Source organism: Uranotaenia lowii, chromosome 3 (assembly GCF_029784155.1).
Source record: "Uranotaenia lowii strain MFRU-FL chromosome 3, ASM2978415v1, whole genome shotgun sequence".
Taxonomy (NCBI): Eukaryota; Metazoa; Arthropoda; class Insecta; order Diptera; family Culicidae; genus Uranotaenia; species Uranotaenia lowii.
The window spans coordinates 246492444-246620172 of record NC_073693.1 but is presented as its reverse complement, the minus strand read 5'-3'; the positions used below and the strand labels follow the sequence as shown (position 1 = coordinate 246620172).

Below are 127729 nucleotides of genomic sequence, written 5' to 3'. Positions count from 1 at the left end.
TTAATTTTGAGTTAAAATAAAAGAGCGTGCGGGATAAGATTTTTCCGCGGTCCTTAACCCTAACCCGCTCTTGAGTTTCAATATTTATGACACTATTGGAAGTCTTGTATCTTTTTTTTTCAAGCGCATCAAAACTAAACAATTTCTTCGGGGGCCCCTAATGAATCAATGAAATCTATTATTTTGCATCATTAGTTTTTTTATGGACGCTCCTTGAAAGCCCAGAAAAAAATCTTCCTAATCAGACCTTGATTGTCAATTTGATACTCCTGGAATAAAGTAGTTCTAAATCGTTTCCACTGCTATCATTTTTTTTTTCAAAAAATACATCAATAGAAACATTTAAATAACAGTAAAAATGTTCTGAACATTTTATACAGTTATATTTACTTGCTTGCTCGCAATTCAGCTTCTAAAATAAAAAAAATCTGAAAAAAACATCCCTTACTAAAACTACCGTAAGTCACATATGGTTTACTCCAAAAAATATTGCTTTAGAGTTCATGAAAGCTAGAGTCAAAAGCTATATGATGGAATATTGAAAACAATTTTAAATATTTTTGCAAGTTTTTGACGAACAAAAATTAAAAAAGTAAAAAAACGTGGTTTATCTTCCATCTCTTGTAAAAACTGTTTTAAAGATGGAATAATGGTTTTAAAAATACGGCTACAAAATTCATATTATTACCAACATTTTGCAATCATTAGATTTCGAACACGTAGAGAATTGAATCTACTATAATTTTTTAAAATTGGCTATTTCGCGGAAGTTTTTTGAAATTTGAAATTTTAACCCTTTTTTTGTAATCTTCCCAGAGTTTACACTCAGTTTCAGTGAATTTTCAGTGTTTAGACCAATTAAAAGTAGCCAACAAATGGATAGGGGTATATCAAAAGATATGCATACATCAATCTCGGTAAAAATCATCGTATTTAATCTAAGAAAAAAAAACATATACCTACCAAAAGTGGAGGCGATATACCTACATGTTTTGATGATTTTCTGGTTTACGACTTCGATAATATAATATCCGATGTTATTACGATGATTGATTTACTTTGGTACTTTATGTTGCTTTGGTGGTATGTTGTACGTTACATTATACCATTCGATTCATACAAATTTATGATGATGGGATGATTGACAGTTCCAACCACACTTTATACGATGTCTGTTTTACCCTTTTACGACTTGACGCGATCAGATGATAAATTGGCGATTTAAGTCATCCTTTATGCGAGGTGTGTTACGGTTTTATACGATGTTCAGAGATTTGGGCATAGATTGACAACTTAAGTCACATTCTATAGGAGGTGTGCTGTAGTCTTGTACGATGTGAAGTAATTTGATATTCGAATGATTGTTTAAGCGACACTTTATACGAGGTGTTATGTAGTCTACGAAACTGAGCGTAAAACGATTTTGCGAACCTCTGTATGTAGCATGTTATGTGTAGTATTGTGATTCAAATACGATTCTGGAATAATGATACGCATGCAAATAAAATACTATTGAATTTCATTATTATAAACGTGTTTATTATTGAATTCAGCTCACTGAACATATGAACACATGAAAATTATAAGAAAATCAGTTTCTGACAAAGCACTTTTCCAGTAAAATTCTCGCTCATCCGGGCTTGATAATAAATATAATGACCTTCTGGTGCTTCGGATGAATTTAAGGTACTTGTTCTGTTCTTTGTAGCAACATATTGAAGTAGAACCCCAGAAAAACTCTTGAAGATTGAGCTTTTTTTGCTTTGGGTGTTCTTCATCGTCATCAAAGAAACTGTGGAGATTCTAGAAGTATGACTAGAGTCTAGTACACGTTACTTTTCCCTAAAACGAAACAAATAGATATAATTTAAAAACTTAACAATTTTACATTTTAGATCAGGAGCGAGCAACGCGCGGCCCGCGGGCCGCATGCGGCCCTTGAGCCGTGTTTGTGCAGCCCGTGAAGCTTATCTCAAATTAAATTTATTTACGATTTTTTTTCTACGATAGTTTGTAATTATCATAGAATAGCATTCTCTACTAAACCAAAAAATGATATATCAAAAATTTCACTTTTTTGCAGCTGCATTTGTCACATAATCATAATTTTATTTTTACTTTTTTGTCAGTTTTATGCTATTAATTGAGTTCTTTTAAATGCATGGATGCAATATTATTTATTGGAACATTGTAACAAAGGAATAAGTTGATTCATTTTTTTTTGTTGTTGTTTCAAGCAAAGTAAAAATTGTATGATGAAGTGAAATATTTTTGCTCTTAATTTAATAAGGGAAATAAGGAATGTTTTTTTTAATAAACACTGAGTGAACGATGATAGATTTCTTGTCGACATGATTCAGCAAAATTCTGATTTCTCGACAAAAACATTATCTGTAGTTCTGAATTTGTAATGATTATTCAGGGGAACAGCATTTTTGGTGCCTACGTTTCAATAACTCATTTTGAAAGATTTCTGCGTCCTGAATTCAAAAAATTTCACAGATTTTATCTATCACTTCTAGTTTCGGTGATATGGAGTGTTGAAATTTTTAAGTTGATCAATTTTTGGTAAAATCGATCTTTCATAACTGATGAACCAATAAACCTGCATAAAGACAAAAAAAATGTTTTCAAATTAATTTTTTACCCTTCATTCAATCAAGGACTAAGATGTGGCCAAGATATTCTTGTATCAGAGATACAACGCTTTCAAAAAATTCAATTCTTCAATTTATAGAAATTACAAAAAAAAATAAGATTAAAACTGGCATCATTAAAGAAAGTATTGAATATTGTATATTAACGATTTTAATTCATTCATCAGCTCTGTTCAAGACTGCGAAATGAGTTGACTTACAGTCTTAAAAATATCAAAGATTCAATTTAGTTCAACTTTTCTTTGAAATTTTGTCAAGACTTTCGTTTTTGCAGGTTTGGAAAAAAATAACAGAAAGGAAATTTCCATAACTTTTTTCAAAAAAAAAAAAAAAAAAAAAAAAAATATATATATATATATATATATATATATATATATATATATATATATATATATATATATATATATATATATATATATATATATATATATATATATATATATATATATATATATATATATATATATATATATATATATATAAGTTATCGACAGGTTGACGGAAGCGCAACACAAATTAGCAGAAACACTGGCTTCCCTAGAAACAGCGACAACATCATCAGCACCATCTTAGCTGATTCGACAATTAATCGTTCCCAGGACTACGTGACCGGACGGTGGGGCATCGGATTGCAGAACCAACGTGTGAACGGGAGTTGTGCAGTGAAAGATAATGTTGAATAAAGTCAGTCGTTAATAGTCAGTCGTGAAGTGTAGTTTAGTTTTAGTTTTTAAAAACCCGAAACTCGGCCATCAAAATATAACTGGCGCAGTCGCGGTAGGATAGTGCGTGTGTGAGTTAAATACTTAGTTTTGTGATCGGCAGCGGCCATTCGCGGAGGATTACCGTGAATTTGCATCGGAACAAGATAATTAACTCCCCGCACAAGGACCACCAATCAGATGTACCGGGTAAGTCATTTTAATTACTATTAGGCTAGAGTTCAAGTGAAAAACGGTGGTTTACCGTTTAGTGATTATTCAACCTTAATAAGGAAAATTTAAAAAGCAAAAAGCACACTTTTCACAAGAAACAAAGTTGGAGTATCAAAAATTTCCAGTGATCATAATTAAAAAAAAAAATGGCTCCAACGACTAGATCGGATGAATTACAACAGAGAATCGAAGAGTTGGCTGCATTGATTGAAAACCAGCGCGCGCAGCTGGAAAGACTCTCAATTAACTCAACAAGTGTTGCGACAAATTCAAACGAACAATTTCAGGCACACTCTAATTTAACTAAAATACCCGATCCGCTCAAATTAATTCCGACCTATGACGGGGACGCAAAATACCTCCCCGCCTGGCTGAATTCGGTAGAGATAAAATTAAGTCTCTGTCTAAGGGACGTAAGGGCTAGTGATGTTTCAATAGTGATGCCACTGTGGGAGAACATAATAAGGGACAAAATAATTGGTAGGGCAAGTGAAGCCTTGCTCGCACACCATTGTGGTTCAACTTGGGAGAATATGAAAGCACTACTGAAAGAAATATTCGGGGATAAGCGTGATTTGCACACACTAGGGGCAAAAATACCGTCTCTTCGACAGGGTAACAGAGACGTTACATTATTTTACCAAGAGTGTAAAACACTCTTAGCCGATATACAGGCGAAAATAAATCTAAACGAAGAGATGCGCCCCTGTGCCAGAATCATTTCTGCTAATTATGAAGAAATGATCAAACAAGCTTTCATTGATGGATTACAGGGAGAAATCTCTAATCTAACCCGGATCTACCGACCGGAAAATTTAAAATCGGCGTACGAATGCGCCTTAGAACAAACCAATGCTGCTATCAGAAAAGCAGACAGAAACAAGAACCCACAGACTCAATTACATTCTAATCAACAAAATCATAATCAATCAAACTATTATCGACCAAATTATAACCGGCCGGCTTATAACCGACCAAATTATAATAGAAATAATAATTCTCAACAAAATAATAATTATCAACAAAATAATAATTATCAACAAAATAATAACAATCCTAATAAATTTCAATCACAAACACGGGGTTCGGGGATCGTTAAAAGAGAAAAACACCTAAATAATCACGAAGGCTTAAATTTTCATCATTCTTTCGGCCCACAACAGCCAGAATGACACAAAACAATTTCCTTCCGTATCTTAAAGTCTGCACAAAATATGGCGTGTTAAGATTGTTAATAGATACCGGAGCCAATAAAAATTATTTATCTCCAGATGTTGTACCTACTGAAATTATGCAAAATGGACCCGCTTCAAAAGTGAAAAACATTTACGGAACTTTCAATATAAACAAACATGTGTTCATAAATATGTTTCCGGAAATTTTAAAAAAACCCCAGAAATTTAAAATTTTTAAATTCCACGAATATTTCCATGGCCTCATCGGTTATGAAACCATGGTAGACCTTGGTGTCGTTATTGATACGGCGGCCAATAATATCATCGTGAATGGATATTCGTTTTCTTTACATAAAAAATATCCAGACGCGATTATTGTAAATTTCCATGAACACCAGTCAGCAGTTCATAAAATAACCGTACCCGTGTGCCAGGGGGACTTTGTTTTGAATAACGATGTAGAAGTAGCCGAGGATGTCTTTATTCCGTCTGGTTTATACTACGCGTCCAATTTCAAAACGTGTGTTCCACTGATTAACATTAAACGGGACACCAAACAGTGTAGATTATTTGCCAACTATGTTGATGCTATCTCCATGCATATGGAAATAGACAATTTTGAACTTATAAAACAAAGGAAAGAGTTTAGGGGTTCTCATAAAATTGAGTCAAATTTAAGACTCGAACACCTCAATTATGAGGAGAAATCCAAATTATTAAAAGTTCTATCGAAATACGATGTCTTTTACGAAGAAGGCACCGATTTGACTTTTACGAACGTAGTCAAACATCGGATCAGAACTACAGATGACATTCCAGTATATACGAAAAGCTATAGATACCCTTTCATACACAGAGAAGAGGTCCAAAAACAAATTAATGAAATGCTTGAACAAGGTATTATTCGTCCTAGTTCATCTCCGTGGTGTTCACCGATTTGGATAGTTCCAAAAAAGGTGGATGCTTCAGGAAAGCAAAAGTGGCGCCTGGTAGTAGACTACCGTAAACTCAATGAGAAAACGGTTGACGACAGGTACCCTTTGCCTAACATTACTGACATCCTAGATAAACTTGGAAGATGCCAGTACTTCACTACATTAGATTTAAAATCTGGGTTCCACCAAGTGGAGGTTCACCCGGATGATATTCCGAAAACTGCATTTTCGGTTGAGCACGGTTTATACGAATATCTACGTATGCCATTTGGGCTACGTAACGCACCTCGTACCTTGATGAGGTTGCTTGATCATGTTCTCCGTGATCTTGTAGGAAATTGTTGCTTAGTTTATATGGATGATATAATCATCTATTCAACATCTCTACAAGAACATTTAGAGAGCATCGAAAAAGTTTTTAAGGCATTGCAAAATGTCAATTTGAAAATTCAACTCGATAAGAGTGAATTTTTAAAGAAAGAAGTTGGATTTTTAGGCCACATAGTGACTGAAAACGGCGTCAAACCCAATCCGGATAAAATTAAAGCTATTCAGAATTGGCCGGTTCCTAGGAATCAAAAAGAACTAAAAGGATTTTTAGGTATTCTTGGTTACTACAGAAAGTTTGTAAAAGATTTTGCCAAAATTACGAAACCCTTAACTGGTCAACTGAGAAAAGGACAGGAAATCGATCACAATGAAAAGTTTATCAAAACTTTTGAATTTTGTAAACAACTATTGACCCAAAGCGATATCTTGGCTTATCCCGACTTTAACCAACCTTTCATTTTAACAACCGATGCTAGTAATTTTGCCTTAGGAGCAGTGCTTTCGCAAGGTGTGATTGGAAAGGATCGACCGATAGCATACGCTTCTCGTACTCTTACAAAAACAGAGGAAAATTACTCGGCAATTGAAAAAGAACTTCTTGCCATTGTCTGGGCAACAAGATACTTTCGTCCTTATTTATTTGGAAGAAAGTTTACTCTTTTTACGGATCATCAACCATTGACATATGCGTTGAGTCTGAAAAATCCAAATTCAAAAATTATTCGTTGGACTCTTCAATTAAAAGAATACCAATATGAGATAAAGTATCGTCCTGGCAAACAAAATGTGGTTGCAGACGCTTTATCCAGAATTCCACCCGATATTAATGCAAATGAAGAAATTTCTGATGAATCTGATTCCGCTCATTCTGCAGATTCCGATATAACTGATTTAGTACCATTTACAGAAAAACCCTTGAACTATTTTCATAACCAAATAGTTTTGAAAATTGGAAATGAAGAATCTGAAACTTATGAAGAAGTTTTTCCAAAGGTTCATAGAGAACAACCCTAAACAGCCTTTGGAAATAATACACATTGACCAAACCCAACATATATCGATGACAAAAGAAGAAAGCTTCACAAAATGAAGTTAAAACGTATAAGAAAATAACCATACTAATACTTTTTTATTTTTCAGACGGAAATACCGCTCATCACTCTAAGCCTTTTTATTTCTATTTTATTTAGACTAATCGTTTCTCAGCCCATACACATTTCCAGCCTAGAGAACAACCCTGAACAGCTTGTCCTGGAAGATGACTACTATTTCGTAAAAACGGGTCAACACAGACTTTTCATATAAAAAAAAAGGAATTATACGAACCCATTTTTACGAAACTCCAATAGAAACTGAATGGAATCGAATATCTTGGAAATTACTCAAATATAATCGAACTTTTGTCAACCAAGTTTAACATAGCCAAAAAAAAAAAAAATTTGGAAAGAATTAAAACCAAAATTTAAATCTAATAGAGACTTTTTAAATTTGGTCAGAACAGGAATTACTGGAAACCTTGACAATAATGATCTAACTCAGATATCACAAAAAAATCCTTAATCTTCAGATTGATAACAAAATTTTCATAACAGAAAATAACGAGCAAGTAAAAATTAATTGCCAATTTCAAAATAAAAGAGTACAAAGAGTTATTAATGATCTAACAACACAACAAAATCCTGCAATTTTACTTTTTGGAATAAAAATTCAGTCAAAACAAAAATTCCAAATTGCAAGATTTTTTTTCGAAGGGCGGAGAGGATGCATACTGAATTGAAAAAAAAAACACCTCTATCAAGATTCGTTTGAACAGAAATAAAGTTCTACTACAATTGTTACAATAAAAAGCAGAGTCATAAACCCGAGGAGGAAAACAGAAAAAAATAAAATGAAATGTCATTATAGTACTAATCCATTACTAATACTTATTTTTCTTTATTTTTAGAATAACAGAGTAGCACTACTCATGATAGCATTATGCTTCTGTCAAGCACAAAAATTATCTATCAAACATTTTGGAAACGACCCAATCTTACTAGTAAAGGAAAGAGAATGTAAAATCCAAATTGGAACAATAAAAATAGTACATCCAATAAATTTATCATCAATAGAAGAAGCGACAGAAACACTTATAAGTTTTTCCTATAGAAATAACGTTGAAACTAACAACCCACTAAAAAACATCCTTAAATATAAGGCAAAACAATTGTACAACAATCTATATCAATTGAAACCACGTACACATCACCGCTCGAAAAGATGGGACACTATTGGAACGATCTGGAAATGGATTGCTGGGACTCCGGACGCCGCAGACCTTCAAGTCATCAACAGTACCATGAACGATCTCATTGATCAAAACAATCAACAATTTAAAGTTAACGAGAACATCGACAAGCGTATTCAGCACCTGACTAACGCCATCAAGGAAGTTATGTTACCAGCGAATATCAACAAAATTATGATGAACGACATTGAAATCATCACCGCAATTATGAACATAGACATTCTGAACAAAATGCTCGAAGACATCCAAGATGCCATCATGTTATCGAAATTATCGATAACACATAACAGAATATTGTCGATTCGAGAAATTTTGGCGATCAGAGAGTTAATCCAGGATCAAGGAGTAAACTTAAATCTGCCCGATGAAGCTTTACAGTTTGTCACACCAAAGTTTGTAACCAGCTCTAAAATGCTTCTGTACCTTATGCACGTTCCGTTACTGGAAAACTCGACAACATCGGATATTATGCGAATTTTTCCACTCGTAACAAATAACCGCATTTTGTACCAATACCCAACGCACATCTTGAAAACCGCCAGTAAATTGTACATTACTGAAAAACCAGACAATTTTGTTCAGAAAGCAGCCTATCTAAAAGAACTTAATGATGAATGCTTAGCATCCCTCATTGATGGAAAACAAACCACTTGCCGTTATGTGGTACAGAATGAGACATCCAAGGAACTTATTAATGATAATACGATATTGATCAGAAATGCAAAAGATCAGACGCTAGAATCAACTTGTGGTCCAGATAACAGAACCATAAATGGAAATGTTCTCATTTCATTCACCAATTGTACCGTTATATTCGACAGAGAAAACTTTACGAACAACGAACTTGAAAATCCAATCGATATCATCGAAAGAGCTTTCCACAATTTAAAAATCAATTGGAAACAACACAAATTATATGAATTGGAGAAAATTAATGCTGAAACTATTTCTAACCGGAAAAGGCTTGATCACGTTTATCTGCAACAATACCACCTGGATTTGAAATTTTGGAAATTGATCGGAAGCTTCTCGTTCATTGGCACTGCAACGGTAATCATCATCGTGTTGCTGATTCTTAGAACATACGGAACGGGACGTTCCTTTCGTAGGGAGGGGGTAGTTATCGACAGGTTGACGGAAGCGCAACACAAATTAGCAGAAACACTGGCTTCCCTAGAAACAGCGACAACATCATCAGCACCATCTTAGCTGATTCGACAATTAATCGTTCCCAGGACTACGTGACCGGACGGTGGGGCATCGGATTGCAGAACCAACGTGTGAACGGGAGTTGTGCAGTGAAAGATAATGTTGAATAAAGTCAGTCGTTAATAGTCAGTCGTGAAGTGTAGTTTAGTTTTAGTTTTTAAAAACCCGAAACTCGGCCATCAAAATATAACTTATATATATATATATATATATATATATATATATATATATATATATATATATATATATATATATATATATATATATATATATATATATATATATATATATATATATATATATATATATATATATATATATATATATATATATATATATATATATATATATATATATATATATATATATATATATATATATATATATATATATATATATATATATATATATATATATATATATATATATAATAAGGCCGGAACAAATTTCAAATCCTTCTTTTGTCACTCGGAGTTGGGACATCGCGAGGGGGGGGGGGGACAATAAAAAATAATGCGAAAAACAAATAAATTGGAATAAATTGCACGGAAGCTTGTATGCAACAAAATTTCATATTATATTGTTGCACAAAACCTATAAATCAAGTAATTTTTTATCGAATAATTCAATGAAATCAAGAAAACAAAAGGTGAAATAACTCCCTTCTTCTTAAATTTAATTTTTAGTCTTGTGAACTTTCAGATATTGGAATTTTTTAAATTACTTCAAACTTTATTTATTTCCCCCTTCGGGTTTTTGGTAATTTCGAAGGAGGGGGGGGGGGGGGCTGACAAAAGAAGAAATTGATATTTGTTCCAGCCTAATTAAATAAATAAAAATTACTCGCGATCTTTGGGAAAGTTGATCATTGAGTCAACCAGTTTATTTTTCACAGTTTTGTCAAAAAAAGTACACAAATTGAATTATTATTTTCTTACCTTTTTTTTAAAGTTATCTCGGAAACTAGAGCTGACAAAAAAAAATTGAATATTTAGATTCAGCGCTCCCGAATAATTCAAAATCAGTTCTGAGATTCCTTGCACCTCAGAAAAATGTAAATTTTGTTTTTTTTTTATGTTATGTGTGATGCTGTTTTCGGACATTTCATAGGCAAATTATCCCAAACATTGATTAAATTGAGTCATTTCAATTCAAAACAAGCAAACCACATTACCAAAGCCATGAGATTTTCATAATTCAGGCTTAGGACGCCTATCCCAGAGGTATCTAAATTAAATGAGAAAATGTATGAAATCTGTAAAAAATTATGATTCAAAAATGTAAACTGTATCACTAATAAATCTGGTTAAAAAATCTGTAAAATATTGAATTTATCATGATTTTGAAACATTGTTTAACAGCTCAATGCAATGATTTCATTCGGAACTTCAAAAAAAAAAAAAAATCACTGTTTAAAGAAAAATGGAAGCTTCACGATAAAATTTAAATAAATTGTGAAAAAAATGGTGAAAATGGGCACAGCAAAAAAATGGCTGTGGTTAATCTCGATGAAAATTTTGAATGGAAGTAATGACGAAAAATACCATCTCGTCGGTTCGAACGAAAAAGGATTTTTCTCAAAAAAAAAGTTCAAATCTTTTTACAAACCATAGAAAGACTTTCAAAAATTTTCATTTTTAACTAATAGAAATAAAGCAAATAATAATTCGTTCTATTTATCCTTTTTTGTTTTGTTTTTGTCGAAAATTTGTTGTTATAAAAAAATGATGTAACTTAAAAAGGTTGCTCACCCCTGACTTAGGGGAAATAAGGGCATAATGGCCAAGGAGGATGTTACCATAGAAAATAGCTCTTATGCGTGAGTAACATCATTGTTTCGTGTTCAGATATTAAGAAAGTCTATTTCCTAACTGGCTGAAACATCAAAATGCAGTTAAAACGTTTAAAACTGCATTTTAAAAGTTTTTGCCGGAAGCTGAAAATCAGTCACTGTTCGGGCATGACCCCCTCTGGAGCAGTATAAGCACCATTAATCGGGGCACGATGAGCGTTATTTGCGGTAGAATCTAGCAGCGAATTCAACTCGATGAAGTCTACCGAATTATAGAGCTACAGCTTGACTTGTTTAATCTGACGGTTTGGCCTATTGGTAAGGTGTCGGGGAGAATCCTCTCGATCAGGACTCGTACTCGAGACTTCTGATTACCTCTCTGATACCTTACTCCTAGGCTGAATCGTCAAGCTGTAGCTTTATAATTCAGTTGACTTCATCGAGTTGAATTAACTGTTCTATGGCAGAAAAAGCTCATCGTGACCCGATCAATGGTGCTCTGTTCGCCCCGAGTCAACAAGTTAAAATTAAAACAATGAAGAACAATGTGTACATCATGTTGTATTAAAGATCAAGTTGATTTGATCATAAGTGCTCATTTTCCAAAATTAATACTCTACACACAAAATTTCTGAGGCCGGAATTTAGAAAATTTTTGCTCAAATTTGACCAGCTAGAAATTTAGCAATCAATTCAGCAATATTTTTCGACTAAAATTTTAGGAAACAACAGAAAAAGTTAGCCGCCGAAATTTTCACTCAAATTTCTAGCAAAATCCGAAGGAAAAGACTGTCTAGAATTTTTAATTACAAAATTAATAATTTTTCCTTTCGAAACGCAGGGAGGATATCAGATTTCAAATGAAAAAAAAGCACTGATTCTTTCACTTTAATTTATTTTCTGAAACTTTTTCTGGATTTCCACTATATTTCACAACACTTTTTCGAACTTTGCCAATAACTACTTTCTTCCGGCGCCTGGACCGTGATAATCCGTATGTGGGTAGGTTTACCGCTGGTTTCCGGATGTTTTCATCGTCGACCATCATGAATCAGGTTCTTTTTTCGGAGACTTGGCTCCCCTCAGATGAATCCCCGGCGTTGGCGTTGTTTTCGCTGGGAGCGCCAACCTGGTAAAAAAAGAAAATTTCGCATGAAAACTCGAAAAGTTTGTTTGCGCCTAGTCTTTACCTGTTTGATTCCAGTACAAATTCGCTTGGTCGTCGTCCGTTTGGTCACCAAAATCATCACTGGCACCGAATTTCCGTAACCGGACTTATTGTTTTCTTTTTGGCGGTAAAAGCGGCTGTTATTCAAAAGTAAAGCGGCCAACAAAATTTGTTTTTACTTAGATCAAGCAAATTTAGCTTTTTGCTAACTCAAAAGTAAAAAAATAGTTTTGCTAACGAAAAGTAACAGCGAATTTCGCTAAGTGGAGCTCCGAAAATTTTGTGTGTAGGAAGTATGAAACTGTTCCTCATGAAAATTTATTTATGAAAATACGTTATTCTATAGAAAAGAGTGGTGCTTACTATGCCCGGGTGCTCGTAATACCCTTATCTCCCCTATCGTCTTTTTCCGTTTCCCAGCATACTTTAGGGAAGCTTTTATTTTTTTTTAAATTATTTTATTGCATACATCGCTTTAATAATAACCATTTTTAACAAAAGCATGTTTGGTTTTTTTGTCATATCCATCCTTCTCAGTTTCATTAGATTAAAAATGGAAAAGGGAAGCTGAATTTGAAGTTAGTGAATTTGCTCATCGCAAAGAGTTACTGTTAACTTTTCAGTTATTTTAAATTGTGCTGAACCGAAGATCGAATTTGAACATATAAATCTGGAATTTGTTTTATTTCGAATAAGTCTTCAAATTATGTATCCTCGTTTTTAATTTAACGTTTCAACACCCCACGTTTAATATTAGTAAATTACTCACTATACACAAATTCGATGAATGTTCAACTCGGGGAAAGTTTATTTTTATTGGAGACAAACAGAAGGGAAAATTCGATAAACCACATCGACAGACATCGATATGTTCTTGATATTGTTCAGTTTTGAACTTTCCCAAAATTGATATGTCATTCAAATAGGAAAAAAAAACGATTAGGTTTATGGATTAATCCTGATCCCACCATCAAAAGTTGACTTTTTGCGCCTTGCTCAAACGTGTTGTCAAACTTTGTAATTTCGAGTGTTTTGTTTGTTCGTCCGAATTCGAGAGGAACCTCATTTTTCCCGTCTTCTACTCTGGTATCAAAACGGGAACGCCGTAAGCGCACGAAAGAGCCGGAAAACGTCGTAGATACATATAACCACATCAGGCAGGCACCAGGTCAGAATTTGGTGCAAACAAACATCAAACGACAACGACAAGAAGTTGTAAAAAAAAATATGCGGACCAAAAAACCGACTGAATGTTCCTGGTTTGGTTTGGTCTCTGAGGAAACAGGCATTCATATTGGTGCGGATAATTTGTTGTTTGTTCTCTTACGAGTAGTGTTTAAGCGCGCGTGGTTTTTCGACGACAACGTTTGCGTATGGCTGGCGCGCAACGCTGGAGCGTCGATTTTCACCGGTACGCTTCTACATCGTCGTAGCGCACTGTGCAGTGCAAACAGAAAATGTTCGCTCGCTATTTCCTTCGCCATAGCACTGTACGTTGAATGGTTCTTATTTTTTTCTCTTGTTGTAAAAATATTGTAGGATGTTGATTGTTGGTCGGCAAAAGTTGCCACAACCCAGTCTGTTTCGGCGGTTTAGCAGAAGTTCCTGGGCTTGCACTGGATGTGACCGGGTCCGGGCTCAGATTGACGCGAGTTGCTCTCGAGTGAACATAGGGTGGGGGGTTTTCGATTCAGGAACGATTTCGGGGAATTCGCCTGGGCCTGGGATATGATTGTGATACAGCTGAACGACAAACAGAAGCTCACCAGACTTACCTCGAACGGAGGGATCCTTTCGAAATCGTCTTGGCGGGAACCTTGGTGTGCCCCCGCGAGCTAGGCCTGTATGAGTGATACTAAGTGTGTGGTGTTTTTTTTTTTGATTATGTGTTACCTGCCATGAAAGATGATGGGTGGTTTCAGTTGTAAAGACCAAAAGATAAGATAAGCAGAAATGGTATTCACACTCTGAATGGGTTGATTTCCCCGGGTGTTTGATGGGCTCGGAAATATGTATTCTCTTTCCTATAATTTTTCCCCATCAATTCCGTTCAATATGGGCTGTATTGGTGAGGATCGGTAGCCAGCCGCGAATGGCTCCCTTAGTCGCAGTGAGATGTTCCTCGTGATTCGGTCAACGTGCTGCCGTACTTTGTGTCCATCGAGAAACCATTCACGCCGGTAGAATCTGTGCGCGGATCACAGAAGTTAGTTCCATAGTGCTGTGCCATATAGGCTTACCTCGACCGTGTGAAACGTTCAGTGAATCCATCTCCAGAAAAAAAACCAACCAGCTTCTGGTTCCGAAGAAAATGAAAATGCCTGTAAGTGCCATAACAACAGCAGCAGTTAGTGCTCCTTCCGATACCAATAACAACCGGATTCCTTCCTCGGTTTGCTGTTCACCGAATACAAGCAGCAGTGCCAATTCGTCTAGTTCCGCCAGTAATCCAGGAATTGTTCACCCAACAACAACAACAACCGTCGGAGGAAGTTTGGGAAAGGTAATAATCTGACGAAACCGAGCCTCCGAATCCCAGGCACCAGCTTGCTAGCTAGCTGATAACTCTCTAGGACACTCTGGCAGTTTTTGTACTTATAAGGAATCGTCATGCTGCAATCTTTACCTACCGTAGATAATAGTCTACCTACAACTCACTACGATATGATAGCGATACTTGTCTAACCACAGGCCGGAGATAAACTTTTATCGGCCAATGGTGCCCCATTGTAGATTACCAAACTTTTGATAAATCTTCGGAACTGATACTGCCCGAACCCGGGGGTATGGTATTTATTTGTTTACGAAGTGTTTTTGTTATTGTTTGAGGAAGCCATCCCAGGGGAAGAATTGTGATGCTGGAGGTTGCCTCACAAAAAATATTCGTAAACTGGACCCTACGGTACAACTAAACTGTTTAAAAGTTTTTAAACTTCTCGAAACTGGCGCTCGATGAAAAATATTCCCGAACCATAGTCACAATAATAATGGCACATTTGAAAGAAACATGTTTAAAACGTGACATTGTGAAGAACTAACGAAAACGAGGTGAAACCCACATCAATATGTGATCGTTATTCCTTTTCATGAGAATTTATAATTTTTTTCTACACCTGTAGGATGAGGCAAAGTGTTTGTTTTGCAAGTGAACATTTTTAGTTTTTTTGTTGCAAATAACTTGTACACATTGTTAAACATATTTGAGTACGACTACTTTTACAATCATATTAAAAATTGTGTTACTATTGATGAGATTTAACTCTTCGGAAGGCTTTCTTACTATGATTGGACAAACTTCCGCCGGCCGTGGCCTAGCGAGAAGCATCTTTGCCTTCTTATTCTAGGGTTATAAGATCGAATCTCTGTCATAGCAAACGTGGTACTAGGTACTTATTACGCACTAGTGAAATATGAGCAGTCAGCTTGCTAGTGTACCTACTTATGATTTCAAAAAAGTCGATAAATTCCTTTGGATTCAGCTACAAGCTACTGAATTCGAAGAATTCATCGACTATTTTTGAAGTCATAGTTTCATTCAGCCAAGAGGTTCTTCAAACCATTTTTTTATTATTAGTAGAGATGTACCGAAAATCAGGCGCCGAATACCGCCCCAAAACCGTTCGGCCGAATATTCGGCTCACCGAATATTTGAGCGAAGTATTCGGCCGAATAGGCCGAATACCGTCAAACGGGTCATCATGTAACAGCGGGATTAGATGCAAAATTTGTATACCAAAGCACTGATATAATTTTTAATTTTATATAACTTAATCGAGTTATCTTTTAATGAATACAAAATGATGATGACATAACTTTTAACATCTTAAGCTAGTATTCTTAAGTTCTTTTTGGAGTTGGCCATGAGTAAAACTAGTAGTTGGTCGTGCTTTTGACAGCTCCGCGAAAATTGCTTCGAAGGTTTTTGTTAAGCATCGAAAAACAGAGAACCGAATCATAGGATCAATCCGGATATGGAGATTTTCAAACATTCTCAAGAAGTTTACTTAATTCAATTCGCGTGGATACCAGGACACTCAGGAATATTTGGGAATGATAAAGCAGACTTCCATGCAAATGAGGCTCGTAAAATTCCTACTCAAAATATCCCAATACCATCTCAGGATGCAGTCTTCGAAATAAGACGACAAATTTGGAATAAATGGACAACAACCTGGTGGCAATCGAGATGTTCTCTACGCATCAACAAACCTTATTCAACCAAATATGTTGATCGTTAATGCGCTCTGAACAACGTGTTTTAACCCGGTTGCGCATTGGACACACTAGATTCACACATTCATATTTATTCGAACGCAACAGCCCGCCAACATGTTCTTTTTGCGGCGTCATAAGAACAGTTGAACACATCCTCATCGACTGTGAAGGCTACGAAGAACCCCGAAAAAAGTACAACATAACAGGGACGATTTATGAAGTTTTGGTGAATGATCCAGACAAGGAAAAAAATCTCTTAAAATTTCTGAAACAGGGTAAATTATTCGAACTTATTTAAAAAGGTTAAAATTAATTTTCATTAGCGGTAGTTTAGTAGTTATATTTTTTAGTATTATAATATTAATGTAATTTTATTTTTATTTTTAAAGACACGAATACCCCAGGAGTGGTAAAATGTCTTAAATAAATCATAATAATAATAATAATTATTTGGACCTCGGCACTGCGACATTTTATGCAACTAGCTCTCGGCACACGAAGCGTCTTCTAATCGACCACCAAAAAAGCATCAAGAAATGGACTAGATAGGCCCACATAGCCGACAATTGATCTGGTTATCTCGGTTTGGTGAGCTCGTTCCATTCTTTCTGATGAAATATTTGCGTTCTTCAAACATTATTTCAAATGGTCATTAAACTCAACTTTGAATTTTAAGCAGAGCCAAATTACTCCACTTTTATGGATTTTGTTCTCAGAAATGCAGTTTTGTTTAATTTGAATTTTAATTAAAGAAAAATTCTAATTTATGGTTTGATAGCATAAAAATTGTGAAAATATTTAAAAATGCAATTTCGATAGAGAAAGTGATTAAATCATAAACGTCAACTAGACATTATACTTGACGTGATCTGCAAAATTCGAGAACACATTTGAATTTCTAAGCAGCCCAAGCAACCAAAAGTCACATAATTACTTGAATGAAGGCATTGAAAGTTACATATTGGCTGACAAAGAGAATCTACTGCCCAATTCCCTTTAGTGAACTTTATGTACTCATTAATGAACTTGAAAGTTGCAAAGTGATTAATATGTACGTTGTATGTGACTTGTTTTGCCCAATTCCCATAAGTGAACTATATGTACTCATTAACGAACTTGAAAGCTGCAAAAGTGATCTATACGTACGTTATACGGGACTTAAGTCACATAAAGGGCACAAAAGTGCTCAATACGGGATTTGGTAAGTCACATAAAGGGCACAAAAGTGCTCAAACGGGATTTGATAAGTCACAAAAAGTGCATTGATGTGCTTTCAAAATCAAATCACCTCTTTGAGTTTTAGTTTCAGTTAGAACAACATCTAGGCGTAGTCTCGTGGTAGCGGGTTCGATTCTCACCACGAAGGTCGGGGTTCGATCCCCAAGCCGGGCAAGTTTTTTTTCAATAAGTAATTTTGTACTTGAGTGACCATTCCGATGCGATATATGTGGGAAATGTAGGAAAGAAGCAATTGAGCAATTTGTCGAGTTTGAAATTCGGCGCGTGGCACCATAGCGGCACCGGTACAGAACACAGTAAATAATCAAGAGAAAGTGATATGAACCGGAGCCAACGGTTCAGTTGAGATAGAGAGAGATTTTTTTGCTCATTTTGCGATTTTTTCGGAAGCTGAATTAAGAGGCCGCTGGAAGCTGAATAGAAGATCATTAAGACTTGTTCTGAAACTTGAAATTATCAATAAGAACTTACATTTTAAGCTGCATAGAACGTACTTCATATCAATGATGGGGCTGAGTAAGCGTGTTTGTACCTGTTTTATGGGACTTTTGGTTGCTTGGGAGGCCAGGATCTAAGAAAAAGGTTTGAGGGAGCTTTGCTGTTCGTCTTTTTTCATTTTTCAACCAGTTTGTATATTGAAAATCTGTATCATATAAAAATCCATAACAATACCACATAAAACAAACTTCTATAATATTCTGAGCTCGGAATCCGGTGTTGAACATGTGAACATGTTAAATTTGTTCCAAATATTTTTAGATATTCTTTCATAAGAGCATTATTGGATTTGGGAGGACCAGAAATTTCAAGATATTGGAACCAGAATAACGATTCAAGAGCGGAGTGTCATTGCTGTGTAACAATAAAAAACTGGTGAGCTGTTTCCTTTTCTATTTATCCGATTATATGTGTTCACTTTAATATGTTTTACCAATCAATCGTATCTGCCAAGTAGGATTGCCTATAAACGCAAATAACCCTCCCTCTACCTATCTGACACAGCATCATTGTATGTGAGTTGCATGAGTTCTCTTGCACCTGAAAAGTTTATTTCGCTTTTCAGATTATCCCTATTATTTTTTTATTAGTAGCTAACCCAGGTGGTAAATCCATATTACGGATTGCATTCCAAGGCGCGGCGAGCAACCGCGTCTCCCCAGTTTGCTACTCTGGGTCCATGGGTGCAATTGGACCACTCATGATACAATGCTAAGGAACACTGTACCCCCTACGCCATAAAGGCCACCTGGGGCCACTAACCTTTGTTCCCATCTCGAACTGTTTGACACACTTTGCTTCAAAAGTGGGAGGTCAATTCGCGCTAGTGCGCTCCAAGGTTATACTCGTTTCCGAATCCTCTTTCAGCAAATACCTCATTCTAACACAACTCGATGCGCAACCCCTCCTCTGACGAGCTGGGATCCGACATCTCATCGTGTGAAAGTGGTCCCTATGTAGCGCAACTACTAACTTTGTGGATCTAGTCCAGGAAGTCCAGAAACACAAAGCGAATTTTCGACGACACTTTCTCTGATCGAACACGCGGGTCAGGGGGGTAAGCCTCCCAAGCCACGTGTAGGACTCAGACACCTCCGAACTCACAAGTAGTGTTGACTTAAGTCACCACTCAGCGCAACTACTCAAGCTTCAAGTCGGGCGCTTGACTCACCCGAAGCGCAGATCGAGCTGTTGACTGCCCTCATCAGGTCGCACTCGCGGTTCGGGCGCATCAATTTCCGAAACGCGTGTCGAACCCTGACACCTCCGGCTTAAACTGTGCCTCTCTGACACTGACGTGTAAAACACGTCCCTAAGTGATCGGCCCACCATTGGCCACCACTTTGCGCATCTACTCGTTTTGCGAGTCGGGTCTATACCCACCGAAGCGCAAAACGAGTTGGTCACGTCCGCATTTCAAGGCCATGACCCCCCGAACGCGTGTTGGACCCTTACCCTCACACCCGAGTACTGATACCTAAGTACCCGGGTGCACCACTTCTTCCGCGCGGGTTTGGCAGACCCGTCGACGGTTTAGTGATAGTTCTCTTGGCCGTACATCTGCAATACGCTGGACTTGCAGACACGTTTCCGCCCTGGACCACGAGGGAGTGGAACTACCAGCCCAGAACAACCCTTTATTTCGAAGATATCAAATTTGACCTTTCTAATTTGCTTGGCAGCAGTTTATACATGTTTTATCCAAGATTTCACAGAAACCAAATTTCTTTGGTGATAAACGCCCTGGAAGCGACAAGTCATCTGATGTCCTCTCAGTTTTTTATTGGTGACATTTTGAAAATCAGAAAGATCCCTACTGGAAAAATACATCGTAATACATCATCTAGTAATATCGTTTGGTTGAAAATCATCGACTCAAAAACATGAGGGGCGTTAGATGGAATAATTAGCAGAAAATTGCAGACTCCAGCATCTCCATCGGTCCACTGCTGGATCATCTATCGATAGACTCAATATCTGTATGTATATCTCAAGTGTGTTCTTTGCCAAGTAAGGGCGATTCACAGTGGTTAAAATTCCCAAAAGCTGGAAAAAGTTCATTTTCAAGTCAGCGAGAAACAATTTTTTTTATGTAGGATTCGAATCTCCAATATTCAAGGAACGTTTTGATGTAATTAGATATTTTCTAGGACTTTTTATACGACTTCCATGGAAGAAACAAGAACGCCAACTAAAACACGAAAATTAAAAAAAAGGATTTTTCATTCTTAATTCCAAACAATTAAAAAAAGGCATCTATATCTTTAAAAACTCAAAAATATCTATACTGAAAAGATCTATTATAATCTATTTTATAGGTTTGAGATGAAAAACATCCTCAATATCATGAGTCATGAACTAATGAACTTTTACTTAGCTGAGAACCCAAAATTTAATGATAAAAAAAAAGTTCGATTTACTCTGTTTACTTTCGGAAGCAAAAATATTACTTGCGCTGCCGATCGCCGTGGTAAATTATATACCGTTGGACAGGTGAAAGCCTAAAAACCATATCTTAAAATCACCTGCTTTTGCTATATTTTGAATACGATAGCTTTGAGTGGAACGGATCAAGTGTATGGATCAAAAATGAAAATGATGAAGCATTTATACAGAGAAATTCTAGCAATGTTTGATTCCATACAAATGCAAATTCACCATAAAATATCAATTTTAATATTCATTCAACTAACCTAGGGGAATTTCGGAGCCGATACTAAATTTGAATGAAAATATTCATATATAATTGCAAAATATTCAAATTCACAGTACAAAGCTCAAAAACCGTTTTTGCAATTGTAGAAAAAGTAGCAAATTTTGAAAAAAAAATCAATTTTTATTTTTTTTGCAACTTTTTGCATACAATTTTTATCAAAAAGGGATTTTACTACTTTTCTCCTATTTTTTTATTTTGAGCCACTGTATCCCAGTATACGATTTCTTGTGTGTTAAACAGAGAAAGAAATAGCCTTCACTCCAAATTTAGCTGTCATTCTTATGTAAATCTGTGTAAGAGTAAAGAGCAAGCTTTATTCTTTTTAGCAATCCCAAGCCCAATTGATCTCTCTGTCGTTTCTCCATCTCCACCAGTATGGAAATCCTCAAAATCGGTATAAAAATCGGTATAAAAATCGGTATTCTGATGTGTTTATAAAAACAAGCGTACACTGTAATATACCACATTTATTTAAGATAAATGATTGCAATTAAATCAATGTTGATTTTTCATGGAATAACAGGCGTATTCTGACAAAACATTAATGCATTTTTTCTCAGTTACGTGTTTCTAGGTAACCCTATTTTACATAAAATGATGGTTTTTAGAAACTAAATTCATTAAAAAAAAATTGAAAATATCTATTTTTGATGACGTAGAGCAAAAATTACAATTCTAAGCTCAGCAAAAAACTAGGAATCTTCCTTCTAAGCTCACAGTGGAATGGAAGTTGAGTTTGTATGGCAACTATTATCATAGATAAATTTTGGAGAAGATTGAGAATCAGTTCTTCCACGATGTACAATTATGATCAACACAAGGAAAACAGAGATTGAAAACGGACCATAAACATATACGAGATATGCAGCGTTGAGTACCATATCTTCACTTACTTGATTGGATTGAATTGTTGGCTCTCTCGTTGAAAATTTCAAAAACCGGTAAGAAATCGGTATGGTTTACTAAAAATCTGTAATCGGTATATACAGATTTCCCCAAAAATCGGTATAAATACCGAATACTCGATATGTGTGACATCGCTGATCACCACCCATCGACTCAGGATTTTAGCCGAGCACGCACATTGCTTCGGGTTTACCGCTACCTACGGTCATATGAAGAAGCAATCAGTGCTGATTGAGCTTCCGTGGTGAAATTCAATGTTTTTTTTTTCAGCTAACAAGTTGTTCAAACCTAATTTTTGAATATAAGTTCTTTATGAAAATTTCGCCTCATAGTATAAAAAAATTTGGCCCGCGGACCACAAAGTTTTTGTTTCTTAACGACCTCCGGAAATATATAAATATTTTTTTCTTTCAAGGTACCCAAACAGCTCACGGCGGATCCATGAAACGAAACTTTTGCGAAGAATTACATTTCATGCTGTCCACATATTCAACTTTGAGCTAATTGTTCGAAAAGTTTGCAGGTTCTCCGTGAAAATAAATTTGGGAAATGAAAGACGGCAATTCATAAACATAACGAACAGCATAGGCCAAAAAATGCTTCCTTGAGAAACTCCTGAAGTGTTGTCAAGTTTGTGTGATGAACTCTGTACAAATATTCACTTTTCTGCTTATTGATAAACACTTCTCGAATAATTTTATTGAAAAAAAAAAAAAACATAAACTGGGTTTTGGTCACCGTTCCTTTTATCTTCTCGATTTTTGGTTGATTTTTCTAGATGATGTAGTAATATCTTTTATTTATTTATTTTACGTTTCGGTTTACTTTATTAAACATTTTTTTCAACTATCTTCAAAAATATTATACCTACGCTTGCTGGGGCAATCAAATTTTAATTTTCGCAGTCACTGTTGTTGTTGCTGCTGCCGTCGCTTACTGTAGACGGTACTGAAAATGTCGAATAAAGTAAACCGAAACGTAAACCTTATAAATAAAAGTTATTATTACATCACCGAGAAAAATCAACCAAAAATTTAGAACGTAAAAAAAACGTATTTGATCAATACGATTTTCTTGGCCTCTTCATTAGACGTTTTCTGAAGTCGAACCCATTCATCGAACTCAACAGCGCACACAGGGGTAAATGAACCTAATAAGCGATCAAAATTATTTGCGGACAAACGGTAAACGATAGACATTTGATGTCTTCGCCACATTTTTATATTTTTTGATGATCTATCAAACTCTTGAAAGGAAAAAGTGATTTTTTCATCTGGAAGGGAGATAAAAAAATTATTTCATGAAATAATTAGTTTAGTGTCTTGATGTCTTCACAAAAGTAGATCTTATTATTTTAAGCAACTTTGTTGAAGACATCATAAAGATCGCATGAAATTCAAAAAAGTTACGAGCATTCAAAAAATAACGAGAATTTTAACAAGTAATTTTGAGTTTTTATTTAATTTTTTTTAAGTACACGATTTACAAACTTGTTAAAACACACAATTTTGTAGAACATTTCAAATACATATTTCAACTAAGAAAGGCGATATACTCCAAAATATCCAAAATAATGCATAACCTTAAGAGTTCGGACGAGTTTGGATAATTTTTTAAGTGGGTTTTGTTGGTCAAGTTATTGGCTTTCCATTGATATATAAATTAAACATAAGTTTTGAATAGATTTTGTTCAAACAAGCAATCAAAAATGAGCTTTTTCCTCTAAAAACAGGAAAAATTGAGATTTTTTTTCTTCGAATTTTAAGTGTTTCTAAAGGAAAAAGCTCATTATTGATTGCTAGTTTGCAGAAAATCTATTCAAAACTAATGTTTAATTTATATATCAATGGAAAGCCAATAACTTGACCAACAAAATCCACTCAAAAAATTATCCGAACTCGTCCGAACTCTTAAGGTTATAACTTACTGAAAAAAGGCATTATTTTGGATATTTTGCAGTATATCTCCTTTCTTAGTTGAAATATGTACTTAAAATGTTCTACAAAATTGTGTGTTTTAACAATTTGAACAACTTTCTCAAATATACCAAGTGTGTAAATTGTATACTTAAAAAAAATTAAATAAAAACTCAAAATTACTTGTTAAAATTCTCGTTATTTTTTAAATGCTCGTAACTTTTTTGAATTTCATGCGATCTTTATGATGTCTTCAACAAAGTTGCTTAAAATAATAAGATCTACAACTTTTGTGAAGACATCAAGACGCTAAACTAATTATTTCAAGAAATAATTCTTTTATCTCCCTTCCAGGTGAAAAAATCACTTTTTCCTTTCAAGAATTTGATAGATCATCAAAAAATATAAAAATGTTGCGAAGACATCAAATGTCTATCGTTTACCGTTTGTTCGCAAATAATTTTGATCGCTTATTAGGTTCATTTACCCCTGTGTGCAGCGTTCGATTAACGAGCGAGTGCTGTACTTGTTTAGATTTAATGAAAATCACACATACACAGATATTTAAAAGCCAGAAAATTAAATATTTGAGAACAAAATAAGCCAAAATTTCAAACAAACTCGGGTGTTGGTAGGTAGCTTCCTTTACATGACCAAATGAACTAAAATTTATATTGAATCTGTGATGCCCCATGTGTATATTTAACCTTTCTTTTAGGTGTAGGTTTCTTTTGAAATTGGTTCTGACGTCTCGAATAGACTTGCACCATGAAAATACAATACCCACAGACCATAAAATGTATGGTTGGCCCAATGATTAGAATCGCCTCCGATACCGTGAATTAAAGTTGAAATTTATCGTCAAATAACCATGAAAATAGGGCATTAGATTTCACATACATTGGGAAGCTCATAAATATAAAGTTAAGGGTTGCTAACCTTCCAGTTTTATTTTAAATGAAACCACCAAAACCTCTTTTTTTCATTGGTTTAACGAAGATGGAAATCAGGGTTTATCGACGATTTATACATTTTTATTTATCTTGATATTTAATAGTTTTTTTTAAGTAAGATTCATTTGTGTCGTTTTCAAGTAGTTTTTCCACTAGAAAAACTTGCTTCTATCATTTTCGGAAACTATGAAATATTTTGAATCAACGATATACTTCACGATGGCTTTAAAATTATGTTGGTTCCAAAATTAAAAGCGGTTGAATAATATTGAATCCTTCATTTCATGATTTTTTATTTTTCCTTAAAAATCATTTTTTACAGTTGGAAATGATTAGTAGGGGAGATGGGGGCATAATGGCCACCTTAAGGAAAACGGTTATTTAAACATAGAAAATAGCTATAATATGGAGGTTACATTATTGTTTCGTGTTCAGACACTTGAAAAGCCTATTCCCTAACGGGCTGAAACGTGAAAAACGAGATGAAAACGTTAAAAAATGCATTTTAAAAAAATTTGCCAAAAGCTGAAAACCAGCCACTGTAGAGGCATAATGAGAACCCCCCCTGAGGCAGTATGAGCACCATTAATCAGGGCAAGATGTGCGTTTTCTGCCGGGGAATCAAGCAGCGAATTCAATTCGACGAAGTCAAGTGAGTCGTAGATTCAACAAACAAAGCAATAACATAATAATCTAGGTCTGTTTGTAGAATACAAACAATTCACGCACGCTCATACATTAAGTGCTTTGTTCGGAGGATGATGCAACTAGCCGTATAATGTAACAATAAAAAATTGGTCATGAAATGTGAATGGAAAAAAATCACCTCGAACAGAAATCTAACTCTAGTCTTTTGATTACCTCTCCGACACCTTACCAATAGGCTAAATTGTCGGATGAAAACTAGTCAAGGTGTGGCGCTATAAATCAATTTTAATTCGCTGCTAGATTCTACGGCAGAAAATGCTCATTATGCCTCGATAATATGGTGCTCTATATGCCCCTAGTCAACAAATTTAAGTAAAAACGTGTTTAAAAATTGATAAAAGTGAAAAATCAAAAATTTTATGATGGTAAAAATTGAGAAACAATGTGTACATCATGTTGCAGTGCGTACATTATAGATCAAGGTTATTTTAAGATCATAAGAGCTTATTTCGTGGTGCTCAAAAATTATAATATTTTCGTAACTTGAGAACCAAGCAAGTTTTTTTTAAATATCTCTGTTAAGATGATAAGGAGATTCCTTTTTTTTGTGAAAAATTAATACTATAGGAAGTACGAAACAAATCCTCATGAAAATTTATTTGAGAAAATACGCACTTTCGTAGAAAAGCGTAGTTCTCATTATGCCTCGGGTGCTCGTTATGCTCTCATCTCCCCTACATCAAGAAAAAAAATTAAAATAAAATACGATTTTTTACATTTTCCATGCATTAATTGTTGCAAACTTGTTACTTTATGAAACGAAGGGTTAAATACTACGAAGAAATTTGATGTTAAATTGAAAAACATTGCTCGGTGATTTTAATACCATGGTTTTTGCTATTCGGGGTCCTCTAAGTCCATCGGTCAAATTGCTTGGTAGGGTAAGTGTTCCTAATTTGGCATGTGTCCCTAATGTTAACATACCGTTCGATTTTGACTGTTTTTGACGATATTTTTCACTTATTTTAATTGTAAAAAAAATTATAATGTAAAGAATCATGTGAACTTTCATTTTACAAATAAAATAGTTTTCTAACTCACAGGATTTTTCGTAAAATTCGGAATGTTTCAAAGTATGTTCAAATTGAATGGAGTTGTTAGCAAATTTCTTAAAAAACACCTATTCAGAAATGGAAGATAAAAGCTGATTTTGTCAACCGATTGTTTTGGAAATTTTTGTCGGATTGTTTTTTATCATGATTTTAGTAATAAGTATGTTAGAACCATGATTTTTTCGTGTAAAAACTAAAAAAAGCATATGTCCACAATTAGGAACACTATTTTCAATGTGTTCCTAATTATGGAGTTTTACAAACTATATTAAAGTCATTGAATGTATTTGAAATAAATTTGATTGATTGAATTGTGTTTTAACTTAATTTTCAACGATCTGTTAAAATAAACTGTTTTGAGTTAATAAAACATGATATTTTTTACTTCAGTGTATCTCAAAGCTAAAAATGTTGAAAAAATATTTTCGTCAGGCTGTAAACAACGCACCCTACGCGACAGAAAAGGAAACTATCAAGTTACAGAGAGTTTCTCAACAAGAATAGAATCGAAAGGAAAAAACAAATTAAATAAAATACGTTGAATACCGTCACATGGGGCATCATGCAACACTTTTCAACTTCAATGACTTCTTGAAACCTAATGTCCACAGTTAATAATCATACCGCTTATACATCAAAAGTTTTAAGGTTCAAGGGACATCTAATTAACGTAGTCAGAAAAATAATTGGTTTCCCCAATAATTTTTAAATGTACAAAACATACGATTTTCACCCTACTAAGAAAAAGTGGTAAGTTGCAAAAACCTTTGTTTTAAATGAAAAATCAAATGAAAAAGTGTGAAAAGTTATAGTTTTTGATTTATTTGTGATTTCTTCATGCATAAAGCACGATCTGCAGTTATTTTTGATTTTGTTCGAACTAAATTTGATACTTATTTTTTCGGTCAAAGATTTTTCAAAAAAGAAAGCATAAGGGTGCTGTACACATTAAGAGATAAAAACTACTACAAAAAAATTTAAAACCATATTCCAGCATATGGAAACAAGATTTAAACTTTGAATCATTGATTTGACTGGTAACTGAATTTTGAAAATATTTATTTTAAAAAATTAAATGATTGTCCGAAAAATATTTATACACCAACAGTGTTGATATAGGATAATAAAATCAATATAAAGTTTGTAGGTGATATCATTAAGCCAATCCGTCAAAGTATTTTACGGCATCAAAAAATGTAAAAATTTCGATTTTTCAAATTCAAAAAACTATCACACGATGTGATCATCGTTTTGTTATCATAAAATGTTAATTTTATTCTACTAAAATAAAAGTTAAATAAGTGTTGTGGAATACAAATGTTGCATCTAACCATGCTGTTGCATGATGTTCTGTTTGACTGTATCTTATTTGTATCCAATACAATGAATTTTCTACTTTTTGAAATATAATAAATGTATCCATTGGAAAAGGTAAAGTTTGAATTTTAATAAGCTCAACATCTACTACTTTCTTCAAAACTAGCGTGAAGGAATATTGTGTAGGGTTTAAATAGTTCTTATTTATCTATTCATATTCCAAAAACGTTGTAAAATTTATAAAAAGGTGAGTTTTGAGATTTTTCTCATTAAAGTATTTAAAAAACAGACCCATATGCAAAATCAGGAACAAATAGTGTAATATTGGGTACGCGGATACATTTTTCCTCATATGTTAACATTAGGAACACCCATATGTTAACATTAGGAACAATTAGTGCCACATTAGGAACATCGACACACTTTATAAAACATGATATTTTTCGTAAATTAAGGCTTGAAATGATTATTTCAAACCATAACAAAGTTCAGAAAAAAATTTGGAATTTAGTTACGAAAAAATTGTAAACCTAAGAATTAAAGATTCGGCCTACTAATATCAAAGCTAAAAACCTCTGACATAATATAGCGAAATTAGGCGCATTTACCCTATCGTATTCCAACAGCAACATTGTCCACTGCAACGCTTCGTAAAACGTAATGCTCCTCTCGCCGAGATATGAAGTGCAAAGATACCGCTGCTTCTGGGAGATAACCTATCGTGATTATGACATCAGGAACACGTTAAACACAAACATTAGAATCGGTTTCTTTCACATTTGATCTGATGATAAGTATGTATCTTATCCGTCCACGACCTATGCCTTCTTCCATCGCCATCATCAGTTCCATCGTCATCACTCGAAAGATAACAAATTGCCAATCAATATGGGAAGGTAGAACTTATTCTAGATCCTCTGAATGGCAACGCCCTGAAGAAAAACTCCATTCCCGCCATCGTTGCCATGTTTTTTGTAACGTGAGTAAAGGTTGTTGAGGTTGAGACAAAAACAAAAAAACAAAAGAAACCTAAAGATCATAAAGTTCCAGGTCAGCTGGATAACATCTGTTGGCCCCATCAAATCGGGGGCGGGAGTGCAGCCTAACTGCGGTGTAAATCTAACGCTAAAAGGCTATCCAATTACCGCTCGACTAATTTGGCGCGCATTTCTTAGGACTGTCTTGCCCCTCGCTCTCCTGGCTCCTTCTCTTCGGTTCTTACGGGTCAACCTTATGGGTTTGTTTCCATTTTTTGCTACCGTTGCTCGGTTGACAGTCTGCCGCGCTGCTAATGAGCGACCTGAACACCTCGCCCCTCAACAGAGCCAAGGGGTTCAGACCACTTTGAATTGCCGCGCATTTCTACCCTGTATGTATAAGAATAAGACTTTTTCCATATAGTTTGCTGCGGATCGAATTCGAATGGGTGGGTTCTTGGGCTTTGACCATAAATGTCAGTAGCATACCATAAAATGCGTCTTATCTGCGTTGTGCAATAAAAAGGAAAATAAAGGCACTGATAAAGGCATGGAGAGCACACCATCATCGCATCGGGCGCTTGGCCCGGCAAAGGTGCCTAGTAGAATATGCACACATCGGACCGCCCCGAGCGAGTGAACCAAACCAACAAACGAATTGGATTCTGAGTTGTAATTAAACTGAGTTGTGTTTCTTGAGCCGTAGTCTTTTTTCCACCAAGTTTTTTTTGTTGCTGTTGTAATCCGTCCAGTTGTCGCCAGTCGAAGGATTTATGAACAAAACTAATCAAGACGTAAGGTGACACAAATCAAAATTGAAAAAAAAAATCGAAGCGCACCGGATTAACATTTCCGTCTCGGTTGAGAAATTACGCTTGACTAATGGTTACAACTTTTGACGCATTTGTACTTCTGATTTTTTTTTTCAGAATATAACATACATTTAAATAACAATTAGGAATATAAAAAAAATTAGAGACAATATTCAAATTTTTTGTTTCATTCCATGCTTAATGCATTCAAAGCAATTGTCTTGACTTTTCTAATTGCTTTTCTTTGCCTTAATTCAAACAATTGCAAGTTCCATAGAAAAATTCTTAAAATTATAAGGGAGAATGGGAATACTTGAACTGTTTTTCTTATTTCCATCATTTTTTTTTGAAAAAAATGACAGATCGTCGTCTTTAGCATTTTCTGACAGCGTTTTAGTTCAAGTTTATATACTGCAAAAGTTAAATCGTTACATGAACCCGTAAGGCTATGATCATTTAGAATCCGGGAAGTTACAAACGTGTGTATTTTCAAAACTATTCATTTGACCGAAAACTTTCTATGGAGGAAATGAGGGTGTTAATATGACATTTAATGTAAAAATATAAAAAAAAATTATCAATGATTTCAAGAAATACTCCATCTTTTTCATAAAATCTCTTTTTTTATCTTTGCACACTTTTTTCAGTCATGTATTGATTTATTTTTTTACCACAGAAGCAAAACCTTTACAAAATCATGATAATTTACACAAACTCACCTGGAAAGAGCAATTGGAATCTGGTTGGAACCTTTTCATGAGTAGGCATCTAGAAGAATTTGATCTCTGAAACCGGTTTTAACATAATTTTTGCTGTCCATCAGAACACATCTGTCATATTGCGTAAAAATCGGATGCACAGATTGCGATCTTTGGAACTGATCACTATTAATTATTTACTTGGTGTCTACTAGTCTGGCAACACTCTTTGCCTGCCGGAATGGATATTTTGCATTATTTAAGGAGTCTGCATTCAGTTATCCCCAATAACCATAGACTTTTTACCATATTTAAGATCAAGGGTTGCACTCCGATAGTTGGTTTGAACTTCGTGTGGATCCTAGAGTGGCTCCTTATGCTTCTTAACCATTTGGTCCGAAAAAAAATCAGAAAAAATCAACAGTTCATGAGCTTTCAAATCAACAATGAAGAATTTCCGAGACGCAAAATGCGTAAAAGGAGCTAATTTGTGCGAAATTATTTTTACCATGCCTTTTTGCATCGTAAATATCTCAAACACACGTTAACTTAAAAATCTATCAAAAATAGCCAAGATAGTTCTTTTCATAACCAACACAACGCTACTAAAGTTTTGCATATCCGAGCTCTATTAACGTAGCTTTCACCGAAATATAGTGCCCGGATACTAAATGATCATAGCCTTAGATGAATTAGAAGCTTTTTCGTTGGCCTGTTAAAATTGTGATCAACTGAAATCACTAAAGGATGTATAAGCTTGAAAGAAACTTTCTATGAAATTTTAGATGTTTGGACTTGATAAAGTTTAGAAAGATATTTAGGGGAAGATGAGAATGCTTGATCCCTGGGAATACTGGATTCCTTCACTATATCTCGAATCAGAAATATCTAACAAATTTCAAATGTTCTAGAAAAATGAGCCAAATAAAACAAAACAACAATGCTGTTATTTCAACAAATTTTAAAAAATATATATTTTTTAGCTCTTGAACTTTGTTTAAAAAATTCAACAAAATGTGATTTGAAGATCTATTTTTATTACTTTAAAATGTTTCTCACATGAACAAATTGTAATAAAAATATTTATAGGGGAGTGTTGGGTAACGTGGGCCACGGGGAAACGTGGGCCACTCCAAATATCTCAGGTGTGTCAATTAAAAATCTCAATCAAACTGTCATCGTCGTCACTTTGTGTAAGCATGTTTTTCTAACCTCATGTAGTACCAAAGAGGGCTATCGTTACTCAATAAAATTACAATTACAATATGCTGTTTACTTATGTACGCATCACATTCTTCTTTAATTTAACTACCTATAAAGATGTACTTACATAAATAAACAAGCACCCACAAATTGCATCCGAGGGAGACCTAAAGTACATAACAAAGATATGCTCATACGCTTATATTTGTCTTAGTTTTGTCATTTTCTTTCACGTGGAAAAGGAATTTTTGAAGAAACATAAATAATTCACATAAAACGACCACACACATATAAGATCTCAGTGAAACTTCATGTTTCTTTGAAGAGATCTAATTTAAACTTATCACTAAGGCGTACAGCTTTCAAGGACATGATGGCTAGTATCTTCCAAATGCTAAAACCATCAGCCCACAGAAAGAGCACTATGTATGCCGTGAGCGAGATTCGATCTCATGACCTCTGACTTTGAAGACTTGAATGCTATCCTCTACGCCACGGTCGGCGGCTAAAAACGCAACCAATTTGCAAATCATAGCTTGTGGGGAATCGAGGCAACATTTTGTGGGGTAAATACAGGAAGTGAATGGGGAAAATCTTATAAACTGGCAACCATGAAGACTCAACAAAATGGGTACGATACAAAGAGTAACTCATCGACGATTGTGACGTTCGATTCATTCCCTAAATTTTTTCAATTATTTCAGAACAAAAGCTTGTTCCGACTTGATAATTTTGAACAAAAAGGGACTTATCTTATGTAACTTTTCCAAAGAATTAAATGGAGGCTGTTTGAGCCTACGCTCGCTTCGAGAAATGGAGTTATGGCTGTTTTTACCCTCAATTCCCCTACATTTTTCAATTATTTAAGAAAAATGCATGCCCTGACTTGAAAATTTTGGATCAAATTGGACGTATCTTATAAGGTTTTAATTGAGGTATCCAATGAAGGCTGTTTGAGCCACTGCACGCTTCGGAAAATTAAGTTATGGCTGTTTTTACCCTTAATTCCCCTACATTTATCAATGATTTCAGAAAAAAAGCATATTCGGACTTGAAAATTTAGAACAAAATGGGACGAATCTTATGTGATTTTTTTCTGAGGAACCCAACGAAGCCTATTTGAGCCACCGCATGGATTGGAAACTGGAATTATGAGGGTTACCACTTTCAAATGAGTACAATATAAGCTGCACACTGCTCCTCCTCCCCACTTCAATTTCATTGAACAAAATGTTTTTCGAAAAATATGAAATAAGAGAAGAATAATGAAATCTTTTAACAAACTTTTTGAATATTTATAGGACAACCAGCAAATCTATAATATTCATTGCACAAAAATGTAAATAAAAAGAAAATTGTCATAATTTGTATATCTGATAGTTTGAAATTGTCACTTTCAAAGATCTTTAAAGAATTTCTTGTTATAAATATCATTTTGCAAATGAAAATTATACACACGTTGTTGAGCTTCTAAATATTAGTGCTAAGCCAAACAAAAAGTATAGTTTTGGGATAAGTTTTAGTTGATTATTGCTATGAATTTCAAACTGATTAACGGTGATTAAATTTTTCATTGGAGTAGTTGACTGAATAGTGATATGGAAATTTCGTAATATAAATTTTAATTTGGAAACACATCATCGTTCAAAATTCTGATTTGATTTTTCAAATTCTCAAAATAAAAAATCAAAATTTTAAATACAAATTTAATTGAAAATAAGATTATCAGAACCAGACACTGAAGTATAAAGCTTCTGAAACATAATTTGAATTGATTTGCCCTTGAATTTCAGGTTATAATACAAAATTTTCAATTTTAATTGAACTGAAACAAATGAAATGTCAACAAATAAATTATAAAGAAAGTGAAAAATCGTATTTTTTTCTTCATTAAGGAACTTATTCATAATTCCATACTCTTGAAATGATATTGATTTATAATAAAAACACCTGAAATGAAGCCATGAAGGGTTAATTTAGTGAAGAGTATTTATCAATTGCAATTGAAATAGCCAAACTTTCAGTTGTAGAGTATCAAACTTTGAACGGGATTTTAAATTAAAATTTTAAAATTATTAAGTGAATGAGCAGTTTCAGCGTTATTATTGGTGTGGATCTTGAAATCCTGCAGTATAATTAAAAAGTCACAAAAAGCTCTTTCGAATGTTTGCTTGATGGATTGCCTTGTTGCCGGAAAAATAATCGACTGATAACGGGAAAGTTTTAATCCACAAGGGAAAAAATAAAACATAGACAAACTGATTTTGGAAAATTTTTGCGTCCTAAACTCGATTTATTGTCAGATTTTTTGTCAGAAAACTCATTAGTTTAGAGTTCAATCAATCGATTAATGACAACTGATGAAGCAACTGACCTACATGAACGACAAATAATTATTTTGAATCTGTAAATTATCTTTTATTCACTCATCGATGCAGATTTTAGAGAAGAATGCCACTAAGTAGCAAATTCCCGAAAAAACGATACAGATTTGTCCCTAAAATACAACGATTTGAAAAAAATATTTAACATTTTTTTTAAATTCTACAATTTTGTCATGCAGAAGTAACGGTAAATTACTCACAGTCTTCAGAAAAATTGATCATGAAGTTAGAACTTTTTTTTTCTAAATCTTTTTGATACTGTACACTTTTGCTAAAAAGGGCACACATTTATTCAATGAATTTTAACCTTGTATTTTCAAAAGATATACCGAAAAACAGAGCAGATAGAAAAAATACAAATTTGTATTCAGTACCCCTAAATAAGTAAAAGTCAGTTTTCAAATTCTTTGCTCCTTGGAAAATGTGAATTTTATTTCCTTGTGTTATAGGTAATTGTGAATGCAGATTTTTAATTTTTAAGATGAATTTAAATCTCTTTCTCTAAACAGCAATTCCTTCATATTGAAACAGCATTTATAAATATTTTTCATTCCTTTTTGGCTCTAAAAACTCATAGGGAACGCAAAAATTACAAACACTGCACAAATTTTTTTCTTTTGATTTATTGTTGCTCTGGAATCTCTTGTGTTTTATTAACGCATTAACTTAAATTTAAAAATCTTCAAAAGGTTTTGAAAACTTAAACTCTAACTATTAAAACTTAAAATTTTCATATTCAATTTCTGTTTGGTAGTATATACTTGAATCTTTCTACGGTCATCCATTAAATTAATGCATGATGTGAAATATTTCAAACCAAATTAAATTAAATTGGATTTAATTTTTTTTCTGTAATTTCTTTATATAGGTTAGTTTGAAGTTTCAGAATTTATATTTGAGTGATGTAAAATCGAAGGAGAGATGAATTCGTGCAAGAGAATCTTTTCATTAATCCAAAATTCAATTGTTATTTGGCAATCTAATTATGAATTCCTTGTAAACGCAAGGGAGAATACTACTGCATTGGATTTCGGAATGAGTTAGACATCACTTTGTATAGATTTAAAATTGTGAATAAACACACTGTAAACAAACGAAAAAATACGGAATTGGAAATTCTAAATCATATTTGAATTTCAGATTCGTCTTAGCATTTTATTCTTGAAGTAAAGTTTTATTATAATATTTTGTCCCAATTTCTTCGGTTTTTAAGATATTTTGAACTACAAAGAAAAATCCTAATGAGGAATTTTCCGTTGCCAAATCTTCCCTGAAAGTGGATTTCATGCGGCCTCAACATGTTGTTTATTACGATTGAATTTATTTTGTGAAATATTGCTGTCAAACAGAAAGATTAGAAGGTACCAAAGACTATCAATTGAAGTCACACGTTTCTTAAGCGCCTACTGGAATACTGGTCACTCCAATGGAGAATGAGACTAGCATTTAAATTTCTTACTAATAAGGCAATTTAACACTTAAAGTCCAAAGGTATTTTTTCACTTCTTAGAATGACCAAGATCTGTAAATCCATTAAACATGATAGTAATTTCTGAAAATTCTAGGAAATTGTCAATCTTATGATTCTGTACATACATATGTATATATTTAGTTTGAGTATTTTTATTGTTTTGTTCTATCTGACCGAATAAAAAAGAAACTGCGTGGTAAAGGCTATCAATGTAAATCAATGTAAAAATATTCAAGTTTTTAGTGTTACAACAATATTCACTCCCCTATTTGACTTTTTCAAATTTGTCACTCCATTAAAATTCAAAACTAAATGAAGAATTAAGAAGCTCAGATTTTGAAACAAATACAATATTTATCATTATTTGCTCATGTACATTTAGGCATCTGAGGGATATTAGTGACAATAAAAAAATGTCTCTACATTTCATTACCTAGCACAAATGTTAAGTAGATAAATGGTTAGCAAATTCAATGTCAACACCAAAGATAGTAGATATAAAGATATCCAGCTCTTGAAATTTTTCATATAAATCCCAACAGACATTCTTTCTACAAACATCAGCACTACCTGCTGACGGAAAAGGTCAACATTTCTCACAAATTGTGTTTAAAGATCCGAGCGTGCAGATCATGATGCACTCTGATATGTTTTCATTCAATTTAAAATTTTTCAAAATGCACTCTGAAGTAATTTGATTAAATTTTGCAGAAACAAATGCTACTGACTCAGTAAAATTGAGATAACCGCATTCAGATTCATCGATTGAATTGAAAAACTTAAACTTAAACAGTTAAAATAAGAATGAAAACATTAACGTTCACAATGTTTTTATTTTGATTACTTAAATCAACAATGAATAAAAAAAAGTGAATAAAGAAAATAATATTTGAGGAATATTTAAAAATTTATAATTTAAGAACATAGTGAAATGTTGAATTTCAAGCCAGTGTTTAAAACTTCTTAAGATTTTAATTTTTGATTCCCTGAATGTGATAACATTCCTACGGTTAAATCAGAGGAATCGAAATTAAAACATCTTAGGAGGTTTTAAACTCTGAGACCAGTTCAAAATTCATCTTTCAACTATTTTTAGTTACTGGCTTGAGAAGATTTTTCATTTGCACCTGAGATGTACCGCTACCTTCATTTACTCTGTTAAATTTTTAGATAGAACTAAATTTAGCTAAATGGCCTGCAAGGAAATAAGTTAGAAAAAATCCAATACTCAAAGTGCTGTATGATAAAAACAGCTGGATCAACTTATAAAACTGTGGATTTTTACTTTACCTGAAGTGTCGTGTTAAATTTTGAAGAATATTATTTTATTATTAGGTTTGCAAATTTTGAGTCTTCTTCAAAGTGAAACAATCAGGCTGATACATTTTTTTTCTTTTTTTGAAAAAATTGGATATTGTGCAATCTTTTGCTGTCACAAAAAGCGGTTAACGAGTAGAAAAATAAAAAAAAATGATTTAAATAGGTACTGATTTAAAATGTGGCACAAATGTCACAATCCACAGATCTAAAGTCCCATTTTGTGCGCTGCGCATAAAATAATCCACACCCTCATTTCTGACACTAAAGATTTTTGAGTGCAAAAAATAAGTTATTGTTAATGGCTGGGGGAGGAAGACTGAATAAAAAAAGAAAAAAAATCTTTCAAACGTCAAATTTCTCTCATCAATCTACCGACCAGTGCGAAGGTTCAAAATCTTACTTTCATATTTAGTGAATTTCAATAAAACTTTTTGATGCTGAAAAGCACTTGTTTTGCATGAAACAATTTTTTTTTTAAGTTTTATAGACGCATTTAACCTATTGAGCTAGGTCTTTCGCGTCTCTGTTTTATTTATCACAATATACAAAAAATAATACATTATTCATATTCCTAATCTTTCCTAGCCTAGTACAATTTTAAATCAGTTTGAACATGTCGATATCCTTAAGAAATTTAATAACTTTGTCTTCTTGTTGTTTCTCATTTTTCAATATTAATTCAATAGAATTACCAAGTTTTAGCAATCGCATTTTTGGAAGTAACATGGTGCATTCCAAAAAGATATGGTCAACAGTAAGAGAGATTTTACAATTAGAACAGATAGGAGGAGACGAATAAGGAGTAAGAAGATAGTCATGAGTAAGTCGACAGTGGCCGATTCTTAGCCTGGTCAAAACCTTTTGTTCGTAAGGGTTTTTCCGATCAAATCCTGGGAAAACGTTAGCTTTTATTTTGTGTAGTTTTAAGGCAGGGTTTGTAGATCTCCATTCATCTTGCCAAGCTTGCCATATTTTTGTGTTAATTAATAATTTGGCATCAGAACCTGTAATATCTTTTTTGTAAACTCTCTTGGATCTACCCTCATTAGCAAGTTGGTCGGCCCTCTCGTTTCCAATAATGCCGGCATGTCCTGGTATCCATACCAAGGTAATCTTTTTAGTATTCATAAGCAGCTCACAGGATTGAATCCAAGAATTACGAGATTTTCCTGCTTCAATTGCTATCAAGCAGCTTGCACTATCTGAAAAGATAGCGCACTTTTTGTTTTTAGGAGAATTTTTTATTGCGGTTAAGATTGCCATGGTCTCAGCACAGAATACAGAACAAGTATCCTGTAATCTTTCACTGATCGAGCTTATTTCTAAAAATATTCCGAAACCTGTTGAACCATTTGCTTTTGAGCCGTCTGTAAAAATTTTTACGAAGTCTGAATATTTTTTATTAATTTCTTCATGATATACCGATAAAACTTTATGAGAGCTATCGCCTGCACGAATTTGCCGGGCAATTGACCAATCTACACACGGTTTTATGTGGTCCCATCTATGTGGGCCCCATCTAATAAGAGGTGTAATTTTTGGAAAGTTACATGACGTTATCGTTTCAAAACATGTGGTTACCCTTTTAATCAAGACAAGATCCTTCAATGTGCGTCCCATTTCAATCATTCTTATAGCAGTTCTGGCTTCAGTTAAGCATGAAACAATGATTTAATTAGGTTTTTCTTTTGCTCTGACGAATTCTGCAGATCAGGCGTATTGAGTTGCTCAAATTTCGTTAAAGTTTTTGAAGCTGATAAATAAAAATTGTTTGATTAATGGTCGTTCTTAAAAATAGCTTAAAGAACAGATTTAGATTTAGGGTAGTTCCCATTGATCGAACTAAATTTTTATATAGTTTAAAGTTTACGATTACAAATCTTTACAAATCTTTTCAAAGTAGTGTTTATCTCTCTCGATGGCTAATTTACGCCGAGAGGTCGGAGATATCACTGTTTTACAGTGGAATTGTCGTAGTCTCGTCCCTAAACTGGACCCGTTCAAATTTTTACTTCATGAAACTAGTTGCGATATTTTTGCGTTGTCCGAAACTTGGCTTTCTTCTCAATCTAACATCTCATTCCACGATTTTAATGTCATACGTTTAGACCGCGACGATTCTTATGGAGGGGTGCTTTTAGGGATCAATAAGTGCCACTCCTTCTATAGAATCCACCTCCCTTTATCAGGAGGAATTGAAGCTGTTGCTTGTCATACAACTATAAGAGGTAAGGACTTATGCATTGTCAGTTTGTACTGGCCTCATAGAGTTGCAGTGGATCGAAATCACCTAGAGGACCTGTGTTCAGTTTTGCCTGAACCAAGGTTGATCCTGGGTGACTTCAATTCACATGGAACTGTTTGGGGAGAACAAATTGACGATTGTCGTTCTACTCTTATCTATGACATTTGTGACAGTTTCAATTTAACAATTTTGAACACGGGTGAAAAAACACGGGTACCTAAACCTCCTGCAAGACAAAGTGCAATTGACCTCTCACTCTGCTCAAATTCACTATCATTGGATTGCCAGTGGAAGGTAATCCCTGATCCCAATGGTAGTGATCACTTGCCAATCAAAATCACAATCACCAATGGGGCCAGCACTTCAAATTCAACAAATATGGCATAAGACCTTACAAGACACATCGACTGGAAAAAGTACTCGGACGAAATAACAACAGCCATCGATTCTATGCAAATTTTACCTCCTTTAGAGGAGTACCACTTTCTTTCACGTTTGATACACGAAAGTGCACTTTGCGCACAAACAAAACCCATCCCAGATTCATCAGTTCCTCGAAGGCCCCCAAACCCATGGTGGGACCAGCAGTGTTCCAAGCTTTATAAGGACAAATCAAAAGCATTCAAAGATTTTCGAAAACATGGAACCCTCATCCTTTTTGAATCATATGTTTCCCTTGAAAATCAGTTCAAAAAATTGATCAAAGGGAAGAAAAAGGCGTATTGGAGGAATTTTGTGGGTGGTTTATCACGGGAAACATCCTTGAGTACCTTATGGAAAGTCGCACGAAGCATGCGTAATCGATCATCAACAAATGAAAGTGAAGAATATACACATAGATGGATATTCAACTTCGCACGGAAAGTCTGTCCAGATTCTACACCTGTGCAAAAAATAATCCGGAACGTGCCTTCTGATAGGTGTGATCTGGATTCCAGCTTTTCGATGGTCGAATTTTCACTCGCGCTCCTCTCTTGTAACAATTCAGCTCCGGGAATTGATCAAATCAAATTTAACTTGTTGAAAAACCTTCCGGACGCCGCAAAATTTCGCTTGTTAAATTTATTTAATCAATTCTTGGAGAACAACATTGTTCCCCAAGAGTGGAGACAAGTGAAAGTTATCGCTATCCAAAAGCCTGGAAAACCAGCGTCCGATGCGAATTCGTACCGTCCTATAGCGATGTTGTCTTGTATACGCAAGTTGATGGAGAAAATGATTTTGTTTCGTTTAGATAAATGGGTAGAAGCAAATGGTCTCCTTTCAGATACTCAATTTGGGTTTCGAAGGGGCAAAGGGACAAACGATTGTCTTGCTTTGCTGTCTTCAGAGATACAAATGGCGTACGCAAAACGTGAGCAAATGGCTTCAGTGTTTCTAGACATAAAGGGAGCTTTTGATGCAGTCTCAATAGAGGTGTTGTCAGACAAATTGCACTCTCGGGGTCTGCCTCCTCTATTGAACAACATCTTATACAGCTTGCTTTGTGAGAAACATCTGAACTTTGCTCACGAAGATATTGTAATTAGAAGAACCTCCTATATGGGCCTCCCGCAGGGTTCATGTTTGAGCCCACTTTTGTACAACTTTTACGTAAGTGACATCGACAGTTGTCTCTCTGAAGGCTGCACTCTAAGACAACTTGCAGATGACGGCGTGGTGTCTGTCACAGGATCTTCCGAGTTTCATCTGCACAGACCTTTACAAGAAACTTTAGACAGATTGTCTTCCTGGGCTTTGGGGCTTGGAATCGAGTTCTCTTCAGAGAAAACGGAGTTGGTGGTTTTCTCTAAAAAGCATAGACCAGCTCAACCACAGCTCCAACTTCTTGGCAGGACGATCACTCAATCGAGGTGTTTTAAGTATCTTGGGGTTTGGTTTGATTCCAAATGTACCTGGAGAGCACACATTGAGTATCTGAAAGGAAAATGCCAACAGAGAATCAATTTTCTCCGATCAATCACTGGCACCTGGTGGGGAGCCCATCCAGAAGATCTTTTAAAATTGTATCGAACAACTATCCTTTCAGTGATGGAATACGGTAGCTTCTGTTTCCAGTCAGCTGCTAAAACTCACCTCATAAAACTCGAGCGTATCCAATACCGTTGTCTTCGCATCGCTTCGGGCTATATGCCCTCAACGCACAACATGAGTCTTGAAGTTTTGGCAGGAATACTCCCTTTGAAAGATCGATTCAATCTACTATCACTTCGGTTCCTCATCAGGTGTGAGGTCATGAACCCATTGGTGATCGTTAATTTTGAAAGGTTACTTGAGCCAAATTTTCATACAAGATTTATGTCTATATACTATGTCCTCATGTCAATGCAGGTAAACCCTTCTTCGTACTCTCCAACTCGTGTTTTCAGCCCAGACTACGATAATTCTTCTGTCCAGTTTGACTTGTCTATGCAGCAGGAAATTCGTGGAATCCCCAACCCGCATCGTCCGCTTCTGATTCCAAGAATTTTCGAAGCTAAATATAGACACGTCGAAGCTGATAAAATGTACTTTACTGATGGGTCTCTTATAGAGGAATCAACGGGATTTGGAGTGTTCAACGAAATATCTAGTGCCTCTTACAGTCTGCAGTCACCATGTTCTGTTTATGTAGCGGAGTTAGCAGCAATTCATTGGGCTTTGGACAGTATCGCTTCAAGGCCAGTTGGGCACTACTATATTGTAACGGATAGTCGGAGTTCTGTTGAAGCAATCCACTCAATAAAACCGGGAAAGCACTCGCCATACTTCTTCGAGAAGATACGGGATAGTTTGAGTGCTTTATCAAAACGTCGCTTTACCATCACCTTTGTTTGGGTTCCCTCCCATTGCTCGATAGAGGGTAATGAGAAGGCAGACTCTCTGGCAAAGGTGGGAGCGATGGAAGGCGACACGTATCAGCGTGAAATCGCCTTCAACGAATTTTACTTTTTAGTTCGAAAAAACTCTCTTGTCAACTGGCAGCGCAAATGGGACGAGGATGACAAGGGTCGGTGGTTCCACTCGATTATCCCAAAGGTAAGCCTTAAACCATGGTTCAATAGATTGAATTTGAGTCGGGATTTTATTCGTATATTTTCCCGTCTCATGTCCAATCATTGTCCCTTAGACGCGATACTCTATCGTTTTAATATTGCTGGCAGCAATTTGTGTAGTTGCGGCCAAGGTTACCACGACATCGAGCATATTGTTTGGTCGTGCGAGGTCCATCTTGTCGCTAGAACGAATTTCATAGACTCCCTTCGGGCCCGAGGAAAACCACCCTATGTTCCAGTGAGAGATGTGCTGGCAGTGATAGACTTGGACTACATGTTTGAAATATATCTTTTCCTTAAAGCTATTGATCTTCGTCTATAATTCTTTTTAATTTCATATTTCCCTATCTATTTTCTTTTCTTTAAAAAAAGTGAACTAGAAGTAAGCAAACTATTGTAAAAAAAAACAAAAAGAGTTTGGCTCCTTAAAGCCTGAAGGTATGAGCCGTTTCAAATAAAGAATTTACAAAAAAAAAATCTTTTCAACAATTGTTGGCTTTTTGCCGAACAATAAAAAAACGATACAGAAAACTATACAGCGAATTTCAGTCTTCCTCCCCCAGGTTAATGGGACTTTTGATTGCTGTGCTTTAAAACTCTCAATTGAGTACATGTGTCCCACAGTGTGATAAAAAATGCTTTACATGAGTTTTTTCTGCTAACAGTGTTCACTGTGTTTTAGTTGCATTTCTGCCGTAATGTTTGACGGTGGCGCTTATTTTTTTTGTTTCCCGGTTTTCATAAGAGTTGGAAATCTTTATATAAACTATTTTTGTCAACAGTCTAAGTAATTCAACAGAAGTTGATTGGTATAATTCGGTCTAGGGAATTGCAAGTTACGCTGCTTGAGTTTGGTAGACTCGTTGAATAAACACCATAAGTGGAAATTTTTTGAAAATTCAAAAGCACATCTACTAGGGGACGTTCAAAGTTTTTATAGAAGCTCGAGCATTTACGGGTATTTCGTAACGGTTTTTTCTCTTAGTCTTAGTTGACCACTTGGAGATTTTGAATACCTTATCTTTAAGATTATCATAATTCATTAACTTGTTCCAGATGATTTCCAAGATACTTTTAAGTTCTGGATTTTTAGGATATTATTCCGATATCATTTGATACATAATTCAGCCTGTTTTGAAAAATTGCTGTGCACGTTAAGGACTTTGATACACTGTACTATAAACAACTATAAATTTCCCTTTCCCATTTGTCTGCTTTGTTTTGTCACATGCTCTTATCTCGCAAACCCCCAACTTAAGTAATTCTATAAATCACGGCAAAATTGGCTGGCGATCCGTAGAAGATTCTCTCAGCTCCGGCTTTCTGCATGCGCACACGCATGAAGGAAGGTATCCTTCTAAACCGTCTTTGCCGCCTCGAAGTGGCGCTTACGAAGGCCTTAAAAACCTTGAACAAACTGGATTTCCGGCTTCGTTCGTTCATTCGGTTCTCCCAGGGTGGTAAATAAAAAGCGAAACCTTTCTACGGCCAAAGGTAAAATAATGTCCAGCCAGGAGGGCCATAAAGTATCTCCGGAGACGTAATATAGCCATAACCCGAGGCGCCGGCATTGACTCCTCGATAGTCCCCGAAAGAACGAAGGGTCTCCTGACTAGGATCAACCCATAGAGGGGGTAAAAAAGGACCATCAGGTCAAACCGTTTTCATTGATTCTTCTACTTGGACCCTTTTTGTTCTTTTTCTTCAATTGTACATTCGACCTTCAGGTGAACAAAAAATAAGTGCAGAATTGTGTAACATAACCTTCCGGAGGCGCCAGGTCGTTTTTTCTTCTCTCGTACTTTATTTGTCGATCCTTCTTTTTTCGATTCGGTACTTCTAATGACCGGGCGTAAATAATTCAATTAAGACCCCTAAGAGGTTGCTCTTTCTCCAATTTGATAGGCAAACATGGAGAAGCTCGTGTTCGGATTCACCTGTTACCTGATAGGATAGCTCGGTTCTCTCTCTCAATTTGGACTAGCATTCCCTGACTGGCTGCAGCTGCCTATTCTAGCATTTGACCACGGCTGCCGATAGCCGATCTAATTGGGCCGTATCAATCCGCTATGACCAAAACCTATGTAAAATTGGTCAGATAACGCTGGTTTATTGCCGCGCATCTTGGGACATCGACGGCGAACACGACGCCATAGTTGGCGACATAAAAAGCGACAAAACCTGGAACGATCGCGTCGGCAATCTCTCGCCATGAGCAGCATTTTTATATTTATAGTTTTCTGATAGAGATATCATCTCTTGCTCTTTTTATAATGCAGCTCATGTCCATGTCTAGTGCTTCAAGTCATGGTTGTCATATGATGAATGATCTGTCGGATTTTTTTTCTCAACAGGTTTTCGTGATTTTTTTTAAACTTTTCAGACTTATTATGTGCTTTTTCAAGAAACCATTAATACTTGAATATTTTCATATGATACCTACTAAATGAACAATCAACTTCGTCATTCATATGTGCATAAATATATTTTCGGCAAGTGCACTAAAATTGTAAAAGGCAAGTCGGAAATCGACTGTTTGCACGGAAATCCGTTCACGGGTGTCGACGACGACGACGACGACGGTATATGACTTTCATCCAGCTCATTGACAAAAACAAAGACAAACGACGCGTGCTATTTGCTCATCAATCGATGACGGCGGTGGAACTGAGTCACCTCTTCTTTACCGATGGTATCCCCTTATTTGTGGATCCAAAGAACAGTGCCTCACAGATTTAAGCTGTTATCGGAAGTACTTTTTACAAAAATTGAAATCCTTTAATCACCCTCATGATTTGTTGATAATGACCTCAACTAATCTAAGAACGGTCAAAGTTTAACTGACTATCGCGGGAATCTGTATTCAATCGTTTTGAATCGTATTGAGTTTGAATGCATAGTTTACTCCAAAACCGCCCGCCGATGTGACAGAAGAAATAATCAAAGTGTTACAAGCTCCCTAAAAGTGTTTGTAAAAATCCACTACCAATCCACAGAAAAAATACTGAGTAAGCCTTGTCAAACTCTCAAAAATACAGTAGCTAAAACCTGGAAGCAAAACTACACATTTATGGCGATTTCAATCAACGTAACGCTGACTTTATTTTGGATGATGAAAATGAAGCAATTTTACTCCCAGTTATAGGGGAGAACGAAACTTTACAACTAATTTTTGACAACGCTTCTATTTTAGGCTTAAACCAAGTAAATCGTGTAAAGAATAGTAACAATACTTTTATTTACAAACTGTACAGAAGACTTTTGTGTAAATGAATCGGCAGATCCACTATGGAAAAATGAAGTATTTCACACAGCGATCGAATATTCGTTCTTTATTCATAACACACCAAACCTCGCGACTGGGAGTACGAGGAAATGCCAGACTATCAAAATTCAAACTTCGAACTTTTAAAACAAGAACTGAATAATATACAGTGGTCAAGCATATTGAAGAATGAAGGAAATGTCGATACAGCAGTAGAAACCTTTTATAACATAATGATTAATCTCATAAACAGTTATGTACCTTCAAAATTAAAAAGACGGTCCTACCGCTCTAAACACCCTGTCTGGTATAACAAAGATTTGAAAAACTTACAAAATAGGAAGCAAAAAGCTCATAAAGTCTACAGAAGTGATAGAAGTGTTACAAATCATCAAAATTATATAAATTTATGCAATCAGCTTAATTCATGTGTAAAAAGTTCTTTTGAAAAATACAATCAGAAAATTGAAAAAGAAATTAAACAAAACCCAAAAGCTTTCTTTGGCTATACTAAAACGCAGATGAAAATTTCAAACTCCTCAATTGACACTTGACGGAAGCATTGGAAATAATCCACTGGAAATTTCTAACTTATTTGCAACTTTTTTTTCAAGAAGTGTACACTTCTTTCACTGAGGTTGACCGAGATAGAGAATACTTTTCAGTCATTCCAGATCTAGCGTGTGACTTAGAAAACTTGATGCTTCCAAAGGAGCAGGGCCTGATGGACTTCCCCCATGTTTCCTTAAAAACTTGGCGGCCGAATTGACAGAGCCTCTTCTGATTCTTTTTCATATGTCATTAAATTATAGAAAAGTTCCCAAATTTTGGAAAAAATCCTTTTTAATTCCGATTTTCAAGTCCGGAAAAAAATCAGATGTACGAAATTATAGAGGAATAGCTATTTTGTCTTGCATCCCAAAACTTTTTGAATCAATAATAAATGAAAAAAATTATCAACAAGTAAAAAATATTATAACGAGTAAACAACATGGTTTCTTCAAAAGACGCTCTACAGCATCAAATCTTCTCGAATTCGTTACATACGTTATCGATTCTATGAGCAAAGGCTTTAATGTTGAGGCTATTTATACCGACTTTAGCAAAGCCTTTGATCGCATTGACATACCCCTTCTAATCTTCAAATTAAAAAAAAAATTGGCTTTCATCCAAATCTTCTCTCCTGGTTACAATCATATTTAACTGATCGAACACAAATCGTCCGTTTCCAAAACGAATTATCCAAATCTGTAGCTGTGACCTCTGATGTGCCTGAGGGGTCTCATTTAGGACCTCTCCTTTTCATACTGTTCGTTAACGACATTTCCTTTATTCTAAAACGGATTGAATACCTAATATACGCCGATGGTATTAAACTATTTCTGAGAATAAAAACAACCGAAGATGTTGAAACATTTCAAAACGAAATCAATGTTTTCTTTGAATGGTGCAACAAAAGTTTACTTCAATTGAATGTTAAAAAATGCAACTCTATATCATTTAGCAGAAGACAAAGTCACCCTATCATTGAAACAAAATTAGGCAATCAACCAGTACAAAAATGCAAAATTGTAAGGGATCTTGGCGTCATACTGGATTCGAAACTCACGTTTGTAGAACATCAGAACAATATCATCAATAAAGCAAATTGCATGCTAGGATTTGTAAAACGTTTCAGCAAACACTTTCAAGACCCATACACCATAAAATCACTTTATATATCCTATGTTCGTTCGATATTGGAGTATTGTAGCATCATATGGAATCCTTATTCAAATATTCACGAGCAACGTCTCGAATCAGTTCAAAAACAATTTTTGTTATATGCGCTACGTAAAATCAATTGGACCACTTTTCCTCTGCCATCGTATGAATCTCGTTGTAAGCTTATTGATATAGAACCTCTCAGTAAACGCAGAGAATTTTCCCAAATTGCATTTGTAAATGATGTTGTTACACAAAGAATAGACAGTCCTGAATTACTTTCAAAACTAAATTTTTACGCACCCTCTCGTCCATTAAGAAATAAACATTTGTTCTACATTAAACTTTACGACAAAGACTATGCAAAACATCAACCTATTAATCAAATGATGTACAAATACAATTTACAAAGTGAAATTATAGACGTAGCGATGAACAAAACACAATAAAAAAAGGCATTCAAAAACAACTTCATAGAACAACAAAACAATAGCTTACATTAGTTTTAAGTAGTTTTAAGTATTGTAGTCTACATAGTTTGACTTAATAAATAAAAACTCAAAACGGATCTATCGATGTGTAACCTTCTCAGATTGTTATCATCGTGTTTTGATATAGCCGGGCTCTGGTTGCGAATTGATATTGAAGTTTTTTTTAAGCAACACTTATCAAAATCTAAATAACTCGGAAAAGCGTATAAATAAAAAAAATGAAAATTAAAAGTAATGGGCCCACGACATTTTTTACGAAAGTTTTATGTATGTGTGAGTTGTTATTTCTGCAATAGGGCCGGATTAAGCGGTGAGGGGCAGGGGCTGTTTTTCTAGAGGGCCCTAATTTTTTTTTTCATTTAAATTAAAGATTTTCAAAAAAAAAAAAAATTTATTTTAAAAACAAGCTGTAGAGATCTATTCTGATATGCAGCCTCACAATAAAGTTTTCAGTTGAAAAATTCGAAGTAAAAATTACAATAAAAAATCAGAGTTCAAGTTGCCGAAGGCCATGGCGAAGAGGATAGCCTTCAAGTCTTCTAAGCCAACGGTCATGAGATCAAATCCCGGTCACGGCATAAATAGTACACTTTCAGTGGGTTGGTGGTTTTAGCATTTGTGAAATGCCATCATACCTCGAAAGATGTACGCTTAGAGTTAAGAGAAAGGAAGCTCTTTCAGGAAACATCAAATTTCATTGAGATCCTGAATGTGCTTGTGTTTGTTTTTTTTAAGTCTCAAATTATTGTGCAGAATTAATGCATTATGATTTTTCAAATTATTGTGCAGAAATTTAAGAAAATCTCAGTTAAAATTCCGGAAACGAATTAAAAGTTTGTTCTGATAAGGATTCGAAATCTAAAATAATACTACTACACAATTGATATCAGTATTCTTAAACAAAATTCGGTAGTGAAGAGCAGAATCTCAATTACGTTCGAAAGAGTGATTCCAACTACAAATTAATACTATGTTTAAATTTTGAAAAGTCTACAAAATTGAAAAAAAAATCACTGAAGATTTTTTAATTCCTCGAAAACAATATTAGAACATAGGATATGATTTAAATAGTAGAATTCAAATAAAACTCAGTTTAAGGATAAAACAGAAATAAAAATGAGACAGTACCGTCAAACGGGGCATCATGCAACAGCGGGGTTAGATGCAACATTTAAATAACACTACACTGATTAAATTTTTAATTTTATGTATTGTAATGATGTTATCTTTTAATGATTACAAAATGACATAATTTCTCGCATCTTAAGCTAGTTTTTTAAAGTTTTTTATTTTTATATGAAATTTGAAAAATCGAGCAATAAATGTACAAATTTCAACATTTTTCGATGCCGTAAAAAACTTTACCCAATATGACGAATTGGCTTGATAATATAACCTACAAACTTTTTACTGGTTTTCTTATGCTACAAAAACACTGTAGATGTAAAAATATTTTTCGAGCAACCACTCAATTTTTTTTTTTAATAAATATTTTTATAATTCAGTTAAGTGTCTGGAGTAAAATGCAACAAATGCAAATCAAAGAAACCCCCTGTAAATCTTGTTTCCATGTGCTGGAATATGAATGTTTTGCATCACGCGTTTGTAAACATTGAAATTTCATTCATCTAAACATTTATTTTTATGATTTCATTTTGTAGAATATTTTGTAGTATTATTTAACACCTAAATGTATGCAGCATCCTTATTTTCAGAAAAATAACGTAAACATTCGTTTTAAGAGAACAAAAAATTACTGCAATTGGTATTTTCATGTGCAATGGTCTTGAGGGCATTGCAAATATATTAAAAATTATAAATTTTATACGTGTTCATAAGATTTTTCATTAAAAACAAAGTTTGTTGCTCGAGAGCGCCCCCAAAGCGTTTTTTGCTCGGGAGGGTTTTCGGTAATCAATTTTATGTTTAAGAAAAATTTATATTTTGGAATTTGTTTCAGACTATAGGACCTGTATTATAAAAGGAACGACATTTGACCAGGATGAATATAATAAAATCTGGCCACATTATCGGAATGTTTGATTGACAAATCCTGAGCACTGTCCTTTTGGCAAGTATTCAATAAGGTGTCCCAAAATTGCAAAATGTTTGGTCTTCTGGGGGTGCAGCCTCCAAATAATAGATTAGGGTGTGTAGAATATTTTGTTTTGAATGGGGTCAACTATAAAAAATCATGTTTAAACACGATCTTTGAAAAAAGTCCGATTTGAACTAAAAAAATCTGGATTCTTAAATTTTTTCAAAATAAATTTTATTGAAATTTAACTTTAACATCAAATATAAAATAAATTCCAAATTTGTAACAAAATTTTTAATCAACAACCATTTTTCTAAAAAAAATTAAATTTTACAGCTCTAGTTATTTCGAAAACTAAAACTGTGTTTTGAGGTCAAATTTTTGTAAAAATATTTTAAGTGCGCTTCTGAATTGTGTATTAGAGTGCCCCAAATGCCCCGACTTTTGAACAAGTTATGAACTGCAGGCTAAAATTGATCCTTCTTATAGCCTAAACTATCAAAAATATTTCATCCGAAGACTGCATTTCGATAAGAATTAAGATAAAAAAGTTATCAGGCTTCAAAAATGGGCTAACTTTTTTAAGGATGGTATTCATCACTGTTAATGAGGCGTCAATATGTTCGGCCGCCCCGATTCATTAACAGTGATGAATAGCATCCTTAAAAAAGTTAGCCCATTTTTGAAGCCTAATAGCTTTTTAATCTTAACTCTTATCGATATGTAGTCTTCGGATGAAATATTTTTCATAATTTAAGCTTTAAGAAAACCCGTTTTCAAAAGAAATCGGCCGACGGGTACCAAAGTTATTTATGAAAAACTGGTTTTTCATGTTTCTCTCAAACAAAATGGCTCAAACAAACTTCAGGCTCGTTGAGCGACCCCTTTCCGTGATCCGATCTGGCCCAAATTTGGCATGAGATCTTGTACTGAGCCTAGGATCAATTTTAGCCTGCAGCGCATAACATTTCATAGGTTTTGAATTTCCCATACAAATTTGGGGCAGTCTATTGTGTATGATATTCTATTTCTTAATTTGTCGTGCTGTTCGTCGTTAATTTTAATCGTCGTCAAAATTTTTAATTTTTTTTAACTATACTGAATGGCATATCGGTGTACTTAATTCAAAGTGAAATCAGAAATTTGGCTCGATGAAGAATACCAAACTGTTTCTGTACGTGGCGATTCGAAATTAATTCAATTTTTGCGTTATGTAACAAATTCATTCAGCCTAATGAACTAAAAAAGCTGAAGAGCATATTGGTTAGATTTATCCGTTACCTCTTAAACTAAGGTTACCAGATTTTTTCAGCACGTATCAGGGCCTCACAAATCTGGGCTGGCAAAAGTTGGGCATTTGATTTCAAATTGTCGACCAAAAAACCTGGCAAAATCCGGGCAAATTACGCAAAACCCAAGAAATACTCAACAAAAATTAAGAAATTAAACATAAAAAAAATCATATAAATTTATCAGCAGATTTTATGTTGAATTTTAGGCTTCCAAAAAACATTCATGGTTATTTTTAATTGGTTTTGGACGCATAAATAAAAAATAAATTTATAACACAATTTGTTTTTTTCTGTTTGATTTGGCAAATAAAGTGAATAAATCCGGGAAAAAATCCGAGCTTTTTAAATGAAATCCGGGCAACAAGGCCGGACCGGACTTTTCTCAAATTTGTGAGGTATTAAATATCCGGGCAAACCCTTATAAATCCGGGCAATCTAGCAAGCTCATCCTAAACCCCCCTATACAGCAAAAAAAAAAATGAATCTGAAACTAACAGTGAACGCGATTTTGTATTGTAATTAACAAAATAAAAAAAAGAAACATTTACAGCACTGAAATGGAATCTGACTAACATTTCATGACACAGAAAACGATTTCTCAATGTAAAATTCCGTCATTTGATGCTTCCTTTTATTTACATCATATGTGATGTTGTTTTACAGATTTTTTATCACATAAAAAATATGAATCCTTAACAGCACTGAATTTGAATTTTCTAAAAATTAATCGTCTCGGAAAGTTTTAAGTATGTACATTGAATTTGAATTCAATTATAATTACATTCCATAGAACGCGATAATGACGTGTAAAATTACAAGCAGTCAAAATCAGGCAATAGTCAAATACACCATACATTTGCCTATTTAAGTGTTTGAACAGGAAAAATTTTTCAATATGAATCGACTTTACGGGCAAGTCATTGAGATACTTTCATAGATATCGATTTTGACAGGGCAAAATGAAAGATCCAATAAAATAGTAGAGACGTGAAAAAACGAATCAAGTGAATTTTTATAACAGTTATTATAGTTTTTTTTATTCATGTAGTATCTTTCAAATTTGGCATGCAAGCGTATTGTTTTTGCATTGATCATAAAATGTCCTTGATATCCTCAACTTTTTTTTCGGTATACGTATTCCTGTAAATTTTTTGAAATAAAGACTTGGGGAGTTTAAATTAAAACTCAAATTTCTCTGCGGAATGGTATATATCAAGGTGTTAAGGTTAATGGTGCTCAAAAAATCCATCTTGTTCATCTTTAAGTCGAAGAGCTCCAAATTCAGTCAGGACGAGGATCTAAAAAAATTATCTCATTCTTCAAACACAAATTTTTCGTTCGAAAATGGGTTGTTTTATTAATCAAATACATTGTTTCCTCATTAAAATAAACCAAAGTTAAAATTACTGTTAAAAAATACCTATGGATTTTTTTTCATTTTGATATAAGAAGCTAACAATGCCAAAATAGTTCGTGTGTATAAGAGTTATGAGCAAGTCACTGTAAGCTTTCCTTGCTGTCTGGTATTTGATAACGCAAACACCGCTTCCAAGGGCAGCCAAAACTGCACCTATTTTTTATGGCCACCGATTTGCACGATTAACGAGTGTCGGTTGGATCTATTCCTGAGGAACATTTTTATAACATTGTATCAACCGTTAATATCATCAAGCATAATTTAAGTGAAATTATTTGACCGTTGTTGATTCTTAACACCAAAGTGGTTCTTTAGTCCATCGAGCGCCGCAAGCGGCGGGCATAATTTTGGGTGACGCGCAAGCTTTTTGAGCAAACATCGTAACACTTGAATGGGCGTCATAAAATGATTCACGGTGTTTTGCAAGATCTGCCCTGCTAGTGAAGCACCGAATGAACTGATATGTAACCTACCTCGTTTCAGATGGAATCAAGAGACTCGAAGGAGAACACGCCTGGCCAAGAGACGGAATCACCTGAACATCAGCAACAGCTTCACCATCCCTCTCCAGCTCAGACTCCCCATCAGCAGAAACATACACCGCTGCAGGAGATTGAAGTGCACGAGATAGTTGTTCCTACCGATATGACTAACAGTGAGGCTCAATCTGCCGCTTTGCCAACGGCTGTGATCATCAATCAACACAAGCATCGAATGATAACTACCAGTGGAGAGATTGCCGAAACACACGACGGACATCCACCACCGGATTCAATGGAGTATGAAGCTGTGGAGTATCACACGCATACTGTCACAACTGCTACTGGTCACACCTATGCATACGAATCACAATCGGTGCCAGTAAGTCAGCATGGAGCTAGTTCTGCTTCACCTATTCCTCAATTTGTGAAACGAGAATCAAGTCTGGAAAAAGAAAGATTGATTACCGTTGAAGGACAGCCTGTGCAGCTACAGGTTCCAACGCAAACAATCTACGTGGATTACAAAAATGCAGCTGACGTTGATGAGCCCATACGGTACGAAAATCCTCAACTGGTGCGATACGAGGATCTCAAGTATCATCCGAGGTTCGTGCATTATCAACCACCTCAGGCAAACTTACCCCTGCATCCTGCTCATCATCCCCATCAACATGCTCACATTCAAACGACTCACCTTCAACAACCATCACAACATGAGGTGGACTCTTCAGTCAAATCCGAACACCTAGAACACCAACATCAGCAGCACCAAGCTCAGCATGCTCAATCGCAAGTGCATCACCATCAATCTGCTGTGCAGACGCAACCTCAACAATCACAGCACCAGCAGACCGTCCAGATCTACGATGCTCGGGACATTGGTCAACCGGGTGAAGTTCAACAGGTTCCGGAGAACACCGTTGGAGAGGTCAAATCCCACTACACCAATCTAGAAACGGTGCATCCAATATCGTCGGCCCAAAACTACTACATCACACCGGAAAGCTACACCAACACCGGAAATTATCCGTACATCCCGTCCAAAGAAACCGTCTACTATCACTCGGCTAGCCCAAACACCGTTTTGTACAAAAGCAACGATCCTACCTTAACATCTTCGACGATATTCAGCAGCAAACCACTTTCGAATCCGACTCATTATGCCTACGAAAACCCACATGCCCACAACAGTGGATCTCCCGGGGCCCAGCCGATCTATCCCTACTGTTACGGAAATCTGGATTACGTAAGTGATACCATAACCTTCCAAAACCCTTCATTTAACCGTTCATCTCAACTCATTTCAGAACATCACTCACTCGAACTTCGAAACCGTTCAAATCGCATCGGGGCCGGCGGATTACACCACCGGAAATGGACAGGCCTGGGCCGATCTGGGTGGGTCATACGATGCACCTATTCTTCCACCGCCTGAACAGCGCGAATGTGTCAACTGTGGCAGCTCGGATACACCGCTCTGGAGGCGAGACAACGTGGGTCACACACTCTGCAACGCCTGTGCGCTCTTCAACCGGCAGAACCCGGGCTCCAATCGACCCCCGAATCGTAGCCAGAAATCCAAACAACCACCTGTAAGTGTTGGTCTTCCTTAAAACCCTAATGCCATTCTAACTTACAAATATAAAATACTTTTGTAGAAACAGCCTGTCCCAGGAAATAGAAGAACGGGAGTGAGTTGTGCCAATTGTCAGACGGTAACGACGACGCTGTGGCGTAGGAATAATCGTGGGGAGCCGGTTTGCAACGCTTGCGGACTGTACCATAAGTTGCACAACGTGGATCGGCCGCTGACGATGAAGAAAGATGGGATCCAGACGAGGAAGCGGAAACCAAAATCTAACCAGGTGATGCCATCTTTGAACGGAATCGGTAGCGGTAAGTTAGGCCGGAGGGTAGATGAAGAGATTGGGTTCAAGTATACTGTAAAATTGTATTTGTATGGAAAGGAGTCAGTAATTCAGCATTCACCAAACAAGATTTTCTAAAAAAAATTATATTATAACTAACCTTTACTTACTAAAAATGCTTGGATTTTTTTTGTAAATTTTTAACCCTCATCCGCATTAGATTTCATTACCCTAATCAGCACTTGTGGTGTCAATTTGACACCACAAGCTCAAATCGTTATAACTTTTGGCGTGTTAGACCGATTTGAACAAAACTTACATCAAAAGAAACCTTGTAATGTCAGTAAAATATGTTTAGAACATTATATACAGCTAAAGTTACAAGTTTTCTCGTTATTCAGCATGAAAGAAAAAAAAATCCGAAAAAACATGCCTCACGAAAACTGCTGTAGTTCATATATTGCACGTCCAAAAAAAAATTTGTCTTATGCATATGAAAGCTGAAGTTAATGCCTACATCATGAAGACAAGAAATATTTTTTAAATTTTTTTTTAATGAAATGGTCACAAAAAGTTCAAAAAAGTGGTCTAAAAAACCTACTTTTCATTCGATTGCTAGTAAATACTGTTTGAGCGATGGTAGAGTATTAGAAAAAATATGACAACAAACTTTATTAATTGATTCGGGCAGAGAGCAAAGCCGACAGACGAAATAATGATGCGTGTCGTACGTTTCTTGGTTGGAAATTTTCTATTGATAGTAGTTCGCGTTTGCTTGTCACGACACGCATCATTATTTCGTCTGTCGGCTTCGCTCTCTGACCAAATCACCACCCACTGTACCTACTCGGAGAGCAAACAAACACGTTTTGCTGGACGCGGTGCTTGTAGTTCTAGAAATTCAGGAATGATTTTACGTTTATAATTTTCATATTTTTGTGAAATCTCACAGCGTGATTTGTTGCACCTCACTAGAATGTAGATTAAATTAGCTTTCCAATGAATATACTTTTGATTGGTCCAAACAAAGTAAAAGCACTGAAAATCCGAGTACAACCTGACGGTGGACCACAAAAACAGATGAAATTTCAATTTGTAAAAAAATTGCGCAAAGTAGTGAACTTTGAAAAATTCCAGTAAATTCAATTTTTGTTGCATCAAAAATCTAAAGACAGCAAAATGTTAGAATTTTAATAAAGTTTGTTGTCATATTTTTTCTAAGACTCTGCCATCGCTCAAACAGTATTTACTAGCAATCGAATGAAAAGTAGGTTTTTTAGACCACTTTTTTGAACTTTTTGTGACCATTTCATTAAAAAAAATTTTAAAAAATATTTCTTGTCTTCATGATGTAGGCATTAACTTCAGCTTTCATATGCATAAGGCAAATATTTTTTTGAACGTGTAACATATGAACTACAGCAGTTTTCGTGAGGCATGTTTTTTCGGATTTTTTTTCTTTCATGCTGAATAACGAGAAAACTTGTAACTTTAGCTGTATATAATGTTCTAAACATATTTTACTGACATTACCAGGTTTCTATTGATATAAGTTTTATATGAAGTTCATAATAATTCAAACGACTTAAATAGATTTTACTTTTGTGGTGTCAAAATGACACCAAAAGTCGGAAAAGGGAGTTTTTTTGTCCAGGCTTCCAGGGTTCGTCCATAAAAAAAGTAAAGATGCAATATTGAAGAACTTTTGAATTCATTTAGGGTCCCCGAAGAAATTTTTGTATTTTGAAGCTTCTGAAAAAAGTTACAAGCCTTCAAACTTGCAATGGTGTCAAAATGACACCCTAATGCGGATGAGGGTTAATAGAGGTTTTTGCTATAGAATTTAATCACTGTAACTTATCCGTTGAATGTTGAAATCAAAGGTTTAAACATGTTCCTTTTCATTGAATTTTTGTTTAAATTTAAATGTGCCTATTACATCATAAATCATTTTTACACTAAATCTTATATGAAAAAAAAAAATTTCGTCAGATCTCTTTCGAAATCACCTTATATTTATTTTCATGTACATCCGAATAAAGTTCAAACTTTTCAGACAAAAATGGTTGTCGATAGAATAATGGAAAACAATATAATAATTTGTAATAATATTGAGCCCAGACTCGTGCGAAGGACACATCCATGGGGGAGTTTGGAAATTCAAGTTTAGCTAGAAATAATAGCTATTCCAAAAATGCACAATAACTAAGAAATTTGATTTCTAGCAGCATTTTCTCACTCATGAGTTCATGACCACCCAACAAACCGGAAAAATAAAAAAAAATTCTGATACTATTCAAAACGGGAATTTGATTTTTTTTTCAATTAACCCTTATTTCCAATAAGATATCAATAAATTATTCTATATGATGATCCTTACTCTGAACTAAAAAATTTTAAGTCAATATTTTCGAAACACCAGAAAATGGACATAAACATCAGTGCACAGGAAAAGAATGCATAAAATATAAAAAAAGATTTAAAAAAATTAATTAGAATTCTAAAACTGATTTCAGATCCGGTCAGAAATTACATATGATTAATAATTGGTAAGCAAAATAATTTCAATTATAAATCATTAATATTTTCAATAAATCTTTTATTAGCTTCATTTTCAACTGAAGTTTTTTTTAATCCTCTGTAATACCTTGAAATTTTTATTAATGTATCACCATGATTTGAAATGTGAATTTTAGATCAGGAAAAATATTACCATTTCAACACTTTTTAGTAGGTTATTCATTAAAAAGATGATCACTGAGTACAATTTGATAGAAAAGCAAATATCTCTTTTTTTTCAAGAGTGCCATTAATCAAAGTTAGATATGCTTTATTATATTCAAACTCTTTCAGGTAAAGGCAAAATAGAACACGTGTCTCTTGTAGAAAACTTTTTTTTTCGTAAACTAGCGTCGCAAGTTTTGCACTATTCGAAAGCTGGGACTTTTTTCTTTTATTTGAGCCCAAATTTTTAATAATTCATTGGAGGGCTTAGAATATTTATTTCTCAAAAGATTTTTTAACTTTTTTGATGGTTTTTTACAAAGACAGCTTTCAAAGTGACCTTTCATTAAGTCGTATGCATCTAAAAAATTCACAGAAAACTGCTGCAAAAGTTATCAAAACAATTTTAAAATTTGTATTTCACATCTAGAATATGTTGTCAAGGCTACAAATATTCAAAATGGAAAGAAGTTGCGACTAGTTTATGTCAGTTTTTGTACTTTTCGTAATAAAACTGTTTGTTTACATTTTGTTTCAAACGACGTAATGAAAGCTGACGCGAGATATGTTGATTGCATGATCGAACAGGAAAATTCTCTGGTTACAACTTTGTTGAAGACATGAAATGTTACAAATAAAGTGAAAAGAGTTGTAATGTCGCAAACAGAGTGATAATTATTTCGTTTCGAAAATCTAATCAAACTTCTCATCGCTTATTGTACCAAGGCCAGAAATAGTATCCTGACGACTTAGTTATTGATTGTAGAGTGTTTAAATGTTCAGAATGGTTTATTTGCATTGAAAATAAATCTTTTATCAGAAAAATCTTAAGAAAAGAGCATTCATTATGGGGTTTAACATTAAAAAAATCAACTGCTTTTCTTGAATACTTTGTAATTTATATTTTGAGCTAAGTTTGTGTGAGGACTTTTATAAAAAAAAAATTGGGACTAAGAAAGAAATCGTACTTTATTGTTTCATTTAAGCCCAAATTAATCCTTCTGGATATCAAAACGATACATCTTTATTGAAAATCTTTCATCCCTTTTGATGATTGGCACTGTTCACTGTTAATCGATTGTGTCTAAGGTACCACAAGGATGGTAAAGTGCCATATATAGAACCAAAAAAAATCAACCTTTTGTTCATCGTTTATTCCAAAATTTGGCGCTTTTGGAGGCATTATGTCAAAATGTGGTCGAATTTGAGCTACCACACATTTTTAGACGTAAATTAGAGATTGTTCGAATTGAACCTTATGTCTGTCATAGGTTTTTTCATCAAAGGGAAAGAAGATGAATATTCTCAATTCACTTTCAGTTGGTTGACTGGGTCTAATTTTTAATTTGGTTTTAAAAAAATGTTGCACTTGTTCAAAGTTATGTAAACATTTGTTTTGGGGTGTTTATCTGGTAGTATTGTATTGATATTATATGGAACTATATGGAACACTCTAAACATTGGTCTGACGAATTTTGAATTTTTTGGTTATCTTTGGAATATCTTTTTCTTATCAATTACAATGAGAGAATTTTGTTACGTTGAATTGAATAATGCTTTACAACTATTGATGATTCATTTCGAGTTCAATGATTTAAGGTGGATGTTAGTAGTCAATCATGCTAAGCTAAGCTAAGCTATCTTTGGAATATCTTTTTCTTATTTTCATGCAAAGAAAAAATAACATCGTTCACTAACAAAATCGATTGCAGTTGGTTGAAATACTTTAAATTCTCGTACATACATTTGCCTAGATTTTGCACATATTAAAGATGTTACTTTGCTCAAAGTATTGAATAAGCTAAAAAAATTTCAAGAAGCCATATTTTTTTGCCTTTCTTTCAGAAAGGTATAGTTATCGGTCGATTTGGGAGATCATTAATTATGGGTCTTAGATATACCTTTATAGGTACATATCGAATCAGCTCGTCGAGTTCAGACGATGTCTGTGTATTTGTGTGTATTGGTGTGATTTTTTGTAAACTTTTTTGCATGTTTTTGCGAAACTGGGCAGTACAATAAAAATGATTTTTATCTTAAAAAATTTGTTTTTTTTCTTCTTCGGTCTATAAAAGAAAGAAAAAATAACAAAATAGTTTGAAAATTAAATTTTCATAGTAATTACCATCAAATCATCACTCCAAAAAACGTGTCAATTGGCCTTGCTAGCCACAACCAGCAATCACTAAAATCAAGATTATCGTATATATGACGTCAAATTATACGTGACGTCATAGATACGCGCTTGCTAGCTAAAACTATGGTCCTGTCGTTGCGTGGAAGGGAGAACAGATAGGTTTCACTTCACACCAATGAATGTATTTTTATCACTTTAATGGTTCAGATCGAAACCGAACCATATCAAAAAATTTCGGAACCGAAGCTCAGAAATATTAAACATAAAAATGGATTTCACCAAGGGGTACGACCCCGAAAGAAATTAAGTCGTTGATGAGTACGTCATGCCCACACTGCATGGTACGAAAGCGATAGTAACTTCGGCCAACATTATATTAAGAAACAGATTGCTCTGAGAAGGGGAAAACAACACGGGTACGCGGACGATGTATGCACATCCTCTCATCTTCTCACGTGCCGTTCGTGCTCAGGAAGCTTCTTCCTAGGCACGAACGAAAGGAGAGAATTTCGCCCGTGGAAGCAAATCTAATTAGACAAATGCTACTCAATCCTCTCGAGCTTTAAGCTCTCGGGCAAATTCCCTTTTCGTTCCCTTTTCTCTTCAGATCTAACGTTGCGCAATGAAAGCTTTTCGTTCGCATAGAAAAACCTGTGCAATTGTTGCGTTTTGTTGTTGGGGTTGGTGTCTGACGAAAACGGCTTGGGAGTCAATCCAAACAGTGGCGCCACCAAGTTTTCCATAGTAGTGTTTGAAGCATTTCGGATTTTTGTTTTGGAAAAGGCACATAAATACGCATTAACCATTTTGGCCAGGCTGGCCAAGAACAAATTTAACTAAATTGACAAAATTAACAAAACTGACAAAATTGACAAGATTGACAAAATGGCCAAAACTGAAAAAGTTGACAAAATTGATGAGATTGACAAAATTGACAAGATTAACAAAATTGACAAAACCGACAAAATGACGAAATTGCCCAAATTGACAAAACTGACAAACTTCACCAAATTGACAAAACTTACAAAATTAACGAAATTGACAATATCGACAATTTCGACAAAATCGACAATATTGACACAATTGACAAAATTGACAACATTTACAAGATTGACTTAATTGACAAACTTACAAAATTGACAAGATTGAAAAAAGTGATAAAATTAACAAAATTGACAAAATTGACCAATATGTGAAAACTGACAACATTCACCAATTTGACAAAAAAGACAAGATTTACAAAATTGACCAAATTGGCAAAACTGACAAGATTCACCAAATTGACAAAACTGACAAAATGACCAAATTGCCAAAATTGACAAGATTGACAAAATTCACAAAATAGACAAAACTAACAAGATTGACAAGACTGACAAAATTGACAAGATTGACTATTTCGACAAAATCGACAATATTGACACAATTGACAAAATTTACAAAACTGACAGAATTGACAAAATTGACATGATTGACAAAATTGTCAATATTGACAAAATTGACAAGTTTGTCACAATTGAGAAGATTGACAAAATTGACCAAATTGACAAAATTTAGAAAATTGTAAACATTGACAAGATTGACAAAATTAATAAATCTGAACAAATTTTGAAGAAATTGTTAAAATTGACAAAAATGACAAAATTGATTAAATCGACAAAATCGTCAAAATTTACAGAAATCGCAAAATCACAATATTGATTGAATCGACGAAATTGAAAAATTTGACCAAATTGACAAAACTGACAAAACTGACAAAATTGACAAGATTGACAAAATAGACCAAATTGACAAGATTGACAAATTTTACAAAATTATTATAATTGACAAAATTGACAAAATTTATCAAATTGACAAATTTGACAAAATTTACAGAATTGACAAAATTGACAAGATTGAACAAATTGACAAAACTGAATCAAATAAACAAAAATTACAAAACTTATAAAATCGACAAAATCGACAAAATTATCAAAACTAGCAAAATCCATAAAATTGACAATATTGATTTAATCGACAAAATTGGCAAATTTGACATTTTTGACAAATTTGACAAATTTGGCAAATTTGACAAATTTTATCTCCTATAGTTTTTTTTTCATCCCCTATAGTTTATTCCGTTTGAGAGCTTCATTTAACGAAAATCATTTACTAAAGTGATTTTTGTAAACATTCTACCGTTATGGATTGAAACACGCAAAACAACAATGTTTTGAATCTGAAAGAAAGGCTCAAATCCACTGTTAAGTGTATTAAATTGGGTTTTTAATAAAACTCCATGAATGATCTTTACTTTAGATTTTTCTGATTAAATTTATGTAAAAGATTGATTTTAAAGTAAATAAACTAGAAATATACCGAATATTTGGTGCCGAATACCGCCCAAAAACCGTTAGGCCAAAAATTCGGCTCACCGAATAGTTGAGCTAAGTATTCGGTCGAATAGGTCGAATATCTATTTTTAAGATTTATACTATAACAGACTTGTCAAATTTTTCAAATGATGTTGGATTGTTATAAAATATCCAAAAGTAATGTTGAAACCCTGTTAACGACATTTAAACTCTTTTCTCTTAATTTGTATCACTTTGACGTCATCAACAAAATTATAGCCAGGAAATTTTCCCATTATATCATGTTATTGACATATAGTTAGAATAACACTAAAGGTAAGACAAGTGTTTCAACAGTTATAAGTATGGTTCTTGAAAGAACCATTAAATAGGCAAAAAAAATCAAAGAAAAGCTCGAGACCCCTCGATGGATTATTGAAAATTTGGGCCCAAGTGAAAGGGGAAAGTTCCAGCTTTCCATTGGTGGAAAAATTCAAATATAATATGAATATGAAAAAGATAAGTTTTTTGCATTTAAGAAAAAAAAAATTCAATGAAAATGCTTACCATTTTAAAAACTTATCAATAGAATTTAAATGATATTTCAAGAGACACAATTTTAGTGCCTATATATTTTAATGATTGATTTGGTAGATTTAGGCGTCCTGAGCTCGAAACTTTGGTGATATGGAGTTTATAAAATTAAAATTAATCAGTTTGAGTAAAATCTATTATTGACAACTGATGGACTAACAAATCCATATAAAATAAATTATCTAAACAAGTTCAACTCTACAGTTTAAAAAAAATGTAAAGAGAAAGATTTCTGATATTATTGAAGTAAGCTTAATAAAATTATTTTATTTATCAAATTTGTTGAAGCCTGCAAACAATTTCGATTTTTGTTTAAAAAAAATCTTAATTTCCACTTAGTTTATATTTCTTTAAACAATCTTTAAATGTCTATTATTTTACAAAACAAATAGATAGTTATATAACAACATTTATTTTTGTCAGAAAACAACAGAACTTTTCTAAATAATTTTTGTATGTATGTATGTATGTATGTATGTATGTATGTATGTATGTATGTATGTATGTATGTATGTATGTATGTATGTTTTTTTTTTTTTTTTTTAGTTGGTAACCACAGGTGGTAAATCCCGGTTTACGGATTGTATTCCAAGGCACGGCGAGCCACCGCGTCCCCCCAGTTTGCTACTCTGGGTCCATGGGTACAATGGGAAGACTCATGATATACTCCGTGTATACCCCCTACTCCCTAAACTCCACCTGGGGCCGCAGACCTGGTTCCCACCTCGAACTGTTTGGTACACTATGCTTCAATAGTGGGAGGTCTATTCGCGCTAACGCGCTCAAAGGCAATACTCATTAACGAGACCACTTTCAGCAAAACCTCTCATCCTTACGACTCGACGCCTGAACTCTCCTCTAACGACTTGAGAACCGACATCTCCTCGCAATGACTCGAGATTCCCACACAAACCTCTCCTCTTCGCGACTTGAGGCCTGATCTCTCCTCTAACGACTTGAGATCCGACCCCTCCTCGCATCGACTCGAGGTTTACCTCTCCTCTGCACGATTCAAGGCCCGATCTCTCCTCTAACGACTTGAAATCTGACCTCTCCTCGTAATGACTCGAGGTGACCACTTGTACCCCTCCTCTTGTTGGTAAGGGGCCTGATCCCTCCTCTTACGACTCGGGACCCGACCTCTTATCATAAAGACTCGGGGTTTACCACACAAACCTCTCCGCCTGAAGGTTTGAGGCCTGACCTCTCCTCTTCCGACTCGAAGCCCGACCTCTTATCTTCAGGGTTCGAAGTTTGCCACCTTGCCCGTCGTGTGCCAGATCGAGAGCAGCTTATCCTAGACTCGCGCCTGTCACGGCACACGCGCGGGACTTAACGCAACGACTCGGATGATTCCCGACGAAGACGTCATCCTACACCGACTCGAATGGCTCGCCCGGCGTCGAGAGCCACTCTACCCGTGGGTATTCCCCGAACGTGGAATAACCCTTTCCCAACGATTTCCACTGCGAAGAAGGTCAAGTCTTATCCCCGCAGCTTCTGTCGTTGAGAACCGCTCTACTCGGATACTCCCCGAAGGTGGAGCATCCTACACACGAACGCGGCGCACCCACGGCATCCGCTACGCAGAAGGTATTGTCTTATCTTTGTAACTTCAAACCGTGGGGTCGGACGCACTCTACTCGACAGCCCCCCGTCGATGGGGTCAGTCTACTCCGACCGTTGTCCGGTCTTCTTTATCCCCCTTTGGTTGGCAACCCTAGGATTTTTGGCCCGCGGATTTTCCTGCCCGTTGTGTGCCAGATCGAGAGCAGCTTATCCTAGACTCGCGCCTGTCACGGCACACATTCGGGACTTGGAACGCTACGACTCGGATGTTTCCCGACGGTGACGACATCCTACACCGACTCGAGAGGCTCGCCCGGCGTCGAGAGCCTCTCTACCCGTGGGTATCCCCCGACAGTGGTTAACCCTCTTCCCTCGAGATCCGCTACGAGGAAGGTATAGTCTTATCCCCGCAGTTTCCCTCTTAGGAAGCGGCACAACTCGGATACCCCCCGACATTGAGGTATCCTACACACGTTCGCGGCGCACCCCTGACCTCCGCTACGCAGAAGATGATGCCTTATCTTTGTAGCTTCGATCAGGGGATCGGACGCACACTACTCAGATGCTCCCCGCCGATGGAGTCATCCTACACCGTTCGCGGACTGCCGTTGGTTCCAGCTCCTCTGCAGGGCAGTCATGATCCGGGTGAACCCATCGCTGACCGCATGCCAAGTGTTGGAATCCGCACACATCCTCTGTACAACGTTATCTGCTGTCGTGTCAGGCCCACAGGCGGCAAATATGGAAGTACGTACCGCCGCAAACCTCGGACAGACAAACACCACATGTTCGGGTGTCTCCTCTTCGTCTCCACAATCTGGGCAATATGGCGAAGCCACATGTCCAAACCGGTAGTGGTACTTCATGAAGCATCCATGACCAGTCAGGAATTGCGTCATATAGAAGTCCACTTCACCGTGCCTTCTTCCGATCCAGCTCCCGATGTGCGGGATCAGACGATGGGTCCACCTTCCTCTCGTTGAGCTGTCCCACAGCTGCTGCCAGTTGGACATCGAGTCCTCATTGGCGAGATCTCGAACGTTGGGCGTGTCTCTGTTGTCGTAGCAATAGACATCCTCCTCTAGCAGAACCGAGATGGGCATAACACCCGCTACCACACAGGCGGCTTCGGACGACATGGTCCGGTATCCGCTGATAACCCGCAGGTTCATCAGCCGCTGAACGCTGCTCAGTCGCTGCAGGTTACAGCTTCCTCCCAGGGCCTGCCTCCAGGCCGCTGCTCCGTACCGCAAGATCGAAGTGGTCACACTTGCAATGATCCGCCTTTTGCTGCTTTGGATAGCCGAGGAGTTCGGCATCATTCGTGTGAGTGCGGCCGTGGCCATTGCCGCTCTCTTGCACACGTGATCGACATGGCTCGTGAAGCTGAGCCTGTCGTCAATCATCACCCCTAGGTACTTAATTGCGCGTTTAGACACGATGTTGCACGGTCCAACGGCAATGGTACCTGTTTGGGGTGATTTCAGGTTGGTGATAAGCACCATCTCGGTTTTGTGGTGGGCTAGACGCAGGCACTTGGAGTGCATCCAGCGTTCCACTTCCTGGATAGCTACCGTGGCCAGTAGCTCAACCTCCGCTGTTGAGGAGCCCCTCGCCAAGAGGACTACATCATCTGCAAATCCTACGAGTTCGGCTCCCGATGGGAGGCTCGTTCGTAGGAGTTCGTCGTAAGTGATGTTCCACAGAACTGGGCCGAGTATTGACCCCTGTGGAACACCCGCCGAAACCTCTTGTGTTCGCAAACCCTCGCCGGTCATATACTGCAGTTGGCGATTGTGGAAGTAACTTTCCACAAGCCTATACAGATATGCCGGGATCCTCATTTGGATGAGCGACGACGCAATCGCTGTCCAACTGACACTGTTGAAGGCGTTCTTCACATCCAGAGTGACAACCGCGCAAAAGCGGAGCCCTCTCCTCTTGGTCAGCCTGGCTCTGTCCGCTACCTCGATGACCGAGCGGATGGCATCTACGGTGCTGCGACCTCGACGGAAACCAAACTGTTTCCCCGAGAGTCCGCCCTCACTTTCCGTGTATCTCTGAAGTCGGTTCTGAATCACCTTCTCCAGGACCTTACCCGCTGTATCCAGTAGACAGATCGGCCGATATGCCGATGGGTCTCCTGGGCGCTTACCCGGCTTTGGCAGAAGAACAAGTTTCTGCCGTTTCCACGTGTCAGGAAACACCCGTTCCGTCACGTATCGCTGCAACGATGTTCGGAACATATCGGGGAATTCCCTGATCGCGGCCTTCACCGCGACGTTCGGAATGCCATCCGGTCCGGGGGCCTTCCTCGGTTGGAGAGACTTGGCGATCTCGCGAAGTTCTTCCACCGTTATCCTCTCTTCGGCGCTGGTGTCCCAGTCATACGGGACTGTTGGCCAGCGGGTAACATCGTGCTGTGGGAACAGCTCATTGATGATGACTCTCAGTTTATCGGGGCACGTTTCAGGTGGTGCACCCCCACTTTTAGTTCTGCCCATGACTATCCGATAGGCATCACCCCATGGACAGTCGTTGGCGTCACGGCATAACTGTTTGAAACGTGCCCTCTTGCTTGCGTTGATGGCCCTGCGGAGGGCCGATCTCGCGCTTGTGAAGAGTGGCCTACGCTCCGTTCGCTCTTCTTGGGTCCTTGCGTTCTGCATCCTGCGCCTTGCCCTATGGCAGTCGGCACGCAGACCCGCAATTTCCTCCGTCCACCAGTAGACGGGTGGCCTAGTGCTTTTATGCTTGGCCCTTCTCGGCATCGCAGCATCGCAAGCGCGAGCTAGAACCCTCGTCAGTTCTTCCGCGGACAGGTTGTCCAGGTTCCTCTCCCAGTGCAACGCTTCGACAAAGACGTTCTGGTCGAACTGCGTTGTCTTCCAGAGGCGTTCTCCTGTACGAGACTCGCGTCTACCTGTCCGCGTACTTGAGCCTAGCCGATAGCGAATCGCGAAGTGATCGCTATTCGTGTAGGCCTCGCTCACCATCCAATCGCTTACCAACCCCGGGCTACCGAAGGTGACATCTATGGTTGACTCGCTCCCGTTCCAACCTTGGTAGGTACTGGTATTCCCTACGTTGGCCAGATCCACATTAAGCCTCGCCAGGGCTTCTAAAAGAATTTGACCTCTGGGGTTAGTTAGGCGGCTACCCCATTCATCGGCCCATGCGTTAAAGTCGCCAGCAATAACGATGGGGCTTTTCCCCATTAGCACATCCACCATCTTGTCAACCATAGTGCCAAACCTCTCCAAGGACCATCTTGGGGGAGCATAGCAGCTACAGAAGTAGATCCCGTTAACTTTGGCCACCACCATGCCTTCGTTTTCCGTCGCCACAGCTTCTTGTATGGGGAAACTACCTGTAACCCATATCGCGGCCAGTTTGGCATCATCAGTCGCCCAATTAATGCCATTCGCAGCTCTGCGATATGGGTCTGCCACTAGCGCGATGTCCAACTTTTCCTCAACTGTCATCTGCCGCAACAGCTGGTGTGCTGTGTAGCAGTGGTTGAGGTTAAGTTGGACGACCTCTATGCTCTTGGCGCCCGGGGTGGTACCGCCTGCGCCTTTGTGTAGGCGGGGCACCTAGGGTTGCCAACAGCGTGGTCTCCAGCGCAGACAGGGCATTTGGCAGGCTTTTTGCAGTTAGTCGACTTGTGGCCGGTTTCACTGCAGCGCCAGCACATGCCACTTCTGTCTGGCCCAGTGCAGTCGAACGACTTGTGACCGTTCAACAGGCACTTGAAGCACCGGTCCGGTTGCTGGGGGATGGATATCTGACAGATAGACCATCCCACCTTTAGCCGCCCACACCTAAGTGCGGCGTTTGCTGCTGCAACCGGAAGTTTGACCAGCCCAATCTGCATACCAGATTTGGGAGGGCCATTCCGCAGACGAACCGTCATCTGGTCAGAGCAGATTTTGCACTGCTCGACCAGTGCCACCCGCAGTTCGTCTTCCGTTGTGACTTCATCCAGGTTTTTGACCCGGATGGTCACCTCCTTACAGAGGGCACGCACCTCAGCCTTGTCGCCAAGAGCTTCGGCCGCCTTAGCCGTAAGGGTCCCGCTGGAGTTTCCAGCACCACGCTTCAGTTCGAGGATCATCTCGCCGGTGCGTGTCCGACGGATCCTCCGAACTTTCTCGCCTAAATCGGCGAGATCTTCGTTCGTACGCATCTGTCGCAAGACATCTGCGTACGTGCCCTCAGGTGCTTTGACGACAATCGCCTCGCCCCTCTCCCTGACGCGACGTTTGCGTCGTTGGGGTTGGGGTTTGCCTTTTCCCGTCTCCGTACCTTTGGGCCTTCCCCTTTTGCGCGATACCGTCCGCCATCCGGTATTTGCGCTCGTCGGCTCATCTGCCTTTTCGGCAGGGCCTTCCGCCCGCTTGGAAGCGCTGGCCGCAGGATCCTGCCGGACAGACGGATCCTCCGCTCTTTTCTTAGGGTCACCGGGTCTGAGTTCCCCGGGAGACCCTCTCTTACGTTTGCTGTTGCCAGCAAACGCAAGGCTGCCCTCTGTTTGGGCAAAGGCATTGACCTTCTTTGGGCGGATGGTGTCCGCCCTCAGAGGGGTCTCTGCCGGCCCTCGCTCTTTTGGTCTGGCGGCCTCGGGCTCCGCAAGCCGTTCCACCACAGCTTTGTTGGCTGCGATGAAGAGCTGCATCACCCTGGCTAGCTTCTCGCGTATTTCCTTGTGGATGTTGGACTTCCCCTTCACACATTCCACAAGGTCAGCGATGCCAGCCATGGCCGTGACCAACTCTACTGGAGCTCCCGGATCTTGGAGTTCCGGGGAGCTCAGTAGGTCTTCCAGCGCTTCTTGTACTTGTTCGTACGGGTCCGCTCGCTCATCGCACGGTGTTTCCACCGACGTTGCCGTCGGGTCCACCGGTTTGGCAGATTGCCTAACCGGTGAACGCCTAAGGCTACTCCCGCCGAACGGATTCGGGCTTTCGCCTTTATCCGTTCCGTCCCTTTTTGTTTTATTTGGATTTTTGCTCATTTTGAATCCCACGAGTAGCTAGGTAACAGACGGTCCACTGCGCCAGTGACCTGCTTAGCGCAGCAAGGACTGGGATACTGTGGGGTGTGTCCCGGTGCCCCACAGGCAACCGTTAGAGACTGGCGTGACTTAACGACCCGCCAGCCTTCCAGGTACATCGGCACGGTTAGCTTCACACCTTCACCAATGGAGTCGGTTTCCGATAGAAATTCCATTGTCGTAATCCAAATTCGTTAGCGAGGGTCTTCATAAGGGGGGGGGGGGGGGGTGTAGTTCTCTCGGCCGTACATCTGCATAAAGCAGACACGTTTCCACTCTGCACCACGGGGAGGTGGAACTACGTCGCAGAGCGTATGTATGTATGTATGTATGTATGTATGTATGTATGTATGTATGTATGTATGTATGTATGAGAACCCACCAGCGGCTGATAGGTCTTTCGACCCGAGTAGTTACGGGAAGTCTCGATCGCACATTCAAATATTGTTTATGCTTAACTCATCAACAATACTTGCAACACAACCAAGGGGTCCGTTACCACTGGTTTGGGATAGGTTTGACTCATCTCACTCCCTTCCAACTGTTCGAAAAATATAAAGAATCCTGAAAAGGTACCGAAGTAACCTTCTCATGATTCTAAATTTGCCGAGATACTCCGGCTGGCTTGAACCCACAATCCATTGTATATCAGTCTTTTGATCGTTTGATGACCTATACAACCCCCCACAATTCCCCTTTAATAGAGTTAAGCTATTTTGTATTTGTAATCAATGAAAAAGATCGATTATATAACCAACAAAAGAAAAAATAATGGAACGAACTCACCAATCTGAAGATATTTTGCTGAATTCACGGTGAACATTAGTGATTCAGCGGTCCTGCATCATCGGTTTCTTTGCAATGTAGATTGATGACACTTTGAAACGCGATGGAATCATAAAAAATGATTCCTGATTTTAAGCCTGGTACGATAAAAAATTCTTCGTTTTCTTGTAAATTATATGGCTGGTAAACGGTGGATAATGTGCAACACGAGACCCCATAGTGGTCATATCACCTCTTATTCACAACTCCTATCTCTACCTCCCCGTGGTGCCGGCTGGGATGCGAGTAACCTAAGCGGAGATCGGGTACCCAACCCCGGTGGATGCTTTGGTCGCATGCAGACTGAGAAGGTGGCCGCACGCGTCTGTTCCCCAGGTCAGGGGCGGCGTGCAACAACAACCGAGCGTCTGTTCTCCAGGTCAGGGGCGGCTCAAACAGCGTCTGTCTTGCAGCAAGCGGCTGAATTTATGAAATGCGGCTCCCGCCAGCTAAGTCCAAGGTGGCAGCCCCATCGCGGGATAGGGACTTTAGGCTAACAACCTACTGCTCCTGATATCTTGTATTGTTACAGAAACTGAGAGAAGAAATAACCGATTTGGAACTTTGGCAACGACTTTTAGCATGAAAACACGGACTAGAATTGGAACTTGGAATGTTTTGAGCCTTGCCCAGCCAGGAAAGCTAGCTCAACTTGCTAGAGAAGCTAGCCGCCTCAAGCTAGAGATATTGGGACTGAGCGAAGTCCGTTGGCCTAACACTGGAGAACACAAGACACAGTCCGGGCAAGTACTGCTTTACTCTGGCATACGAGGAGAACATGCTACTCGAGAACGAGGAGTTGGTTTCCTGTTAAGCCCGCAGGCCCATGCGGCCCTCATAAGATGGGAACCGATAAACGAAAGAATAATCGTAGCCAGATTCAGAAAACGGGTTAGAAACCTTACAATGGTCCAGTGTTATGCGCCAACTGACGTTGCCGATTTGCAGGAGAAAGAGCAGTTTTACAGTCAATTGAACAGCGTGGTTGAGAGAATTCCGAAGGGTGACATTCAAATCCACTTAGGCGACTTCAACGCAAAGATTGGCTCCGATAATCAGGACCTTGAGCGCATCATGGGGCGCCATGGCCTAGGACAGATGAGCGAAAACGGAGAGCTGTTTGTAGAATTTTGTGGCAACAACAACATGGTGATCGGTGGATCGCTCTTCCCCCATCGACCAGCACATAAGGTCACTTGGGTATCCCGAGATGGCCGAACAGAAAATCAAATTGACCACATCTGCATCAGCCGAAAATGGAGAAGGAGCCTTCTTGATGTCCGCAACAAACGAAGCGCAGACATTGCATCTGACCATCACCTCGTCCTTGGCGAGATACGACTGAGAGTTGCGCGTGTCCAACGGCGCGAGGAGAAAGTCGGGTGTCGATACGACGTCCGCCGGTTGGAGAATCCAGAGGTGAAAAGGGCATACGTTGAACAGCTAGAATCCCGAGCCTCGGAGCTGCCGACAGACGGAACAGTCGAAGAACAGTGGTGTGGAATCAAGAATGCCTTTATCACGACGAGCCATGGTACTCTCGGTAAAGTTTGTGGAAGACGAAGTGAATGGATGTCGGATGAAACCTGGAGGATGATCGATGATCGGAGAAAGGCGAAAGTCGGAATTGAGCAGGCATGTACCGGGTCAGCCAAAGCAGCCGCCCCCTTAAGATATGCGGAGCTGGAAAAGGCAGTTAAACGAGCTTGTAGACGAGACAATAGAGCCTGGACAAACTCCCTAGCCGAAGAGGGAGAAAGAGCCGCCGCCATTGGAGATATCCGATTATTATATGATATTTCTCGCCGCCTTAGTGGTGCAAGGACTAATGCAAGAATGCCGCTGAAAAACCGAGCAGGTCAGCTGCTGACAGATCGAACAGATCAGCTCAAGCGTTGGACTGAGCATTTTGATCAACTTTTCCGAGTTACAAATAGCAATGGCCAACAGAGCCCGCAGCTCGAGGCGCCCACAGTAAGTCGCATTAATGGCGTCAACTCGGAAGCGCCCTCGCTGGCTGAAATAGAAGCGGCAATCAAGAACATGAAATCCAACAAAGTGCCTGGAATCGATTGCATTCCTGCTGAAATGCTCAAAGCCGACCCTGCCTTGTCAGCACAAATGTTGCACCGTCTTTTCGCTGACATTTGGGATACTGCAACATTCCCGGCCGACTGGATGCAGGGTATCCTCGTAAAGGTCCCAAAGAAAGGAGACCTAACAGAGTGCGGTAACTGGCGTGGCATAACTTTGATCTGTACAACCCTCAAAGTACTCTGCAAAGTGATCCTGAACAGGATCCAGGAGAAAATCGACGCTACACTCCGACGGCAACAAGCTGGATTCCGATCCGGACGATCATGTGTGGACCACATCACAACGCTACGAATAATACTGGAACAAATCAACGAATTCCAGGACTCTCTTCTGCTGGTGTTCGTTGATTTCGAAAAAGCATTTGACCGACTGAACCACGAAAACATCTGGGCTGCTCTTAGACGAAGAGGGGTCCCAGAGAAACTAGTCCATCTCATCGAAGCACAGTACGAGGCATTTTCGTGCAAGGTCTTGCACGACGGTGTCTTGTCCGAACCAATCCCGGTAACTGCTGGAGTGAGACAAGGATGTATTTTATCACCGCTACTTTTTCTCATCGTAATGGATGAGATCTTGACTGGATCGATTGACTTTAGACCAAACCGAGGATTGCCGTGGAATCCTTCAACAATGGAGCAACTGAACGACCTTGACCTGGCAGACGATATTGTTTTGCTCGCCCAAACACAACAAGACATGCAGAGCAAACTCGACGACCTCACCGAAAGCTCCAAGGCAGCAGGTCTCAAAATCAATGTCGGAAAGACCAAGTCGATGGAAATCAATACAGGAAATCGTTCCAATTTCGTGGTAGCTGGACAACAGGTTGAGACAGTGGAGTGCTTCCAGTATCTTGGTAGCCAGATTACGCCTGATGGTGGTACCAAGAAGGACATCGAAACCCGGATCAGAAAAGCCCGATTTGCGTTTGCAAGTCTCCGAAACATCTGGCGGTCACGCCAGATCTCTCTACGAACTAAGATCCGAATCTTCAACTCAAACGTCAAATCCGTATTGCTGTACGGGTGTGAGACTTGGTGCACATATGCGGTGACGACGCGAAAACTGCAAGTTTTTGTGAATCGGTGCCTGCGGAACATCATCCGCGCTTGGTGGCCTGGCAACTGGATCTCAAACGTTGAACTTCATCGCCGGTGTCATCAAAAGGCGCTAGAAATCGAGATTCGAGAACGTAAGTGGAGATGGATTGGGCACACGCTGCGAAGAGATGAAAACGAGATTTGCAGAGAGGCGCTTGACTGGAATCCAGATGGGCATCGAAGGAGAGGCAGGCCCAAAAGCTCGTGGCGGCGAAGTCTAGCCGCTGAAATCCGCACAGTTGACGAGAACCTTGGCCGGCAGCAAGTGAAGACGCTGGCTCCGGATCGCCAGCAGTGGAGATCTTTTATCTCAGCCCTATGCGCCGGTCAATCGGCGCTGGACCCTTAGGTAGGTAGGTAGGTTGTAAATTATATAGTTATCCATTAATTTTTCAAACTTCTCCAGAAAAACCGAAAATTTACGCGACAACAAAATGACAGAAAAACGCTTCCGCACTCGACCAAGGCCTACTCAGAACTCCCAGAACTTTTCTAAATAATTTTTATCTGTTTACAAAAGTTTCAGGGCAGCAAAATTATTCAGAATAAGCTCTTGAAATCTTTACACTTAAGAAAAATGTTAATTTGGTCTTGTGTAATTTATCAAAACTCTTTTTAATGAAGAGAGAAACACAAAATAAAATATAGACTGGAATTGATTTTTTGAAGAATATTTCATACCAGTTGAAAATTTGTAGTGATATGAACGATTTTTTAATGAAATATTAACTTGTTTTGAAACAGTTCTTAAAAAAAACAATTTTCGAGAAGCGGTAGGGTTTTTTTGTATTAATATTAGAGTTTCAACACAAAAGTTCAACGTCATATAGTGTCGTAGAATGAAATGTCTTTGGCCTAGCCTAGAGTGATATAAGACTGAATTCTGCCAGGGGTGAGTAAATTTTTTGACATGTTTGCTAACACTTATTTTATACACGTTTTGGGATCAAGTTATTTCACGATACTACAGTATATTCATTTCTTCAACTGAACATTTTATTTGGGAATTATCACCATGGGGGGTGTCACTGAACTGACGTTCGATACCGAAAACGGTATTGAACGCACCCAATCTCAATTGACAGTTCTACAATGAGAAGATGAGTTCACACGTACGTGAGAAGTGAATTTGGCTAATTAAGCGGGAAAGGGAATGAAGATAAACAAAAACAAAACACAAGAAGTAAATCGCGCTTAGTGTAAAGGTTGCATCAGCAAAGCTCCTTATTGTATCTAATCTTTGAGCTCAGGGCTAAATAGTGTTAAAGTTCTTACTTAAACTAGTGGCACGGAGGTGGAAAAGGTGTAATCGCTCGAGTGCAGGTAGGCGTACGTGTAATGTTTAAGTGGTTTGAATAACTCGTAACTTCTGAATCTAGGCTATACGGAAACACTACAGAAGTACGTAGTTCCCAAACTATCACGTCATCCGAGAGCTTTGTCGAGTATAGGTGAGAAATTAATTGAGAAATAGCTGAATTCAAATTTAACCTAGCATAATAAATATTAAAGGTGGCTAACGGAGGCAAATAGCTGAAATCCAGACAGTAGGCAACCATATAGGAAAAAGCTACTAAACGTAAGCAAAACAAACAAACCTTATAGTTTTCCTATTACAATTTATTGTTTTTGTAGAATTTTAAAACGTGTCCATCAACTTCGTACAAATAAAGGAGCGTTTACGAAATTGGAAATAAATTTTTCCTTGTTACTTAAGAACCGACAAATTCAATAGGGGGAGAAGGTTAAACCTCCAAACCCCCCCCCCCCCCCCTCCTTCTCGTTCGCACGGCCTTGATTGATTCCATGAAAAACCTTGAAAAGTTTATTGAAAAATAGTTTATTTGAGCAAATGTAATGTACATGAACATGAGTTCTTAAGTGAGGATAAAAATTGAAGGTTAAAACCCTCTTAAAATATACATACCACGACAACATAGAATACCAACAGCACTTCAAAGTTCATAGGAATATCCAATAAAATACAATTTTTCTACTCAGAAAATGTTAGTAAGTCTCTTGGCTTCATATAGTTACCACGAGCTGTACAATTAAGCAATGAGGAAAAACAGGCGTTTTAATAAAGGTTCAATGATTAAGTACCTAGTAGGTATTGATTGCTAGTAGGTATTGATTGAAGTTCACAACACATGGAAAATTAGCAGGGATGATGTTTCTCTACTAGCAGGGATGTTGCCTTGCTCATGGTGATGAAAAACAACCCTATCAAAGAACACAACTAATTTCGTCGAAGAATGAATGCCATTACTTTTTTAAGTAACAACGAAAATCGCTCATCATTCCAATATATGGTCAGAACTCGATCTAACGGCCTTTTGTCTAGCCGTTAAAAACCCTTCCCGTTGCTTGTAAACATACACGCTCGTTAAACTTTTGTTTTATAAAATGTTTTTTTTAAAAAGACTTTTTTTTAATATTTTAGAAGACTGACTTAAGTTGTTAACGTTGAAATCTTTTTAATATATAAAGGAGTCATTAAAATCTTTTCATTATCGACGCACACAAATGAGAAGATAATCATTCAAAATTTATCGGAAGATATTTGTATGTAATGCATTATCAAATTCACTAGAATCAGCACAATTAAAAGAAATTTTTAAAACTAGCTTTTATTAACTTGGTGGCGTTGATTCTAAATATTTAAAAATTAATTTTTTGTGAGTAGTTCTGAAAACAGGGTTTCTTAAATCTAAGAAACAATTTTTTTGTAAATTTTCCTCAATTCGGAAAAATACGAAAATTTTCTCAAACTTTTTAAATATTTAAAAACGACACACACATATAAAGACATACACCGTCTTAGCCGTTTTAGGCTTTACAGACTGAATAAATGACATGGACAACTTAAGATTAACATTTAACACCCAGTACCGAGATGGGAATCGAACCCATGCCATCAGTGGACCAGCGATTACCGTCTTACCACGCTAACCACTCGACCACCGAGACGTACGAGAAACTTGATGTTTCTTTGAAGAGATCTAAATTCTAATGAGGACTAAAGCGTACATCTATCAAGGATATAATGGCTAGCATCATGCTAACACCACCAAAACCCACAGAAAGAGTACTATGTACAGTACCGTTCATAATTGTATAGAAATTGGAAGCACGCGCACTGTCACTTCGACTTTGAACTTCCATAACTTTTTACTCTGATGATATTTTTTGATCAAATTTTTTACGTTAGATAGATCGACTATCACACTATTATATCACAAAATTTGAGCTTTCTGGAGTTTGTGTGGCCTGAGATACAGTAATTCTACGAAAATCGGACTTTTTGGACTTTTCTCATTCAAACTGCAATACCTCTGGAACTGTGCTACATTTTTTATTGAAATTTTGCAGAGTGATTGTTGAAACATGAACTTAGTACGTCTGAAGTTTTCGGAAAGTTCTATCGATGAGATCAAAAGTTACGCGAGGTGTAATATTTCAGGCATGAACCTAGAAATGCGATTTGTATAGAATTCTGGACGAATGTCAGTCAGTCAAATCAGAGCAAAATATTTTTAATAGATGTTTTTCTGGACCATAACAATTTTATTTAATTGAAATTTTTTTTTAAGAAATTCTTCTGGCTGTTTAAAGTAAAAACTACGATTTTCACGAAAAAATCCGCCATTTTTTATCTGTAAAATCTCCCCAAAGTTAAAAAAAAGAAAATCGTTGGGGTTTGGTATTTTATATGTAGAAAATATGTTCCAAATTTGAAAAGAATCGGTGAAGTAGTTTTCAAATGACGTGTCCACTGACTTTAAAAATGTTCCTTCGAGAAAAACGCTTTTGAAGTTTCTGCTCTCTCTCTCTTGCAGTATTAGATAAGAGGAGATAAAGGCTTATAATTTCTACAGTTTTGCTTCGATTGACTTGAAAATTTGACACAACATTCTTGAAATGTTTTACAATAAGAAAATAAAAAATCGATTTTTTGAAAGTGTTAGACCCTACTCCCCCCTTAAGTGACGTCAGAAATAGTTGTAATATTAACTACAAAATTTGTTTTAAATTTCAAATTATTATTTTTTGAATGCGTTGTTTTGCCGGAACTGGAATATATGACAAAATCTAAATCTTCAATTGAATAGAGAATGATTAATAGGAACTAAATCAGGTTATGTTTTTCGTGTTGGTTTGTTGATCCATCGGTTATCAATGATTGATTTCATTCAAACTGGCTCATTTTAAAACTTTTTTTTAAAGTGGAGTTGATAGAATCTTTTAAGTAACACATGAAGTTATGTGTAAGCTATCGTGTGTAAAAATCTAATTTAAAAAAAATCGAAAATCTTTATTATGATTTTCTATACAAAAAAAAACAAACATTTTTCATTTTTACCCGCACGACGGTACAAAATTAACTAAATTAAATGCAATTTCCTATCAGTAACTAATGATAAAACTTCACCCATTTCAGACAAACTTCTTCCCTCGATGATCAGCTCCCAGCTGCACGCCCAGGTTGGTCCCCCCGGAGGTGCCGGTGGATCGCCCGGGAGCCAGAAACAACTACTAATTGCAACCCACAGCCATTCGCTTTCGGTTCAGCACTCGATGGAGCATCTTCATGGTTCGATTCCAACGTCCGCATCCTCAGTCGCCAGCAGCAGCCTCCATCACGACCAGCAACAGCAAAGATACGTCGATAGTACCACGGTCGGCGGGGGTGGATCCGGCGGCGGAAGTAGCATGTCCCCGCATTTGCCTAGCAACAACAGCCTGTCACGTCATATTTCCACCAGGTGAGTGGTTTGGATCGATTTGTGAAAACATTTTGAGACATTTAATCTTGTTTTTTATTTTATTTATTCCAGTGTCCCAACGATCGATTCCAGCAGAAATGGAGAAATTACCAGTGTAATAACCAGTACGGCAGTTGCCGAGCGTGCCAGTAATTAGATAATTTAGCAGTAGAATTATTTGTTTTGAAAATTAGTCAGTAAGCATGATTGTAAGTAGCCATATTTCCGCAGTACCAAATATTTAGCAAGTAAGATCGGGTGTCCAAAGTCTGGTTTAGGTGTAACGAGATAGGAATGTCGTTTTTAATGAGTAGAATAATTATAAAAGAAAGTAGGACGTAAACAAAGCATAGAGCGTAATCTAGTTAAAGAATAAATATATTTATGTAGCATCATTATCTCGAAAGAAATGTGATGATAGTGTATTTTCTATGATGACTCATCCGAAAAGCATTCACCAAAACTGGTTCATAACGACAAAGACATTCGGAACAAGTGAGAACGTTTTATGAGTGAAATCTAATGGCTAGGAAGAACGACTTGATGCTTCAGTTGGAAGGACCGAATAAATTTTTGAAGATGCAAGAACTGCACTCTCAACTTATGCCATACCATTCTATTGATAATCGGTGAAGAGACTCTCTTCCATGTTGATTTTTTCATTGATGGTGAGATTTTTTGAGAAATAATTACCTTAAAATTTCAGATAAGTACGTTCCAAGAATTTTGAGCCAACTTCTACTACTCAACCGGGAAACATGACTTATTGAAACAGACGAAAGTAACAAAAAACTACAGCAAAACAAGAAGAAAGAAAAACACACTAAAAGCTATTCTATGTTCCCAGCTGAAAGCTTGTCGCGACATGTTTTACCATATTGCCATCTACCGCGAAGCGCCATTCGCGCGCCATTCGGAGTGCAGAGAGTTTTCCTGCAGCTTTTTTCTTCCCTACATCCATTCTCATACCCAAGAAATCTCGTGCGATGCACAACGTAGACCTTCCTTCCTATACCGGGACCTACAGCAGGTTATCTGATCAATTTTTCTCTCTTATAAAAACGTAAATCAAATCAAAAGCCACCGACGACTGCGTGTGCACCAAATGTAGGAAGGCACCTATCAACCGGGCTGGGTTTTTGGAGCTTCTGCGGGGATGATGGTGTTCTTCCCTGAGTTGATTCAGGAACTTTGGTGGCGCCTCTCACTGGAATTCTGGATGAAGAAAACATGCGTTTGAAGTTGGTCTGAGCTCAGCAGGAAGTTTTCATTACCTTTCGAAAATTAAGAATAATTTTCATAATAAATATGGACCAAACTGGATCATCAAGATCTAGGCTGGACATACCAAACAGTATCAATACTAACTTTAAAATTGGTTCATTGGAAAAAACTGACTAAGTATGAGTAGTCATGAAACGCTTGACTTGATATTGGGATATATTTTTTTGTTCTTACTTTTGATAATAATATGAATGCGAATTTAATTTCATCATAAATAAAATCTGTTTTCACTACCAGTAAAGCTTAGTTCATTTAGAAATGGGACAGTTATGTATGCGTGTATCTCAAAAACCAATCATGTGATTGAAATACTTTCTTTAGAGGAAATGAAGGTAATCTAAAGATAATTGATGAAAAAATTTGAAAAATTATTTATCACTAGCTGACCCGGTGTGCTTTGCTACACCTTTCAAAATCGAATGATATTTTCAGAATTCACTCAAAATTTTATTGTTTTGTTGCCATTATTTTAAATCAAATTATAACATAAATCATAAGCAACCCCTATAAAATGAGAGCTGCAGCTGGAGTATTGGATTGCAATCCAAAAATAACTTAAACTAATATTCTGAATCTTGATCTATAAATTTGTGTTAAAGAACTGATAATTTTAATCTGTTTCTTAAGCTTCGCCCTAAAAAAGGAGGGTCTCAAATAAATCGTACGCAAACAATCCAACTGATAAAATATGGTTGTTTTTGCTTGATATATTCTGGATTTATGCTAAAAACTCATAAGAGAGCCCCCCTTGTCCTTCCCTCCCCCCTGCTGAATGGGGGGTGATTTTTAATAATCATACCCATTTTATTCATTCCCAAAAATCATCTTGTATCAAATATTGTTCCATTGGTTGATAAGTTTTTAAGCTTTACAACAAAATGTATATGGAACCCCCTTCCTTTTTTCTCCTCTCTACACTGAAAAGCGTAAGGGTCTATAACAATCGTAGGAACATATCTCGTAACCAAGTACCTTTCCATGCAATATTCGTTTCCATTTGTTGGCTTCGTTAGCATAAATTGAGAACTAATGCTAACAAAATTGTATTGGGCTCACCTCCCTCCTCCTATGTACATTGTACATACTCACTGAAAGGAGGGTGGTGTGTCAGATAATCATAGAATCATACCAAAATGATTTTCCATGTTAAGTTTTGTCCATTTCTCGGAAAAAAAGCTAAGTGTAAGCTTTTCTCTTCCTTTATTCCCAATTCTATCATCCCACTGCAAGAAAGGAATTGTTTGACATAAAAAAATATCTCGTATTAAATAACCATCCCATGGCAAATTTGGTTTTATTTGCGTTGTAAATTCTTGAGTTATGCATAAACTTGAGAACTTAATATTCATAAAAGTATTTTGTGTCCTAAAATACTTTTTGATACCAAATTTTATTTCATTTGCTCTATTAATTCTCGAGTGATGCAAAAAATTGTATGGAAACCCCCCCCTTTCCCCTTTATATCTTTCCGTTGAAATGAGGCGGGACTTCAATTTATAATAGAAACATTTCTCGTATCCAAATACCCTCACATGCCAAATATGGTTAAATTTGCTCGATCAGCTCTCCAGTTATACTGAAAATTGTAAGGGAGACCTCTTCTCCCCCTTTTCATCCACCTTTACGAGGAGTGAGGGATACGAAATATTCATAGAAGCATTTCTCGTACTCAAATATCATTCCATGCCAAATTTGGTTCCATTTGTTGTTGTAGTTCTTGTGCTATGCAATAAAAATTGTATGAAACTTCCCTCCCGCTTTCCTTTCTTCCCGCTGGAAGAAGAAGGGGTCTCAAACAACCATTAGAACATGTCACATTCCCAAATATCCGCCCATGCCAAATTTGGTTCCATTTGCTTGATTAGTTTTTGAGTTATGTAAAAAATTAAAAAGAAGGCCCTTCCCCCTTTTTATCTCCCTACTGGAAAGAGGGATGGGTCTCAAATAATCATAGGAATATTTTTCGTATCCAAATACCTTCCCATGCCAAATTTGGTTCCATTTGCTTTATTAGTTTTTGAGATATGTAAAAAAATATATATGAAAGAGGTCCCTCCCTTTCAACTGTAAAGAGGGAGGGGTCTCAAATAATTATTGACATATTTTTCGTATCAAAATACCTTCCCATGCCAAATTTGGTTCCAATATCTTGAATAGTTTTCGAGTTGTATGAAAAATTGTAAGGTAGTCCCCCTCCCCCCTTCCTATCACCTCACTGTGAGAAGGGAGGGATACGTAATATTAATTGAAATATTCCCCGTCCCCAAATACCACCCCATGCGAAATTTGATACCATTTGCTTGATTGGTTCTCGAGTTATGCAAAAAATTGACTATTGTTTGGGAGGCCCCTCCCCCCCTTCATGTTAGAGGGAGGGGTCTCAAACCATAATAGGAACCTTCCCCGGCCTCCAATACCCCCACCTGCCAAGTTTCACACAAATCGGTTCAGTAGTTTCTGAGTCTATAGGGAACAGACAGACAGACAGACAGACAGAAAGACAGACAGACAGACAGACAGACAGAAATTCATTTTTATATATATAGATTTTTTTTAAGAAATATTTCGACTCCCTTCTTGGTATCTCCCGTCGGCCGGCGTACACTTTTATCAGTCATGATATTGACCAGTTTTTCCCACTTATATTTTGTCAAATCTATAGTTTGGGTGGCTGCATCTTCTTTCTTCTATTTCCACTACTTATTGGCCCAACACTTCTCTTTTCAAAGAGACTTAGGACAATTTGGTGGATTAAGCCTTGGCACTAAAAAACGTTTACGCTGGAATGCTCGCGCAAAATCTGAAAAAAAATGAAGCAAATCCATCATTAGGTTGAACTTAATGTATAATAGGTTAGTTAAGATCGTAGATTGTGACCGTACACACACGAATACTTTTTTTTTACAATTCACAATCTACACTTAGACACTACACTTTTTGTGTTCGTTTTTTAATTAGGTGTTCAGTTCAATAATAAACTGTCCAGAGCCCTATAGTATACTAATCATTAAAATTTATTTATCCGTATTTTTCAAGTATTTTTATGTAGGAGAACATCATGTAATGTCAAAAATATTTTAAACTTACAACTAAAAACTAAAACTATCCTAAAATTAAACTAATTATAGAGAGAACGAATCTTTGCGATGGAAGACTGCATCGATTTTCCTCTGCAGTTAGAGATGTTGTTGGTCATCTCTTCGATCGATTAAATGCCCGCAATCCGATGAAGATCTTCGGTGCTGTGCCAAGGTGGAAGCCACAAAATCATTTTCAGAACCTTGTTCTGGATCCTCTGGATGGCTTTTTTCCTCGTCCCGCAGCAGCTAGACCAAATCGGAGCTGCATACATTATCGCTGGTCGGAACACCTGTTTGTAGATTAGAATTTTATTTCTCTTGCACAGTAGGGATTTCCTGTTGATGAGAGAATAACGAGATTTAGTGTATTTCTTACATTTAGATTGAATATCTTCAATGTGATATTTAAAAGTAAGACTCCGATCAAGTGTGAGTCCCAAGAACTTCACGTGATCAAAATTATAATCAAAATAAAAATTATGGAATGATTTTCATTAGGTTTTAAAAATTCAGCTCTTGGCTTATGGGGAAATAAAATAACTTGAGTTTTGGAAGCGTTAGGATAAATTTTCCACATTTTCAAGTAATTCAAAAAGGAATTTAAATTTGGCTGAAAGCAAAGTATCATCAGCAAATAATCTACTACCTTTTCCTTCTGGTACATCAAGAAGATCAGAAGTAAAAATATTGTATAAAATTGGCCCAAGTATACTACCCTGAGGGACACCAGCTCTAATGGGTGTCCTTTCAGAGCATGAATTTTGATAGTTTGCTTGTAAGGTTCGGCTAGTCAAATAATTTTGAATAATTATGGTGGGATATACGGGAAAATCAAATCGAGCTTATTTAGCTACTAAACCTTTGTGCCAAACACTGTCAAAAGCTTTTTCAATATCAAGAAGAGCAAAACCTGTTGAATAACCTTCAGATTTGCTTGCGTTAATCATATTAGTTACACTCAAAAGTTGACGTGTAGTAGAATGTCCATGACGAATACCAAATTGTTCATCAGGGGAAATAGAATTTTGATTAATGTGAATCATCATTCTATTCAAAATAACTCTCTCAAATAGTTTACTTAAAGAAGGAAGCAAACTAATTAGTCTATAACTTGAAGGCTCTGAAGCACTTTTTCCAGGTTTCAAAATTAGAGTTACTTTGGCATTATTCCATTTATTGGGAAAGTAAGCCAATTGAAAACATTTATTGTAGATTTGAACTAAAAAATTTAAAGTGCTTTCAGGCAACTTTTTGATAAGAACATCGAAAATCCCCTCTTCCCCCGGAGCTTTCATATTTTTAAATTTTTTGAAAATCAATTTAAGTTCATCAATATTTGTCCCACAAGAACTTTCAAACACATTTTGCTTAGAAAGAATATCATCAAATTCTAGGGAAATTTGAGCATCAATTGGACTAACAACGTTTAAATTAAAATCATGAGCAGACTCAAATTGTTGGGCTAATTTTTGAGCTTTTTCTGCGTTAGTTAAAAGAAGGTAATCTCCATTTTTCACAGTAGGATTTGGCTTCTGAGGCTATTTCAAAATTTTAGTTAATTTCCAAAATGGCTTTGAGTAGGGTTTTATGTCCTCTACTGCATTTGCAAAATTTTCATTACGAATAAAATATAAACGACGTTTGATCTCTTTTTGAAGGTCGCAATAAATAAATTTCAAATAAGAATCTCTAATACGTTGATATTGGCGTCGATGAATGTTTTTCAGTTGTATCAAAAACTGAAGATCATCATCGATCAAGGTTGATTAAATTTATGTTTAACTTTGGAATTGAAGCGGCTTTAGCATTGAAAATGTCTCATTTTCAACATCCAAATCAATATTTTCTATTGACTTCAGTGGAACTTTTACATCCAAATTTACTATATCGTTCCCAGACAGCTTTTTGGAAGTTAAATGTTGATTTTCAGGGGGTTTTCAATGGGATTTTTGGATAAAGAGAAAGTTACTGGAAGGTGGGCTGAATCGAGGTCCGCATGAGTAACTTATTGACTGCAATGCTTGCCTAAATTCTTTAGAACCAAATCAATTGTGGAGGGATTTCTTATTGAAGTGAAGCAAGTACACCTTGGTTTTTTTTACACGGTTTTTTTACGCGGTTTTTTTTACACGGCTTTTTTTACACGGTTTTTGGGAATTAACACGGTTCTTTTTACACGGATTTCGCGAATTAACACGGTTTTTGAGAGAAAATATTCTAAGTCCTTTTCAAAGGGAAACACTTAGAATATTTTTGAAGCTGCGAAAATCTTAGCTCTGAGACTAAGAACTTGATTCATGAGACCTGAGACCTGAGACCTGAGACATGAGACCTGAGACCTGAGATCTAAGACCTGAGACCTGGGACCTGAGGCAAGAGATATTAGACTTGAGACCTCAGCATGAGACAAGAGATATAAGACATAAGACATGAGATATAAGACATAAGACATGAGACAAGAACCATGAAACATGAGACATGAGACTTTAGACCTGAGATAAGAAGCATAAGATCTAAGACATGAGACATGAGACATGAGACCTGAGACAAGAGCCACGAAACATGAGACCTTAGACCTGAGTCATGAGACTTTAGACCTGAGATCTGAGACAAGCTACTAGTGTAAGGACCGGTAGGAATTAGTTTAGCTCCGATTTCAACTTGCGACCCCTCTAGTGAAAGGGTTTGACAAAATGTGACAAAATTAAGTTTTCGCGGTACTAACACTAGTAGGTTGTACTAGCGAAGTCACGACACTTTTTTATGTCAACTACAAGTCAAACCCTTTCACTTGACCGGTCGAAAGTCGAAATCGGAGCTAAACTAATTTCTCGCGGTACTTACACTACTAACTTGTACTAGCGATCTTGTGATACTATTTTTCGTCACCTACAAGTCAACCCCTTCACAAGAGTGGTCGCAAGTTGAAATCGAAGCTAAACTAATTTCTCGCGGTACTTACACTAGTAGCTTGTACTAGCGATCTCGCGATACTATTTTTCGACACCTACAAGTCAAACCCTTTCGCTAGAGGGGTTGGAATTTGAAATCGGAGCTTAATTAAGTTCTCTCGGTACTAACTCTAGTTGCTTGTACTAGCGAACTAGCGACACTTTTTTCGTCACCTACAAGTAAAACCCTTTCACTTGACTGGTCGAAAGTCGAAATCGGAGCTTAACTAATTTCTCGCAGTACTAACACTAGTAGTTTGTCTCAGGTCTAAAGTCTCATGTCTCAGGTCTAATGTTTAATGGCTCCTGTCTAATGTTTCAGGTCTTATGTTTTATGTCTTATGTCTTATGTCTCATGTCTCTTGTCTCAGATCTCAGGTTTCAGGTCTCATGTCTCAGGTCTCAGGTCTCATGTCTCAGGTCTCGTGTTTTATGTCTTAGGTTTCTTAAGTTTCAGGTCTCAGGTCTTTGGTCTCATTCTTCAGGTCTTAAGTCTCATGTCTCAGATCTCAGGTCCCTGGACTCAGGTCTTAGGTGTCATGTCTTAAGTCTCAAGTCTCAGATCTCAGATCTCAGGTCTCATGTCTCTAGTCTTCATTCTCAAGTCTCAGGTTTCAAGTCTCAAGTCTCAAGTCTCAGGTCTCAGGTCTGAAGTGTCAAGTCACATGTCTTATTGTTTCAAAATTCAGAGCTGCAGAATTTGAATGGTCTTTTTTTACACGGATTTCGGGAATCAGCACGGTTTTTTTACACGGTTTTCGGGAATTAACACAGTTTTTTTTACACGGTCTTCTTACGCGGTACGTATATCAGTGTAAAAAAAAACCTTACTGTATTAGGTGTGGGTGTCATATCACTACACCAACAGTAGTAATTGCAAAACTAAAAGGTTGATTTCTTTCATATTCTTGGGAGAGCTTTTAAGGATTAAGGGCAAATGGGGCGCTTAACTTACCAAATAACACTAGTTTAAAAAATTTAAAAAAAATCGTTAACTTCATTGAGCGACCTATATTTTTAATGTGAAATCGGGCGCTGAATCCGAAAATGAAATTTAAAAAAATCTCAGAAGAACAGTTTTTGAGTTATGCTCCAAATATGAAAATATGGATAAATAAAAAAAGTACTTTTAATTAGATTTAAATATCTCGAGCTGCATGACATTAATTTGAAATCTCTTTTTTGCATATTAAAGGTGAATAAATTGGACTGAGCGAGTGAGATTTTCCATACTTAATTCTTCCTTTACAACGATTAGTACACTGCGGTTCGTTAAATTAAAAAAAAAAAATGCAAAAATTACTATTATGGTAAAGTAACCATAACTTCTTCAATTTTCAACCGATTTCGATAAATAACCACTTGTTTCTCTTTGTTTGGAATTGACATTCTAGGCCAATAGAAAATCAGATTTTTAAATATTACCATCTAGTCTAAAAGTTTCGCCGAAATAAAATTTTCTCTAAAAAAAGGCGTTTTTTATAATTTTTCTATCATAAAGTCACGAATATCAACAATACTGTTGATTATACGCAAAAATGAAAGTGGGATGATCGATAGCAAATTTCTTCGCCTTTAATATGCAAAAAAGAGATTTCAAATTAATGTTATGCAGCTCGAGATATTTAAATGTAAGTAAAAGTACTTTTTTATTTTTCCATATTTTTATATTTGGAGCATAACTCAAAAACTGTTCTACTGAGAATTTTTTGAGTTTCATTTTCGGATTCAGCGCCCATTTCAAATTGAAATTGACCTTCAGCTTACTTAGTTCAAAAATGATGTAAACTAGTGTAATTGTTTTTTTATCAAGGAATGAGTCATTCTGAGCTGAGCTCCATTGTTAGAAAATTATTCCTCCCTTCGCACGTAAATTACCATGGACTAAAACAAGACGACAATTAATTTCCAAATCTCTGTTGACACCTGTACCACCGCACATCCAAAAATACTCCTGCATTCCACACCCACGAGTTATAAAATACCACACACCAAAGAATCTCGACCGACGTCACTATTTAGAGACGCCAGTCTGGAATTCCAAGAAACCTGAAGACATTTTCCAGAATCGCCCCGCACAAAGCGATGGGCCAGGGTGCGCCTCCGAGGGATGACACATGATGATGTCTTCGATCCGCTGCTTCCATGCTGCAAACGGGCCAGCCCATCATTGTCACACCATCGACGATTTCCCTCCTATTCTTCGCCCTCCTACCCACATATCATAAATGATCCCACCGATAACTCCCGGGTCAGGCGTTTTATGGTTGCTTTTGAAAGAAAGCCGAAAGCTGCCCGGCGACATCGCATATAAGCATCGGATTGGATTAATTTATCACAGTTTAACGATCTTCGAATTGGATAGTAACGCCAGCAATGCATTGTTGGGTTCTTGAATGAAGCCATGAGTACGATTTGGACGTAGAACAAACCTCTCAGTTGGGTTGCATCATATCGGGAGGGACTTTTCATTTCGAGGGTCTCAACATATGATGCGTATGAATGAACAGCCGAAATGCATTCGCCAATGCGCCACAGACTGGAGACACATAAAACACCACCGAATGGTCATCGAAAAGAAGGGACCTAGGAAAAAAACGAACCAATTATCAGGTCTGTCCCTTTGTCTATACAAAAAAAACTGGAACGTATGTTGCGTAACCATAAACAAGAAGCTCACAGGAACGACTCATGGTTGAGGTATTTTTTTAATTTCTATTTGTCTTTCAAAGAAGACTGTCATCACTAGGCGACAACCAAGAATTTTGTTAGTTCCTTTTTCGTCGAAGGCTAGGCTAGAGAAAAAAAAAAGAAAATGTGGCGTGAAATCTAGCTTCCGATAATTTATTGGCTACTTTTTTCCAGTCGGGACCCATAAGGGGTCACAATTGGCGACAGCCAGCCAGATCTGCGAATAGGTATGATTCCAAATCGATATTCTAGAATTGCACAAAGATGTTTTGAAAATTTGTTATAATAAATAACTAGAGCTATGCGTCCTGTTTATGGGGAAGTTTTAAATAGTATTACCTTTCTATTAAACAAGAAGCTTAGCCGATTACAGCGTGATTGACTATTCACATTCATCTCGCATCATAAAGGATGTTCGGATCAAAAATTGGTCTAACTAAATTGCGTGTAAATGGATCATTCGTTTCTTAAAAAAATCAAAATATCTCTCGTTTTGAAGTTCATCATGTATAAAAATGAAAAAATACTTAGTTAAGATTCCAGTCGACCTAGTCCGAATTGGTGAGCCTTTTGTTTGACCCCTGCCATCTGGTTTTGTACAGTAATCTTATTCACTTTCTTCTCCGCAGAATGCAGTTTGCTTTCAACTGCTTCCGACTGCTTACAGTTGTTTGGGCCTTCGTAAGGTTCTGCCTAACTATCGTGCAATACTTTCGATTGTGCCAAGTTCTGGATTGTTGGGAGGGTTCTTATTCTTGGGCACAACCTGAGTGTTTTCAGCTGCATACCATTTCACGGCCTTTTTTTACATAATGACATACCAAATCTGGTCAAAACAGCACAGACAAGTCATGTTTCTTCAGAAAAGGCAGCAAACACTTTTGAAAACATTCTTTCACGTAATTTTCCTGGTTGACGGTCCCGGTTGCAAAGAAAATGTTGCTTTTCAAGCCACAGGTACAGATAGCTTGCCAAACGAAAAATTTCTTAGTTTGTTATGCTCGAAAATGCCTGCCTCCTTTCTCCTTCCGGTTGCTGTGTAATTTCCACGCATTCAAACTTTGTCAACAATGTCGTTTACAGCTTCCGAAATCTTGTTTTGTCGTAAGATTTCGCTTATCGTCACGATTTGGATTCGACACCTTCTTATAAGTCGATAGTCCGGATCGTTTTTTAGCTTCATGCACGGTTGTAGACGATATTACCAATTTATTCACGACATCTCGAACGGAGAGCCACTCTGCTGTTCGTCACTGCGGCTCTCGGCTTTCGATTTCCCCCAGATCTAGGCTTCCTAGTTGTCAACAAACGTTTCCCGAACACTTTCATTGCTTTGGAGACGGTTGATTTGGCCACATTCGACGTTTTTCCTATTACTGCGTGCGTGTAGTTTGGATTTCCACGACGCATTTAGGTACAGCATTTTGATTCGTAGTTCCTCTTGCTTGGACACCAAACCAACACCTGCATGAGATGAGGGGTGTTCACATTTTTATATTTATCATAAGAAAAAATACGGCAAATTTAAGTTGATCACTTTTTGATCCGAATATCCTTTTGAGCACGAATTACGAAAAAATGTATCAAACGATGAATGTTAAAATTTATCAAAATAATAAAATAATAGTGATCCACATAAATTTATGCATTTATGCATCCAGACTTTGAATCTATGCACTGTTCTCGTTCCACAGTGTGACTGATTAAAGGAGGTATATAACTCTATATTTGATAAAGCTTATCAAATTTTTTAACTTATTAACTTTTTTTGAATTTCAAAACATCTGTACATGATCAATAAAGTTTTTTTATTGATGAAAACGACCGATAGATTTTCGCAGATTTTTAAAATGACATTTAGGTGCCTACCCTGGTTTGAAAACGCGAATTTTTTATTGGAGAATGTCCCTTATTTATTTTTTTTTCGAGTATTTAGTTCTCACGCAATGCAAATCCAATTATAATGTATGGTGATTATATAAACATTCTCTGGCTACAATTTTGCCGAAGACGACAAAGCGGAAAGCAGCGAGAAAATAGTTAAAAAGTCCCAAACCAAAAATTCTCCTTTTCATGAAAAGAAACTAGCATGAGTGACAGATTTTCCTTACATTTTTTTATAAATATTATTTTAACATGAAAGTTATAGATTTTAATGTCTCGAAATGTTCTGATGCAATGATCATGACCTACATTAAATTCTTTATCTTTTGCACAAAAGTAAGTAAGGGTTATAAAAAATTTAGATTCACCAGATGCAATGGTTTTGCGAAAATTAAACCAAAAACAGGTGAAGCTGTATTTTTCAACTTACAAAAAATTGTTCAAATCTCATTTTGAATTAAGTTTGTACATTTTCAACTGTGCAGTTTGTTGGAATCGAAAAATCCATTTTTAAAGGAATAAACCTTGTTAAGACAAGGTGGCCTAAGGGCCACCTACACTATATCTTAACCAGACTCTGGATTCCTTGGCCATCTCATAGCATATTTTATTTATGCTTCACTAATCGAAATAAGAAATAAAAAATGTCCAAGAAACAATCATGCCTAAAATAAAATCATCAGCATACTTCGCTTTCTCGGGACAAGTATTGTAAACCATGTTATAATGATTCTTTCAGAATTAAGGAAAACTCAAAAGATCAATGAGGCGATCACTTTGAAAAAAAAAAAAAGATCGACTTGTGTACTTATGTTTATGAGTTACTATCTACTTATCTGTTTATTATAAGGTTTCCAGGTTTCTCGGTTTTATCCAGGTTTGCCCAGACATTTAATACAAAATTTGACACAAGTCCGGTCCGGCCCAGTAACCCGTACTTAAAAAAACCCGGATTTTTCCCGGATTTATTTACTTTATTTGCCAAAATACATAAAAAACAAAACGTGTTGTGAATTTTTTTTTTCATTTATGCATCCAAATTAAAATTTTTTGAGAAAGTTCGATAAAGATAAAAATGAAAGATTTTTTTAGCCTAATATACGATTTAAAAGCTACTGATGAGCTATGACGAATAAATATTTTTTTTCAAGTTGTTTTTCTTGTTAAATGTTGAGTAATTTCTGGGTTTTCCCAAAATGTTCCGGGATAAAGCTCGGATTTTTAGTCGACAATTTTTAAACCAAATGCCCGAATATTGTCAGGTTTTTAGATAAAACATCCTCGATTTGTCCGGCCCGGATACGTGCTGGAAAGTTTCTGCAACTTTAGTTTATAGACATCAAGCAATTTAAAGTCAACAAAATGAAAGTGCCACATTGACTTTGTCAAAGCACTTGATGTCGGATGATGTCGGAGGCCAGAGGCCACCTGATTGAAAATTCTCAGTTTTAATTCAGAACTTAGTTTGTACAATAATAGTGAGTTTATATTTTTTCCCAATACAAGTTTTAAGAAACGAAAACAATCTGATTTTTGTTTATTTTTTTTAATCATTGCACTTTGTGACACTAAGTTTCTGGTAACCCTAACTTAATTTTGTGCTTCAATGTAGATCATTTCATCAGAACATTTCAAAACTCTAAAATCAATAAATATCTTATTTGAACAACATTTCGAAAACTGTTCTGAAAATCTGTCAATACTGCTAGTTTCTTTTCATGAAAAACAAAAAATGCTCTGTTTGGAACGTTTAACCATTTTCTCGCTACTCTTACTGCTTTTCCGTTTTGGGCAAAGTAGTAGCTAAAAAATTCTCCAATAAGCTCTATATATTGAAATATCATTTGCATTGCGTGAGAACATAATATTCAAGAAAACCCAAAAAAGTGATAATATCCGAAACAATCCGAAACAAATTTTTCCGCGTTTTTTCATACAAAATTCCAAAGTAAATCCAGGGTACCCAAATGTCATTTTAAAAATCTGCAAAAAATGTGCCATTTGTTTTGAACAAAAAAAAAACAACATTTTTGACTATGGACAGGCGTTTTGAAATTCGAAAAATGTTGCAATTCGACCCACCCTAATGGAAAATCTGAACGATTCTGGAACAAAATATGGTAAACATATAGAAATTTTTTTATGTTGAGTGAGAGAAGGAAAATCTTTTATACAGCGTTTCACTTCTCACGTATGACGTTTCATTTCTCACTTTTCACTTGAAACGTGTCACGTCTTACATCTCACATCTCACTTCTCACAGTTCACTTCTCATTCCTTACGTATCATTGTTTACGTGCGACGGCTGAATCCTCACGTCTCACTTCTCTCTTTTCACGAATTATTTGTCAATGCTCACGATTTACGTTTCACTTCTCACTTCATTTCTCTCGCCTTAAGTCTCACGTTTTACTTTTGTTTTTCATACGTCATTCTTCACGTTTCACTTCTCATGTCTCACCACGTCTCACTACTATCGTTCTATGACTGAATTCTCATATTTCACTTCTCATGTTTCACGTTATACTTTCCACATACTTATTTCCTACATCTGATGTCATACTTCACTCACATCTTACATCTCACTTTTCACTTATCTGGTCTCTCGTCTCACGGTACGTGGAAACAGGTTAATAAAATTTTAGTGTATTTTGTTCCGGAACCTGCAAGATTGCTCACACAGCTAAAATTATTTCCTGTAAAATTACGCAAATGTTCTGTAACAAAAAGGAGCAGGACATTTACCATAATTTTACAAGTCGGAAACATGACTACGTGACATTTAATTTTTAGTGTACAACTATTTTACAGGACATTTGCTGTAATAATAAATGAATCTTCGTACACTTTCAAGGAAAAGAATTAAAAATTACAGGTTTTGTTAATTACAGGTGATTTATTTTAAAATTGCAGTTTTCAGTGACACGTAATAGTCAAAAATTTTTTCTGTGCATGATCATGATCTGATCTGCCGTGATATTCCGGCCGAAGTGACAGTTATCAATTTTTGACAGTTTTCACTTAATGTTTGCATATTTATACGATCTTTCTGATGCATTTAATAAATTTCAAAAACATCGAATCGTTTTTCACGAAGCCGAATGCCAAAAAAGGTCCTAAATATAAAAAAAACACTTTTCTAATATTTGAGAAAAACGAACCGTTTAATCTATTGTAAGTATACCCAAAAGTGAATGATACAGTCAGTGACAAAAATTAGTAACCAAGATCAATTTCCACCATAATTTTGCTCATGTGCCCTATAAAATTGATGTTTAATGAAATAATTTATACTGGCTGATACTATTTGAGTCCCTTAAGACTTTGCATTCCATGGGCTTTGTCTGATAATAAATTAAAAGTAAAAAACCAATTTGCAGCTTTGAAAAACCCCCGTGTGCTAGTTTCAGATTAAATCCGATGTTTGGCTAAAACTGCATTTGCTTCGTACGGACGACCTTTTTTATAAGGGGTGTCTTCAAAACGGGACACCTTTTTGGCTTTCTTACAGAAAGGCATAGCGAACGGTCAGTTCTATATATACCAGTTCTATATATATTAGTCTATATATAACAGTCAGTCTATATATACCAATCGACTCAGCTCGACGTGTTACGAAGATGTCCGTGGATTTGTATGTTCCATTGAAACGTTCTTACCACCCTTTTTCCTATTCTAGGTTTTACGATTTTGATGAATTTAGTTTCAAAAAATTGGATATTTTTTCCTGTAGGTCATATCTTAAAAACAAAAAGAAAAAACAAAAAATTGTTCAAAATTGTTCTATTCCATAGAATATATCATGCTTATGTTGGCTCCTAAAAAGGTAGCCACACCCAAAATTCAGCCTCTGTGCCAATGGCGTGTAGTCAATTTCATAGCATCATTGGTACAAGAAGATAACGCGACCGGCACTGATTCGATTTGCGCCCACCGGCATTAACCTCCCAGCTAATCGAATTGCGTATGTCTGAATGAAACAAAATAAAAACGTTTTCGCGTCCCTCCCCATCGCATCACAAGCCGAAGAAGGATGGAAATAAAAACCGGCCAACACCAGGCAGCCAGCGAACCGAGCACTGTGCGTGTGAATGTAGCAAAAGCAACAACAAAAACATTCTTCTAATTCAATCGACCGGCAAACACGGCTAAGCTGTGCGTGTGAATGTAGCAAAAGCAACAACAAAAACATTCCTTCAATTCACTGGCAAACAACACCGGCCAAGCTGCCCGGCTTTAGCAGCTGTGTATATGTAGCGTGTGTATGTAATAGCAAGCAGTAAGCAAAGCACAGTTCTCATTCAATGGGTTTCCCGTTCCTTCACTCCCGTTCCCTTTCCCGTTTCCATCTTAAGACAAAGGAATGCATTGAAAGGAGGCCAAACGCCGGGAAGCCGCCGTTGTACCTACGTTTTGTTTTGTGATTGATCGGTAACAGAAAGCGTATGACAAATATACCTCCTCCTGCATGAAGCTCGAATAGTACACTGGTTAGAATGTCGGACTGGCAAGACGATACAATTGGTGATGTGAGTTCGATTCTCACTACAGCGCTGTTGTTTTAATTTTTATTTTCTTGTTTCTGGGATGAATTATCCAATAGGAAGGAAATCCCATAAAATGTTTTTCTTGTTTCGCTTGAATGTAGTGGTCATCATTTTGGTTGGGAGCCGAGTCCTTATGCCAGTTACGGTTTTTCAAACATACCGTCTTCGGCACAGTGCACATTTCAGCGCATTATCGGCACAGAGATTTGCTAAATATGCATTGGATTTTTGCAACCTCTTCTATGGGTGCAGCAATCGCTAAATTAATTACGGAAGCGATCGAAAATTTGACAAAAAGTTCAATAACCAGCCGAGAATCGATTCCACGCTATCTATCATGAGAGTTTAGGAGGATAACCCCTTGACCACTAGTGAGCTCCGAGAAATGTGGCTCTCAAACTACAGTTTGAAATATTTTGATAGTAAAAGAACTCGTTGAATCTCAGTTCGCTTATCCTCCAAAAAACGTACTGGCCGTCTTTTTTTTTATATTGAATTCAGTATTTTTTGCTTTCGATTTTCGTTAATCATAATCTTTTTTATAGATTAATCAAATATAATTCAGAAATAAGGAATCCATTATTGTGTCATATGTTTCCAAAGATAATTTACACTCTATACACAGCAAAAATTATTTCCTGTGAAATTACGCAAATGTCCTGTAACAAAAAAAGCAGGACATTTACAATAATTTTACAGGTCGAAAACATGATTACGTGACATTTAATTTTTTGTGTAAGAAAGCCTTCAATCCACTGGTAAGTGTATGAAATCGGGATTTTATCATTCTATTGAGGGCTTGAGATATAGCTCAGTTGGCAAGTAGCTCTGTTGTCTCCTGAGCCGAAGTCCGCGAGTTCGAGCCCAAGAGTAAACATCGAACACAGTTGTACCGGATAAGTTTTTCAATAACGATCCGCCAACTGCAACGTTGATAAAGTCGCGAATGCCATAAAGATGGTAAAACGACTACACAGCAAAAATTGAATCAGTGAATTTTACATCGAAAGCGATGCAAATTATTGGACCATCGCTTAACACACAAATTTATATTTCATTCCGAAATTACATCGTGGCTAGCAAAATTACAATCGATGGGAATGATTGCTACATGTAAATACACATCGACCGATGTAATGTGTGAAGCTTAATTTTACATCTTTAACCATTTAAATTTAGTGTAGATTAATTTTTATTCATTCAAACAGGATATTGAATTTAAATAATCCATAAAGAAAGCTTTTTTTTATTCCGTTAAAGCTGAAGGCAACTGATTCTGAATAAAAAAAAAAGACTGATACAATTATTCTCACCCAATTCAAAAATCATTGTTAAACTGTGTGTTAGGTTTAAAAAAAACAAAATTATGTTTTAAATCGTTTTACGAACCAATTTCTAGGAAAAGTGATAATTTTAATCAGAGTATGGATAACATTTTTAATTAAGAACTTCTGGTTAATTCAATTTGTATATTATATTTATTAAATATGGCTAAAAATTTATGGAACTTTTAAGACTTATAAACACTAACTAACGAACAAAGTTCAAAATTTTGACTATCGTTAGCATACGTACAATGATATTATTAAGTTGTTAAATGGTTGAACAGTATTCTAAGAATTGTTATTTGTTTCGCGAGTTGTTCCAATTTACGATCTTTTCGGAAATAACCTAACAATATTTCGTGTACGCAATGGACCATCATCATCACCACGACCTGTAAGAATGATAAAGGCGGTTAGTGTATAGTGGTGGTTGTTTTCCAAAAGTTTATAAAGATATTTATTTAAAGAATGAGCGAATTCTGAGTCTCTGAAATGACTTTAATTTACATGTCTAATTATCCTATGTTCACTTTCTCTTAGATTTTGGAAATGAACATGATAGCAGTTCAATTTGATTTCCAAAAACAAACTTTTCGAATTATTCGAACTAATAATGAATATAAATTAGTGCTTACCTGTGTATAATGCCCGGTTGTGATGAATGATGAATAAAAGCATTTTGCTCAACATCTACACCACTTAACCGTAAAACATGCGGGTCCAGGATCACCTATGAAAGTAGGTAACCATGCATCAACAGCTGGAAAATCGTCGTCGTATCTTCTTTCATCATAATGGAATCTGCTTGACGGCATTGTTTTCTAATTGGTGAAGGCCAGTTGGAACTATTTCGGAACCAGTTTTTACTTATCTAATCTCTCGAATTTTTAAGTGTCGGAATTGTTCTAGAAATACAACAAGTTCCTATAAAATTGTTCAAAATTGCACTTGGGCATATGCTTACCTTTTCAGCCCAATATCCACAATTATGGTCGTCATAAGGTTTTCCGGCAACACAATCTCCAGAAACTGTTTGGATTCAGTTGAAAATGTTTTCGGTTCTAAAAATATTAGAATGTTGTTTTGATCTGTTTTGATTTGTGACAGAAGAAGTAGAGCTACACACTTAAGTTGGTTTACAGAACTCTGATTTACATAAACATGATTTAAATGTGCAGAAAAATAAAACTCAGAAACATGTTACACAATCTTTGGAATCAAATATGTACCTCACTTTTACTCACTTGCAAATGTTTTTAAAATAATATTGTTGGTTTTTTTAAATGAATTGTTCATTGAATTTTTAAAACATTCTATGAGGGGTGACAAAGTGAGAGTGAAGCGATGCGAATTGGTGAATGCGGTTAATGCGAACTCGAGCGGTGGAATATTATCGTATATTCTTCGCCGCGTTCAGTAAATCAGCTCAAAGCGATTTCAGTGGTAAGTGAATGGGGACAAGTTTTGATAACTCCACCGCAGCTCGCTTCACGTTCCAGTTCACAATCGTTCGCACGCACAATGTCTTCGGCTTAATACGGATCATGCGTATACTGATATTTAGAAGCCCAATAAATAATTTCTTGCAAAAACATGTTTCTGAGTGTTATTTTTCAGCATATTTAAATTGAGTTTTCCTAACCATAGATTCTTAAGGTGTCTTGAGCGTGTCATCTATAGTCACACCCAGCGTGCCTACAGCTACGGGTGGTTGCATATTGAGGAAAAGTAGGCAAGGGGTACCAAAAGTTTCTCATTGGTGGAGGGTGGAGACGGAGCGCTTTTTGACAGCGAATTGTTCGCCTACCATACCTATGATTACGATTGCCTGTCACAAGATGGACGATTCCGTGTATTGGTATAGAACACACCCGAAGCTGTACACGCCCTGGTCACACCATCACAACACAATCATTATCCCAAAACTTTTTTTGAAGAATTCGAATAGTTTCTGCGTTTAATTGAAAAACTGATCGATGGTGTTGCACAAAAACCTGATGACTAGAATTTTAGATGCTGTGATTGAAAGGTAAGCCTATATTCATGGGTAGCTCTGGAATGGTTATCTAAAAACTTGCTTGTATTTTCAGAAAAATGGGCAATAGGATTCGATGGTCATTTCTTGAACTAGTATTGCTAGAAAGCCCTTTCGTTCGTTCAAAGAGGCACCTGAAAATGGAAGGCAGTCCGATTTTTCAGATATTCTTGGATGATTGCTTCTGAAGATGTTAAAAGAGTTGTACGATTTCATCATTTAACCTGGAGGTCAAAAACCTGTGATACAGAGCTTTCGTGAAAAGCAAATAAAGATAAGGCGCTGAATTTAAAGAATTTTATGTAGAGCTAAGTTGCTTTATTAATCGAGCGATCAGAATCAAGCAGATCAGTGTTCACTATATTTTCAGAAATTAGGAATTGTTTTATCATTAAAATTGAAATGCTACGCTGCTACATGTATCAAAAGCTTAAATAAATTTTGAATGAAAAAGTATACATGCGAGTGAATAATCAGAATTTCAGAATAACGACGAATACAAACCACAATATTAAAGCAACTAATGAAGGAGTAACAAACTTTTCTGGATATATTTTTTAATTTGTGTCAACTAAGCAATTTTAATTTTCAAAATGCCTATTGTTCCCTTCCAGTGCTGTTACTTACTTATAAATCTTGAATTACACTAAGGTTTGTCCTAAGTTTACACTCATCTGTTTTCCAAGGATAGCAAGATCTCGATATAAGCAATGTTAATTGAAAACCAACTTACCTCTGTTTGTGCTTTTGATGTAGTTGGTGGCCTCATTTTTTTTTCAAATTTCATCCACTTCAACCACAATGAAATGCTGATTTTTAAGAACACTTTGAGTATCTATAAATGCCTCAACCATTACCAGAACCAACTTTCCTGTACATTAATTGGCCTAAAAATAAAGGAGGCAAAGCAGTTCTTGCTGTAAATATCAGAAGCTAGGAAATTCATTTAAAAAATACCTTGCTCGACCGACCTCTTAAATCCTGATAAATGGCAACGGCAGCTGGGTTCCGGAAAATCACATCAGAAAATGAACTTGAATTTGTTTGAGTAATGATGACGCCATATTAGATGACTCGTGAGGCTACTAAAAATTTTTAAATTAAACCACAAAAACCGAAATGTCACTCCACCTTTTTCAGATATATGATATTTCAGCATGTTTTGCTTAAATCCGGATGTTTTCCACTGCTTTGAACGCTTATAGCACTCTACAGCTAAACACGTATCGAATTGTCTAAAGAATGATGCGTAAAAAAATTAATTTCTTTCGCGGTTGTTTTCAAACAAACAATGCGGATAGAGTAGAATCACATCGACACGATGTAATTTCTGCTTTGTTCTGATAATTTTACAACGCGGCTCATAAAATTCAATTTTAAAAGACTGAAACTTCAATGCTTCTTAATTTCATTCGAATTGGATGATTTTTCGATGTAAATTTAGATTTTAATTCAGTTTATGTTGCCGATGTTTATATCGTATTAGGAATTAGGTTTGATGTGAATTTAGTTATTTATATATATATATATTTTATTATTATTATATTATTATATTTATATTTTATTATTTTATTATATATATTATATAATCGAAACAAAAAAAAATCATTCTATTCATAATCATCCATGCCTAATTTCACCTCCGTATGTCAAAGATGAACCCAAAATGGATCAAATTATGGACAAATGTCACTTCATCTGTAACGGTTCTCGAATTTTGCTGATCGAGAGATCGATTAACTGCCTTCACTTTGCGCCAAACGAGCACGAGACAATCGTACTCGTATGTGAAGCAGCAATTTCCGTCGATGCCCGGCTAGACTCCTCAATGCGAGTCCTTTAAAAATAATCAACCCGACCAATCGCTATGCAAGTCCCATTTACGCCCGAGTTAACCGAAATAATGTTCCAACGGGGATACAAACAAAAACGCGGTTCAAAACAAGCAATAAAAATTCTTTCCCTCTTAGAGCAACAAACAGCCAACAACCTGAGTTGACAATATTTATTTCCTGTTCCTAGGCCTACAAACTGAACATGTTCTTTGGGATCCCACCTATTAATTTTAGTCTGCTTTACCGGCGCACCGGGTGTTCTATTTAAAATTATCCAAATTTACCAAAATATCCAATGCGTGATGCTGCGTTATCGACAGTAGCTATTTATAACTTCAACAAAGATAGATCTGACCTTATTTGTTCCGCAAAATATCTCTGGCCGACTCCTTGACTGGATGCTGTCAGTTCCCGCTGACGATAGATGTGTGTCTTGGCTAACTGCGATGTAAGGTTGGCTCCGCCAACGGTTGCACCACGGAATTCGGGCTCCTGAAGACCACGAGGCAATCGACGACCTCCGGTGATCTTAAGTGGACAGACGTTTCCACCTGGGCCCGTGAATGCGCGGGAGGTTGGTCACTGACCCTAGGGTGACGGGACCAGTCCCTGGAAAGCGGCACTCTGACTGACTGCCACTCCCTGCACCCACCAGTAGCACCTTCACTTGAAGGATATTCCTTCAAGGGAAAACATCAGGACGAAATAGCGAAATACAAATCCGATATTAACGATGTGTCAATCAAGATGATTTTCTAACTAGTTTAAGACTAAAGTTTACCTTATCGGACGGCGCTTTTAATCTCTACCCTGCCAGAGGGTCTGGGTTCGATCCTGGTACCTGGTACTAATATTTTTTTTTATTAAAATCGGTACATCAATTATTTTTATAAGGACTTTCAGTTATCGTTTGATTCGTAAAATATTGTCCTCAGGTTTTTAAACGGGATACACGGATTCGGTTCCTGCCACTTAAAGGACTTATTAATATCTTCTCTTGAATCAACGACTTATATTACTCACGTGGCGTGTAGTAGCAGTTCTCTTGAACCGAACAATAGTGACTTGTTGCTAATCACTTTTCCTAAATTTTCTCGAAACTTTATCTGAAACTAGAACTGTACGTCCGATTAATTCCTTGCACTCAAATTTTCATTCAGTTTCGAGCTCACTTCACGAATTTTTACTAATTGGCGCATATCGGGATTCAAATCTTCGAAAATGACTTTGGCTAGTTTTCACTTGGCTAACGTGTTGACTGTTTGCCGAACGAATCGAGAAAGAATTCTTATTGGCAAACAGGGGACGTTGACCCCCGGAAATTCTAATATCGAACCTCACTCATAAAATCAATGTCTGATCCGATCTATCATCATCGGAGCTGGCCATAATTTCTGTTAACCCGGTGAAATGGGGGATTGCACGGCGATCGGTTACCAAATTGTGGTACCAAATCCCATCACTAGGGGCGTAAATTTAAGTTAAAACGGAACCGAAATTGCTACTTGTATACAAGGTTGCCGAAAAAAATTCTGTGTTTTGGCTAAAAAAAAAATCTGAGTTTCTGTGATTTTACCATAAAATTCTGTGTTGGTTTTCTGTGACGCTATTTCCTTAAATTTTATTGAATGTCCATGAAAAATGAGTCTTTTTTACATTTTACTTGAGCAAAATCAATATACCTTACTAATCTCATCATATTCTTCCAATCTAAACCTAGAAATCTTAAATTAATATTGACATCAAAAATTAAAATTTTGAAAACACGTTCAAGATTTAAAAAATCTGTGAAATCTGTGAATATTCCCAAAATTCTGTGTTCTGTGACACAGATTCTGTGATGAAAATCCGCTCAAAATTCTGTGAAATTACAGATTTTTCTGTGATTTCGGCAACCTTGCTTGTATATTGAGCAACCATGCCTCGACTAGTATAACGAAAGGAGGCAATTTGCCAATCAATCATAGAGAAAGATTTAATGTTTGCCGCAATAAATTACAACAAACCTCAAATCTTTCAATCATTTTGTAACAATGTTACACATCGAAGAATTGTTTAAAGAAAATCAACGTTTATATGCCAAAGCAGCTAATGTGCGTTTCAAAGAATTGTACAAATTTCTTAGAAAAATTCATTGGTAGTTTATTTTTCAATTTGAAAAAAAAGAGATAGATAATCTTGTTCAAGAAAGCTTAAAAAGTTTAGAAATAAATTCTTTTAAAATTCCGTCCCGAAAAACGCAATTGATTAGACTCCAGTGAAAACTGGAAGGCACTAACCTCCGATTCTAAACATGGCTCTAATTACCGCAGCCAAAATGAAGTTGCCCTAACCTCGTTTGCTCAATCATAATCAATTTCACATAAAACTTCAATCATTAATGCACACGAAGTGGCTGGCGTGCGCTAATCTAATCGCTGGTTTAATGAAATCGTATAAATAATACATCTTTATTAGCTGCAACGAGACGAGAATTTCTCCCGAAAGCGGTCCTTAATAAGCCACAACAGTCAGTGACAAACAGTGCCCGAGAGCGACACCTTTCGTGAAATCCCAGGGCGCCAAAGTAAGAAGGAGAGCGCGCCGCGATCCGAAAAACCGCCATTAATATTTATGTTACTTTTATTTGACTAGTTTTTATTACCTCCCATTCCGACCATAAATATTAATCGAAACATTTAAAACACCATATAATGGCACCCCCAGCAATGGTGAGGGGAGAAAATAACTTTTTTTTTCTTCATTCTGCTCATGGAAACCAGCTAATGTTCCAACATTCCACTCTTGTTTCAACGAGCTCAACTATTTAGGAAGGTATGAAAATGGTAACAAGAAGAATAAAAAAAAAATGTTGGAAAGAATTTTCGTGACTATTCACGGCCGTCATAGCACTAACTTTTGGACATCCATCAATGTAAAATGTGTTGATTGTTGTTTGGTTGGGAACATGTACATTAGACTGAGTCGATTTGAGGTCATTTTTGAATTTCCCAAACCCTGGGGTCTTAAAAGCTTCGTCGTGGTCCAAAACTCATCCATGATTTTTTGCAGAATTTTTAAGTAACGTTTACATGAGTAAATTTGAACTTTTAGGTTTGTATGGGAAAATTGAATATTTTGTACTGAAAAATCAACATCGTTTTTGTTTCTTCTGTGGAACCAAGCCAGCTAATGGTTTTTGTGCCAATTTATAAAATTCTTTTAAGAAATTTTCCGCTGAACAACTTTGTCGAAGACCGTAACTTCGTATCTTATTAGGCAGAAAAGTTATTAGCAGTTTAATAGGGGTATGTCTTTTCGCATTGATAAACATCAAATTCAATTGACATCACTGCTGGAGCCTCGCGAAGTATTGCATGAAAAGTAGTCATGCAATACCTCGTTAGGCGCCCTGCAGTGATGTCAATTGAATTTGATGTTTATCAATGCGAAAAGACATACCCCTATTAAACTGCTAATAACTTTTTTGCCTAATAAGATACGAAGTTACGGTCTTCGACAAAGTTGTTCAGCGGAAAATTTCTTAAAAGAATTTTATAAATTGGCACAAAAACCATTAGCTGGCTTGGTTTTACAGAAGAAACAAAAACGATGTTGATTTTTCAGTACAAAATATTCCATTTTCCCATACAAACTTAAAAGTTCAAATTTACTCATGTGAACGTTACTTAAAAATTCTGCAAAAAATCATGGATGAGTTTTGGACCACGACGAAGCTTTTTAGACCCCAGGGTTCGAGGAATTCAAAAATGACCCCAAATCGACTCAGTCTAATGTACATAGGTATGAGGTTCGTTAATTCCCTATTGAGCACCATGGGAAAGCCATTTAGTTTGAAAAAAAATTCAGACGAAAATCGACTGAGTTCTTCGGTTATTTTCCCCAAGTTCTGTCCGTTAAAAAAAAACTATTATTTTAGGATTTTGAAAAATGGTGGGGAATTGTGGGCTACCAAATCCAAATTGACCAAATAACATGCGAAGATTATGAGTTAACCCAAAACTGTAATTTCATAATTCGTTTCGTTATTTCGAAGCAATTTCAGATGATGAAATTAAAAAGAGAGTTGTGTATGATCGAATAGTATCGAAAAACTGGCACATGAACGTTTCTTAAAAATTCCTTATATAGGATGGACAAAATATTTTTCATTTCTCTTTATTTAGCATAAGAAAACTTTACGGATAGGAAAAACGCATTTTGAGTTCTTAATGTATAAAAAAAATGAAAATATAGATGGCCCAACATACTGCACAAAATGTGGATCACGATTCCCCACAAGCTATGATGTGCAAATTTGTTGCGTTTGTGTGATCTATTGATGTTTCACAAAAATTCCTTTTCCATATGAAAGAACATGACAAAACTAAGATCATAAATAAGCGTATGAGCATATTTTTTTTATGAACTTTAGGTTTCCCATCGATGCAATTAGCTTGTATAATTATGTAAATATTTTTTTAAACATTTTTTTATGCTTGATAAATAAAAGAACCATATAATGTATTTAAGTCAACAACATTTAGACAAATATGCTTACGCAAAGCTACGGTGATGATAGTTTGATTGAAATTTTTATCTCAACACACATCTGAGATATTTAAAATGGCCCACGTTACTCTACTCTCCCCAACCTATCATTTCCTTTTGGATTTAAAGTAACCCCACAGAACAGCAGTTTAAAACTCGAAAAACGTGTTTATTGACCTTTTGAAGGCTTGAATGAATCTTACATTTAACACATGCATTGGTATCAAATACGAGATATGTATCTCGTGTTTTGTATTTACACTAAGAAGCATAACTCAAATGTAATGAATCTAATACTGAAACTTAATTCTATAAAATGGAATATAGCACTTCTAATAGTTTGAAGATATGAAATTTGTAGAACTTTGTCTTGTGGTTTTTGAGATATTGAATTTCGAGTATAAATGTTAAACGGCTTAGATTTCTTCGCGGTCCTTAATGTGTTAATATGCTCATGTTTTTTTGTTTTTTCTGATCAATTCACCTGAGAAGTGAGGAATTATTTTTTGAATTTTTCATCTAATCACAATGACGTCTTGGATCATTGTTCAGATCATTTGAAAAATGTCTTTCAATCAAGCTTTGGCGTTTTCAACAAAGTTTTATAAAATTGAATGATCTTTCGTTTTCTTAACCCGTCATTAAGATAAGATAATGAATTAAAAAGTATTCATAAAATATGTCACTTTTAGATGAATTGATCAAGGAAGCATTTACAACAAAACATGCGCATATTAAAATGTTGAAACATTGTAGAACACATCGCCACATACCAAACTAATGCCATATTCGTTTTCATCTGGTGGAAAGATGGTTGTGCACCAACTGCTGTCATCTTCATATAAAAAAAAATGCTTTGACAGCACTTGGTGCACTACCGGTGCACCACCAGGATGAAAACGAATATGGCATAAAATTATTCCACGGTAATATTTTTCCTTTGTTTATTTTAAGTGATTTTATCTACTTGAACGTTTCATAGAGAGTTGTAAGTAAATTACGAGTAGCCCCGAAGTATTGTTAATTGGGACAATCTTCCTACAAGTTTAAAATTAATTACAAGGAAATCAGAGTTCAAAAGATGTTTGCTGAAAGAATACATGGAGTAATAACGACAAAGAAAAAAATATTAGCAGAAATGGAAAGATTAGGTTATAAGTAGATCCAACAGAATCAACTAAATTGTAACAATTTTTCAAGATAGTTATCTTACGACACGTTTCATAAAAAATAAATAAATAATTATAATAATAATTTTATTTTACATTCAAGCCTTCAAAAAGCCTTTGATAACGTTTATCGAGTTATAAGCCTTTGTGTACAGTAGACTAGTTCACTTTACGGCCTTTTTCGCTGATCACAACGCCACCCACAGGGTTTGATCCTCATTCATTTTCAAGAACTCTGGCCGAATTTGAGCTCATTTGAGTAAGTTTCCAGCGTGCGCCAGAAGTTTTATTGAAAAAAGTCCATCTTTCTGGAAAACCTTCGTAGATGTGCTCCAGCAAGCTGTTGCCAATATAAAATGATAATTTTATAGTGCTCGGTGATTGGTATGACAAGCATTCGTATGGACCAGCTTTAGATAATTGACTAAATCAAACCGAAAAAAATTAAAAAATCATAAACTACCAACTTTTACAGAAAATTCACTTACAAGTTAAGAGCCTAAAATCAGTAGTAAATAGAAAAAAAATACTTTCGATATAAAATTTTCATAAAAAGATAGCCCCATTTATAACCTTTAATTTGATGTATAACACTTAATGATCGCAACAGTACAAGCAAAGATATTTGAACATTCACATCACATTCTTTGAATCATAATGTTGTCTCCATTCAAGTTTAGCATCATGCAACCTGCAAAACGTGGCATCAAGAGGACTTGCTTACAACTTGATCAAAGCGCGCGCTTTTTTCTAATTCCTGGCCCCGTCATGGGGTACTTGATTGAATAAAATATCCTTTCTTGTGCACAAGTTGGTGTGGAGCAAACTTGAATGAAAAATATTTTATCAAATCAAATTTGTTGCATAGATATTTGAATAACTTTGCTAGCACTCTTGCGATCATTAAGTGTTATACATCAAATTAAAGGTTATAAATAAGGCTATATTTTAATGAAAAGTTCATATCGAAAATATTTTTTTTTCTATTTACTACTGATTTCAAGCTCTCAACTTGTAAGTAAATTTTCTGTAAAAGTTGGTAGTTTATGAATTTTTAAATTTTTTCGGTTTGATTTAGTCAATTATCTAAAACAGGTCCATACGAATGCCTGTCATACCAATCACCGAGCACTATAAAATTATCATCTTATATCAACAACAGCCTGCTAGAACACATCTACGAAAATTTTCCAGAAAAATGGACTTTTTTCAATAAAACTCCTAGCGCACGCCCGAAACTGTTGTATAACAGTATTTCCCCTTAAGTGCATCATGCAGTCGACATATCTTTCTATCGAGAGAGAGTGTTAAGGCATGATCGTTATGATCTGAATAAAGAGGCTCATTCGAGTCCAGTCTGTGAAGCGAAGAACTTATATATAAAATATTGTCCGAACACCCGTTTAACTAGTTTCAGTTAAAGTCATTGCTGAAGTTTTACAAAGGTGATAACGTGAAATTATCTTAAAAGACTTAAGATAGTAAAGTGGCGACGAGCCTGCACGATACTTGCGCGTGTCGTATGAAAAAGCTGTAAAGCTGTAAGGTTTTTTTTAACAGTCAGAGGCTGCAAGTCTTGACCACGTGTGTCAAAAGTGTAATCTTATAAGTGGTATCTGAAAGGGTTATAGTGTCGATATCATAAAAGCGACATTTGTTTCGAATCTATTAAAAAAAAGTTAAAAGAAAGAAGGTTAACATTGTTCACAAAAAAAACGATCATTTCTATAGTGTGGTTTAGCGTGGCTAAGTGATCACCATTTTGTACCCTTGTACTGGACCATCTTAGGAGAAGAGTACTCGAGGAGAGCATGTATATAATCCATTGTGTATTCTATTCTTTCTTCAACAGCAAGTGAGTTTAGTGAACGATCGGTAGCGTCGATCAGTTCTAGTAGTACTCAGAGATCATCACTTAGAACTCACCAGAAAGCTACGGTGAGTCGTGAAATATTCTTCATAACTGCTGCCTACGAAGTGAGCTGATTGTGTACTCATCATTGAAAAGCGATAAGCCGAGGCTGTCGATCGACGTTTTTTTTTTTGGGAGTGAGTAATATCAAAGTTCAAGTAAGTGATTTTTTTCTATTTTATTTTTTTTGCGTTATAGACATTTCTAATAATGGCACCAACCGGCTTGATTGGTGTTATAGATAGTTACATCACAGACAAACAGACGGGACACTCTGTAGAAAATCTGGTCATTTTTTCGCAAAGCTATTACCCTGCCATCTGTTGGTGACATTGCCTACCAACTAATTTCGTTGAAAAAAAGTGATCATGGTAACCTTTGACAATTCGGCGTTTTGTTTTGAAACGAAAACAACAATTCTAGCATTTGTAGAAGTTGATATTCTGTTATTTATATCTTTTTCAATATTACGGTTTCTGCTTTCTAGGTTTAACGGAAAAAGGCTTCACTGCTGCTTGCAGAACCAGTCAAAGAGTTTATGAGAGTTGAGATGGTGATGGTGACGATAATTGAATGCAGGTTTTCTCTACCAGTATAGAAGTTGGCATCGGCACTTTAATACCATCTCCCATCTTATATTCCGCACCTACATAAAAATATTTCTGCACGTTATGAGAAGGACAGTTGTAATTTTATAATTCAGCTACGGAAAATGAAAAGTGAACTACCATTAACGTCCCGTGATCAAGAAATGCGCAGTTCACTCTCACCCACATTTTCGTACAAAATGAGAATTTTTCAGGCTGATTCGGCTTAGTTCTTTCCACAGTGCTGCTTGTTGGTCTCTCGGGAATGAGAATGTTGACAGCTTGTCAATTACTCTTAGATTGGGCATCACATAGTTAAATGAAAAAAAAAAAATGTTGCTGTACATTAGAACAAAATTAAATTGGAATAATTCAACTTTGATCTCATTTCAAGTTTTTATTTCGAAAACCAAGTATTCAAATATTTCAAAATTGTGATAAGAAGTTATCATGCAATTTTCTACAGAATTATTAATTCTTACACAATTTGAACTACAGCGTCTTCATACAAAATCCCGTACATAAATCCATTCAATCTGTTGCTGCTCATTAATGCTGCTTATCAATACGCCAAAGTTGAACCAGTACAGTACCTTGAAAGTTTAAAGGGCATCTGAACCGAGAAAAGTGACATGAAGTATCCTTTATGCTTTGCACTAGAAAAGGAACTTTTTTGCTTTGCTTCAGTCAGGACACATTTGGGTATGGGTTGTCGGCATCAAGTTACAGATAACATCTAGGTCCTTTTTTCCGGGATTGTAAGCGTCTACGGCTTATTCATCCACTTAACATCTAGGTCCAAGTTAAACTGTCGCACTTCAATAATAAGCTTCATTTGTCTCCATCTCTTCTGAATGAATTGAATTGAAAGAATTAGATTTTCAGGATTTGAATACTAACTGCATTTATGCTCAGGATGATACTGATATCTCAAATAACTTTTGGCATTTCGTAATCGACCTTTTGTAGTTTTCCTTCAAATATCACCAGATACCGCCATACGGGTTTAAGAAACATTCTCAATACTTTCCACTTTTTTTAAACTGATGAGGATACGAGTTGTCACAGTAAACAAACAAAATCGCAAGGGCTACCTAGATGAAAAAAATGATTTCTCCAAAACTATAGCAGTGCTATCTGGTGGCGACATTGCCTAGCTCTAAATCCGTTTTGCGAAGAATGAAAAAAGAGTGTCCTGTCTGTTTGTCTGTGGTTACATTCCCGGAAGGTCATTTACCAACTATCTTGAACGTTTTGAAATTTTTTGCTCCTTGAACAATGTTCCGACAGAAAACAAACGTTCATATTTTATCACACTCGGTGGTGAGCTGGTATATGATCAGTTGAAACTTCTCTTCTGTAATACCAACATTGAAACCTTAGAATATGCGAATATCACTCAACGACCTCAAGAACATTATGACAAGGTAGATCCTGCACTTATGCAGCGCTACCGTTTTTACAACCGTTTTCAGGGTGTAACAGAAACTAGTGAGAACTTTGTTCTTGCTGTTAAACTGTTAGCCGAGCAATGTAATTTCATGGAATTTAAAAACGATGCTATAAGGGACAGATTGATTATGGGTTTGCGGAATAAAACATTACAGCAAAAATTTTTAATGGAAGAAAACATTACCAGGGAAGAAGTGGAGCGATTAATAACACTAGTTTACAGCATTTTTGAACTCAGTAAACTGAAGGTCATTTCCAATGTAAAATCGGGCGCTGAATCCGAAAATGAAATTCAAAAAAATCTCAGTAGAACCGTTTTTGAGTTATGCTCCAAATATGAAATTTCGGAAAAATTAAAAAAGTTCTTGTACTTAGATTAAAATATCTCGTACGGCATAACAGTAATTTGAAATCTCTTTTTTGCATATTAAAGGTGAATAAATTTTCTATCGATCATCTGAATACTGTTTTCGCGTTTGATGAACAGTATTGTTGATATTAGTGACTTTATGAGGAAGAAAATTATAAAAAACGCATTTTTTTATAGAAAATTTTGTTTCAACGAAAGTTTTTGACTCGATGGTAGCATTTAAAAAATCTGATTTTCTTTTGCGCTTAAATGTCAATTTAAAGCAAAGATTTCAAGTGGTTATTTATCAAAATCGGTTAAAAATTGAAGAAGTTATGGCTACTTTACCATAACAGTATTTTTTGTAGTTTTTCATAACTTAACGAACCGCAGTACACTTATCATAGTATAGGAAGAATGAAACATGATAAACCTCACTCGCTCCAAGTCAAAATTAATGATTAGCTTACCAGAAGGTCACATGCCAAGTTTCAGGAAGATCTGACCATAGGAAGGGGTTGCTTAAGTCTCAAACGTGAATTAAATTTTGAGGTATTTTGCCCGGAAGGAACGAAAAATACTGGTTTTTCATCAATAACTTTTTCCATCCCTAGCTGTTTGTTTTTTATGGTTGATTTTCTTAAAGCCTAAGTTGAGACAAATATTTCACCTGAAGACTGTAACTCGATTGGATTTGAAACAGAAAAGTTATTGCGGTTCAAAGATTGTATTTTGGTCAAAAATTGTCGTATAAAACGCAATGGGTAAAAAGTACTCATTGCGTGTTGGACAAAATTTGCGGCCTTTGAACCGCAATAACTTTTCTGTTTCAAATCCAATCGAGTTACAGTCTTCGGGTGAAATATTTGTCTCAACTTAGGCTTTAAGAAAATCAACCATAAAAAACAATCAGCTAGGGATGAAAAAAGTTATGGATGAAAAACCAGTATTTTTCGTTCCTCCGGGCAAAATACCTCAAAATTTTATTCACGTTTGAGACTCAAACAACCCCTTCCTATGGTCAGATCTTCCTGAAACTTGGCATGTGACCTTCTGGTAAGCTAATAAATAATTTTGACTTGGTGCGAGTGAGATTTATCATGTTTCATTCTTCCTATACTATGATAAGTGTACTGCGATTCGTTAAACTATTAAAAACTGCAAAAATTACAGTTATGGTAAAGTAGCCATAACTTCTTCAAATTTCAACCTATTTTAATAAATAACCACTTGAAATCTTTGTTTCAAATTGACATTTAAGCGCAAAAGAAAGCCAGATTTTTTAAATGCTACCATCGAGTCAAAACCTTTCGTTGAAACCAAATTTTCTCTAAAAAAAATCGTTTTTTAAAATTTTCTTCCTCATAAAGTCACTAATATCAACAATACTGTTCGTCAAACGCGAAAACAGTGTTCAGATGATCGATAGAAAATTTATTCACCTTTAATATGCAAAAAAGAGATTTCAAATTACTGTTATGCCGTTCGAGATATTTTAATCTAAGTACAAAAACTTTTTTAATTTTTCCGAAATTTCATATTTAAAGCATAACTCAAAAACGGTTCTACTGAGATTTTTTTTTAATTTCATTTTCGGATTCAGCGCCCGATTTTACATTAAAAATGTTGGTCAGTTATTCAAGTTCACGATTTTTTTTAAAATTTTGTAAACTAGTGTAATTAGTAGCGAAAGGGCTGATAACAATGCAAGAGTTATCAATGAAGGTAACGGCACCAATGTTCTTTCCATTCAACATCGTCTCGGTAGACGCGAACGTTACGATCAGAGTAATTGGAGAAATAACCAATACAATCGCGAATATCAAGGAGCCAATGGCAGGGGTCGTATGTATTCGCGTGGTATGGTTTGGAAACGTAATCGATCAGGTTCGCGTAGTCGCGATGATTCTCAGTATCCGGGTAAAGCGAATGGAAATCGCGAACGATCTGTTTCTCGAGGTCGCGAAGGTCCACATAGCAATGCTATTTGTAACCATTGTGGTGTAAAGGGTCATTTGAAACGAAACTGTAGAAAATTAAACTCGGTAAATTTGGTGGACAACCAACATACGATGGAAGCTGTTGCACAATATTACAAACGGTTGAAAATACGAAAAAACAGTGATGATGATGAGTCGGACGTTGAATGTTTAATGATCGCTTCAATAAACCGGATTAATGAGCCTTGTCTAATCAAAGCTGCAGTAAATAATAAATCGCTTTTGATGGAAATCGACACGGGATCGGCAGTTTCTGTAGTTGGAAAAAATTGTTACAATAAATTGTTCTCTAATGTACAGATTTTGAAATGCGATCGGAAGTTGGTAGTTGTTAATGGTTCGCGCTTGAATATTTTTGGGGAGATGAACGTGTGGGTGGAAATTAATGGAATTAGAAAAACTGCGAGACTGGTTATTCTGGAAACAGGAAACAATTTTACTCCACTCATTGGGCGAGACTGGATGGATCTCTTCTATCCTAATTGGAGGGGAAGCTTCGAAGATGTACAGGCAATTCGAAAGGTTAGCGTAACTGAAAGCGTAGAAAACATATTAAATAATTTAAAAATTAGATTCGCAAAAGTATTTAATAAAGATTTTTCTGAACCCATCTCAGGATATGAAGCAGATTTGACCGTTAAGGATTCTCAGCCCATCTTTAAACGACCATATGAAGTACCATACAAAATTAGGGACAAGTTATTGGAACATTTGGAGTTGCTTGAGAAACAAAAGGTAATTTCCCCTATAGAAGCCAGTGGACGTCTTATGGACTAGGAGGTGTCTTAGCCCATGTAGTTGATGGGGTTGAAAAACCTGTATGTTTTACATCATTTTCGCTGAATTCCGCACAAAGATCGTATCCAATCCTTCACCTGGAAGCACTTGCCTTGGTGTGTACTGTGAAAAAATTTCACAAATTTCTTTTTGGGAAACATTTCACAGTATACACAGACCATAAGCCTTTGCTGGGTATTTTCGGGAAGGATGGAAAAAATTCGCTTATTGTAACAAGGCTGCAAAGATTTGTTTTAGAACTAGCAAACTATGACTTTGAGATTTTGTACAGGCCATCTGCTCAAATGGGAAATGCAGATTTTTGTTCCCGCTTTCCTTTAGACCAACCTGTTCCGACAGGTCTTGATGGTGGCATCAAAAGTTTGAATTTTTCAAACGACTTTCCTCTAGATTTTGCGCAAATCAGTAAAGAAACGAAAATTGACAATTTTCTTATGCAGTTGACTGAATTCATAAAAACTGGTTGGCCTAAAAAAGTTCCAGAGAATTTAAAAAAACTATTTTGCCTGCAAATCTGAATAAGAAATTGTAGAAAATTGTATTTTGTATAGAGAACGAGTGTTGATACCAAAAAGTTTGCACAAATCTGTCTTGAAACTTCTTCACGCTAATCATAGTGGTATGGTGCGAATGAAGCAGTTAGCAAGAAGGACAGTTGATTGGATCGGAATAAGTTCAGATATAGAAAGATTTGTAAAGCAGTGTGATATTTGTGCCAGAACTTCTGTGGTGATTCCTTGCTCAAAAGAGAAAGGATATTGGATCCCTACTAACCGTCCTTTCAGTAGGATTCACGCCGATTTCTTCCATTTTAGCGGAAAAAAATTAGCTAAGATCTTTGCGACTTTTGGACTACCTGATGTTATGGTAACGGATGGAGGTCCTCCATTCAACGGTAAAGAATTTGTGAACTTTTTGGAATTGCAAGGTGTTAAAGTTCTTAAAAGCCCTCCTTATAATCCCGCCAGTAACGGCCAAGCAGAGCGTTTAGTCAGGGTTGTTAAAGAAACTTTAAAAAAGTTTTTGTTGGATCCAAGCACGAGAAATCTGCCTATTGAAGATCAGATAAATTTTTTCTTGATAAATTATAGGAATAATTGTTTGTCGAGTGATGGCAAATTTCCTTCAGAGAAATTATTCTCCTTTCAGCATAAAAATCTTTTAGATTTGATAAATCCAAAAAAACAATACAAAATGTATCTTGAAAAACATTCTAAACCGACAGGTCAAATCCCAGAAATATTGGATGAAGCCCCTGATCCATTTTTTAGTTTGGTGGAAAGAGATAAGATTCTTTATAAAAATTTCAGAAGAACTGATGTAGAAAGATGGATAGATGCTGTATTTCTAAAACCAATTTCTAAAAATGTCTTTCAGATATCGTTGGGTGGACACCTGTTATCAGCACACAGAAATCAATTAAAACTTTTACCAAATAAACGCCGCAGTTCGTTGGTTCTGATGCCTTACACAAACCGCAAGCGTAGACGGAATTCGCTAGATGACGAGAAGGACTTTCACACTAAGATTGCATTTATTCCGCTCGGGATAACGATTTTTCGAATCACAGGGAATAGCTCAATTATCACGAAATTCAAACTAATTCTCATCCGTATCTCGTGATACTTCATTTCTCCTGAAATTTAGGATGATACTTCTTCGAGTGCACAGGAACTTGAACTATCCCCGTAAGTTCGAGACAGTGTCCTCCAGAATCACGGGAGACACATTTCTTGTAATTTTTTTTCTCTTGCTCCCATGTTTAAAAAAGGATTTTTTCTCTCTTTTTCACCAGTGCAAAAAAAAGTTATAACCGTTAACCATTTCTGCTTGTCGTTTTTTGCGGTTACCTACTGTCGTTTTATTTGTTAATTTTTTGGTGGCCGGTACGCGCAGATTTTAATTGATTGATGGTTATAGAATAGTGTTAATTGAAATTTAAGTTGAGGCTGCGAAGAACGCATTGCATTGAAGAACAGCACGGCTGTGTGGACAAACTCTACCATTGGTCAGGATTCTTTCCCCCGTTTTGGAAGCTTTGGTTGGCCAATCGACTCAGCTAGCTGACATGGACCCGGAGCGCAAGGCTTTAAATTCCATAGTTCACCCGGCGCGTAGGTAAGTTTGATTGCCATTCAGCGTTTTGGTTACGAAAGTAGTGAAAATCTTTTTTTTGTTTGTTTACAGAGGACTGTCTCGTCTGTGGTGTTTTGAAAGTGAAAAGCGTTGAGATGTGCAAAACTAGTGAAATAAGGTGAAATATAATAAAATGCTTGAAATCAGGGGTGATAACTGTCCGAATGTCATTCGACATTTTTCTGAAGCCCAGAGCGACATTCATCAGTACGAAAACGACTGTCGCAGTCATGTCCTTTTTGGATTTTGTGAATGTCATCGCTAAGAAATTCCTTCGAAAAAATGTCAAATAACATTTGGGACGAATGTCACAGCTTGCATCGAGACTGTCATAGTCATGGGAAAAAATGTTACGATAAGCTGATGAATGTCGGTCGTTGCTTCGATGACATTCATAATGGCAAATGTTATGGCGACATTTAACATTTTGAATGTCACAGAATGTAATCGTAACATTCATCAGAATCAAAATGAAATGTTATTAAAATGACAGTCGCGACAGTCAAAACGGTTCCTTGCTGACTTTGCCGTGTGGACTGGCCAATCTGGCCGGTTCCGGAATCCGAAAAATAAAAATGATCAGATTTTAACTTGCGACACATCATTAGAAAGCTCTTGGCCTGTACATGATGGAAATTGATAGGAAAAGTGGTTCGGGGCCATCTGGTCCTGGCCACGGCCAATCTGGCCGGTTCCGAAATCCGGAAAATCAAAATGATCAGATTTTAACTTGCGACACATCATTGGCAAGCTCTTGGCCTGCATATGATAAAAAATGATAGGAAAAGTGGTTCGGGGCCATCTGGTCCTGGCCACGGCCAATCTGGCCGGTTCCGAAATCCCGGAAATCAAAATGATCAGATTTTAACTTGCGACACATCATTAGAAAGCTCTTGGCCTGTACATGATGGGAATTGATAGGAAAAGTGGTTCGGGGCCATCTGGTCCTGGCCACGGCCAATCTGGCCGGTTCCGAAATCCGGAAAATCAAAATGATCAGATTTTAACTTACGACACATCATTGGAAAGCTCTTGGCCTGTATATGATGGGAATTGATAGGAAAAGTGGTTCGGGGCCATCTGGTCCTGGCCACGGCCAATCTGGCCGGTTCCGAAATCCGGAAAATCAAAATGATCAGATTTTAACTTGCGACACATCATTGGAAAGCTCTTGGCCTGCATATGATAAGAAATGATAGGAAAAGTGGTTCGGGGCCATCTGGTCCTGACCACGGCCAATCTGGCCGGTTCCGAAATCCGGAAAATCAAAATGATCAGATTTTAACTTGCGACACATCATTGGAAAGCTCTTGGCCTGCATATAATAAGAAATGATAGGAAAAGTGGTTCGGGGCCATCTGGTCCTGGCCACGGCCAATCTGGCCGGTTCCGAAACCCGGAAAATCAAAATGATCAGATTTTAACTTGCGACACATCATTAGAAAGCTCTTGGCCTGTACATGATGGGAATTGATAGGAAAAGTGGTTCGAGGCCATCTGGTCCTGGCCACGGCCAATCTGGCCGGTTCCGAAATCCGGAAAATAAAAATGATCAGATTTTAACTTGCGACACATCATTAGAAAGCTCTTGGCCTGTACATGATGGGAATTGATAGGAAAAGTGTTTTGGGGCCATCTGGGCCTGGCCACGGCCAATCTGGCCGGTTCCGAAATCCGGAAAACCAAAATGATCAGATTTTAACTTGCGACACATCATTAGAAAGCTCTTGGCCTGCATATGATAAGAAATGATAGGAAAAGTGGTTCGGGGCCATCTGGTCCTGGCCACGGCCAATCTGGCCGGTTCCGAAATCCGGAAAATCAAAATGATCAGATTTTAACTTACGACACATCATTGGAAAGCTCTTGGCCTGTATATGATGGGAATTGATAGGAAAAGTGGTTCGGGGCCATCTGGTCCTGGCCACGGCCAATCTGGCCGGTTCCGAAATCCGGAAAATCAAAATGATCAGATTTTAACTTGCGACACATGAATTGAAAGCTTTTGATCGGTTCATGATGGGAAGAATTACATGCTCTACATCAGTGGCATTAAAATAGGAAACTTTTGATGTTTATGATTTAGTAACTGTTTTTGTATGATTTAGGCGTCTTGAATTCGAGTTATTTGCCAGATTTTGTCTATCAGCTCTTGGTCCGGTGATGCAGTGTATTGAAATTTTGAAACTAATAGAACGCTAACGGCTGGGACAGACTTTTTTTGTGTTTAGGAAATAATTGAGTCCAGAGAAGGGTTACCATATCCTGCAGCACCAAAAAGAGAACATCAAGATTTTTTCCCCAAAAGAGGAACGTTCGGAAGAACGTTCGGAGGAACGTTTATATAATCAAAAACGAAGATGTTAAAAGTTATTCAACTAAAGCCAATTTTCTGGAAGATGTTTAACTTACAAGATATGTAAAAAATTTCCTTAGAATATTCTTCTACTATTGAAAAGCGAAAAGTCTGGGGTTGAAAATTCTTAGCTGGAATATTCGAAGGGATAGTAATGTTCGGTTTTAAGCTGATAAACCTCACCAAACATGATAAAATACTGCGTTACTAAAAGAGGTTAATTATAACGCGCGTTTTTACTTTTAAATAAACTCTATTTTAGATTTGTTCATTTTTTATTTGTGCATTAGTCATTTCAGAAAGTGTCTTTTGTCATATTGATTACGGATTGGTAGTTTGTTGCATACTTAAAGACGTTTATCCCGCTCTCTGGTAATTACGACTTGAAGATGCCTCCATGAAAAAAGGATAATTAAGTAAACTGTTGTGAGTTGTATTTCTTCGGTGATTTTTGTATAAAATGTGGAAAACTAACTTCATAAATTGTAAGAAATGAGCACTTTTCTATTATAACGTCTTTTAAAAACAGTGTAGATTTCTTAAAATTTCAGAAAAAGAAGAGTACGCACATTTCTCAATCAAAAAAGAGAACATGTAGGAGAAAACTGTACAAGACGCACCAGTTAAGCATAATCGCTATTTACAGCGGGACCAATAATCTAAGAACCAAATTGAAAGTATACGACGATTTAGGGATCTGATTTAGGGGAAAACTGTACAAGACGCACCAGCGGGGGAAGATGGCCCATGTCATTCTTTCTCAAAAAATACACTAATCTATTTCTTCGAATGATGTTTTTCTTCATTTTTATTGTAACGAAAAAGCTTTTCCATCGTTTAATCGATAAAAAGTTCACAAAAACGACTTCAGTTCTTAGAAACAGCCTGCGCAATCTGATGAAACTACAGCTTATCAACGGGAAAATATTTCGGCTTTTTCAGTCAATTCACGGATCCAAAACACCTTCTCTTCTTATTCCGACGTTTCGTTCTTCATTTGAACTTTTTCACAGGAATCTACAACAAACATTACAATCTCTTAAAGAACTAATTGACAACATAGAACAGTAGAAAACTTACAGAAAATTGTGTTTCTTCATCTGGAGGATCGATTACAATTAAATTCACATACAATAATTGGACACTTTTTACCATTAAAAACGCTAAAAGATATTAAAATGAAAACTTAGATGAAAAGGCTTACTTAAATATTTATAAAATGAAAATTACTGCCTAGAGCAAACTCCAAACACGAAAGAAAATCTCAAAAAAAAAACTCAGCAAACAAACACTCCGATCACTAGCTGGTTGCACTACCAAATGATGTTGTTGATGTAGCAGTACCGGTCTGTTTGGGTATGTTTTTCTTCGGTCTATTTCCTTTCTTGATAGTGTTGAGGATCCCGGAATATGTAGAGCTCAGATGGTCAACATCGGATCTCTTATTCACTGTTGCATCTGTGTTGATGATGTGACAAACTTCCAGTATGGGCAATGCAGACTCCCGACGGCTTTCATCCAGAATGGCAGCACCTTTTAAATTGAAGCGATGTTCTGTCTCTATGCAATGTTGTAATAGAGCCGTTTTCCCTTTGAGTTCAGAAATTTCGTGTTGTTTCCTTGGGCTATTGTTGATGGCATATTCAGTCAGTAGCTGATTCAATTTGTTGATATTACTTGCATGGCCTCCTATGCGTGTTTTCAACGTGTTGGTGCTATATCCAACATATTTCGCTGGGCAATCGTTGCACGAAATGCAGTAAACAACGTTATTTTTCATATCTGGCGGAATTGGGTCTTTGGTTCTACTGAAAAGTTGGCTTGTAGTTTTTTCATAACGAGCAGCTAATTTTATGTTGGGAAAATCATTTTTCAAAACATTTTGTAGCTTATTCGTCAATCCGCTGACAAATGGAATTGATCTGTATCGTACAGTTTCGGGTGGAGAGGGAGAAACAATTTGCGTTGAATTATTTCTTGCTATTGTGTTCCTGATTCTGTGGCGAAGTGAAACTGGGTAGTGATTTATCTTTAAGTGTTCATCAATGATTCGATCAATTTCTTCTCCGGTGAGATTGGTGCTGAATGTCTGTACTAGGCAGTAATTTTCATTTTATAAATATTTAAGTAAGCCTTTTCATCTAAGTTTTCATTTTAATATCTTTTAGCGTTTTTAATGGTAAAAAGTGTCCAATTATTGTATGTGAATTTAATTGTAATCGATCCTCCAGATCAGTGTTTTTCAAACTTTTTTCACTCACCGCCCCCTTTTGAAAAATTTTCGAGCTCAACGCCCCCCTGTTCAAATTTCAGAAAATTTTTAAAAAAATGAAAATCTTGATAGTTTAAAACCCATTAGCTTTTGGCTATATGTTGTTGTAAGACATAACTCAAAAATTCATTCAAATTTGTATGAGGCCTCCAAACATAACATAAACGTTTTTCTCGAAATTAGCTCATAAGCACTTACATAGCAAAAATTATTTCCTGTAACATTACGCAAATTTCTTGTAACAAAAAGGAGCAGGTCGAAAAAAAAAATTACGTGACATTTAGTTTTTAGTGTACAACTTTTTTCCAGGACATTTGCTGTAATAATAAATGATTCTTCGTTAACTTTTAAGGAAAACAATTTAAAATTACAGGTTTTGTTAATAACAGGTTTATTTATTTTAAAGGTTGCAGTTTCAGTGACAGCTAGTCCACGAAACTTGTGTAAAAATCCCAACACCCTTTTCGAAACAATTTTTGTTTTTTGGCTGGAGCGCACTGTCAAAACAAAGGTAAGAAAAAATGGATAAGTTTTAATCCGTTTTATATTGGTCGTATGAGCTGCTCAGCATGCTTCAATAAAATCGCTGTTAAAGTTTCGTATTACGTTCATTATGTTGCGTGAAAAAAAAAATCATAAAAGTTATTATCTTTTTCCTAAAAATTTGTTAGAAATACAAAGTGCTGGATGCTGGATACTAAAGTAATATGTGAAAGTAACTCGCTTTGAGATGCCTAGAAACAGCACTGCTGGGTGAGACTGATCGTCAAGAATGTTCTTATATTTGACTGGACATACATAGGTGATGCATTTTTTAACATAAATTACTGTTCAAGAAGTGCGAAAACTGATACCAGAGCTGTTAGTAATTTCAACTGTAGCAGTAATGCAAAAATAAACAAAGTGAAATTTCGTCCAGTTAAAAGTAGCTAATTGTATTTACTTAGCAATAATTTCATGCCGTCCATTTTACTGAGATATTGGATTGATTTTTGTGAGCTCATATACGATTACGCCTTTTCGAAAACTGGGCACTATAAATATGATTTTTTTGAACGGCGCAATAGATGGCACTGTTTGTAGTCAATTTCTAACGTATTATTTTTGTGATAGCATTTGAAATTTTACACATATTTTTGACGATTTTTTGTTCGAGCTTGTACGTACGTCTTTTCTCTGTGGTAAAGTTTCCTCGACCAAATTCTATAGTCAACATTGATTTGCATTATTGAATACAAACTTATTGCTGTCAAGCTGGTGAAATAACGTAAAAAAAAGTATGATTTCTTGATATCTGAATTTCAATCCCGTTCAAAGTTATGCAGCATTCACGGGTCTCGAAGTTTAAATTATAGATTCTAGTAACTGAATTAGATTAAAACTTTTAATTTGAAAGATTATCCATGAAAAATGGCACAATATATTTTTTTAATCGATTTAAATTAAGATGCAAAAATAAGAACATAAAATATAAATTCCCTTCCCTGAACATTTTTTCTCATTTTTTCTTTCTAAAAAATCCGTCACTTGATCATAAATGACGCCTTTTTACACAGATTTTTTCGAAGGTTCAGCAGATTTCTTGAGACAACACATTTTAAAGATTATCAAGAATTCTAAAATTAATTCGAGCCATCTAAAATTTATCCTTTTAAGCATAACCCAAAAAAAATCTTACAAACCAAGACTATCATGTAGAGCGTATAAAAATTTTACAAAGTTTGGGACAATTAAAAAAAATAAGAAACATTTTTAGAAAAAAATTATTGAGATAATGGAAAAAAATTTGCTTGCAGCTTTGTGAAATTATAGATAATTTAGTCTTGAACTTGATGTTTAGTTCTGTAACTAAATTGCGTTGTTTCGCATCGAACTCACTTGTTGTTATTTCAAATCAACGTTGTTTCGGGATTTGTGAAAATGGTAGTTACGACCTCACCGCCCCCTTGAGCCCTTACAACGCCCCCCAAATTTCGAATTTGAGCTCACCGCCCCCCTGGAAGCTCTCAACGCCCCCAAGGGGGCGGTAGGGACCACTTTGAAAACCACTGCTCCAGATGAAGAAACACAATTTTCTGTAAGTTTTCTACTGTTCTATGTTGTCAATTAGTTCTTTAAGAGATTGTAATGTTTGTTGTAGATTCCTGTGAAAAAGTTCAAATAAAGAACGAAACGTCGGAATAAGAAGAGAAGGTGTTTTGGATCCGTGAATTGACTGAAAAAGCCGAAATATTTTCCCGTTTATACAGTTTTACCAGTCGAGAACAATTATCTACTCATGTAAAATGGCGAATTTAGCTAGTAACCGCTTCTACGCAAACATTGAACGAACGTTTGGCAACAGGACAAAGGTAGATATGAAATCCTACGCAATTCACAATCGGAAACTAGGAAACATGACATGTCGGAAAAAGTTCCTAGTTAGATGTCGCCGCAGCGGAGTTTTTCCCAAACACATCTCAAACACCTTTAGATGTGTATTCCCCCTTCTAGAGCAAAACAGTCCATTTTTGAAAGATCTCAACAAGTGCATCAACAGATTTAAGCGAACTCTACTCAACATTGAAATTAAACAAACATATTACGATCTTAACAGACACACCAAAAAACTGCTAGAATTAAAAACAAACATCGAACAGCGATTACCAACCGAAACAGCGTCGAACTTTTTTGCTTCACAACACGAGTTTCTAGAGAAACATTTGAGGCTCATTACGACATCCAATAAAAAGAAATTCGACAACATTTTATCAGCTTCAACTCATCCTACTCGCCGTCGCAACAATTCACAAATCATCATACCCACTCCAGCACCAACCAACATCGCAACCCGAATGCCAACAACACAACAACCAAACCTCTCGAATTTCAATCCCAAAGCCATACACAACGCTACAACCATATCATTACCAAAAGAAGCCGAACTCATCTGGAGCTTAGGACCTAAATTTGCACTACCGTACACAAACACCAATGAAATTCCGTTCTACCATATCATAGCCGACCTAGAAGCTGTTCTCGAAACTTCTACAGACAAACTAATCCGTGACCGCAATAGATGCCATCTCGCCAACTCCATACAAAACTTTTTACACAGTCAAAAGCACAAGCCGAAAGATGCACTCTCCAGTTTGCTCTCTCATGCATGCAAGGTGACGAAACAATTTGCCAAAGATCATCCGGACCTAATAGTAGTGGAGTCTGATAAAGGTAAACAAACCGTTGTTATGTATGAGAAAGACTACAACACCAAAATGCTCGACTTACTATCGGATCGAAACACATACACAGTACACAGCCGCAACCCGACCTCAACATATAAAGACAAGAACAACAACTTGGTAAACCGACTATTGGAACTGAAACTGATCGACAAAAAAACAGCTCATCAACTTCGCACACAATCACCACAATGCCCACGGATTTATGGATTGCCGAAAGTACACAAGAGGAATTTGCCGCTCAGACCAGTGGTTCCGAATATAGGTGCACCATCGTACATGCTCTCCAAATACATCGGCCGGATCTTAAGTTCATCGATCAAAAGCTCCTATAACATCACCGACTCTTTTTCGTTTTGTGACTATATAAACAAAGTAACACTACCTGAGGAACACATTTTGGTTTCCTTTGATGTTGTTTCCTTGTTTACATGTATTCCACGAAGTTTAGTCACTTCCACAGTCATACAACGTTGGGCAGATATAAAAGAACACACTAACATAAATCTTGATTTGTTCCTTGAGATAGTGGAGTTCTGTCTAGAATGTAGCTATTTTTCCTTCCGTGGGAAATACTACAAACAAATATTCGGCACCGCTATGGGTAACTGTATGTCACCAGCAGTAGCTGAATTAGTGACAGAATCTCTCCTTGACTTCGTTGTTCAACACTCTCCCACCCCGTTACCAATTTTGAAAAAGTATGTTGACGATCTGCTTTTAGCGTTACCAGAAAACAAAGTCATCGATGTTTTGAATATTTTTAACTCTTATGACGAAAATATTCAATTTACACATGAGATCGAACAGAACAACCGAATACCCTTTCTGGACCTAACAATAGTTCGCCAAAACGACCAAACTATCAAAACTGAATGGTACAGTAAAGCTATGGCATCGGGGCGGTTCATGGATTATTATTCTTACCACCCGTTACACATGAAAATCAACATGGTCAATAATTTCATCCGAAGAGTACAGACATTCAGCACCAATCTCACCGGAGAAGAAATTGATCGAATCATTGATGAACACTTAAAGATAAATCACTACCCAGTTTCACTTCGCCACAGAATCAGGAACACAATAGCAAGAAATAATTCAACGCAAATTGTTTCTCCCTCTCCACCCGAAACTGTACGATACAGATCAATTCCATTTGTCAGCGGATTGACGAATAAGCTACAAAATGTTTTGAAAAATGATTTTCCCAACATAAAATTAGCTGCTCGTTATGAAAAAACTACAAGCCAACTTTTCAGTAGAACCAAAGACCCAATTCCGCCAGATATGAAAAATAACGTTGTTTACTGCATTTCGTGCAACGATTGCCCAGCGAAATATGTTGGATATAGCACCAACACGTTGAAAACACGCATAGGAGGCCATGCAAGTAATATCAACAAATTGAATCAGCTACTGACTGAATATGCCATCAACAATAGCCCAAGGAAACAACACGAAATTTCTGAACTCAAAGGGAAAACGGCTCTATTACAACATTGCATAGAGACAGAACATCGCTTCAATTTAAAAGGTGCTGCCATTCTGGATGAAAGCCGTCGGGAGTCTGCATTGCCCATACTGGAAGTTTGTCACATCATCAACACAGATGCAACAGTGAATAAGAGATCCGATGTTGACCATCTGAGCTCTACATATTCCGGGATCCTCAACACTATCAAGAAAGGAAATAGACCGAAGAAAAACATACCCAAACAGACCGGTACTGCTACATCAACAACATCATTTGGTAGTGCAACCAGCTAGTGATCGGAGTGTTTGTTTGCTGAGTTTTTTTTTTTGAGATTTTCTTTCGTGTTTGGAGTTTGCTCTAGGCAGTAATTTTCATTTTATAAATATTTAAGTAAGCCTTTTCATCTAAGTTTTCATTTTAATATCTTTTAGCGTTTTTAATGGTAAAAAGTGTCCAATTATTGTATGTGAATTTAATTGTAATCGATCCTCCAGATGAAGAAACACAATTTTCTGTAAGTTTTCTACTGTTCTATGTTGTCAATTAGTTCTTTAAGAGATTGTAATGTTTGTTGTAGATTCCTGTGAAAAAGTTCAAATAAAGAACGAAACGTCGGAATAAGAAGAGAAGGTGTTTTGGATCCGTGAATTGACTGAAAAAGCCGAAATATTTTCCCGTTTATACAGTTTTACCAGTCGAGAACAATTATCAACTACAGCTTATCGTTTTTACACTCGTTTGCACTTTCGGATGACTATAAATATTTTGTTGTATTTTACTAACTTCTCATAAATTTTATCTAGAATCAATCATATAAAAATTGGGGCAGAATGCCCACAATACGTTCAAATATCAAAACAAAATTTCATTCTTTTTATTTGCTGACTCCCAAATTACAATAACAATGCATAATTGTACAAATTTCGTCCTTGTTAAAAAGGTGTTAAAAAGGTGCACCAATATTCGATTCGAAAAAGATATCCGCCGCCATGTTTGCCGCAATATCAGTCAAGAAAATAAATTGTGTTGCCTACCTGGAGGCGTTTTACCTATAGGGTTGTACAAAAGTGTTTTTTGAAAAGCGAAATTTCCGATAATTTTAGCAATAATAAAAGATTTTTTTCCACAGTGTGGTTGTTTTATAAAAAATACGAAGAACATGTAATTAAACATTGATTTACAATTATTACATTTCATATAATCATCGTTCTTTTCTCGCCACCCTTTCCATATGGTGCGTTCTGTCCACTTGTTTTGGCGTTCTACCCCAAGGTTTGTTTTCTGGCTGTTTAAGTTTTTTTTTACAAAAACATAATGGAAATCATATTTTATTTTTTATCATATTTTTTCTTTATGATAATACGAAAACCTGAACCCTCAATCATCGTAAGCTTTGAATTTGGTTCTTAGATTATTGGTCCCGCTGTAAATAGCGATTATGCTTAACTGGTGCGTCTTGTACAGTTTTCCCCTACGTCTTATTAAAATAAAAAAATGATAAAACACGACATTCATTATATATATTTGAAAAAAACTAAAACAGAAAGGAAACAAATCGTGGGGTAGAACGCCAAAACTGGTGGACAGAACGCACCATACCGAAAGGGTGTTAAGAAATGGAACAATGATAAGATGGAATGTAAACCTTGAATTATATGTTTAATTACATGTTTATCGTGTTTTTATATACTAACTATATTTTGACAAAACATCATTTACTATTGGAAAACTTATCGAAAATTTCGCTTTTCAAAATATACTTTTTTTTTTATTCTTATAGGAAAAAACGCCTTCAGGTATGCAACGAAATTCAATTTCTTGAATTTTTCGAATCAAATATTGGTGCACCTTTTAAACTTGAAAAAGGACCAAATTTAATATAATTATGCATTCTTGTCGTAATTTGAGAGCCAGCAAATTAAAATAATGACATTTCGCTTTGATATTCTGTTTTTCTCAAAGGTTAACAGTATTCTAAATTTGAGCGTAAAACACGTGGTCTGGCGGGCATTCTGCCCCAATTTTGATATGATTGATTTTAGTTAAAATTTGTGGGAAGTTAGTAAAATACAACAAACCATTTATAGTCTTCCGAAAGTGCATATGAGTGTAAAAACGCTAAGCTGTAGTTTCATCAGACTTCGCAGGCTGATTTACCATATATTATCATATATATGTTAACCATGCAAAATAACAAATTTCACGCAGAATCCATTCATAATAAATAATAAATTAATAATAAAACTTCTTTTTCTAGGAACAATAGTCCTTTTTTGTGAACTTTTCAACTAATCATGATGGAAAAGTGATTTGCTACCGTCAACTGGGGCAACATGCAACAATTTTCAACTTCAATGGCTTCTAAAAAAAAATTATGTTCACAGTTAATCCTACCCCTTATGCATCAAAAATTTTAAGGATGATGGGACATCAAATTGGCGTAGTAAGAAAAATTATTGGTTTCTTTAGTTATATTTAATTTTCTAAAAACATGCGAAATCATAAAAGTAAATGTTTGGATGAATGAAATTTCAATGTATTCAAACGCGGGATGCATATTCCAGCACAAGGAAACAAGATTTACAATATGTTTCTTTGATTTGCATTTTGTTGCATATTACCCCAGACATCTAACTGAATTATAACAAAAATTATTTTAAAAAAATGAGTGTTTGTTCGAAAAATATTTTTACATCAACAGTGTTGGTATAGCCTGAGGAAACTAATAAAAAGTTTGTAGGTAATATTATCACGCCAATCCGTCATACTGGGAAAAGTTTTTTACGGCATTAAAAAAAAATTAAAATTTGTACATTCATTGCTGGATTTTTCAAATTAAAAAAAAACTTAAAAAAAAACTTTGAAAAACAAGCTTAAGATGCGAGAAATTACATCATCTTCGTTTTAAAAGATAACTTTATACAATACATTAATTTAAAAATTGATTCAGTGTGGTGTTATATAAATGTTGCAAATGATGGCCCCGAACCACTTATCCTATCATTTCTTATCATATGCAGGCCAAGAGCTTTCCAATGATGTGTCGCAAGTTAAAATCTGATCATTTTGATTTTCCGGATTTCGGAACCGGCCAGATTGGCCGTGGCCAGGACCAGATGGCCCCGAACCACTTTTCCTATCAATTCCCATCATATGCAGGCCAAGAGCTTTCCAATGATGTGTCGCAAGTTAAAATCTGATCATTTTGATTTTCCGGATTTCGGAACCGGCCAGATTGGCCGTGGCCAGGACCAGATGGCCCCGAACCACTTTTCCTATCAATTCCCATCATGTTCGGTCCAAGAGCTTTCTAATGATGTGTCGCAAGTTAAAATCTGATCATTTTGATTTTCCGGGTTTTGGAACCAGCCAGATTGGCCGTGGCCAGGACCAGATGACCTCGAACCACTTTTCCTATCATTTATTATCATATGCAGGCCAAGAGCTTTCCAATGATGTGTCGCAAGTTAAAATCTGATCATTTTGATTTTCCGGATTTCGGAACCGGCCAGATTGGCCGTGGCCAGAACCAGATGGCCCCGAACCACTTTTCCTATCAATTCCCAGCATATGCAGGCCAAGAGCTTTCCAATGATGTGTTGCAAGTTAAAATCTGATCATTTTGATTTTCCGGATTTCGGAACCGGCCAGATTGGCCGTGGCCAGCACTAGGTGACCCCGAACCACTTTTCCTATCAATTCCCACCATGTACAGGCCAAGAGCTTTCCAATAATGTGTCGCAAGTTAAAATCTGATCATTTTGATTTTCCGGATTTCGGAACCGGCCAGATTGGCCGTGGCCAGGACCAGATGGCCCCGAACCACTTTTCCTATCAATTCCCAGCATATGCAGGCCAAGAGCTTTCCAATGATGTGTTGCAAGTTAAAATCTGATCATTTTGATTTTCCGGATTTCGGAACCGGCCAGA

At 36.5% G+C, this 127729-nt stretch overlaps 1 protein-coding gene across 1 annotated transcript; it reads left to right on the top strand.

Annotated features, from left to right (window-relative positions):
* Positions 1-14484: 14484 nt before the first annotated feature.
* On the top strand, positions 14485-78323 carry LOC129756287 (box A-binding factor-like). The gene is made up of 6 exons (XM_055753110.1): positions 14485-14991; positions 52844-54088; positions 54150-54434; positions 54501-54738; positions 77584-77908; positions 77981-78323. The coding sequence occupies exons 1-6, from the start codon at positions 14800-14802 to the stop codon at positions 78063-78065; spliced, it is 2370 nt and encodes a 789-aa protein (XP_055609085.1). The 5' UTR covers positions 14485-14799; the 3' UTR covers positions 78066-78323.
* Positions 78324-127729: the final 49406 nt, after the last annotated feature.

What these genes read in the sequence shown, in the direction of transcription:
- LOC129756287 (XM_055753110.1), top strand. Translation starts at nt 14,800, where the DNA reads ATGAAAATGCCTGTAAGTGCCATAACAACAGCAGCAGTTAGTGCTCCT. An exon ending in TCGGAGGAAGTTTGGGAAAG is followed by an intron (nt 14,992 to 52,843) that starts GTAATAATCTGA and finishes ACCTCGTTTCAG; the next exon opens with ATGGAATCAAGAGACTCGAA. An exon ending in GTTACGGAAATCTGGATTAC is followed by an intron (nt 54,089 to 54,149) that starts GTAAGTGATACC and finishes AACTCATTTCAG; the next exon opens with AACATCACTCACTCGAACTT.